A 144,179-nucleotide genomic window follows, 5' to 3' on the forward strand; every position below is an offset into this window, starting at 1 on the left:
TATTAATGTCTACATTTATATTTATAAAAAATATTAGTTTTACTAAAAGAATAATTTTTTTGATTATTAATCAAATAAAAAATTATATTAACTTTGTATATTAAAAAATTATTATAAAAAAATAAAGATAAATGTTAGATAAATTAAGAAATAGAAATTATGGTGGGGTAGAAAAAAAGTAAGAAAGAAAAAATGATGATCTTTTAAAAGAAGTCATTTTTAATAAAACTAGGTTGAAAGATAAATTTTTAAAAGAGAGAAAAATTGTGAAATAGTAAAATGATTTTTTTTGGATTAGAGTAAAGATGCTCTAATGAAAACAAAATTCTAAGAGACAAAAAAATTACTTCTAATTTATATCTTTAAAAGATAAAATTTGCTGAGTTGGCGTAGGCATAAAATTTTAAAAAAATAAATAAATGAGATGGGGCTGGAATTGAACAGAAGAGTCGTACCTGCTCTCGCATCTCGAAACATCTAACATAATTTAGAAACTTTTGTCTTTCGACACGTGGCTGTCATTTACGAGTTAAGGTCCCACTTACACCGACCTTTCTGCATACGTTTTATCGGGTAGTAAAATATCTTAATCCGGCCGACACCATTTTGGGACCCACAATTAGACCATCATACGTGGCAGCCTTTCAATTGGCTGAATCATATTATACCCTTACTAATGCCTAATCTTAATTCTTAAAATTTGTGTTACCAATTCTTAACATCCTTTTCTTTGTCATCGCCGTGGCTTTTTATGATTAAGCTTCATAAGAGATGTTCTAAACTTTTTGCTAACCTTATTCTCTCAATTTTTAGTCATTAAAATAAAAATTTTAAAAATTTAGGCTATTTTTCATGTAATCCTTAATAAGGGATGAACTTATATTTTTGTTTACATACCGAATAAATAATCCAATCTATTAATAGAAATTGTAATTCTACCTTATTAATAACAAATACTACTATTATTTATTTGTTTATGAATAGTGTTTAGTCTAATTATCGGGTTAACTAAGTTTTTCCATAAAGGATAAATTACATTAATTGAAGTTTAATATACAAAAAAGTAAGAGTCAATTAATCAATGAAGTAATATTTCATATTTACATTTTAGTTACTTAAACATAGCTCTAAAGACTATGAATATTACTTTTCTATAAGTTTCTTTAATTTGTATATACATTTGTTTTTAGTTTATTTTTGGCTATTATGTTTCATAGATTGTGTTATGCAAGGGACTCCACACTTTTTAAAATTTTCATTCATTGATTGAAAAAATGACAAAGTAAATGAACAAATAAAAAAATGTGTGAATAATAGCTAGTGTAAGTTTATGATGGAACAGAAAAGACTAGAATATACTACCTAATATAAGTTCAAATCAATATAAGAAAACTTAATAATATCACTTTCATTAAACAAACTTTAAAATAATGCTTTATTTTCACTCTTTCACTCAATTACTATATTTTTCATTTCGAAATAATATTCTATTCAATTTGCTAGATTTTAAAAATTAATAATAATATATTTTCTCCTTTAAACTTGCATCTTATAAAACTTTTATTTTCTTTATTCATCTATTTACATATTTTTTAATTTACTTATATTTTTAAAAATTTTCCATTACATATTCCTATACATTAACAAAATAAAAATAATTAATATCAAATATAGCAATTTTAATTCAACAAACAAATATAAGTTTAGGGGTCACTCAAACTGCCAATTTGCTAAATTAAAGAATGACCCTACAGTTAAGGTATCTAAATGATGAGCTTCATTAAAAATTTTGATTTTCAAAGTTAAAGTTTTCAAAAAGAAGATGAATAAGTGAGGTAGGGCCTTTTAAAGTGGAGTAGGATTTTTGAGGCAATGTTATAATTTATGGAGTCTCAACACATTATCTATGTTTGGTGTAAAGTTTCAATCATTCTTATTTCTTAACGTCCTTCATTTTCTTCAAAACAATATTGATTATATTTTAACTTTTTGTATATTTTTTTAAGAAATTAAATCTTAATATCTAAAACTAAACTTTGTAAAAAATTATCAATACAATATATTAAAATTATATGAATTGAGACAAATCTAATAAAATTTTATAATATTTAACTTTTTATATACCAAAAACAAAATGTTAAATTTTATTTATTATATAAAATATTTAAAACGTATCAATAATATGAATCGGACTCCTAGCAAATACCAAAGTTGGTTTTCTCACACCTACACACCATTAATTAATTAGCAAAATGTCAAATAATATAATAGAGGTGCATGCAGAAACAATTTATTAAATTATTTATACAAATTACGAATGAATAATTGATTATTATTATTGGATGTTATTGTTTTTTTTATTATTAATTGGTTAAGTTATGTAAAAGTATACATAACTAAAAATTGAATTGCATTTACAAAAATGGTGTATTTTTAAACAAGTAAAAAATTGTGATATGTTTTTCATTGATGTTTACACAGTGAGTAGTGAAACTTATTTTTTTGAGGAATAATAAAACTAAAGAATGAGGAAAAAGTAGAGTGATTTTATGTATAAATAGAAAAGATGCAAACATTAAACAAAAAAAAAATTCTATAATATATAAAAAGTGAAGAGTAGAGTATTTTTAAGAAAATGTGAATATTTGATGATAAACAAGAATAGAGATTGAATTATATCCATAAAATTAACAGACATTGAAAATTTACGTATGAAATAAAAAAACTAAAAATCTAAAAAAAAAATAATACAAAATAAGTATAATGGATTTATCAAAATACTCCCTCCACACCAATATAAATGTCCTATTTGCTTGGGCACGGATATCAAGAGTGGTGTGGAGTTCATTAAAAAGGTGGTAGTTGGGTAAGTAGTACAGTGAAGGGTAGTTGGGTAAGTAAGGTATATGGGATATATTCGTAATTACTTGTGTGAACTAAGGATATTTAGGTAAAAAAAAATTGATAAAAATAGAAATATGACAATTGATATGATTTTGCCAAATAAAAAAATGTGACAATTATATTGGTGTGGAGGGAGTAACAAATAATACAAAATAATGCTAAATAATCCTAATTGTAACACTTCATGATGACTAAAATTCTGGATAACTCCAGAAATTTTTAAGGCTAATTAGTACGTGGAACTGTGGAACTAGTTATTGACAATGAAATGAGGGTTGAGTAATAGACAAGCTCACGAAGACAAGGATCATAAAGACAAAACATTTTAAAATTTTTGAAAAATATTCATTAAATTCATCTAAATACATGTTTTCAAATAAAATTTAAAATAATTTTTAAAAATTGTATATGAGAAATATTTTATTTATATGATGTTTTCTATCATTGGTTAAAGGTCAAAATATAACATACAGTATTATTTTTAAATTTTTTTAAAAAAATTAAGCTTAAAACTAAATATAAATAAACTTAAACAAAACTATTGTAAAATAATATTTTAAACTCCTCAATTTAGAAGTCATGTATAATCAGACACATTAATTATACATGTCTAACTTCATCTCTGAAGTATTATATAATAGTAACAATAATAAAAATAAGAATAATAATCAATAAAAAAAAAATATATATATATATAGTCTTAAGAGCTATAAATAAAAATTAAATTTATTTTCTAGGAAAAAAGTTGTCAAAAACTATCTACAAGAAGTCATTTTTCAAAACTTTTTTTTTTTGTCAAAAGCCACAAAATACATTATTTCTCAAAAGCTAGCCAAATAAAAAACAAATCTATTTTAGTGTGTAATTTTTTACCAAATAAAATTTTTCACCAGATATTATAATTGTACACAATAAATACTTTCATTTCACCAACAATTTTACCTATACTTCTTATATATAATACATCCTAGCCTCTAAGAATTGTATATATACCATTATCTTTAATAAAATAATATTTTATATATATATATATATATATATATATAGAGAGAGAGAGGGAGAAGTTCAGGTGAAAACTATCTATATATGAGAACCGTGAAAACCATAAAAAGGTGTTACTTTTTATATAAAAAGGTGTTACTTTTTTCAGAAAAACGTGTTACTTTGGATTTGTATTATTTTTCCAGACAATTACAGTTTTTTGGTAAAAACTGCCAGATTTTTAAAAAAATAAAAGTAACACAGTTTTTACGTGAAAGTAGCACATTTTCTGTAAAAAGATAACACATTTTTTGATTCTCACGGTTCGCACAGAACCTTGGTTTTCACCTGAACGCGACCCTATATATATATATATATACATATATATATATATATATATATATATATATATATATTTCCAATTTCAAGACAAAATGATCAGGTGACTACGTAGATTACAGGATTCAGATGAATTCTTTTTTGTCCACTAATAAAAATAAAAATAATCATTAAATAAAAAGAAAAAAATAAAAAGGAAAAACAAATAATATCCTCGTGTTAAAACCGCGTTAAAATGAAACGTTATAAAACCCGTTACACCCCACCACACCGAAAAGCAAGCAAACAGCCTAAGCAAAGCAAAAGCCACGAGAAGATCGAATCACTTCATTTCCACACAAACCCCATTCAATACTCTACTATTTATACCCCTTTTAATTCTCATACTATTCAACATCAAATCATTCAATATAAACATTTGATTGTTGGAGTGTTATTATTTGGGTTGATTTGCAAGTATCATAATTTGTTAAGTATCAAGAAATATGGCTGATGAAAGGATTAACGAGACACCCGCTTCAGTAGAAGCTACTGATCGTGGATTGTTTGATTTCATGAAGAAAAAGGAGGATACTGCTGAGGGCTGTAAGACATCGGAGGCTGAAGTTATCACCTCTGGTGTCGAGAAAATTCACGTGTCTGAACCCGAGTGTAAGAAAGAGGAAAAGAAACATGGTGGACTCCTTGAGAAACTCCATCATGATAGTTCTAGCTCAAGCTCGGTAAGTATCTTTTGTTCATTAAAATAATCAATTTTGATCTAATGTATAGCATAGTATTTTTTGTTTTTGCCTAGCGTAGTATATTTAGATTACTTATATTCTTCTTTATTTATAGTCCTCTCTTTAAAAGATACTTAATTTAGATTATTTGTCATTTTGCTCACCCAAATTGTATTTTTGACCGGAATATTGAATTGCTAATGATAAAAAATTGACTTTAATTTAATTATAAACGAAAAAACCCTACCTAGTGCAATTCAACTAGCTTGTAATATTTTATTTAGTGGTTTATTAATACGAATGCTTAGAATTAAGCGTGTGGCATTTATATATTTTATTATATTATTTTGATCGAACTAAAAATTTATAATTTTTTATTTTAAATTATAATAGAGGAAAATAAAGCTATTTATATCATATGTATATTTATATGTAGTTGCACGTAAAATTTGTTGTTAATTTTCTTTAACTTTTATACGAGATAATGATTATATAATGATCCTTGAATCTATTTCATATTGGTTTTCTGTATTATCGGGAAGTTAAAAATTAAAAAATGATTATCTATATTAAATTTTCTTTTGTTATTATAGCAAAATAATTTTTGTACCCAATTTTTAATATAAATTAATAGTTAATGTGATTTTTATTGTGTAGTCTGATGAGGAAGGAGACGATGAAGAAAAAAAGAAAAGAAGAAAAGAAAGAAAAGAGAAGAAGAAAGCGGGCTTGAAGGAGAAGTTGGAAGAGAAATTACATCATGATCATGACACTAATGTACCCATAGAAAATGTCCACGTGGAAGAGAATGTGTACTCTACTCCACCATCGTACCCTGCACCTGATCACCACCACCAAGAGACAGAAGAGAAGAAAGGTGGTTTACTTGACAAAATCAAAGAGAAAATGCCAGGTCAGCACAAGAATCACAAGCCCGACGAACATGACACGGCGGCTCCAGCTGCGCCGCCAACCGAGCCGTGCGCCGAAGGAGATAAGGAGAAGAAAGGGTTCTTAGACAAGATCAAAGAGAAGATACCTGGATTTCATTCCAAGAGTGAGACTGAGGAAAAGAAGGATCATGATTAAAGATGTATTAATTAATTAAGGATTTACTTGATTAATTATTATATCTTATTATAATGCTTTTACTAATAAAAAATTAGGTGGGAAATTTTTTTTATGTTTTGTGTTTTGGAAAGAAAAATGTCAAATGTTGTTTTTATTTGTCTTTTGTTATTAGATGAATTATGCTTTGTGAGTAAAGAATATTGTGAGAAAAGAAGATGTAATGTTGATGGTATATATATATGTAAGTACTATTGTGTGCTTATGTATGTATGTGTATGGATACGGAGTATAATGAATATTTTGGTGTTTAAAGTGTAAATGGGTTTTTTTATTTATAAATTTTTAAATGAGATAATTTTATTGTGAGATCATTTACATTTATTGTGTTAAAAATTAATTTTAAAATAATTAGATAATTGCATTAAATAAGATTCTATTCCTAGCTAAAGTTAAGTTTAAATACATAATAACCATCTTCAAGGAGTTCAAGAGACGGAAAAAAAAACATCCAAAGCAGGTTCAAGCACTAGTGGAAAAAACATCATTTGCTGCGGTTTTTTTGCCATTATTTGCTGCGGTTTTGGCCCCCAGCAATTGTGATAGCAGCAAATGTCGTACTTTAATTGTTGCGGTTCAAAACCGCAGCAAATATGAGACTTATTTGCTGCGGTCATTGGTAAAAACCGAAGCAAATAAAGAGTGTTATTTGCTGCGGTCATGGGCTAAAACCGCAGCAAATAACACTCTTTATTTGCTGCGGTTATGGGCAAAAACCGCAGCAACTACCTCTTTTGTTTTTTTTGCTTTTTCTGTTTTATCTTTATAATAATGCAATAATAATACAATGTAATAACAGTGATTAATCCAATGATAATCACATTAATCAACATTATGATAATGCAATAGTAATAATAAACTCTCGCTCGTATATATAATATAATATTACGTACATATATATATATATATATATATATATATATATATATATATATATATATATATATATATATATATATATATATATATATATATATATATACATATATATATATATATATATATATATATATATATATATATATATATATATATATATATATATATACATTAAAGTATAAAAAATAATCTACTATAATTACAATTTATCAAGGACAAATATTAGCAAGATGCACGGCAATCTTGTCTTTTAATTCGCGCATCTCTTCACTTCTCAAAGGGCGTGTTTCCCTCGCAATGTCGTTTAAAACCTATATATAATATTAAAATAAAAGATTAATATTAACATTAGATTTTACCAATAATATATTTAATTAAGAACGTAACAAATACTTACAGCATCTATATTTTCGACTTCAAAGTCCTTCACGGAATTTATAATATCGTCCATAAACTTCAGCGCGTAGTGGCCGCAGTCAACGGAAGAAGGTTGTTGAAAGCACTAAGAGAAAATAGATGTTAGTGTCAAAAACGGTTAAAAACGCATAAAATCGCAACTTAACACGTAAATTCTAGAATATGACTATGATTTTAAATTCTAACAACTTCTACACAATAATATATACCAAATAGTGTTGTGTGCCAAGTTTCGTGCAAAACAAACAAAGTTTGAGCTACTTTACGCGCGAAATTGACAAAAACGCTTAAAAACCCTTAAAATTGCAACTTAACACCTAATTTCTAGCATATGACAAAAACGCTTAAGCAACCTACTCGTTTGAGCCACATAATTGCTCGTTCGAGCAAACCCTTCAAACAACCTTCTGTCAGCACAACAACCCTAATGCTACTTCTGCTGCTGATGTTAATGCTCGATCAAGGCAACACTTTTTAACAAGGCATCTCAACATAATCATAAAACTACTTTATTTCCTCTTCAACTCTTATTCAATGTGCTCCATTACTCTTGTGTTTAAGTCACATCTCATGAAATAGGCTACATTTAATAAAGCTTAATTATAAGTTTATTAAGCTGATTGGGGTTATTAAGTAAGTTAATCCGAGTAATAATATTATTATTTTGATAATATTGACTCAAGTATTTCATTTGTTAATATTTTCAAGAAAAAGGTATATTTTATTTAATGTATAAAATTCGTACAAAGAATACTTCGACAAAAGTGTATTTTGATTATATTTTATTAATTGATTACTATCTTATCTTTATAAAAATAAATTTAAATAAAGTATTGAAAAATAAATTTCTAAATGCAATCCTTATTCATACTACCAATTACGAAATATTGCTTATTTCATAAATCGTCTATTATACCCTTCCAACATGTCTTATATAAAATTGTCTTACGACGAGACGACTTTAATAGAATTTAATTGGTGAAAGCTGAAAATAAAACTCATTCTTATCCCATCTAACCGACGTACTCCTTCCCTCAATCACAATTCACAAATAAAATCACGCCTCACACATCTTCCTCCTTCCCTCACTCACGGTTGCTACCTTAATCCTTTCTCCCTCACTCACGGCTGACCCACGAACACCACCATCAACCGGAAGCCCGCCCACGAGCTCCACCACCAAGAGCAACCACTTCTCCTCCTTCCTTTATTGTTGGTAACCACTTTTCCTTCTTTTGGTTGTTTTGTTTTCAAATTTAAATGTTAAGGTTTTGTAAATTGATTTGTGGATTTTGTGACTCAAATTGAAGTTCAAGATTGCAAGGTCCTTCAATGGTGATTGAGGTAATCCACAAACTACTCTATTTAAGTATTAATTGAATGTTTTTAAGTAGTTTGGTATGTGGATTCAATTTGGTATGTGAATTTAATTTGGTTATCAACTTGAATTTAATTAGAGTATATGAGTTTAACTAGTAATTTGGTTCTTGCTAGAGTTGATTAGTAATGGTTATTTGGGTTTAATTTTCTAGTATCAAAGTATGTAATATGGATTCTGAAATTTCAGATGGAAAAGGGATCCTACTGTTTTGCGATTTTCTGTATTGTTATGTTCGTTTTTAGCTTTTGGTTTCTTCATGATATTTGTAGAGCTTTGAGTCGCGGTCGTATGGGCACTTGAATCGCCCCGAGATGAATTCGTATGAGAGAGTTATGTTCAAAACAGTGACATACCTGCAAGCTGTCATGAAATCAATGAGAACCTTCTGTTTTGGTTATTTTGGGATAGTTTTGATTGTTTTTGGGTTCTGGTGCCTTCATGATATTTGTAGAGCTTCGAGTCGCGATCACGTAGACACTTGAATCCCCCCAAGATGAGTTCGTATGAGAGAGTTATGTTCAAAACAGTGACATACCAGCAAGCTGTCATGAAATCAATGAGAACCTTCTGTTTTGGTTATTTTGGGATAGTTTTGATTGTTTTTGGGTTCTAGTGTCTTCATGAGATTTGTAGAGCTTCGAGTCGCGATCACGTAGGCACTTGAATCGCCCCAAAATGAGTTCGTATGAGAGAGTTATGACCAAATTACTAACAAGTGTCCTGTTATGGTACTAAAATGGAATTTATTATGTGGGATTAGGAAGTATAAAATAAATTGGAGGTTTAAGGTTATTTATTTAGTAATTGAGATTAACTTAGGTTTATTGTTTTCCCTTTATGGATTGGTATTGTTGGGTTATGGATCTTAATTGAATAATATGAGTGTTTGGTTCAAGTATAAATTTGGGAACATATGAATTGATTGGTATTTTAATTAGTGATTGTTATTCATAGTGTAGGAAGGTAATCCACAAGCAAACTACTATCCTATCTTTTAAATTAAATTCAAGTATTTCAAAGTTCAAGTTATGTTTTGAATGTCCATACGTTTTTATATACGAGCTTTTAAATATTGTATTTATTTAATGAGATTACAAAAGCATGTTTTGTATGTTACTAATTTATAAAATACAAGTCTTGAAGTATTGTATTATGAAAAGGAGGTATGATTGTTGATTTCAAAGAAAATCAATTGAATTATTGTTTTGTTTTATATTGAAATGTTCGACATTGAAAAATGTCCGTTTTTGGGAATTGACAACAGATATGTATATCCGGATTATTATGAAATCCTATAGCTTGATAATAGGTAATGGTTATTCGGTTCGGTCTCGAGCCCCCGATCCCGTTTCGTTGTTGCAAGAACCGTATTTTCGGTGATGACGATCACCCGTGTTCTCAGGATTTAGATCAAGCCTACTTCCTGACGGTCCATATATTCCCACGTTTTAAAGTGCTGTGAAATTTATTGATTTAATATGAGTTTTGAATAAATACGTTGGGTACATAAAGTTTTGTTTGTTTCGCAAATGATATCATATTTGTCATTTGCCGTATTGTTTCGTTATTGACTTGTAAAGTAGTAGCCACATTTTGATTTACGCTATTAACTTGTAAAGTTATAGCCGCATTTTGATTTGTTATGAACTAAAGGTTCATAACCGTATTTATGTCGATACCAAACGGACTTTTGAAAGAGTTTTGATTTGGATAAAATATTGTTTATAAATGATTACCAAGTGAACAAGGAATTTGATTGGAAATGTTTGTTAATGACTTGTATACAAATGTAGTAGTTTGTTGGATTACTCAACAATGCAATTGTTGACAGTTTTATTTTATAGGGTCTATCTCTTACAGGGGGTAGATCCACTTTCAGGTTGCCATTTTTAGTGCGGATGGATGTGCTGCTCATTTATGTGTCATGTGTTGCGATAGCGAGGACATCGTTTTCGAAAGGTTAACTTATAATGATATTTTGACAAATCATGTCTTTTGAAAAAAAATAGATAGTTTATAATGTATTAACTTAGTTTATAACTAGGTTGTAAGTAATTGTATTACAGTTTTGTAAAGTTTTTAAATACTCTGATATTGGTTGCTGTGGCTATCGAGCCACAGGTCGGATTCAGCCCAGACTTTTATAAGTCTTCCGCTGTGCTTTGTAGACAATATTATTATATTGTTTACGCCGGTTTGGGTTGTTTCATCTCAATTCCTCCAAAATTTCATAAATTAATTTTAGCACTTAAATGCCATCATCAATCACACATTAAGTTGCATACTAAACTTAGCCATCATAAATCTTTCATAGGATTCCATCTCTATACTTACACTAGTGCATAGTCATAAATGATGCATTTAAGTCACCAATTAATACTAATATAATTAATTAATAATTAAATTATATATACAAACCCATCTCAATCTCATACTAGACTTAAGATAGTTTTACATGACAAACGTCTCATTTAAAAATTTGTTTTTATTCGCATTACAAACTCGAAGGGAAGAGGACCACGTGGAATTGAGGGGGTAAAAATTATACCAATTGACAATTTTCGAGTTGGATTCTACTATCTGGTTTTGGGTCAGACTAACCAAGAAAAAATCTATATTCGAATTCCTACAAGGCTACAATGTCTTACTCAATTGAGGAAATTAACAAACCAAAACAGATTAACAGAAACCTCCATTTTCCATCAATGGCCTCTCCTTCACACGGTGGTGTAGAAACTCCGAAGAAAACAGCAGTAAGCTTCTGGAAGAACGCCATGAAAAGGAAGCACAACTTCATCCAATTTTTCGCCATGACTGGAATTCTTCTTATCAGTATGCGTTCTCTAGGTCAAAAGTACCGTCTACATGACCTTCAAGAAGATACTGCTGCACTTGAAGATGAACACCGTTCTCTTACTAATCGTATGAACCACATTAAATCTAGTCTTCGCCATGAAGCTTCTCTCGATTCCTCTGGAATGTTCGCCAAGCGTCTTCGTCTCCTCTTCGGCGATGATCAGTAATATGTTAGTTTTCTTGATTCTCTGAGTTTTGTAGTTGTGATGTCAGGCTTTAGGGTTTATGCAATTATATCATTGATTAAGTATGTTTTGCAAAAGGATAATGAACTGTGAATTTTACATTTTGGTTTCTGATTGAATTTTGAAGTTGGATGTTAGGGTTTAGGGTTTATGCAACATTTTGTGTAATAAATTGAACAAGTATGTTTTGCAATCAGTTAATTCAGTTCTTTGGTTTTGGAATCCACAGCGTTCGTTCTAATCGTATGTACTACATCAAATCTATTCTTCGTCGTATAGCATCTCTCGATTCTTCCAGAATGTTTGCTTCTCGTCTTTGACTCTTGCTGCGATGATTAGTAATGTGTTATTTTTTCTGAATTATCTTAATGTTGTATTAATGTTAGGGTTTAGGGTTTATGCGGCATTTTGTGCAATAATGTAATCACTAAATAAGTATGTTCAGCAAAATTATGATGGAACTATATGAATATTTTTTTTGTTTTCCGATTAAGTATGGTAAACAAAGGTTTGGGGGCAGATAGTGCCTCTTTTAATTGTGTGTCCTTATTTATGTGAAGGTATGATGATTTTTGCAATTAAAAGTTAATCTATGTGGAAGTCGTTTCGTGTAATTGGATATTGCAATGCTTTATGGAATTACATGTGAAAGCTTGTGATTTTCCGAAGTGTTCAAAATTCTAATCTTGTCACAGTTTGACCTATGAATCTGCCATTTAGAACCAATTCATAGGTGAATCTTATAGATGTAAATTGAAATTCGTTCAACTGATTAACTGACCTGCTCACTTGGAGGAAGGTGCCTTATCGATTTGGAGGAACGATAGTTAGTTACTTTATCTAGATGGCTTAGCTAGGATTAGGTCTTTTGCTTAGCTAAAGTATGACTGGCTTGATGATTATGTAACAATGATTTTGAGCGGGTACCTTTTGGTTATAATTTTAGATGCTATGTTGAAGGTGGTGCTTCATGTATTTTGGATAAGGATTACGTATTCATGAAATCCCATTTCCATTGGACGATGTGTGTGCTTTGTTACTTTTATAGATTAAAGGTTTTGGTTTATTTTATTAAGCTAATGAAGTGAAGACAGAATGACAAGATCTTTGTTAGTTGCTGTTCAATGCTTTTTTTTTTTTTTTGTTAGAGGGTGATTAGAGCAGTCATATGTTTAAGCAAGTCTTGGTCGTGACATGACAAATTAATCTATTCCCAATTATTACTTGAGGAAAGAGGGAGTTTGTTGCTTGTGTATTTAGGATGGAATGTTTCTACTATAAAATATTCGTTGATCAGCCTTCTTTTAGTTATGGAGGTCACATGCAACTTTGTTCAAAGATGGCTATTGTACTAGGAAGTGGATATTGGGTGCTTGTTAATGTTGTTGAAGCTTTGAAGTGGAATTGCATCAAGTAGATTTGTGAACATATCTATCAACCCACTCTCCGCTAATTATGCAGTCATTACAACAATGGCAAAGCTTAAGATTAGGGTCAGTTAAACCAATAAATCTTTTACAGCGGTCATCCAAATGAATTCTCCTTTTCCTTTCATGTTAATTTTCTACCATCTCCACTTGTTAATCTAAATCCTTCATAGTTGTTTCCACTCTTGCCCTCCAAGTCATTAATTCATTTACAGTCTTTTTCTCTCTCTTTTTAACTCTATTGAGTTTTAACTTTCTATCTTCTTTACCAGTTTACTAATTAATATAATATATATTGGCCTTATGATGGAAGATTCATTTTTAAGATAAAGATGAAAAAAACTATAATACCAGTTCACTAAGTAAGTTAATATATATTCTCCTTATGATGGAAGATTCATTTTTAAGATAAACATGAAAAAACTAGAATTGGCGGGACATAAGATTAAAAGTCAAATTGCTGATTGTATATGTTTTGCTAAATGTTGATGTAACTATGTGTTCGTTTTTTCTTTTCTATATGATTTGTTTGAGTTTGTTGAAATTGGCTGAAACGATCTTCCATAATGGAAGCATGTTTAATCAACAGGATTTTTGTGAAGCTTGTAGCTGATAGCTTAATTTTGTTTGATGTTGAACAGTTTAACAGGGGAAACAATTGGTTGAGATTATTGGACTTAGACATGAAGCTTGACCGACCTCAAAGTTAGTGATTCTAATTATATATACCAATTTACGGGGTGAGTATTATTGGTCATGTTGAGTTCTTTTTTCTGCTTAATCATTAATTGGCGTGATGATTTGGAATTTGGAGCAAGCTACCTTATCAATTGATATAATTGGCTTGGGGATTACGACTTGATGATTTTCCATGAGGTACTTCTTTGGCTATTACTCCTTCCGTCTCATAAAATTTGCACCTCTTGATATAAATATTATTTTGTAGTTGGTGCATAAGACAAATAATAAGTGGGTTGAAAAAATAAGTGGATGAGATCAAATATTGGATGAACTTATGGATAAATTTATAAAATAATTGCGGAGACCAATACCAAAGAGAAAACAGTGCAAAGTAGGTGCGACAATTCTAAATAGAAATTGAGTGCAAAACTACAAATGAGACATAAGGAGTATTACATTTGTTACTTTGAAGGCTAGAAAATTCCATAATTGCCATTTTGGTTGTGATTGTAATAGTGGGGATGATGCGTTCATTATACTGTTTAATATCAACCAATATCACGAGATATCCTTCAAATCGGCCTAAAACATGGTTTTTACTCCTTTATGATGGTGGTATTATTGGTTCAATAGATTAAACCTCTACAAGTCGGCCAATATGATATGATCTAACTATGTTTTTGTAACATCTCGGAATAACTCGGGTCGTACGAGAAGAGAAAATGATCTTTTAAAAACGGAACAAACTGTAATCCGAGTCAAACCGGGATGTTAGAAACAGTTTAAAACGGTTTTGAAGTTAAGGAAAAACGTGCGGATCGAGTTCTATTAGCGTTATTAAGAACTACTGGATGATAAGAAAAACTTAGCAGCGGTTAAGAAACGAAAAGTTGAATCTACTTATTACAACTTGAGAGCGAGAGTCGCCTCACAAAACCAAATGCTTTTTAAACTAAATTTTGAAGTCCTTATTAAGACTCTCTACCCTAATAATTTATTTCTTCAAGGGACAATCCTCACTCCCCAGACCTGCAACTTGACTTACTGCTAGTCATTGCCCAGATAGGACACAACATCATCGCAGGGTCGTTAAGACCAAAAGCACACGTCAGCGAACGTCGCATACCAATAAATAATAACATACGAGAAAGTTTAATCAATTAGTTAACAAATCACAGAACCGTACGCTTGATCATGCTTATTAAGTATATTTATTTTCTTGTAAAAGTTAGTCAGCCATACTGCTGTACTATCCGGCCATACTGCCAGTACTATCCAGCCATACTGCCGGTACACTCCAAACTCCATAAGTGAGACAATACATTAGGGGGAGCTAACCCCTAAGCAAGCCTCTACCATAGACACTCGCCTTACTTCGGTGTCTATAGTTAAGTATGCATACCCCCGCGGTGGCCCATAAAGCCCTCATATGCCGCGAGTAATTCTCTTCCACCAATTGACGACATACTACGTCCACTTTTAAGTTAGTGAGGTCATACTACCTCTACTTATCAAAACAATATATAAAGATTGACGTCATACTACGTCCACTTTTAAGTTAGTGAGGACATACTACCTCTACTTATCATATAAATGAATAAAATTATTGATTCGAACGATAACATTATTCGTTATGTATACCCATGCCTTACTTTTGGGTATCATTAATACATAATACATCGGACTAATGCGAACCACGCTGCGTGTACATACCTTAAGCAAGATAACCAACTCGCAAGCGTCTTAATCAATTCCCGGTCACGAATCGACTTCCTACAAGGTTCAATCGTATTCGGGAAATAAGCACACATACACATTTTCCTCAAATCGCACATAACACACATATACAATCACATCCATACCTAGAATGCTACACACAACATGAACATCCATCAAATACTATAACATGGTATAAACACAAAACTGGACAGCCTATACAATCTGTCCAGAAACTCATCTTAAGACTGTCAAACTGAAAATCCGACTTCACCGTTGCGTCCGGAAGGCGTCAAAACCCCCGGGTACCAAATTTCATAACTTATAACATAGTATAAGTATTTTTAACTTAATTTCAAAGCCAAAAATGCTCCAAAAACACAATTTTTTCCACTATTTCAAAACCTACGGGATTCCATTTTTTTTTTTTTTTTTTTTTATCACAAAAATATAAAATTTCAATGCTTTATTCCCTAATACATCTAAACAATAAAATTTACATAATTTCCATGATCACATCCAAAAATAAATTTTAATTAATTATTTATATTTTTCTCAAAAAAAAAAAAAAAAAATTCTTTTTACTCCAATGTACACACACAAACACATCACATATATATATACATGCATTTTTCTTCTACCAACATTATACTTCTCTTTTATTAATCAATAAAAATAAATTTCCATCACCACATACACACACATTTTTTTTATATGAACAACCATTTTTTTTGTATATATATATTTATATATATAATTCAATCATTCATCAAACAATTCTTCACACACATGTGCACAAATCTAAAACCCTAAAACCATACATTAAATTTAAATAGAAAAACATCATACATCTAAAACCCTAAAACCATATATTAAATTTAAATAGAAAAACATCATACATCTACACATAAATTTTTAATTCATGAACAAAATCATAAACTATAAAATCACACACATAAAAAAAAACATAGAAATTTAAATTAAAACTTAAAAATAAAACTAGGTTAAGAATTACTTACAATTGCTCAAGAACACACCAAAATTTTAAGAACCAAATTGATGAATCAAGAAGGCTTAGGCATGAGAATATGAGGGATTTTGAGAGTATTTTTCTTTACTTGCAAAGGAATTTGAAAATGAAAAGGAGTAAGGAAAAGGAATAAGGAAAAAGAATAAAGAAAGAATAAATTAAGGAATTTATGAGATTTTATTGATGATTATTGCCATAATCATTCATTAACCCAAAAATGGAAGTTACAATCTTCCAAAGTACTTCCCATGGCCGGCCACCATTCATATTCCCTTATTTTTATTTTTATTTATTTATTTTATTTTTTTTTTTGAAATTAAAGATAGATTAGGAAAAGATTTGGACTTAAAATGATTTTATTTGCCTTAAAAGTTAAAGTCTCATGATTTAACCTACTTAACAAAATAAATAATAAAAGAAATATATATATATTTTTTTTTCCTAAAAAAGAATAATAATAATAAAAATAATATATCGGGAAAAATATCGGGGTGTTACAGACTACCCCCCTTAAAAAGGTTTTGACCCCAAAACCACAACGTACAAACACAAAACACGCACAATCACACATAAAAAAAAACGATAAAACAAGCACACAACAAAAGAAATAGATCAAAGTAACTCAAAGCGCGCAAAAATCCTACCGCTTCCTACCCCCTTAAAAAGTTACGTCCCCGTAACTTACTAACCTGAGGAAAAAGATGCGGATACTTCTCTCGCATTAACGCTTCTGTTTCCCAAGTTGCCTCTTGTGACCGATGATTGGACCATAAAACCTTAACCATTGCAACATCCTTTCGCCGAGTACTGCGAACCTTTCTATCTAAAATCTGGACAGGTTGCTCTTCATAGGTGAGGCTTTCATCAAGTTCTAACGGTTTCGGGTCTAAGACATGCGAAGAAGCCGCAACATAACGTTTTAACTGGGAGATATGAAAAACGTCATGAACCTTACCCAACGCATTAGGTAACGCTAACCGGTAAGCTAACTTCCCAATCCGCTCCACAATATCATAGGGGCCAATGAAACGCGGGCTCAACTTCCCACGAGCACCAAAACGAACCACACCTCTCATCGGAGACACACGGAGTAAAACTTTGTCGCCCACTTCGTACTCATCAGGCCGACGTCGGAGATCGGCGTATGATTTTTGTCTATCCTGGGCTGCCTTCATTTTATCGCGAATCAACTTTACTTTCTCTGTCATTTGCACAAGCATATCAGGTCCTAAGGTGACGGATTCAGTAAAATCATCCCAACATACAGGACTACGGCACTTACGACCATACAGTGCTTCAAACGGAGCCATTTGAATCGTTGCCTGATAACTGTTATTATAAGAGAATTCCACTAAATCCAAATGTTCATCCCATGAACCTTGCCATTCCATGGCTATTGCTCTCAACATGTCTTCTAGTATCTGATTGACACGTTCAGTCTGACCATCCGTCATAGGGTGAAAAGACGTACTATGAAGAAGAGTGGTTCCCAAAGCTTGCTGTAATGATTTCCAAAAATGTGACAAGTATCGAGTATCACGATCGGAGACAATAGTACGAGGTATTCCATGATATCGAACAACGTATCGAATATAGGCACGAGCAAGTTGTTCCATATCCCACTTACAGTTCATCGGAATAAACCTTGCAGACTTAGTAAGCCTATCCACGATAACCCAAAGAGTATCATTACCAGTCTTAGTTCGTGGCAACCCTAACACGAAATCCATAGATATGTCATCCCACTTCCAGACCGGGACTTCTAGGGGTTGCAGTAACCCAGCTGGTCTTCGGTGTTCACTCTTAACCTTTTGACACGTTAAACACTTGGAAACAAATTCAGCAATATTCTTTTTCATACCAGACCACCAAAACATGCATTTTAAATCCTGATACATCTTATCTCCACCAGGATGAACCGAGTATCTAGAATAATGAGCTTCGTTCAACAATTTTTCCTTCAACGAGTCACACCCATCCGGCACACACCACCATCCTTTAAAACGAAGACTACCGTCCTCATGAATTGTAAAACCTTCAGCTTTCCCTTCACTGATCTGCTCCCGAAGTTTTATAAACTTTGGGTCTTCCAGTTGCTTAGCCATAATCTCTTCGAAAAAGGTAGGTTGAATAGACAAGGCACTCAACCTGGCTTCCAATTCCCCTTCTTGGATTATCTCCAAGTTCATTCTCCCAAACTCCTTACACAACTCCTCAGAGGTTATTAACGCTGAGACAGAATGCCTCGATTTCCTACTCAAAGCATCAGCGACTACATTCGCACGGCCTTCGTGATATGAAATCTCTAAATCATAATCACTGATAAGTTCTAACCAACGTCGTTGGCGCAAATTCAACTCGGATTGAGTGAACAAGAATTGCAAACTTTTATGATCCGTAAAGACCTTGCATTTGACACCATAAAGGTAATGTCGCCAGATTTTCAATGCGAAAACCACAGCAGCTAACTCCAAGTCATGTGTTGGATAATTCACCTCATGAGTCCTTAGTTGACGTGAAGCATACGCCACCACCCTTCTATCTTGCATTAAAACACAACCTAATCCATGTTTAGAAGCGTCACTGTAGACAGAGTATTCCAAGGATGGATCAGGTAAGGTCAACACAGGGGCTGTAGTTAACTTCTCCTTCAACAACTGAAATGCCTTCTCACACTCCTCAGTCCATTCGAACTTCTTTTCTTTCTTCATCAAGGCTGTTAATGGACGAGCGATGCGAGAAAAGTCCTTCACAAAACGACGATAGTATCCTGCTAATCCCAAGAAACTCCGGATATCTGTAACATTCCGAGGTGTAGACCAATCCCGAACAGCTGCTACTTTTGCTGGATCAACGGAAATTCCTTCCTTAGAAACAATGTGACCCAGAAAAGCCACTTGCTCTAACCAAAATTCACACTTCGAAAACTTAGCATACAACTGATTCTCTCGCAGAATCTGCAAGACTATCCTTAAATGTTCTTGATGTTCTTTATACCAAAATATCATCAATGAACACCACCACACACTTATCGAGGTACGCGTTAAAAACCCGATTCATCAACCCCATAAATGCTGCGGGTGCATTGGTCAACCCAAAAGGCATCACTGTAAATTCAAAGTGTCCGTATCTGGTTCTAAAAGCTGATTTGCTAATATCCTCCTCCTTGATGCGTAACTGATGATATCCGGACCGCAGATCAATCTTGGAAAAGACTCCTGCCCCTTGCAACTGATCAAAAAGATCATCGATCCGTGGTAATGGATACTTATTCTTTACAGTGACCTTATTAAGTTCCCTGTAATCAATACAGAGACGCATCGTTCCGTCCTTTTTCCTTACAAACAACACCGGGGCTCCCCAAGGCGACACACTGGGTCTTATATAACCCTTCTCTAACAACTCCTCCAACTGGATTTTCAATTCTTCCATCTCCCTTGGGGCCATTCGGTAAGGAGCTTTTGAAATTGGTCATGTCCCAGGGATTAAATCAATCGAGAAATCCACGTCCCTTCTTGGCGGCATACCAGGGAGTTCTTCGGGGAAAACATCTCTAAAATCACAGACCACTGGAATGTTCTCAAGCTGCAATTCCCGCTCCCCTACTTTACTTATACTACATAGAAACCACGGTTGCCCTTGCTTGATTAACTTCTTGACTTTTAATGATGATACGATTTTTATCCTCGGTCCCTTAGGAAGACTCCTATATTTAACCTTCTCCCCCCTAGGTCCACTTAAGGTCACTGACTGTTCTTCACAATCTATTATCGCTTTATATCTACTTAGCCAATCCATTCCAAGTATTACATTTAAGTCATCCATTTCTAGAGAAAATAAATTACTTGGAAATTTTACTTTCCCTATCTTAACCGGCACTTCACGGAACAACGTATTACAATGAAATATCTCCCCGGAAGGAGTAGAGACTGAAAAAGATGTTTCCTCGGGGTTTTCCAATTCTAAGTCCTTAACTCTAGACTTTGAAACAAACGAGTACGATGCACCAGAATCAAACAGTACTTTAACGGATTTTGTATTAATACAGAACGTACCTATGACCACATCCGACGCTTGCGCTGCCTCCCTCGAGTTAACTGCCGAAAGCCTGCCGTCGTTCTGGGTAGAAGTAGTAACACCTCCTTGATTCCCACGTTGGCTTGAAAAGAAATTCTCGTTTCTAGCATTTCCCGGTCGTTGTTGAAGACCGGAGTTATTCCCCGAAAACCTTGGGTTTGAGGCACCTCCCAAGTTTCGGCCAAAACTTCCACCATTGTGATTCCCCCTACCAGCATCATTACTACCCCGTCCGTTAGCGATTCTTTGTTGTTGGAAACCTCTATGATTTCCCCCTTGCAACTCTTGTTGTCCTATGCGAGTATAACACTCGTACAATCTATGGCCCGGCTTACCACAGTAAGAACAGTCCACTAACGCACCCCGGCAGTCCCTTCCTGGGTGGTTCTTTTGGCATCTCCTACAGTTGAAGATTCTCTCTTTCCCATTACGATCATACAAAGGCTTCTGCATTCTAGCCTCTAGTCTCGAACTTCCCCCATTCTTGATGTTTTGACCAGAATGGAAACCTTTCTCCTGAAAGCCCCCATACGGTTTGTGCTTCTTAAATTGATTTTGGACTTGATTACTCGCATTCGTATCATTCTGAAACACGGGTTCTTTTCTCTTTTCTCCGCTATGGCCCAACTTCTCTTTTTCCTTCCTGATAACATTCCCAATCTGCGCAGCTCTCTTATATAGCTGGTCTAACGTATCATATCTATCAGTCTCAATGTGTTTTTGGATCTCATACGATAGACCTAACTCAAAACGCTGTATTTTCTTTCCCTCAGTTGGGACATCGTCAGGGCAAAACTTCAAGTATTCCATAAATTTCTGATAATATTCATCTACCGTTAGGTTTCCCATTTCGAATCTAGCAAACTCATTTGATTTGTCCTTCCTAACATGAGGCGGATAAAATTGGTCTCTTAACGCCCCCTTAAATCCTTCCCAGCTTAAGTCACCGTTGTTTTCTGATATCAACCTCATCTTACTATGTGTCCACCAATAGTCAGCGTCTTCCACTAGGAAAAACGCGGCTTGGTCAACCATGAGCTCAGCAGGACATCTCACCACACTAAAAAGCTTGTCAAATTCTCTCAGCCAGTTTTCCAACATAGAAGGTTCACCTTTTCCACTATAAGTCGAGGGTTTACTCTGGGCTATTCTCTTACTAATTGACGAAGCCTTTTCTTCCAAGGATTTCGGTCTCGGATTCCTTGCGCCAGCTAGGGCCTTGACTAGGTTTCGAAGCACGCGATCAGAGTTTCCTCTTGGCACGGACCTTTTCAAAAAGGGTGGCATGATGGCAGGATTACTGCATCAGGTTCAAACAAGGTGTGTAATTACATTTCTATAGCGTTTGAGGTTTAAGGAAAAACTCATTCTGTTATTGCTCTAAAATAAACAAGGTAGTAGCCCTAAAGGTAAAAAGGTTGAACAATAAGTCTATAATCGGATTTATTCTTTATTTTATTTTATTTTTTTTTTTTATTTATTTTTTTTTTCATAAACACCACACTGAATCGATTCTACTTTCAAATGTTTATCTTATAAAATCTCGGAATAAAACAGGATTCAAATTCAAAACAAATAAACCATATACTTCCAATCTAGAAAGAATACTTGGGTATAAATTCCCACATAGTCATTGTTCAAAACTACAAAAGTTCGTGATAAACAACCAAATCATCCAATCAACAAAATTGTTCGCAATTTATTCTACTAATGAACTAGACATACGAACTCAATCACATGCATAATCAAATAAATTAAAATCAATCAGGCAAATAAAGGTGACGCATCCATGCGGTCCCGATCCTCCATGTATTGATCAGGGTCAAAATCAGCATCTTCAGAGTCATCGCTAGACGCGCTATCGGAATCAGAAGGGGTTCCCACAGATAAGGAATCACTCATAGAAAGTCGCTCTTCAGAATCAGAAAGCTCTACTATTATTGGTTCGGGTGGTTCCTCTTCCCACATCATGATTTCACTCTCCTCCTCGCTCATAAGATCCTCTCGCCTCACCGGCCAACCCCCTAAAATAATATGCTCACTATCATCATCACTCATCATTCCATCTCTATAAGCTAATTCCCCCTCATCAGGATCTTCTACCACTCCTAAAGGATCTTCCTCCATAAATTCTTCCTGCTCCGCATCAAAATTTCCTTCGAATTCCTCCTCAAATTCCTCTTCTGGGTCCTCATCGGGGTCCTCCTCCTCCGGGTCCTCTTCTGGATCCTCTTCTGGATCCTCCTCTGGATCCTCCTCTGGATCCCTCTCAAAATCCAACCCCTCGAAGATTATAAACGGCATTGAGTCTGGGTCTACTATGTGAACATCCTCCTCATTATTATCTCTCCTTGCCCCACTAGACTCTGGAACGTCAACTCCGTCCCGACCCTCAGTTTGCACTGCTCTTACCCTCCTGTCAAGCTCTAGGTGAAACTCGTCTATCATCCCCATCAATGTATTCGTTTCCTTTTCCATTATCCCTTCATACACCTGTTTGGACTTTTTGAAGATCATTTCCATGCGTCGGGCGTAATCCAAATCACTTTCTCCCTCTTTTCTATCCCAAATTCCCTGAGCCTCTATTTCTGCCCAAGCTGGGGCATTAACCAAAGCTCTCCAGGGTTCATCTCGGGTATTAATTCCCTCATCGGCCGGTCTTTTTCCTTTATCCATGAGAGAAAAAAAAAATAATCGAACTTCCTGACTCACAGGGAAAGAAAGCAAAACAATCAATTTCTAAGATATGACAGAGATAGATAATTTAAATCATCAGAGATATAGACACAGAAATGCTATCATACACACATCAAGTTATCCATGACATCATGCTTAAAGACACAAAGCATAACACATCATATCCCCTTATTGTCTACCCCTTTTACTCTCGTTAATCAAATAAAAAAAAATTTTTTTTTTAACGTTAGTCTATCGATATAGATAAATAACACTAAATAAAACTCCCGCTCTGATACCAGTTGTAACATCTCGGAATAACTCGGGTCGTACGAGAAGAGAAAATGATCTTTTAAAAACGGAACAAACTGTAATCCGAGTCAAACCGGGATGTTAGAAACAGTTTAAAACGGTTTTGAAGTTAAGGAAAAACGTGCGGATCGAGTTCTATTAGCGTTATTAAAAACTACTGGATGATAAGAAAAACTTAGCAGCGGTTAAGAAACGAAAAGTTGAATCTACTTATTACAACTTGAGAGCGAGAGTCGCCTCACAAAACCAAATGCTTTTTAAACTAAATTTTGAAGTCCTTATTAAGACTCTCTACCCTAATAATTTATTTCTTCAAGGGACAATCCTCACTCCCCAGACCTGCAACTTGACTTACTGCTAGTCATTGCCCAGATAGGACACAACATCATCGCAGGGTCGTTAAGACCAAAAGCACACGTCAGCGAACGTCGCATACCAATAAATAATAACATACGAGAAAGTTTAATCAATTAGTTAACAAATCACAGAACCGTACGCTTGATCATGCTTATTAAGTATATTTATTTTCTTGTAAAAGTTAGTCAGCCATACTGCTGTACTATCCGGCCATACTGCCAGTACTATCCAGCCATACTGCCGGTACACTCCAAACTCCATAAGTGAGACAATACATTAGGGGGAGCTAACCCCTAAGCAAGCCTCTACCATAGACACTCGCCTTACTTCGGTGTCTATAGTTAAGTATGCATACCCCCGCGGTGGCCCATAAAGCCCTCATATGCCGCGAGTAATTCTCTTCCACCAATTGACGACATACTACGTCCACTTTTAAGTTAGTGAGGTCATACTACCTCTACTTATCAAAACAATATATAAAGATTGACGTCATACTACGTCCACTTTTAAGTTAGTGAGGACATACTACCTCTACTTATCATATAAATGAATAAAATTATTGATTCGAACGATAACATTATTCGTTATGTATACCCATGCCTTACTTTTGGGTATCATTAATACATAATACATCGGACTAATGCGAACCACGCTGCGTGTACATACCTTAAGCAAGATAACCAACTCGCAAGCGTCTTAATCAATTCCCGGTCACGAATCGACTTCCTACAAGGTTCAATCGTATTCGGGAAATAAGCACACATACACATTTTCCTCAAATCGCACATAACACACATATACAATCACATCCATACCTAGAATGCTACACACAACATGAACATCCATCACATACTATAACATGGTATAAACACAAAACTGGACAGCCTATACAATCTGTCCAGAAACTCATCTTAAGACTGTCAAACTGAAAATCCGACTTCACCGTTGCGTCCGGAAGGCGTCAAAACCCCCGGGTACCAAATTTCATAACTTATAACATAGTATAAGTATTTTTAACTTAATTTCAAAGCCAAAAATGCTCCAAAAACACAATTTTTTCCACTATTTCAAAACCTACGGGATTCCATTTTTTTTTTTTTTTTTTTATCACAAAAATATAAAATTTCAATGCTTTATTCCCTAATACATCTAAACAATAAAATTTACATAATTTCCATGATCACATCCAAAAATAAATTTTAATTAATTATTTATATTTTTCTCAAAAAAAAAAAAAAAAAAATAAATTCTTTTTACTCCAATGTACACACACAAACACATCACATATATATATACATGCATTTTTCTTCTACCAACATTATACTTCTCTTTTATTAATCAATAAAAATAAATTTCCATCACCACATACACACACATTTTTTTTATATGAACAACCATTTTTTTTGTATATATATATTTATATATATAATTCAATCATTCATCAAACAATTCTTCACACACATGTGCACAAATCTAAAACCCTAAAACCATACATTAAATTTAAATAGAAAAACATCATACATCTAAAACCCTAAAACCATATATTAAATTTAAATAGAAAAACATCATACATCTACACATAAATTTTTAATTCATGAACAAAATCATAAACTATAAAATCACACACATAAAAAAAAACATAGAAATTTAAATTAAAACTTAAAAATAAAACTAGGTTAAGAATTACTTACAATTGCTCAAGAACACACCAAAATTTTAAGAACCAAATTGATGAATCAAGAAGGCTTAGGCATGAGAATATGAGGGATTTTGAGAGTATTTTTCTTTACTTGCAAAGGAATTTGAAAATGAAAAGGAGTAAGGAAAAGGAATAAGGAAAAAGAATAAAGAAAGAATAAATTAAGGAATTTATGAGATTTTATTGATGATTATTGCCATAATCATTCATTAACCCAAAAATGGAAGTTACAATCTTCCAAAGTACTTCCCATGGCCGGCCACCATTCATATTCCCTTATTTTTATTTTTATTTATTTATTTATTTTTTTTTTTTTGAAATTAAAGATAGATTAGGAAAAGATTTGGACTTAAAATGATTTTATTTGCCTTAAAAGTTAAAGTCTCATGATTTAACCTACTTAACAAAATAAATAATAAAAGAAATATATATATATTTTTTTTTTCCTAAAAAAGAATAATAATAATAAAAATAATATATCGGGAAAAATATCGGGGTGTTACAGTTTTTGCACATAATTTTTGGACAATGATTATGGTTATGATGATTCCTCATTCAAGGTTCGAGTTTTATTTTACCTTTAGAGGGTTCTTTTGTTGTTCGAATGATTGAAGGTTCTGGTTTATTTTAAGAGCTTTCCAATTCTGTTTTCTTTTGGGAGGGAAATGAAGTAGATCTCAAGAAAACCATGTGTTTTAGTTCAGGTTTCTTCCTTAAGTAATGGAAGCTCGGTAGAATTTTTTTATTAGTAAACACACCAGGATGGAGTGAATTGCGGATGCATACCAAATAGCATGGTCAAATAATTGATAGATATGAGATATCTGTGTATCACTTTGAGGGAATTTATATGCTAGTGAAGCTTATGTTAGTGAGGCTCTTCTTGTATAGCAAAGATTCAGTTCAGGGATGGCATTTTTATTCTGAATGTGTGTATGGTTGACTTGTTATCAATGATATATACAAATTGTGGCTCTTGATTTTTTGGTGCTTAACATAAGAGACGAAAGGAAACAAATGGGGTTCAGTTCAGATTAGATCATGGGAATGTTGGGTCACTTACAAGGTCTTTTGGACAAGGTGTTTTACATCTTATGTCTGCTAAGAGACTAAGTGGATTGAAAAAACGGTAATGACTATTTGGAGGAAGAGGCAGAAATATTTAGTGGGCATGTAGAACAAGTTGGACATAAAATGGGGTCGGGATTATCATTGATGAACAATCAATCGAAGATGTGAGGCTAGTAGGAAGATTGATAGAATCTAAGTGGATTGGAAAAACGGTAATGACTATTTGGAGGAAGAGGAAGAAATATTAAGTGGGTATTTAGAACACGTTGGACATAAAATGGGGTTTGAATTATCATTGATTAAAGATAATTTTAAAGATAATGTGGTGGAGAAATTTTAAATGCTTGTTAATGTGCATGCGCTACCAAAGTGCTCAAAAAGAATTTGATATTATTCATGGAGGGTTTGTATATGGAGAACGTTTGAATGTTCATGTTAGGATGAGTAGTAATGAATTTGATATTATTCATGGAAGGTTTGGATATGGAATAAGGAATGGGGAGTCTTTTGGGTTTTTACATTATATTATGAGTTGATGGTTGTTAGCATTTGGTTTGAGAACAAAGATAAGTGTTTGATGAACTTTTCAAAGTGGAGCAATGCTACCCGGAGAAGAGATAGAAGTCATTGCCTTGGCTGTAAAGTCATACCAAGGAGTTTTTAGTTGAATTTTATAAACTTCCCACTTCTAATGTACACATAAAACGAAGGTGAAAGAATAAGGAGAAATCAAAGACAACAGAGAATAAGATAGTGGGGACTTGGCACTTTGGTTTGAATTGAGGAAATTAGAGTGAAAGGAAAGAGATTGATTTGGAGAAATATATTTTTCTTTGTTTCGATACTAATTTGAGGGTAGATATTTTTAAATGAGTTTGAGGGATTAAGGCCGTTTATATGTTAATAATCAAATCTCTTCGAAAGTGAAAAGATTTGAAAGGAAAATAGAGTTTTAACCATTTTTCTCTCCCTTTTCCTTCCCTCAACAAATTAGGGGAACTCTTTCATTATTCCCTCCCCTCCCTTACCTTTGTTTCCCTTCCGTAATCTCATTTATCTTTACCTAAGCACACTGTAAAAGAAATCAATATTAGAATGCAACCAATACTCAAGCAACAACCTTTGCCTTCCAGTGCATCAAGTGCTCGTCTGACACTCCAAGGACATCATGTCTCCACCCAATGTCATAATGCAAGCTTCAAGGAAACACTACATCCCATATTACATAAGACACTTCTCTAAGCTACTCTATTATAGCTATACCCATGCAAGGTATACAACATTATTTCTCACTACTCTACACTAACCCCTTCCCCATCTTAAGCTTGGGGTTCAAGTCATCAAATAGAAGTACAATAAAGTGATACAATGGATACCATTCTCTATATCAAGAACTTGCTCTAGTAACTCAAGTTGCTCAAGTAACACAAGTTGCCTGAGATAGTATGCAAAGTCTTCAAGATGATTACATCCTTATGACTACAAAAAGACCAGGTGGCTTGGGAAAAAAGCGATGGCTATTAAGATGAAAGAGGAACCAAAGTGGTAGAAATATATATGGGTATTTAGATTGGGATTCTTAAGTAACGATTTAACAAAGATGTGGTAGAGGTTTGTAGAAGAGTGATAGGATCATTGAGTTATAGATTAAGATAATATATGGCAAAGAAATCTTTAGTGATACTTATTATGTATGCACCACAAATAGCAGTAGATCAATCACTCAAAAATAGATTTGGGGAGAAACTAGAGGATGTGCTCAGAAACCTTCTAACAACAAAAACATTTGATAATGAAGAACATCTGAATGGTCATGTTGGGACTTGGGATTAGTTGTAATGATTTTTATATTGTTCATGTAGGATTTGGATATGGAATAAGGAGTGGTGAAAGATTTTTGTGTTTTTACTTAAACTTATGATTTAATGGATGGTAATTCATGTTTTAAGAACCAAAATAAGCATTTGGGACATTTCAATGTGTTGTGAATGCTACCCAAATAGACTTCCTATTGATAAGGAGAAAAGATAGAGGTCATTGTCTTGACTGTAAAGTCATATCAAGGGATTTTTGGTTGAAGAACATAAACTTCTTACTCCTGATGTTCATATAAAACCGAGGTAGAAAAAGGAGAAACACGGGACAACAAAGAATAAGATAGTGGAGACTAACACATTGTTTAAATTGATGAAATTAGAAGGAAATGATGATTGATTTGTGTAGGTTACATTTTTCTTTATCAAGATACTAAATTTAAAGTGGGGGAGTTGGAAGGAAGGGATTAAGTTCTTTTGTTTTGTTAATAATCAAATCCCTCAATAAATGGATGATTTGGAAGGAAGATCGTACTTTATAATATCTGTTGAAATATAGTGACTTGAACAAGTCATTATATGGGCTGAAGATCCGCGAAATGGAAAATGCGGGTCGTGAGGCAGAAGCTTGTGCGCGGGCCGCGGAATACTACGCGGGGCGCGGAGGTGCGGGGTGCGGAAAAGCTTCTTGGGCAGAATGTTGTGCGCATGCTGCGGAGTTCTACGCGGGGCGTTTTGTGTGGGATTTAATTTTCGACATTCTTTTGATAATTACTTAGTTTTTGGGCCGATTTCTTTGTAATTGTTAAACCTAATTTCTTTATTTTATGAGATATACTATACAAAGGCCCTATTGTCTTAGAATTAGGGATACATGCAACACAAAGGGAGGAAAACTAAGAGAGAAAAAGCTTGGAGAGCCATTGTTGTGGCTTCTCGTTCATCTTGTAATCTCCTTATTTATAGTGAAAAGTTTATTCTCGGTGCTGGTGGATGTAGCTATCACGTTGATAGTGAACCTCATTAATTTCTCGGTGTGATTTTCTTTATTATTTGTTTAAATCTTTATTGCTTTCCATTATTGTTTTCGATCTTTGCTTCCGCTGTCGCACAACAATATCATTTATTCCTTTCGCTTCCTTTGCCTCTAAACAAACAAGGGAACTTTATTATTCTCTCTCCTTCCTTTCCCTGCCTCCCCTCCCCTCCCCTCCCTTCCCTTTGTTGCCCTTCCTTTCTCTCATAAATCCTTATCCAAACACTGTTAGAATAATAAATGTCAAGATGCAAAACTCGAGCAAAACTATGCATCCCAGCAAAACAAAGTAACAACCTCTACCTTCGAATGCACCAAGTGCTAGTTCGACACTCCATGCCATCATGCCTCTACAGAATGTCATAATGCAAGATTCAAAGCAACGCTACATCCCATACTACACAAGTCACCACTCCAAGCTACTATACAATAGTTCTACCCATGCAAGGCATGCACCATCATTTCTCACTACTCTACACAAACTCTTCCCCATCTTAAGCTCGGGACTCAAGGCATCAATTACAATAAAGTGATACAATGGATACCATGATCATGACCTATAACACGAGGTTGCTCACGTGGCATAAGTTTACCTGAGATATAATACAAGTCTTAGATGAACATTTTTATGGGTGATATTCTACAGGGCTTAAGTAAGGTGATGCATCATCCATAGGCAGGTGCATATATTCACAATTTAAGGTTCTAAGCTGAGAACTTTGTTTGCTCTTTATGAATCAATGTGGCACGTCATTAAACATTTGTTTATAATAAACCGAGTTGTTGAGGAAGCACATTGATTTAATGGCATAGTCCACAAAATCGGTAAGATGTTTTGAGATATTTGGATATTAGTTTTGGAGGAAATAACGTTGGTTTATAGGTTTAAGATGTTACGAAAACACTGAAAGATTTTTTAAGTTGGTGTTAGTGAAATTGGGGATTATGTTTACTATGAAAAATCAATTCGAATATGATCTTTTTGATTTGATTGATTGCCAAGAGCCCAAGACAATTTGAAATGGACGGAGCAGTACTTCAACCACACTGCAAAATAGTATCCACTTGTAAAGGTTTTTAAACTTACTATAACGTAACTTTAAAATCATGTGCATCAATTGTATAAGTCGTTTAGGGACGATTTTTCACTATAAAGATCAGAGCCAATAGGGCAATATTGTACGATGTTATGGGATAGCTTGGCTTGGGCTTAGCATGTGGTAGGTGTTTCAAAACACAGAAATGGATAAAAATTAATTGGAGGTGTTGACTTGTTAATTAAAGGTCCTCCACCCAAGGACCCAAGTTGCCCTCAAGTTGTTTTTTAACTTTTTAGTATTAGATGCCAGAATACGACTACCAGTCATCCCTTCCTTCTATGAATGAATAATAATAAAGAAATTGCAATAACAAAAAAAGAATATTAAACAAAAAACATGTAATTACAACTTGCAAATCTTTCCCCACCCAAACAATCCCCACCCGGATTCTATGCAAATTATAAAGTCATTATTATTGCGTCAATATACTTCATTGTTAAAAATTCATTTTTTTAATGAATATTTGAGTATTAGAAATTGTTTTAATTGAAGAGTTGACTATTATTTTCATTTAACTCTTTCTTTTTTTCAACCTATTTTATAATAAAAAAATAATTAATTAGTTTTTTGAGAAATTAAAATGAAAACACGCCTATAAAAAAAAATCCCTTCCCCTGCCCGGTAACCCCTCTCCACATTTAACAATCGGTCCTCCGTCTCTTTTACTCCACTATGGTTGACAAGGCGGAGGGTTCAAGAAGGGGGAGTGAATTTTGTTTATGAAATAAGATGACCCCACATTTTAACACTAAAAATCTACCACATCTTTGAATTCACCCACATTTTTGTCATATCAAAGTCTTCTTTGATAAATGCTTGTTGGTTAAAACTTATTGGTTAGTTTGACTAAAGTATTGGCTAATAAGTTTTTGTTTATATTAGCTGTTTAAGCCAATTGTTAAGGAAGTATTTGGTATAAATTATTTGCTACCTAATACACGGATACGTCCCTGGACTGGCGTGTCCCGTGTCGGACACGGACACGCGAAAATTCGTGTCTGACACGCCAAATGAAGCGTCCAATATTTTAATATTTTTTCAGACACACGGACACGGCAAGGACACGGAAGGGACACAGCAAGCAGTCAAGGACACGCCAAATTTCTTTTTTCCTCTTATTTCTCTGCCACCACATGTGAGCCCCACTAGCATCGCCGCCTTCTCCTTCAATATGTGCGCCACAACCACTATTGACATCCTCACCTTCTCTGCTCCTCTACTCATACATTTAGGCCACTGCAGCAGGCCACAAACCACGCACCACCATTTTTTGCCCCAAACAGCACCACAATCACTTAAAATTTGTAAATTACTTATGTTGATTGGTTAGTATTATTATGTTCACTAATTCTTAAATGAGACGGTCTCACATATATACTTTTTGTCTTAAAGTGATCACTTATAACATTTAAATGATTACTTACAATTTTAAATGAGAAGATTCTATTTGTCTTGGCATGGCGGATCTTTCTCTCGATGAGCCCGAGTTGGAAACTACTTTTGTAGCGAAGGATGACGATAGATGTCATATGGATGATGTGTGATGATCAAACTTAAATTTACCTATTTTTTTGGTTTTCTTTGATTTGGTTTGTATGACTATTTTTAAATACCTATGTTGTTTATTTGGTACTTTTTTACATTTTATGTGAGTTTTATATTTTTAAAGTGTTTATTTACATATATCAAATGAAAGATTATAAAATTATCTTTAATTTGATATATTTATCATATTACCATTTTCGTGTCCCCGTGTCCGCCATTTTAAGTTGGCGTTTTCCGTACCCGTGTCGTGTCCATGTCCGTTTTAGTGCAACCTAGTTAGTTGTTTGTTAGAGAAAAAATAAGTCAAAAGCCAAAATCAAATTAAAAAAGCTACAATGAACACCTTTTTTATTTTGGCTTAATAGCTAGCTTAAAAGTCATCTATTAAATATTTTTATAATTGTTTAATCAATAAAAAAAATCAAAAATTAAAAACTAACTAAAAAATCAACAAAAGAAGCTAATTATCAAACAGTTTTGAAAACTGATTTATTTTCGATATTACCAACAGTGATGGTCCTTATTGTTTCAAACTCATAGCAAAGTATATCATATCATTTGAATTTGATAACATTCATCCTAATGTGTTTGGACAAACCAAAGTAAAGTCTGTTAAATAAACTTAAGCCAAAGTAGTGACCAGTCAGTTATTAGTGAATACTTTATTCAGTAACATTCAAGAGAACCAATTCGTAGTTCAATTAACATGTAAGCCTAACCAATCAGTAATAACACCGAATGCTCACTCACTGTCTAGTGTCAAGTTACCAGCAACAAGTAGCAATTGGTATTTGTTCTCATTTCTCAGTTATCAGTTCTCAGGAGTACCTTCAAGGTATTTTTTGCAGACACAGCATGTGACCCCAAATGCCACAGCCCACAACCAACAAAAACAACACGTTTTTTCAAAGGGGTCCCACCTCCTAATCTTTTCCATCTTCACCGACACGCTTTTTCCTTTTTATTTTTCCATTTTTGTATCAAAATCTTTCTTTATCCGCCAAAACTAAATAATTATAATCCTAATTCCTAATCTAGTTACATTACTTAATTATTACGACTCTTCGTCAATAATAACGTCAAAGCCTTAATTATGGTCTACTATATAACATATGAACTAATGAATCGTTGTTAATGGTTGTTAACAAAAATTCTTTTTATATTTATTTTATTTTTACAATTTTAACCAATAAATCTGAAATTTTCTTTTTCTTTTTTCACTTATGCCTTTAGGTCATTGCATTATTGTTTTGGTATGTAATTGTTTTATTAATTTTTAATTGAATGATAAAAAGTAAATAGTAGGATTGTATGAATGAGATGGACAAAGAAAATAAATTTATGCACAAGAGTAAAACAGAAAATGTGAGATCATAACAATGGGGTGTTTGACAAACAACTATAGTTAGTAGTTGGTAATAAGAGTGACTTGTTTTATAGCTAATTTTATTAACTTGTTAGACCAATTGATTTTACGCAAATTCTTGTGAGAGATAGTCTTTTTGAAAGACCATTTCTAATTGTGTTGGGCCATTATATATTTTTAAAATATTGTAATTAGGCATTAAGAATGATGTAAATAGACATTTAAGATATTGAAAGTAGGCATTAAGGATACGGTAAGTAAACATTAAGGATAGTGTAAGTAGGCATTAAAAGTACGGTAAGTAGATATTAATCTTTAGTGGACTAAGCTTGATATACATCTCTCAAAGAGATGGTTGCTCAAGAGACGAGCCGTTGATTTTAAGCCCGTTGCTATAATCAACTTGTTCAAAACAATTCATTCGAGTCATTCATAACAAAAAAAATGTTTCAATGAGTTAATTCACCAAACACTAGTTACACTAGCATTAGATGATTTGACATTTAACTTTTCATTTATGCCGAAAAGAGCTAAAATTGTCTAATAAATTATTTTGTCCAACAATAAAAAATTAAAAAGACAAATGTAAAGAAAAAAGCACTTCCTCCATTTTTTTTACTTGCGCCCAAACCAACTATTGCATTATTCATCATCCTATCGTTATTTTATATTTGATGATTATACAAGAAAATAACATAGTAATGTGAGATCTTATTTTATTCGTCTCGTCGCATATTTCATAATATTAATTTTTATAAATTTTAGTTATGTATAACTCTAAATATAAACGATTTAACAAACACATTAAATCGCGAATAAAAAAGAACGAGAAAGCATTTAAATATTTCTTATTTATTTGCAATTTTTATAATGTACTAAAATTAAAAAATTACTCCTAAAGAGAATTTTTTTTTCTCTTAAATCAAATCTCCCCTATCTCACAATCTCACTCATTTTCCCTCTCAAATCATAATTGATTAACCTCTTCTTCCTCCCACTTTCTCTCTCCTTCTGTACTGCACTTTCTTAAAACCCCACCCCATTCTTTTCCCTTATTAACGCTCTCATTCTTCAAATCTAATTGTTCATTACTAGTCTTATTCCTACTACTCACTTTCAAACTCATCTCAATATTTTTAATAATATAAATTTCCAAAACAGAGGATAAAATCCCCTGTTTGTGATTTTTTTTCTCTATTTTCATTGTTTTTCTCTTTTTTTATAGCAATGCAGCCATTGTTATACTTGAGTATTGCTTCATTGTTATTATCCTTTGTTGTTGCTGATGATCCTTACAGATTCTTTAACTGGAATGTCACTTATGGTGATATTTACCCTTTAGGTGTTCGCCAACAGGTTGATTTAGTCATCTTTCTGTATTCTTCTTGAAATTTTAATTTATGGTTTTTAATTGCAAGAATTGATTTTTAAATCTTGTTTTTATATTTATTTTTTTCAGGGAATTTTGATAAATGGGCAGTTTCCAGGACCAGATATCCACTCAGTTACTAATGATAATCTTATCATCAATGTTTTTAACAGTCTTGATGTTCCTTTCCTTCTTTCATGGTAAGTATTGTCAAGTATTTTTACTTCTTAATTAATTAATTATCACTAAAAGAGTTGATTTTTAAACTTTTGTATTGTCATAAAGTTGTACATCCGGGCGTCATTAGTCTTTTTTTTAAGGCTATCAAAGGAGAAAGAATATACATTGTCAGAAAAAAAAAAAAGAGTAAGCTTGTATTGTAGGTTTACTAGTTTGGATCTAAAATTTTGTTAAGTAATAAAAGGAATAATGAACTTTTTGGTTACTAATAATAATAATAATAATAATAATAATAATAATAATAATAAAAATAATAATAATAATAATAATAATAATAATAATAATAATAATAATAATAGAGTATAAAATAGATTGCAAAAGAAATAAAGAGTAGTGTGGAGTTAAATTTAACTCCAATGACGAGTAGGAGTATAATAATAATAATTATAATAATAAATAATGGAGTAATTAATTTCAATGACAAATGTAATTACAAACTTTTAGGTTGTCTGATTACACGTGAATTTAGTACTAATTAAAGTAAAAAAAGGTAGATTTTTGTCGTAGATCTGGATTCAGTGACTAAATGAATGGGTCGGATCCAGATTCGTCAGCTTTTTTTTAATTAAGCCTTTGCTTTTTTTTGGGTACTGTTTCTATCACAGAAATTCGCCATTTAACGAATTTCTTTCTTTTTCTTTCTTCTTCCAAAGCATCCCTGTCTTTTCTTTATTTTAATTGTCGTTTTATATGTTTTTTTTTAATAAATTTCCTTTTTAGTCAAATTGCTATTCTTACTAAAATAATTTCAGTAGAAATAGAAAAATGTGGCAATTTGAACAAGTTTAAACATTATTGTTGACTTAGTGTGTATCCTTTTTATTTGAGGTTAAAGCCAGAAATCCTCTTCCACCAAGAAGTGAATGAGTTAGTATTATAAAAGTATGTCATTAGACGATTCAAACAAGATTTTACATGACTATATTTTTACTTATATATTAACCATATAATATAAAATAAGCTTGAATAATAAATAGTGCTCATAACTAAAATGTAGCAAGTAATTCAGTACGAAGGAAGTACATTGGTTTTTGCTTAATTAGGATAGGAAGCATCATTGTCATTGATTTAAATTAATATAATAGACTTTCCCTGTTTAAATTAACTAACCTCATTGGCTTGTTAGATCAACTATTAAAAAAGTATAACTGATATTGTACGTTGTTCTTGAGCTTGTAAATCGTAAACTATACTCTAAATGACATAATGTATGTTCTAACAAAATGATTAAAGTCTCACAATGGAATTATGAGCCTTATTTTTATAAGATCTACTTTGCTTGGACTATTTTTGTTAAACTTCATCAATTCTTAAGCACATTTGTTTGCAAGTCCCAAAAAAACTTTACTTATTTTTTACTTTTCTTTGGAAAAATGATCGATCAGAGTAGTAGTAACTAGTATAAATCCATTTCCTAAATTCCTGGATATTAATATAATAAGATAATTATGTGTCAAAAGTAGATTTTGTTGATTTCTGTTTTAGGCTGTTAATTTGAAAGTAGTTGTTGGGGTGTTTTCCCTCTAAATTTCTGACGGCAATTAGATTCCGCCTAATATAAGGAGTATTCATTTTAACGAATATATTACTATTTACTAGTCATTACTCATTAGATAATTTACCTGTATTCTGACTTGCACGAAGGATTGATTATACGCAATTTTACTCTTGTAAAATAAAGAGGTCATAATGTTTTATTAAGTGACTCATATCTAGACTACCATATAAGTGAAATAACGTGGCTCACATCTATAGTGGAGTTTGGGAGGATTGAATGTATGCAACCTTATCCATTGTAAAAAAAACCAACAAAAAGGTTATTTTCAATAGACTATTAGTAGCAAACATCATGTTAACATCACATAAATAAAAAGTGAATATAATTTAATGAGTTGTTTTACTTTAGTCCAATGTTATCCAAAATCATAGAACTATAAATCTTTGGCCCTATTGAAATAATGAATATTAGAATTAACTAAGGTAGTGTTTGGCAACATATAATTCATTTGAAAATAGAGAAATTAAATTTTGCTATTCAAATTCAAGAATTGTAAATGAAACCTATATACGGAAATTGCAAATTTTGATACTTGACCACATTTTACATTGTTATTGCAATTCTATAGAATTGACCTAATTTCACATTTTCAAATTCAAGATTTGCCAAACATAGTATTTGGCCCAATTCAACATTTGAAAATGAATTCCAAATTGCCAAACATACCGTTAGATAATTGAGGGGTGAGTAATTCTATTTTTTACATTAATTTAGTAAAATATGGGATAGTTTGTTATTCAAGGGATTACATTTTTTCTCAATTTTTGATTCCAGAAAATTATTGATGGAGAAAAAAGCAGGTCCATTGTGCCTTTTATTGGCGCTTTTTGGGTTGTATTGTTGCTTCTAATTAAATTTAATCCTGCCCTTATGTCACGGCATCCTGGGCCATCCTTAATTGTTATATGATAAACGGGTAATTGGTGACGATGGGACCCCACAAAAATTGTGTACATTGACTACCATTCCTATTATTGTGATAATTTGTTGGTATATCAATGGCTAATTACTATTTGTACTTTTTTGAAATTTAAATTGTGGGGTTGAATATGATTATTCTAAAGAAATTTATTAATGTTGGATTTGTGTTTTACATAAGCTTTATAGGAAAGCATGGATATGTTAGACAAATAATTACTCGGACATAAATGTCTTACCTTGCTAAAGTTTAAAACAGTGTATATGTTCATATTGGGTCCTTGACATTTAAACATGCTTGATTATCTACAAGTTAATGTACTCTGCTAATTATCAATCTGTTGTGGTTGGTGTGTCAGGAATGGAATTCAGAACAGGAGAAATTCCTTTGAAGATGGTGTATACGGAACAACGTGCCCAATTCCCCCAGGAAAGAACTTCACTTACATTCTCCAAGTCAAAGATCAAATTGGAAGCTTCTATTACTTTCCTTCTCTCGGATTCCAAAAGGCTGCTGGTGGTTTCGGAGGCATCAGGATCCTTAGTAGGCCGAGGATTCCTGTTCCTTTTCCCGATCCTGCCGGTGACTACACTGTTCTTATCGGAGATTGGTACAAGGCTAACCACACTGTAATTCTCGCTCCCCCTTTTTTGTGTTATTTTTGACGCTATAGCCAACTCTTTGATTTCTAATTTTGGTGTTTAAGAAGTGTACCTTAGTCAGTAATGGGTAATTTATTTTGTGGTTTTACAGGATTTGCAAGCAACCCTTGATGCCGGACACAAGCTTCCTCCTCCAGACGGAATCCTAATCAATGGTCGTGGAAGTGGTGCCACAATCAATGTAGAACAAGGTAAATTCCCAATAAGATACTATGGAATAAAATTATTTACAGTACATGCTAAAGAATCATGCTTAAATTCACTAGATGAATGTCATCTTTTGGTTCTCAACAGGGAAGACTTACAGGCTTAGGATCTCCAATGTTGGGCTACAGAACTCTCTCAACTTCCGTATTCAAGGCCACAAGATGAAGGTGGTGGAAGTCGAGGGGACCCACACCCTCCAAACTACCTTCTCTTCACTTGATGTCCATGTTGGACAGTCCTACTCGGTGCTCATAACAGCCGATCAACCCCCTAGGGACTACTACGTTGTAGCTTCATCGCGTTTCACCAATCCTGTACTCACTACAACCGGACTCCTCCGTTATTCCAACTCGGGGGGCTCAGTCCAAGGCCCAATCCCTGGCGGTCCCACAATTCAGATTGACTGGTCCCTCAATCAGGCTCGTGCTATCAGGACTAATCTTACCGCAAGTGGGCCAAGGCCTAATCCACAAGGATCTTACCACTATGGTATGATCAATACAACCAGAACTATCAGACTGCAGAATTCTGCTGGACAAGTGAATGGAAAGCAGAGGTATGCCGTTAACAGTGTGTCATTCATCCCTGCTGATACTCCTCTTAAGCTCGCGGATTACTTTAAGATCGGAGGAGTTTTTAGTGTTGGAAGCATCCCCAGCAACCCCACTGGTTCCGGGATCTATCTTGCTACTTCTGTGATGGGTGCTGATTACCGAGCTTTCATCGAGATTGTCTTCGAGAATACTGAGGATATCGTTCAGAGCTGGCATTTGGATGGTTATAGCTTCTTTGTTGTAGGGTGAGTCTTATAGATTACATAAAAGATCTTGCATTACTTGACACCCAATTGTTTTAACATGTGTCTTCTGGAAACAGAATGGATGGAGGAACGTGGTCAGCAGCCAGCAGAAATCAGTACAATCTCCGTGATGCAGTTTTTCGTTGTACCACACAGGTGTGAAGAAATATAATTTTACCCATATCACCTGAACATTACTTAATACCCGATTTTTTTGTTAGGGTAACTTGTTTTCACTGAAAAATGATTTGTGTTATTTATCTCTAGTGTCACTCTCATTTGCATTTTTATTGATTGAACATCTAATAACTCATCAAAGCCGAATCTACTTGAATTTCCATTTTATTGAACAATACCGATTTTTATTGAATGCAGGTGTATCCGAATTCATGGACTGCAATCTATTTGGCTCTGGACAATGTAGGTATGTGGAACTTGAGGTCAGAATTCTGGGCACGCCAATACTTAGGACAACAGTTCTACCTACGAGTGTACACACCATCGACATCCCTAAGGGACGAGTATCCGATTCCCAAGAACGCTCTAACCTGTGGAAGAGCAGCAGGCAGACGCACAAGGCCGATAGTATAATCAACTAGCTAGCTATCTAGCTAGTATATCAAGAGAGTTTGATAAGTTATTCTGTAATATTATTAGTATGGATGAGAAATTGAGAATAGAGCAAAGAGATAAGCAAAGCTTTTGCTTTAATTTGCTCATTAGATTCTTTTGTTGTGCTATATTAGCACTAGCTTTAGTATCCAAATGAGGGTTGTATTATTAGCACTTACGTATATTTGCACGACCTCTTCTCAAGGTCGCATTCTTTTAATTTTAATAAGATTGTTGTTGTTCAAGTATGTCTTATTCTTTCCATTTGCTTACATTTTTGCTTGTCTTTAGAACATGGCTGGTTTATAGAAGTGGTCAAAAGTGCGACGGATGAAGACTCATTTGTAATTGATGAAACCCGTGACTAATCACATGCTCTTATGATCAAAATAATATGGAACAAATAGATTTAGGCCTGAATGAGGGTTGTGTTATTAGTAGTTACGTATATGTGGATATCCTGATTTTTCAAGTTAGCATTCTTTCGGTTTTAATTCAAGTAGATTTAATCTTTGCATTTTTTTACAATTCTGCTTGTCTTTAGAATATCATCGGTTAGAAATTAGACGAAAAAAATTTTATATATATAATTGATTAAACCCGCGACTTAATGGATGCTCTTACCACCAAAATATTACTCTATACAACAAATAATCCTTATTCCCGTGACCCCTTACAATAATGCTCCTCACTGTTCATTTTGAGGTAGGGTTGAATGGAGAATAATGGGTTGCAGACGTTGCTATACTACTATTGAATCAAAATATAAATGTTAGGTTGGACAATGAAACATCTATAAATGAACCTAATATGGATCCAAAAGTGAAAGAAAGAAAGAAAGAAGGGCCATCAACATTATTGGACAATGATGTGCATGTGCGCCATTCCAAGAGTCGATACTATGCAGAATTTGGCAGCATATTTTGACAATTCACATCAAGGGTGGGCACAAGGCACTTGCCAAACTCATTACTTTTAGTCTTTATGATTTTGCTATATTATAAAAACTAAAGTGAGATCTTATTTGTAGTGTCTGAATCAAAGGTGAACACTAAACACCAGCCAATCTGCTTAATTACTAAGAGAAAAAATAATTTAAAATTTAGCTAGGCTAGGGTATTATAAAAATTGAGTTTGATTTGCTTGTGTAGTAGATGGTCATTTTAGTTTTTTTGGACCAACATACTTTAAATTTAACAAAGCATGTTTATGTACATGTTGGACATATTCGGCACAAGACAATTGTAAGAACAACTATTATTCTGTCTAAGTAATTATGAGCATCAGTTGTCTAATCAGATAATGGTTATGGACCTATAATATTTATTGAAAATTCTTGAATTAAACTAGTTAGAGGAAATATAGAGAAAATCTTAAAACTCTATTATTAATCACCCATATACACTATTTAATTAATTACTTTTTAAAATGGTAATATTTAAACTGTATTAAAACACTAAAATTTAGTTTAATTTCAAAATAAGTTAAAAAAGCATAACTGTCATAATTTTTGAGAAAATAATTAAACTGAAAAGATAACAAACACTTCTACCTTTTGAAAACAGTTTGTTTTATTATCCATTACTTAACTGTTGCAGACATAATTACAAATTTTGGGAACATTTTCTTAAAACAACTCATTACTGTTAAACAAGAGCGACATTAACATTGAAACCTTTTGAAAAAAGTTTCTTAATTAACCCATTTTTTAACTTTGGCAAACATAATTCATCATTATCAAACCCTAATGGATGAATTAATGAAGAATTTGTCTTTTTAACATACACTGGGGCTAGTCTTTATGCATCCAAAAATAGAGTGAAATTGTAAATCGGGTATCTTTAAAGCACCAGAAATCTCTCTTGTTGGTTTCTTTTTTCCCCACCTTTGTTCGTCTGTAGGCTGGTTAAAATACCGCAATCCGCCATCAATTCAATTGCTTTGATTTCTCTCTCGATCTCTCCTCTTCACTTCTCCTAAAAAATAAATAAAAAATGGCGGCGAATAACGCTGACGAGGAGCTCCGCCTTCTAGACGATGACATTCGCTCGCTACCGCCTATGGCAGTCAAGGACTTACTCTCTCTCAAAGTATGCTTTATCTTCTCTTTTTTCTCTTTTAATCCGATAAATTAATTTTCTCAGTTGAGTGTTTGGATTGCTAACTTTTTATTTTCTAGGACGAATCGCATGTTATTGATATGTAATGCACAAATTGGTTGTGAACATATTCTTTACAGTTATTATGTTTGCTTTTCTGAATTGAATTATTGGATTGCTAATTTTTAATTTTCAAGGACGACTTGCATGAAATTGATATGTATTGAAAAAATTGGCTGCGAAATTGTGTTTATATGCTGTTATTACGTTCATTTATGCTGTCCTTTTGTTTAATTATTAGTCGATGTTGTTCTACTTATTTTATGCTGTCATTTTGTTTAATTATTTGCTATATCGGATAGTAAGTATTCATCGATCAATGTTGTTTTTCTTATTCTTTATATATATGCCAAATATATTCAATTAAAATCTTATTTCTCAATGCATAATTTTAATGAATCGACTTTTTATAATTTTATTTATACACAATAAAGATAATAATGGTAAAAATAGTGCATCAAAGTGAAATTAAATTTAGTAACTCATTTGAACGAACGGAAGTATGTTAGTGTAGTTTTGTTCAATTATATCAGAAGTAGTATTAGACACTTCTCGAATGCCAATTAATACAAGAGTAGAACAAAAAGATCAGGAAGAAAGGCTTATGCGAGAGACGGGAGGGAGTTTAGGAGAAATACATAGTTTTGTGGCTCTTTTGTGAGTATCATCGAATTATAGTTAATAGATACTAGAAAGTTGCTTTTTTGGGGTAGAATAGTAAGTTTACTATGTTTTTTAAATACTGCCTTAAGCTCATCAGTTTGTCATAGTTGAAATCTCAAGTACTTGTTAATAATAGTTTGTAGTATATTTGTAACCTGCAGTTATGTCCTCAGTGTATTCTTCGACTATTTGGGAAATATGGACCTATTTATTCCCACTATTCCCGAATCTCTACTTTATTATCAGAGGTCGTAGGGGTTCAGCCTAGCCAGGATGATCCTTCAATAAATGGCTCTGCTAAGGAAGATGTTATTTGCAGTGTCTGTTATGGCATTCTGCAGTTTATCTATGTCGATGAGAAACAAGCATTGGTGAACCGAGGTTGTGGCAGTGACTTTGCTGCATTAATATGTGAACTCATCAGGAAGGAAGGTCATCAAGCTGATAGCTTTTCACTTGAAGTCTCTATCCCTCCAATTATTCTGGAGAATGAAGATGCTATCAGGTTGGTCGTCATTGTGTGTCATAGTTCTTTAGTGTCTGGTGTTTCTTCTGTTTGAATTTCATAATTTATTTATTTTTTCATCATTATGTGCTCTCTTCAAAATAAGTTGGTTCTGCACTTTTGTTCTTTACCTTATGCTCAGGCCATATATTCTATGTTGGTTCATTTGTTTTTTTTATTGATGTATAGGCTATATATGAAAGAAAAATACAGTTCCAAGGATTGGTTTAGAGAAATGCTTCACTCTGAAGTCATTTCTGTCAAGGATGCTCTGAAGTTATATATAGCAAATCCTCTTGAGATGATGTTGGTGAGTTAGGATTAAGTAACATATATGAAGTGGAAGCATTAATTTTTTTTTTGTCATTTCAATCAAACTTGTATTTGTTAAATCAAATTTTGATTTGTTAATTTTTCTCCATGCCTAACATATCTATCCTTTTGGGACAATTATTATTATTTATAAGGCTAAATGAATGTTGAATTCTTTTGTCGGTGGCTAGAGTAACACCTTGTAACAACATATAATATGTTTATGCCCACTTTTAGTTACAAGTACTAAGCTGCAATGTTGCACAGGGTTTCACATCCGGTTCAAGCTCTTTCCGTGTTCGTTTGACTTACACCTCTTCTGAAATCTCAGCAAAGACTAGTAATGGAAAAGAAAATAACCATGTTGGCAAGAAGAGTAGAACAGGTGGGTTCATTAATTCCCACTTATTGCACTAGGAAGTTTGTTTGCGTTTTGCAGTAGTCTCTATGAGCGGAAACCTTTGAGATGACAAGGAGATTACCATTGCATGGAAAATGTTTTTTTTTTTTTTTTTTTTTTGTTATTTGAATAAAAATGTTTGCAATCAACGATCAATCGAAAACAAATTCTTTGGTATCATGAGGGTAATGTTGCGTACATTTAACCCCCTAAATTCCTTTTGGGTGGAGTCACTAAGTGTCATTGGGTTATGGAATGTTGTTGTATCTAAACAACGTTATTGCTGGTGGATTATTATTTGAAATTAAGGGTAAGCATATAAATCATTTGGAGAGCTGATATACATGAAATTAAGTACTTGGTGTGCATTGACCTAATATGCTCTTTTAAAACAATTAGTTCAATATTAGGACTAGAGATAGTTACATATACAATGCCTGAATTATACTTCTATTATATTTTTCAGACATGTGGAAAACTTTAGAAGTGCGTATATAACAAAATGCTGAACTTTTCCGGACTTGTGTTAAATTTCTTTTTGAGAGATTTTCATAGGCATATAAATGTGGTATCTCTAAGTAAATTGATAAATAATGCTTTCAAAGGATATTACTTGCCTAATGTGGTTTCTTTATTGAAAGTTGAGTGTAAAGACTAAAGAGGATTCGTATAATCTCATCAATGTGTTCTGCCATGAAGCTGTGTTTTGTAAACCAAATTGTATCTGTGTTGGTTAGATGTGTTACAATGCTTGATTGATACATGTAAATTCCAACTACTCTTTAAATTTAATGTAAGTATGTCCGTGCTTCTCCTTCAATTGCTATGGGTTTAGGAGAGTGAAATCTGGTAGAAATTACAAGAAACTGTAAAAGATGAAAGAGTAACATTTCAAGATTCCACATCTCTTGATTCACATGAACTGTCATTGTTACTTATTCCATGCAATTATATATATCATAGGCTCACAGCTATGCTTTCCCTGTCTATGGGTTGCGTCTTCGGTGATCCTTATGCCTCTATTTGTTGGAGCAGATATTGGCAATACAGATGGAATGGGAACAGAGAGTACTTCTGACAGCTTGCTAGAGAAAACATCCCTCAGATTATTGGAGAAGAAGGTGGTTCTTTTCTTTCACTCTCACCTTCGATGTTAACTATGTCTGCTGAATAGTAGTATAATACTCATGCAAAACTAACGACTGAATGGTCAAAGTCAGTCCTTCTGCGAAAATGGCATTTTTTTTCTGCTTTGCGTGTATCTAATTCAACACTGTATTCACCCTTTACTTCTCTCATACAACCAAAGCCCAAAATATGTTGCCAAAGTAATAATTATTTTTTTTGTTGGATTTTAAATGTAAACATTGTGTCATCAATGAGCTTTAAGCTAACAATATGTGGACTTTTCTTGTTACATCAACGACTCAATTTATCTTCATTATTTTAAAAAATTATCTTGTTTTTAACTTGTTATTCTATGTTATTTAGATCCCAGGCTGCTGCTTGGAAATCCGTTGTTCTAGGACACCTATGTATATTGGTGGTAGATACTTGAAGGTATGATAATTTTTCATACTTTCTGCCTGATTTTTTTTGTGGGTTTGCTATATGTTGCCTTAAGGGTTATCGATATGGTAATTTTATGTCACAATCACGTGTCAATTAGTGTTATAAGTGTTCAGTATTTCTAATTTTGCTTTGAATACTTTGGTTTATCATTAAAATCCCTCTCTTTTTTGTTTAATTGTTCTGCTTCTTCTTGTAAATTGGCTCCAAAAAAATTATTTTGAATCAAACTGGGGGAAAAACTAAGCATTACATGGATTCTTCACCTACTAGATAGCATGTGATTCCACTTATATTTCTCAAGATTTTGAAGTCTCACTGATTTCCATGTCTGCTCCTACACAATATATTAGAATTAAAAATTAATCTAGTTTGGCATGACATGACTTAATGTATTAAACTAATGCACAGTTAGGTGTGATCTGAAGCTTGTTACATTGTGCGGGTATTAATGTTGTTGAATTCTGTCTTTTCGCTCTATCCTTTCAGTTTTTCCTCACATTCTTCTTGGGGGTACCCCATTGTTTTTCTCAATCTACAGTTTTAGCACATTGGGTCTTCTACTCTCGTGTCTCACTAATGTCTGATCCTTTCCACCCATTACTCTCTCTTTATCCCACTCTGCCACACTTTAAAACTTAACTTTGCATGTGGAATAAAGTCAAAGCAATGGAGGGAGTAACTTGAAAATAGATAGTTTGCTGATAACTAATTGAAAAAATACTCCATGTCGGAAAAACTTTGGAAGGTGTTATCATTTTCTCGGTTTCTTTTTGAAATTAATTCACTGCTGCTCTCCAATGTCATATTTTAAAAAGCCCATCTTACCCAATTTTTACTTGCATCAGAGTACTAACGGACCAGTTGTCCATTTTTAACCTGCTTTAGATTCAGAAATCTAGCTGTGATATAGTAGCATATTAACGGACCAGTTCATAAACATATTTTCTTTAAAAGTGTGTTGAAGGTTTTGGTTTCTGTTCAAGGTTTTATATTTTTACCATCCTTAATTGTATAATTTACAGAGAAATCTGCTTGAATAGCTTGGCTTCCTGAGAGAGGTGAGCACTCATGCTTTATTTTTATAATTGCAGTACTCTAGAAATGTGAGTCAGACACGATGGATTATTGATGATGAAAGGATGGGAGAAGCATCTGTTGAGGTTTGACCTTTACATGGCTACATGATATGTTGTTTTATTCCTGTTACTTTAGGGTTGGCAATGACAATTGACTTCATTAATTTTTGTTCTTATTTTTTAGGAGATTGTGGGCAATAACGTTCTTCCATTTTGCAAGGGCGAAAATTACAAATTCCATGCCGCTGGTAGAGAAGACATCGATGTACTAAGCATGTGAGTTAATGTGTTTGAATAAGTTCATGTGTAATCACTTCTATTTACTTCACTGGGCTGATTTCAGGTCCGGATGTTGGGCTCAGGACGACCCTTTATACTTGAGATTCAAAATCCTCGAATCTTGCCATCAGAAATATCAATAAAAGAGATAGAGAATAAAATTAATAGCTTGGAGGGAAAATTGGTAAGAGGGCACTAGATTGCTTATAACGCTGTTATTGTCGTCGTCTTTTTTTTCCCAAACATCTTTTGGATGCTTGCTTGAGAATAGTCCATTTTTGCTGATAAAAGAATTTGCTATAACTAGGTACTTTGGTTAGTGTCCCACTTCATTTTTCTGCCCTGTTTTTAATATAATTTCCTTTGAGGTAGATTTCTTTGGTTATCTAGGTGAGGGTGAAAAATCTAAAGATTGTTGATGATCAAGGTTGGACCTTAATGCGTGAAGGTGAAGCAGATAAGCAGGTTAATTTACTAGTGGCAATCAATGTTGTAGTTTATTCTTTTGTTCAGTTCAGTTCATGCATATGTTTGACATAAGAATGCTTCTATACCACTTCTTTCAATCAGAAGCAATATGCAGCCCTAGTGTGGATCTCTCGTGAACTTGAGGAAACAGATTTGACAACTATATCTTCATTAAAAGATTTGGTGAGTTCTGTGTTGAATAAATCTTTACTCAGCTTTTCTTTAGATGCAAAAACTTTTACACTCTGTTCACTTGTTCTATGAAAGTTTGCATTGTTTGATATAGATATTCAAGTTTTTTTCTTTCTGAAATATTATTGCCTCTGTAGAGGCCCTTGCCTTTCACAGGGTGTTGAATAAATCTTTACTTGAGCTTTAATTTTCCTGCTCTACAGGTGCTTCTTTGTGAAATGAAATGACATCTTTGTTTAAGTCTTATATTTTACATTTGTACTTGTATCATTTTTTTAAGCTATATGATTCGAATGCCATCTAGTGGCCTTGCAATTATTGAGGAAAGTGGAGAGAGAAACATAGGAGGGGTTGAGAGGTGACAGTAGGGAAGGAGTTACCTTCGATTGATCCTCAAATCTATTCAATAGTGAAAGAATTTGGCTTGCCAAGGGTGAAGGTAAACAAATTTCCTCTACCTTTCCTCATAGTGTATTCAAAGTTCAAACAAATTATTGTAGAAGTAAAATGTCTTTCTAGGACTTCATATGAGATGCAAATACACCCATCAAGTACAAACTCCCCCTATATAGAAGTTGATCCATCCTTCCATACACCAAATATAGTGGTGAATATGGGTGAAAGTTCGGTTTGCGGTTTAGTTTTTACGTAGAAGCAAATCAAACCATTTTTTTTCAAACCAAATTAATTCAGTTTCAACTTTTTGAACCCAATCCAAACCAACTCTAGTCCTTAAAAAAAATCTAAATTGGAAATTGAATTTGAAAATAAAAAAAATAAATGTCATAGTAGCAAAAGTAGGGATGAAAAAATGAAACTTGAATTGCCGATTAAGTAAAAGTGTATCTCTGTTTGTAAGATTGACAATGTTTTTCTAGTATCGCCTAATAAAGCGAAAGTGAGCTCATATTTTTTATTTAGTTCAAAATTTTGGTTTTCGGTCTTTAGAAGGCTCAACTAATCCAAGCCAAAATATTTCAGCTAAGAGATTCCTAATCCAAATCCAAACCAATTTATGACAAGTCCAAATCAAAATTCATGTTCGGTTTTTTGGTTCAGTTTTTATCCAAATAACTTGAGTGGTGAATGATGTCGGGAACTTGGTAAGGTTAGTTTTCAGTTGAAAAAAAATTGATGCGTATTAGTTATCCTAAAATTTTAAGCTGACATATTTAATGGGACTGGCCAGCTCCATTCCATGTCCTCCAGTCAAATTCTTATTGTACACCAAATTGATCTGTAAACTGTAATGCTGATAGCTTGATAGCATGTTTCTAGCTAACCTTTTCTACTGTAACTGGGTTAATTTTCTGAAGTGTCGTGATTGAACACCTTTTTTCTGGAGTCATTATCGAGGAATTATATTTTCTACTATGTTCTAATTTTCCTCAGCATTGTTGATGCTCTTTGGTTTGATTTTTCAACTAATTACAATATCTCTGTTTGTTATATAGAAAGTGTTACAGAGAACTCCAGTGAGGGTGCTTCATCGTAGAAGTCCACTAGAACGTGAAAAGATAATCCATTGGTGAGAGTCCTATCTTGAAGTAGTTTCTTTACATTATTATTAGGGTTGTCCTTTTCTGGCCGAGCGTTTGGGCTAAGCCAGTCATTCAACCAGTTTCTTGACTAACTGTTAAATAATCAGAAGTGCAGGCTGGCCAGAACTTTCCCTTTTTTATCTGCTATATATTGCTCTTCTCTTTTTCTTTCTAATTCTTCTATAATACAGGATGAATATTGAGAAGATTACTGGAAGTACCCAATTTTTTCTCCTACATCTCTGTACGCAGGTACTGATCTTTGTGAGCCTCTTTGTATTAGTTTCAATTGCTTGGTTCTTTGCGTCGGAATTCATAGAAGTGAATGCTGCATCTAGCACTTGTCAGAATTGATAGGTTTACTTTGCACATCTTTAATTTTTTCACTTAATACATTTTTGCTCCCTTCTAATAAATTCAAAACCTCTTCTCTTTCCCTGAGCTAGAAGTCTTTTCTTTCGACAAGTATTTTATGGTGTGAACTTTGAATAAGCATAATGGAGACTATTATGCATGTGGATTGTTGTCTTAATATTCGTTAATCACCTACTTGAAAATTATCTTGATACTAATGATACAAGGTCTATATTGTAGGCTGGAACATATATCAAGGAATTTGTCCATGGAGACCTGGGACGTACTCATCCAAGGTATGTTGATAACTTGATCTTGATGTTTTTCTTCTCATACTTGAATTCTATCTCCTATATGTATAATTTCTTTGCCTACATCTAGATAATCCCTGCTTAGTCATGAGATCCGAGTCATTTTAAGGGACATTTTCATTGTTATACCATAATGATAGGAAATGAGATCTCTTTAGAAAAGAGGGTAGTTTTCTAGACAAATGATTAAAAAACTTAGGAGTGTCAAAATTACTTCCCGTCCCAGAAATAAGTTGTGATCAATTGAGGTGGGAATGAAAATGGTCCTTATTTTCTGATAACAGTAAATTGTTGTACTCCATGTACTGTATGCATTTTAGTTGATGGAGACTATGGGAGGCATGCTGTCATATTGCACCTTTTAAAATTTCTTGCTGGTTGAAGGACACTGGGAAATTGTCTTTGATGACCACTGTACTGGAGTACTGGTGAAACAAATTGGATAATTTGTCCATCCTTGATGGAGCTAGTGATTATAGTAGTTTTCTAGTTTTGGATTGTAACAAATTGTGATGAAATGACTCAGTAAATCAAAAGCACTTCTTTATGTGTAGTTGCAAATAACATTTACTATCAATGGTTAATTGGAAATAACCTTTGTTATTGCAAGGGTAAGAATCTGCACACCCTATCCACAAACTCATCCTTAGGTGGAGCCTATTTGAGAGCCACTTAATGACATTGGAGTGTAGGGATATAAAATGTTGATAGATTGTTGTAGGATAACAAATAAAATAAGATGCATATTAAAATGCTGAGCATACTCTTCTATATATAATTCCTCACAAGTCACTGGCAATTGAACATATAAATTTATTACTTCCCTTTAGACTTGGATCCCTCTATCTTGTGTTACATTATGGTCTTTTCGTTGGCTGCAGCCTTGGTTCGATTCTGGATTGTAGGGCAGAAATTCTCCAACTTGATGTAACGGATGTCAAGATGGATTGCTTCCTAGGTGAATGAAGGTTGGCTTTTGTAATTTTGGGTTAAAAGCATGTTAAATTTTGGCTATTCCAACACTAGTGAATATGTGACCAGACAAAAGGCTCCCTGTTTCAGCTGGCAGAGACCTTTTAAGGAGATACGAGCAGTTCAAGGCGCATCTTTCAGCCGTTGTGGACTACTTGGCTGTATGGTTGCTTCTTTATTATCCTTGGTTTCCTTTACAAGCAGTGAAGAATAGGTTATGCAATTTAAATTTATGTTTCATTTGAAGATTAGTTATTTGCTTAGATTTCACTTTTCAGTCCTTTTGAGTTTACACATTATTATTATTATTATTATTATTATTATTATTATTATTATTCTTATTATTATTATTATTATTATTCTTATTATTATTATTATTATTATTATTATTATTATTATTATTATTATAAAAAATGGTTTTGCTTTTCTGACCTCTAAGATGAAAATGTCAATTTGTATACTGCAAAAGACATTGTAATCCTTGCTAATTGACTGTCTTGTAGTATCGTGATGTTAATTGAATAGCAATATGAATCACTACAATAATTATTTCATCATATGATGAAATTAAGCAGCTTGTATTTAAACTTTCTACTTAAATGTAGTTTTTGGGTTTAATATAGGCAACTTTATTTTTGTAGAATTAAAGGTTAATTATGCCTTGTTCTTAGCAAACATCATTTAACTTCACATAATAAATAACAATATGAATCACTAAAAAAATTATTTCATTAGACATTAAGCAACTTCTATTAAATTTTCTACTTAAATGAAGTTTGAGGGTTTAATATACACAATGTTATTCGTGTAAAAATAAAAGTTGATTATGCCCAACTTTTAGAAAACATCTACCTCTACATGATAAATATACATGATTTGAGACATTTTATTATTTTATAATAATTTAAAATCGAAAAATTATAGGAGTAAATCTTTTGTCTTAATCGTAAATGAACTTGATCTAACTTGAACCTCTAACAATTGGCCACTTTCTAAATTCTAATGACCAATAGAACACACTAAATTTACCCAATAAAAGCTCTAAAAACTCCCAGAAACCAACTGAGATACATAAAACTTTTGAAAAAAAGTCCTCATCAATCACAAATTGAAAAAATATCCAAATTTAAACCACACTTCTCTGTAATTCGGTGTAGCCATTCAATCAATCCAACATGCATTTACCATCTTAGCCATGAAGCTATACCGATCTGCCGCCTCGTCAATCTAAAAAATGTGGAAAAGCATTGGTTTATTATATATACTTCTACATATTAAAATTTTCAGAAAAGCATTGGTTTTTACTTCTATTATTACATTCAATGGTTTATTTGGTTTATTTATACTACTATTACATTAACAGCCCGAGTGATGCACAATGTAAAAAAAGTAATATGAAATTAGTGTTTTTTTTTTTTTTTCGTCACGATAGAAAAATTCACATGTGAAGATACTTATGCTTGTTCAAGTTCAAAAAATAAATCTTGATAAAATTCTTTCACTTCCACGGTGATAATGAAAATTTATAAAGAAAAACATGTTTGAGGATTGAGTTTCATTCCTATTGAATAACATGCTAGTTCTATGAAAATTAGATTTCAAAATTTTACAATTACCATTATTTATTATTTATAAGTTATAATTAAACAACACATCATGACACTGGGGTAATAAAATGTGAAAAAGTAAATAGTTTTAGTTTCGTTAAGAATCACACTACAAATAGCTCACCATTTTTTGCGTTGGGCGTCCTGCTCCATGACCAGCCTTACACTCAATCCGACCAATGATTAGGTTCCTTTGAGGGCTATTTTCCAAGCTTGTGCAAAGAACATGTTGCAATGTCTGCAAGTACAAATAATATCTTTCAAAAGTCATAGATATTGAAGATAAAAATGAAAGGAAATTGTTTATATTGATTTGATTACGGATAGAGAGTGAAAATGCACCTGATAGAAAAGTGGAAGATTGGAACTTAAATGAAATTAAAAGAGGAAGATAAGGATACTATACAAATGATCACTTGAATAATCGAAATGCAAAATAAAAAGAATCGGGAATTTTCAGGGACATATTGATAATATGTGGGTTGAAATTGATTTCTTCGTTGTAGATTAGTAAGGTTGAATCAAATATAATTTTTGATAGCGAACATCTCTGATGCTGATTGATTCATGTATTGTAGTCGAACCCATCATTGTTGGGAACTAGGAATAATTTTGATATTTTTCTTGTTGAAAGAAATATGTGCTGCATGTAATATACAGCAGGTGGTACGATGGCACAAGAGAACTTACAGCCAGTAACTTGAGTGAGTGCAAAGGCACCACACGATCATCATGATCGGCTGTCAATAGCATAGTAGCAGGGTACTGCGCAGAGCTATCAGAAGACATCTCCCATGGTCTCCTAACATTGTGTAGAGGCGAGTATCTGTAACCCAAAAAAAAAAAAAAAAAAACAAAAATCTTTACTTATTCAAGATTCAACACTAAAAGAAAATACATAATCATTCACTGACTAGGATGTAGTTTGCATGCGCTTTTTTAGAGATGAAATGCCAAAAGAAATCCACTTTTATCCACTAACAAATGACAGACACCCCATCATACTAAAGACATTAAACTTCACAAGTCTTCAATATAACTTTCTTCAAATAAACTAAGCTTGGGTCCGTCTAACAACAGCAAAGTGCTAGCTACTAAACTGAACATATGCACAACAGCTTCTAGACAAAAACAATTTCCTGATGAAAGCTAATAAAGTCTTCAGCATTCGGACAGATTTATCACAGAAGAGAACAATCTTATAGGTGTTTCCAAAAAGGTAACTATAAGATGAAAATAACTTCATGTTAGGTTATTTCTTCGCAAATTCTCAACTATTCTGGGTGGTTTTCTACAAACTATACTAAATGAGAAAATGACACATGACACTGAATCCAATACCAGATCATTATATATTCGATAATCAGCTTTGACAACTATCAAGAGTCAAAACATGCTACTTACTTTTTAAGCCAGTGGAATTCTTCTTCTTTATCAGAGCAACCATAATCAGATGTCCAAGCATGGCCTGAAAAATAATTACCCATCAACAAAGAGTATCATTTATAAATATAACCACTTTTATCACGACCATGTTCTCTCACCAATTGTGAATTTGTGGAATCGAAGCATGTCCATAACACCAACATGAGCCAGAGCACAGCCAAAAATGTCAGGTCTCTACAACCACAGTCCACAATTATTAGCAGATTTATGTGGGCTAAAGACTGCTATGGGGAGTTTTAAAATAGTCCAGTGCTAGGAGAAACCTGATTAATGCAAGCACCGACAAGAAGGCCACCATTACTTCCACCTTCTATACACAACTTTTTTGGCTGAGTATACCCATTTGAAACGAGAAACTCAGCAGCAGAGATAAAGTCATCAAAGCAGTTCTGCTTCTTCGCAAGGGATCCTGCCTTGTGCCACTCTTCTCCATATTCACCACCACCACGGATATTAGCAATGCAGAAGACAGCACCAAGGTGCTTTAAAAGAACAATGCGACTGACGCCAAAGGATGGCGTGATGCTTATGTTGAATCCTCCGTAACCATATAAGAGACATGGGTGTGATCCATCCAAAACAATTCCTTTTCTTGTAACTATGAACATTGGTATCTTAGTGCCATCTTTACTGGTAGCAAAAACCTGAAGACAAATAGAAAAGGTCACAAGCGTTAGATAAAAATGTGTGTGTGTATGTGGGGGTGGGGGGGGGGGATTGGCATACTGGCATAGTGGCATGTATGCATTGTAATGGTAGTAGTTAACAATAAACACAATAACATTACACATTGAAAACAATGAATCCCAACAACAAATGGAGTAGAGGAGATGGAAACATTTGCAATTCGGTGTCCCTTCCAGTTCCGAAATGCGGCACACTTTATTTGATCTTTCACAAATTGTTGTGAGAGACGGTCGCTCCGAGAGATGCATCAGATATATGGGCTAAATGACGCCCAATTAATGCAAATTAAAGAGAAAATAAGAATGTGGAATTCTTGTTTTAAGGTCGTCTCGTTGAGAGATGGTCTCTCACAAAGGTAGCTATTGATCTTTTATAGATGAAAATCAACTTAAATCAAGCCCGCTAGAGACATAGGAAATCATAAGGGTAGTTGGAATATTTGCTGCAATGTGCCACACATACACTATTGATGATGCTTGCCTTTTTAAAATAATCTAAACTGGTGCAGGGCTCTTAGATTTTTAAAAGAAAGCGCTTTATCCAATTAGAAGATTATTGCTATCACAAAACTACAAGAAAATTTTCACCAGTAGAATTTCATCCAAATACAGTTTACTGAATTTTCCGAGAAAAAGATTAAATGATGGAGATTGAAAACTCATTGGGATATCTTCAAATGGGGTACGAAGATCAAGAAACTAAATTTCAAAATTGAGCCAATTCCCTTCTCTCCGTCTCCCTCCTCTTTTAGTATCCGAATGAGGAAAATTCCATCCCTCCATTTCCTCCCCTTCTTTTCCCCCATTTCCCCAAACCCAAACATAATGTAAAGATAATTCCACAGGACAAAAATCATAGGATTGAAAACAAATACCTGATTGACGTGAAACTCATCACGATCAAATTTGGGGACAACAGTTTCTCTGAATATCTTTAAATCTGGAACATTTGACTTTAAGTCACATTGGTAAATTATGCCCGGAGACAGAAAGCTTGTAAACCTAAAAAACACCACACTGTCTTTGCGCCTTGCAGAAATGTCGTCAACTGACCCAATGTCAAGGGGTAAGTGATGCAAAAGAGAACCATGTTCAAGGTCTCTAACCTCAAGAACATGCTTCACATCACTTAAATAACATACCAGAAGATGGTTTCCATTTACTGCAAAGGCTGATTCAAGAACATTCTTTTCGGACTGAGGAATAATGTCAGTCCATATATCAGGAGCCTTCAAGTCGACACGAACTAACTTATATCTCGGAGCATCCCTATTAGTTCGAAATGTAAAAACTGTGCCATCATTAGCAACAACCCCATAAGCTGCATCGAAACTATCAATGAGCCTTGTGAAAGGAAGCAAGTCTTTTCCCCCACGAAATCCTTCAAGCCCATTGGGAAGTGTTGTCAGATCTAAATAGTAGACTTTATTCACTGGGTCACAGCTCTCTGAAGTGTACAGAACAACATACTGAAAATTTACAAAGAACACATGATCAGAAGCTGAAGATTTCAATAATGATTTTTACTAAAAAAATGAGACAATTGGTGAAGTTTTTAGTTTATTTAGCATGATACCAAATCAAAAGGAAACACGCCTAAAAATAATCAGTTTGCAAGAACCTCAAGTACCTTTCCGTCATCTGTTACTTCTACCCCAAATGTGTGTTTGGGGTTCTCAGGGTCTCTCCAGCACAAAATGTCCTCCGACTGATCAGTCCCAAGAAAATGATAATACACCTCTTGATTAAGGTTAGAATTTGTCTCAGTTCCAGCATCTGATATTTGCCCTTCACTGCACCAGAATCCGACTTTCAGACATTTGCTTGCTATATGAGCATAAAGGATCAACTAAAATGCGTATCATCTCAAAATACGACCAAAACAGGGAAAAAAAAGTACTATTGTCAGGAAGATTAAAGTAACATTTTCCTGAACTCTCCAAGTTGAAGATACGCCATAATATTACTGGAAAATCATTTTGATACTTTCGGCGGCCATTCCAACACTCTCATCAATTAAACTAAAGATGGAGCCATTCTGAAAATTCCACAAGGAAAAAAACTTTTTCCAAACATCTATGCGATCTAAACTAGTACATTGTTTCCGGAGAGGGAGAACATTTAAAAAGTGATATGTGGATCTCCTAGGATTTTCCACAAATATTGAAAGCAAAATATTTAATAATTTTAACGTAAATTTACAGCCTGACAATTAAGCAATGACTGCGACTTTTCATAGCATAATTAGCACATTTTGGGTTTTGTTTTAGATCCACTTCAGAATCTCAGCAATGAAACCAACAAAATTTCTTGCGTCAAATTGGTAAGCTACAGGATCAACACTAAAGAAGTAAAAGACTGGATCCTGCATGATCCAAATGCCATGTATTTACAAGCAAAAAATGAAGTCTACATACTTGGGAGGTGGGTATCGGTTGTAGAAGAACCCTTTATTGTCATGCGTCCAGGAAATGTCACTAAACTTAACCTGCAGTAAACATAATCATCAACTAAGTAAGCACGATTTCTTTCACCGTAAGATATTCTCAAATTTCAAATCAGAATATTATATATACTCACCCAGGATAGAGTGTCAGGCTCAACTCCCCTGTCTTCAATTCTCATTACTTTGATTGTTACCCAGTCACTCCCACTTGCACTCAAAGAGTATGCAAAATATTTTGCATCCTCACTAACGGAACAAGCGCTCAAAGCCACTGTTCCATCCTCACTAAGCTGATTAGGATCAAGCAACACCTCTGGTTTTCCATCCAGACTATCCTGGAAGGAATTAGAGTAAATAGCACATGATCAACTGGATAGGAATACCCAATGAGAGTAGCGCGCTGACATAAAGAGCTCAGAAAGAGTGAAAAGAATGACTAATAACTCATACAATATTTCATTCTCCCAATGCCATTAAAATCCATCAAAAGTATATGGTAAATACTATACAATAGAGAAGAATCAAGAGCTGAGACTGCAAAAATGATTGTTCATTGAACTAAATCAATTAGGTCAATATTTCACAAGGCAGTTGGCAGTTTGTTGTTCATGACATGTTCCCCAAAGACAGCAAGTTCTACATTGTTGAGTCAAGCTCCAAATCTCACCTTGATGGAGGTGAGTTCGATCACCTTGTTGCTTACTCAATGGCTTGCACTATTGAGAATGATGATGAGCATGAATTGAAGCATGGAGTGATTCGTTTTGGATCACTTGATGAAGTAAGTGTTGGGGATGATTTGAGATGGCTTGAACAAGGCAAAGGGAAGCTCAATGAAGGGCCTAAGTCGTGCCTTGAACGAGGCACACAAAGAGGGTCAAAGCTGCTCGAGCGAGGCAGCAACACACGAAGTCAATAGGTGCAGGAAGACACTTGCTCGACCACCCGAGCAAGCTCGCTCGACCGAGCGAGCAACAGGCTACGAAAACAGAAACATTCTGTTTAATTCAAGGTTCTTTGTGGGCTTTACATGGACTATATAAGGGGTCTTAGGAGTTCATTAGGGTTTAAGAGAGAGCCTAATACTAAGAGTTAATTAAGGTCTTAGCCAAGAGAGTTCACTCCACATGTATTAGGGCATTTGAGAGAGTTTGACATCAAAGGTTCAATGTTTGCTTTGAGAGGTTGTTCTTGAAGCTTGTAAGGTGAGTTATTAATGTATTGTTGAGTATATTAATGATAAGATACTTATTTTGAAGGGGAGGTATCTATTGTGTTTGCCATTGTTGTTGTTTGCTCTATTTTTGGTGTTTTTCTTTGCATTTTTTTTGTGCTTGTTTCTTCACCATTGTCATATCCCATTCACAACATACATAGAGTATAAGGTCAAACATTTTGTGAAACATAATCACTTTTTGAAAGCTTTCAGATAATTAGTTAGCTATTGAAGAAAACTTGGACACAATATCCAGGACACATTGTTTTTTATGTTGCTTGAGAAACAGACACATTCCAGTCAAAGGATATGAAGCATTTTACCTCAATCATTGGTAACACAACTCTCTTTCTACATCTCCTCTCCTAGCTTATTTAGGTTCCTTCAAACAGAAATCTAGATCACTAGTAATATGGCGTTGGTCTATATCAAGTCCTTCCATTTAATTTTGTTTGAACTTCTTCAACCTATTAATAATCATTATAAAATGCTTGAGCTATCACCTACATCCAACTCATACAAAACGGAAAATGAAACTAGCTATTCCATATCATTATATTACGATATCCAAAGAGTAGTTTACGTACTATAATTAAAACCGAAATTAATTAATGCAATTATAATTCCAAGCTAACAGAGTCAACAATCACTCATCAAATCGCTAGAACACAGTTCTACAAATAAAATCGAAAAAGCGAAACTGTAATCAACTAATGCGATTCCAATTATGAGCTAATAACAGCAACGATCAATCAACATAACACAAACTCACAACAAAATACTCTATGCTAGCGAATTAATAGATCAACGCCACCGCTCAAAAAGAAATAAATTCAAAATAGAAACCTGAACATAGAGAACGCTTTGCGGTTGGAGACCAGAGTTATGGAAGTAAAAGTACTTATCACATTTCTTAAATGGCGGATAAAACCGTGGATAGTCGAAAAGTTCTGTTATCTTTTCCTTAAGCTTATCTCTGGTATCGCATTCTGCAAGCACAGAATCAGTTAGCTTCACTTGATTATCCACAAATTGCTTCGTTTCTTCAGAATCGGGATCTTCAAGCCTAAATCAATCAAAACAGAAAAAAACCTCAGTTTCACAAATTAATTTTAAAAATAAAAAACAAATCAATGAAATCGGAATGCAAACCATCGATAAGGATCGGAGATTTTGACGCCGAAGTAATCATCAACGACGGAATCATCACGACGAGTGAGAGGATAATGCAAGGGTTTTTGAGAGGCGGAAGCCATGGGAGAGGTAGAGAAAGGTGAGGAAGCGGAAAGAGGAGATGAGAGAAAAGGGGAAGATTTAAAATTGAGAAGTTTACTACTTGTGGAAGACTTAATTAAAGGAGTAGTTAAATACTTAGAGGTGAGAGGGATGAGGATTGTTCCTCTGCTCAACTGAAAATGGGAAAATACAATTGGTCTCAAAGACAACATGGTTACGTTGGAAAGGGGTTAGTTAGGCTAAAGAACTAAGGTATATACTTTTCCGCCTCAGCATGCACAAATATGACAAATCCTAAAGCAATGCAATGCTATAAACTTCACAAAATATGGTACGAGACCGTCATTGTGAGATACAAATTTTTAAATGAGTCGGTTTCACAGTGAGATCATCTCTATAAAGTTGATTCAATAAACATTTACTATCATAAAATGATTACTTGTAATCTTAAAATGATTATTTCAGTTTTAAAGTTATTATTTTTAGTTTTAAAATGATCACTTATAATATTAAAGTGATAACATTCACTGGAAAATGAGCTAATTATATGGGCACATATGATGAGACGGTCTCATACAAGACTTGCTGACCCATACAAAACAAAAATATAGCAAGTAGAGCAACAATAGAATTTGCAAAAATAACTCACTAAATCATGTGTATTTCATGTTCAAGTTGGACATAATGTTTGATATCAAAGGTTATTGTTGATATATGTGTGACTCGAACTAAGTCTCATATATGGGGAATTGGGGATGAAGGTGATGATGATGGCGTCTTCCAGTAACTTCAGTCGAGTCGTCTGTGAGGGAAAAAAGAGCAACGCCGAGTCAGCGGATAATGTTGATTTGCGTCTTTCTTTCAGAGGTTGAAGCCGAGTCGGTGGCCATAGAGGTTGAGCCAAAGCTGAGTCGACGATTGATGCTGGCTGTTTTGGGTTTTCTCCAGTGTACTTGTTTTGCACATGGCAAAAGTGTCATTTGCAGGTTTGTGACTCAACCTGGGTGGGGGCACTGACAGGTAGAGATTTATTCTCTTTGCTTGGATTAGTTGTTGTGTTTCTTATGTACGGGAATGATGTTAGGTGCTTAGTTACATCGGTTGAAGCTTGGGTTGTGTTCGCTGAGTTTGATTGTGTCTTGATCTCGGTGATGGTTCTTTGTGATCAACCTTGGTTAGCTTTTGTGTACTAAGATTGTGTGTTTAGTGACCAAGTACTTGATGTTCGGGAGAAGCACGGTATGGTCAGATTTCATTCGGAATGCACGTACATGAAGATAGAGGTAAAGAAGGTAGAATGTTCTGACAGTCCTAGTAGATTCTTTATTATGCTGGATTCGTTAGCATAGGCCCTTAGGGGCGGTGTTGAGGGAGCTCATAGGTGGAGGTGTGCACAACCTCAAGGTGGAGCTTGCCTCGTGGACTCGTGATACAGGTGGAGCATTATGAGTGAACTTGTGATGGTAGTTGAGCGTCATGAGTTGTTATACTTGGAAACGAGTATGTGATGGGTCTTAGTTGAAGACTTATCGGGATGGGTCTTGGTTGGAGACTTGTCGGGATGTATGGCTTATGCTTGAGCTTTGCATTGGGTTTGGCTTGAGAATGGTTGTTTGTTTTACGATGGTTTGATGAGGTAGTTGTTGACTACTGTTTCTCGTCAAGGAGGAGATTGTTGATATACGTGTGACTCAAACTGAGTCTCGTATATGGGGATGAAGGTGATGATGATGGTGTCTTCCAATAACTTCAGCCGAGTCATCTGTGAGGGAAGAAGGAGCAACACCGAGTCGGCGGATAGTGCTGATTTGCGTCTTTCTTTCAGAGGTTGAAGTCGAGTCGGTGGCCATGGAGGTTGAGCCAAAGCCGACTCCGCGATTGATATTGGCTGTTTTGGGTTTTCTCCAATGTACTAAGCCGAGTCGACGGTTGTGGGCTCGTGAAAGCAAGCCGACTCGACGGCAGCTGTATGCTACGTGTTGACTTGGTTTTTCCGTGGGTTTGGCGGCAGTTATCACTAGAAGCTTATTCCCATCTTTTTTGTGCCGCACAGTTTGTGTGGGTAGTGTGTTTTATTAACCTAATTACTTTTGTTATGAGGTTTTTAATATAAATACTCATTCCCTTGTATTAGGTTTTTTTTATGATGTGATGAAAAACACAAAGTGAGAAACTAAGAGAGAAAAGTTTGGAGAGTCATTGTTGTGGTGTCTCATATTTATCTTGTAATTTCCTAGTTTATAGTGAAAGTTTATTCTCGGTGCTGGTGGATGTAGTTATCACATTGATAGTGAACCACGTTAAATTTCTCGATGTGATTTTCTTTATTGTTTGTTTGAATCTTTATTGCTTTTCATATTGTTTTTTGATCTTGGCTTCCGCTGTCGCACAACAGTAAATCTAAAATAACCTCTGTTATTTTTACCATTAACATGGATAACATTGCATGGATTCGGCTCCTATATTTCGTCCGAGGTGAGAGCTATTAATAGCTTTACGATAATAAGATGTAAGTGTTGCCGTAGAGTAACAACATAGACTTAAGTAAACTTTCTATACAAATGCCCTATTATTGAGCTATTTTTGATATAGTGGCAGGTTTTAATTACTTGTAAAGCTAATAATTACATATAATCATCAACTTATTAAAGATGTTTGAAGACTATTTCCTAAACTAGTCCATCCATGCAACATCCAACATCTTAGCCATGAAACTGTATCTATCGGCAGCTTCATCAATCTGCAAGAGCATATATCATTAATTTGATTAGAATACCCCGCTGAAATTACGCAACAACAATACATTACTTTATTACTATCAAGTGACTTCCGCTCAAACTGTATTTAAGGTCGATTTTACACAACCTTACTCTTATATCAATAAAGAGGTTGTTCACAGTTAATCCTCAATTGTGAATATTATCTTTAGCATCACATAAGTAAAAAATGCACATTAACAATAATCTATTGTACTATGAAACCGAAACACTACAAATGTGTGCTTCTATCGTTTAGTTTTCCTTTATTATATAATATATCTTAGGATTTCAGCCATAAACTTAAGCTTAAACCTTTTATTGAAGCTTCATGATATGTTAGATATGTTATACACTCTATCGCAAACAACAACAATGATAAGTCGTAATCCCAAAAAATTAACTTAGACGGTTAGCTACATAAACTAATAGATCAATTAATTTTAATAATCGTCGACTTGAATTCTCTTTCTCCATTCATTTCTATTTTCCTTCAAATATAGAGTTTCAAAATTTGACAATTACCTCTTTTTGTATTGGACGTCCACAACAATGACCAGCTTTGCATTCAATCCTTCCTATTATTGGATTAATCTGAGGACTCCGTATCAAGCTTGTGCAAAGTGTATATTGCATAGTCTACAAAATAAAAAAAAATTAAAAATATTTCGTAAAAATAAATACAAATTAAACTGGCTCATCTCTGAACATGATTTTCTCTAAAAGTGAAATTTTGATGTATATAAGCTGAACATATAGCAAAACTTTGTGTGTGAACTGATTATGTGATGAATCGTCACGACTAATATGGTATCAGAGCCGAATATGGTTCTTGGATATGATGTGGTTCACATGTGAGGAGGAATGTTGAAAATACTCCACGTGTGAGGAAGATCCTACATCACAAAAATAGTGAGCTATGGACTTGCATATAAAATTTGTTTATGCAATTTCAAGTCAACACTCATTCATTACCTGTGGGTTTGTGGGCCCAAGTCCATGGATTCCCTATAAATATGTCCTAACGAGTGGGTCATGGCTAATTATTTGACGAATTATCACGACCTAACACTAAAATCAGATTCCCATCAGAACTACTTACGGCTAATAGCTTAAGCGAATGCAATGGCACAACGCGGTCATCATGATCGGCTGTCAGTAGCATGGTTGCCGGATATTGTATATACCGGCCTGCTGAGTTTTCCCATGGCCTTCTAACATTATGTAGAGGTGAAAACCTGTGACATTTTCATTTTTACTTGTTAGTTTCTGTCACAGTTAAAGCTTAGCACAGTACTATAATCAAGATGGTCAGTTTCTTACTTAATTAGCCATTGAAAATCTTCCTCTTTGTCTGCACAACCAAAATCCGCAGTCCAAGCATGACCTAGAAAGACGAAAGTTCATCAACATAGCATTCAGTAGGGGCTAAGCAAAGATTATAGAGCCTATTTACTTATTGATGTTTAATAAATTGAAAATTTAATGTTGGTAAGTATTGAATCCCTAACCAACAGTATCATAGGAAGATACATCACCAAATGAGCTACGCTTAACTAATAAATTATATGGAGTTTGTTAATATATGAGATCACTATTTACTCGTGTCCTAGGTGGTTGGACACCTTGAATGAGCCTAAAACTAATTTTGGCATCCTGAGGCAATTTTGATGGATAATTAGGAGTGTGACAATAAAGGTCCATAGAGAACAAGTCCAAAATACGAAAAATAATCGTTTTTAACATATTTCAAATATTCAACTTGGGCTGGGGAATTTAAGTTCGAGCCTGCTTAGGTAGTGGCCTGGTCGTTTAATTAAAAATCTTATTAATATTGACTTGTGTAGCATATAGCACAGAAGAATGCCAACCAAGTTGGTTCACCACACATGCAAAGATGGATGTTTTGGATTTGTCCGTGTTTACTGGGACTCCTAAAAAGTCTAGAACGGCACTAAGAGCAATTTTCAAAGATTGAACCGATAAAATTGGGCTTATGTACAGGACTCACACAAGAGAAGAGTTGACTGCACACAAACCCGATAACTTTTCATCCTAAAACCAATTGATATTTGAAGGAGTAACCCAACAATTAATCTTATATATTAGTGAGCTTCTCGTCTCTAATTCTGCAATGTAAGATCACACACGAGTTATTTTTTCAACGGAAATAACTAACCTATAGTAAATTTGTGAAATCGAAGCATGTCCATTACACCAACATGAGCTAGAGCACAGCCAAAAAGATCTGGTCTCTGCACATTAACATTCAGAAAACAGTTTAAACTCCAGGTTAACACAATTTGATACTAAAATTTCCTTTTTGAGTTAACTAAATACCTGATTTATACAGGCACCTATGAGAAGGCCACCATTACTTCTACCTTCTATGCACAACTTTGAAGGATGTGTATAACCATTTGAGACTAGAAACTCGGCAGCGGCAATGAAATCATCGAAACAATTCTGTTTTTTCTCTAAGATTCCGGCTTTATGCCACTCCTCACCATACTCTCCGCCACCACGAATATTGGCCAGGCAGAAGATCGCGCCCAAATGTTTCATAAGAATCGTACGAATGATACTAAAACATGGTGTAAGGCTAGTGTTAAATCCACCATAAGCATAGAGTAAACATGGATTAGATTTGTCTAAAACTACATCTTTTCTTGATACTATGAACATTGGTATCTGTGTGCCATTCTTACTTGGAACAAATACCTGCAGAATAAATAGTTGTAGACAGGTGAGCAAAGATCAATACAATAACTAACATCAATGTCTCATGATTCGTGAATCTACCCGAATGCGAATCGGAAAAAAGCCGAATTATAGTCGATTTTAAGCTATTTTCAAAAATTTTGAGCCAACCCCGAATTTAAATGGCAAATTAATTGGCGAATTATGTTACACGTGCTAAATCATCATTGACTAAATCAGAACACATACAAACTGGAAAAAAGTTCACATACAATTTTTTCATCTTATTAACACAAATCAAATAGTAATGTATTCAAATGTATAAATCAATATAAATCAATATAAAAACTATGGTGAAAGTTCAGATGAGAACAACACTTGCTTGCGAACAGTGCGAACCATGTTACTTTTTGGCAAAATCATATGAGTACCTTGTTCCGAAGAATTTTAGGAATTTTTTTATTCTGAAAGTAACACTCTTGATGTAAAAAGTAACATATATTTTCTCAAATTTATTGATTTTTCTTTTTTTTTCTAGAATTTTGTTTAGACAAATAAACTTCAAAAAAGTAACATTTTCTGTAGTAAGTAACACTTTTTATGTAAAAGGTAATAAAAAGTGTTACTTTTATATCAAAAAGTGTTACTTATTGCCTATTGGTAAAGAAAAAATTTTCAGAAACAAAAAAATAGTAACACTCTTTTTACCAGAAAGTAACATGGTTCGCACTGTACGCAAATAAGCGTTGTCACACCTGAACTCGACCCTAAAAACTCTATATACCTGATCAGTCTTAAACTCAGTGCGATCAAATCCAGGAACACGAATCTCTCTGAATATCTTCATATCAGGATTTTCCAAAGACAAATCAATTTGGTATGTTATATTGAAGGTAAGAAAGCTAGTAAACGAAACGAACACGATACTGTCAAATCTCTTTGCACTGATTCTGACCGTGCCAATATCAATAGGCAGACGATACAGGAACTGCCCGGTTTCATAGTCTCTAATCTCGATTACATGTTTTACGTCTCTCAAGTAGCAAACTATAAGTTTGTTACGGTTAGCAAGTTCAGCTGTTACGAGCACGTCTTTTTCGTGTTCTGGCAAAACGTCAGTCCAAATGTTCGGTTTATTCAGATCAACGCGTACTAGCTTAGATCTCGGAGCATTTTTGTTTGTTTGGAAGGTGAATGTGGTGTCATTATTGGCTATGTAGTAATACATTGCATCAAAGTTATCTATGAGTTTTGTAAAGGGAAGTAAGTGGTTTGTTTTGTGGGTGTTTTTAAGATGATCATTTGTTATGGATGAAAGATTTAGGTAGTAGAGCTTGTTCACGTCTGCACAGTGTTCCTCAATTTGTAGGAGAAGATACTGCAAGAAATATACAAATCAAATTAGTATAAGGAAGGCACATATGTTAAATTTGTTATTGAACTTGTACACAATGAGACTTGCACACAGACCAGATGAGGTTTCATCTTAAAACCAATTGGTAATAATCTTATATATCAGTCAATCTCTGTGTAATTCTTCGATGTGGGATTACATGTGAGTTATATTTATAACAACATAACTGATATACAATCCAAATTAAGGAAAATTTCTAATTCATGCAATGCTGAACATCACTTCTTAAGTTATGGTAAGTTGAACACATACAATCCAAAATAAGTTTGTTGTAAGACTTGTATAGAAATTGACTTTTTTTGCCTATTTTGTTGCTTAATTTTTATTTTTGGCTTATTGATTTTAAACAATAATAAAAAAATGTTGAGTCAACTATGTTGACTATTAAGATTTAAGAGTATGTTTGGCAAATTATCAAACACTTAGACAAAGCATTTTGATATATAGATTATAGCTTATTGGTTTATAAAACAATAAAAAATGTTGAGTCAGTTAAAAAGTTGATTATTAAGATTTAAGAGTATGTTTGGCAAATTATCAAACAATTAGACAAAGTGTTTTGATATATAGCTAAGTTAGATAAAGAATAAATTAAAAGTAGTTGAAAAGTTGTGAGATTTTTTAAATTAAAACAAAAAACCTTCTAAATGATAGATAAGAAGGAGAAAAATCACTCCTTTTATATTTTTGGGTAAATATTTACTGACCTGGTCGAATGGAGAGAAAATATTTCCCTCCTTCCCCCAAATTAAGGTTCTTATCTTAAGTTTCTTTTATATTCGTGGTACTATAGTATTCTTTATTCTTCATCTTTCTCTTTAAATTTACTTTTATTTACGTACTTTTATTTATATATTTTGATTTTTATTTTCGGCTTAAAAATAATTAGCATGCTCCTATTGATGATCAAACTTATTTAGTTAAGAAGAAAGCCTTACATTTCCATCATCAGTTACACGAGGGTAAAATCTGTATCTAGGATGTTCAACATCATTCCAGCACAAAATATCTTGAGATTGATCAGCACCAAGTAAATGGTAATACAGTTCATGATTTAGATTTATATTTGTTTCAGTGCCACAATCTTGTACATCTCCTCTGCAAAAATATTAATTATTAATAGTTAAAAAAAAAAAGCAAAAAATTGTTTATTAAGTAATTTACAATCATAAAAATAAGTACAATCCTTAATAAGCTTACTTTGGGGCAGGGTAGCGGCTGTAGAAAAAACCTTTATTATCATGAGTCCAAGCAACGTTACTAAACTTAACCTGTGATTAAAATAATCAAAGGCGCTTATATTATTTTCTTTCAAAAATATATATCTTATTATTTATGGAAAAATTATAAGAAATTATTTAATGTATAACATTTTTGCAAAAAATCACTTTATGTGCATTTTTTTTTAAAAAAAATTACCTATTGTTATATATACATGACTACCACTTAACGGAAAAAGTTAGGTGACCGTCAAATACAAGAATTGACCAGCACATGCCACGCATGTGACCCTTTAATTCCCCCTTCCATTCTTATCTTTTAACGTTTTGTATTGTGTAATATATAATATAAAAGAACGACAAAGAATTGGTTTACTAGAATTATAAATATGAGTGTTTGACATACCCTATGTTAGTACACTGAATATGCATCATCTACAACTTTATAAACGTTATATTTATATAAATGCATTTGAAATTGTATATTTTTTTATCACAGTTTATTATAGTCCCACATAAAAAATGAATTTTTAGTTGCAAACCAAGTATATGTGACTAGGTAAATATATTGATTACTGACCCATTTTAAAGTGTCAGGCAGGGAAGTTTTGTCTGCAACATACATAACTTTGATGGTAATCCAATCACTTCCACTAGTGCTAAGACCATAAGCCAAGTACTGAGCATCATTGCTGACTGCACAAAGGTGGAGTGACACATTACTATCCTCACCTAGCTCATTTGGATCCAGCAACACTCTTGGTTCGTCATTCAAACTATCCTGTAAATAGAGAGTGTATCAAATTTAAAGCGCCGAAAGAGTATTTATAAAATATGTCAAAGTTTTACTCGACTTCAAATTGACACGAAACATGATTGCCAATTGGTGGGTTGTAAATTATAATTTTGACACATAATCCGAAAATGATCCAAGTTAAAAATACAGAAGAAAAAAAAATGGATCAAACTTGAGTGTAACATGAACCCGACCTTTTTGATCCATTTTGTCAATTTTTACAATTTTCCAACTTCATGTTATTATTTTTTAGTTGGAATTCAATATCCTTCTAGTCAATTTTTGTTTTTAAAGTCAATAATTTTTATTAAAGCTTTAAAATTGTATAGTAATCCTTTTTTATTAGGAAATTATTTTTGATAAATACATAAAAAATTATTGCAGTATAACTTAATGTGAAAATTTTTTTAATGATGATAGAGAAACTTTTAAAAAGAAATCTTAGACCCGGGTCGATTTGAACCCGTTCCAAATCATAAATAACCCAATTTGAAACTAACTTTTTCAATTTGAAATTTTTAAAATAAAATGACTAGATCAAAATGAAATTTACCCCATCTATGATTTAGACATATTGAAGATGATCTTACAAATACTTCATTTATACCTTCTTACAATTGATTATTAACACTATAGAAAAATATTATAATGGCAACCGATATTTAAGTGCAAAACAATTTCATAACTATTAGCGACAAAGTTAGACGAAAAATAAAATGGTCGTCATTAAAATATAAAAACATCTTTAATACAAAATAAATAAAATAACCTGAACATAGAGGACGTCTAGTGGTTGAAGGCCTTTGTTATGCAAGTAAAAGTATTTATCCCCACGTTTAAAAGGCACTTGGAACCTTTCAAACTGAAAAACATCTTTCAATCTTTGGTTTAGCTTGTCCCTAGTTTTACAAGTTTTCAGCAAAGATTCTGTAACTTCCACTTGATTTTTTACAAATTCTTTAGTCTCTTCTGAATCTGGATCTTCCAACCTTGATAAAAAAAAAAAATTAATTCAGTTGTTTTCACACTTTTTAAGTATTCCCAAGCAAATTTATATGCTAATTTCAGAAAGTACAAATCTATTTATAAACTTGTATGTTTGACATAACACTTTTAAACTAGTTGTTGTCTATTAGCAAGGTCGGCTATGAGAGTTGAAAGGCACTGGGTGACATTAATTATAGCCCCTAATTACTAAATATATATTATCATAGGCCCTAACTATTAAATATTAAAGTGTCGTTTTTCTAATTTTTTGGATGGGTAGGGGCATAAATACCTTTTGACCCTTATAGGATCTATCCTGCCTATTTAGTAATTTAGTTGTTTAAGTGACGTTTAGTGGTGAATGCAACTGTTTTCAAAACTTTATAACTTATGTAGAGTTTTAAAATTAAAAGGAGCAACTTAAGATTTTTTTTGTTACATTTTTATCAACAAAATATATTTCAACAGTTAGAATGACCACTATTTTTACTGAACAATATTAATTTATACAACTAATTAGACAGCTAATATTAAATAAGTATAATTGTACACCTACAGTCACTCACACTAATAATAATAATAATAATAATAATAATAATATTATTATTATTATTATTAACTTTAGATATAACTTATACATTTAAATATATAAAGCACATATTATTATAATTTTAAATAAAAATAATTATTTTTCAATCTTGTTTCCACCGAAACAAGTTCGCATAGGCCAAAAACTAATATTGAAACCAACACTTTAAAATAGTTAAATACGTACCATCTATAAGAATCAGAAACAAGACAACCATGATAATTATCTACGACACATTCATCACGTCGTGCTTTTGGATACTTCAACGGTGTATCTATTCTTGATAATGATCCCATTTTTTCGTTTTTTATAAACCTGTGTAATGAGTCGGATATAAATTGAATAACCCTAAAAAAAATATTATTTTGAATTTGGCTTTGTAAACTAAAAATGGGCTCGAATAGGAAATTCCTTGTTGTGTAGTATTGAGGAGTGACTTGAAATTCTTTGTATGTTAGATATTCTTTATAATAGTCTCCATTCTTAAAACAAAAGATTCTTTTTTTCATTTTTCCCATAAAAAATGAAAAGAAATAGGATGTCGTTAGGATGAACTAAAAAGTTGGTGGGAAAGTTAGAGAAATTTGGTGAAAATCTAGGAATGTTGAAATAATGTGATGATAATGTCAAGATGTTATTTAAGGAATCTTCCAAGGTATCCCTTGCTTTTGGCTATTTATAGCACCAACTAGAACTAGTTTCCATTCTCATGAACTTGTTACACTTAATTTTAATTATTTTTTGGAAATTTCAAATGATAGCAACGCCAATAGTAGTGATTTTGTTAGATTTTTCCACATGATAGCATTTAATTTATGCACTATCTAACTGCCGTAACATTTTCTAAATTCTTGTTAATTTCCGTTTAATTCATCATTTTGTAAGATTTTTTTCACATGATAACATCCAATTTTTTCTCCCAAATGTTTAATTCACTATTTTAACGTTTAATTCACCGATTAATTTATCAACGCCCTTAAATGTTGTAACAATTAAGTAGATATGTATTAGTGCTTAGAATGCTTCATTTGAACTTATGAAATGCACATTTTGAGCTTATAAAATGCGTCTTTTGAATTATTTATTAATGTTTGTAATGCATCTTTTGAACATATAATGCTAATAATTTGAATGAAAATAAAATTGTTACAAAATTTAAGAGCTTTGATAAATTAATCGGTAAATTAAACGTTAAAATGATGAATTAAACATTTAAGAGCAAAAATTGAATGCTACCACGTGGAAAAATCTTACAAAATTATGAATTAAATAGAAATTAACAAGAATTTAACAGAAAATTCTACGGCAGTTAGATAGTGCATAAACTGGATGCTACCATATGAAAAAATCCTACAAAAGTGATACCCCGTTTCATGAAAACTAGATGCTACCATATGAAATTTTCCATTATTTTATTATGCAAAACCTAAGTCTAGGATGTTGATATATCCTAATTAAAACATAAATCATATTTAATTTCTTAAAATGATTGTAAAAATGTTCGATTTCCCAAGTTAAATTGATATTTATATAAGTAAAATATTAAACCATATTTAATTTTTAGGAAAAATTGTAAATATTTGAATATCTTAACAAAAAAATGTATGATGCCTCCTTCATCTTTTGTTTTCGTTTAATTATAATAATTAATATTAAATATTTATATAGTTAATATTCTGAATCCGCCACCTAATTTCGTGGAGCAAATAAAAAAAATAATGGGGACAAACAAGTAGGGTGTAAAAGATAGCATAATAATATATAATATTATACTAACACAAGTGAAATGATTTATTTTATTTTTTAAATGAAAAATTAGTGAACATATAAAGAGAATTATTAGTGATGTAAAAATGAGGCAACGTAAGTAGGAAGTGGGATTTTTAATCGGTCATTTGGAGCATTAAATAATGAAGTAACGATGTTGTCATCTCATAGAAATGTTGTTGACATTTTTATTGGTAGATTTTCCTTTATTTTTGTAATATTACTCAATTTATTCTTCATATCCGAAATCCAAGAAGAATCATTGCATGTTGAAGTATGTTTTGGGAGGAGAGGAATCAAGTTGGGGCTCCAATTTTTTTTTGTTTAATTAATTTCCTTATCAAGGAATCTTCATTTTTTTCCCATAAATTTAAATGAAGTTTGGAAATTGTTAGAGAGATTTTTAAGTTTCAAATTAAATTATATTTTTTATAGAGTGAAAGCGATTTAATTGATATAGGTTAACCCCTTTTCATTAAACAGGGACGGACGAAGGATTTTATCCTGACTGTCAAGGACAATCTTGACTTGACAACCATAAACATCGTAAGTTTTTTATAAAGAATAAAAAATTAGGTAAAGGAGTTGGTTGGTTCTTTACTATGCAACGGACGCCTCTTGAAATCAAGATTTATAGTATAGAAAACTCGGAAAATAATTTGATGATATGTTCCGTATTTTCCTCCTTCCTCTTGTACTTAAATCTTTATATGCAATGCCAATGAATAGGAGCTCGACCTTAAGGAAAATTATTTAAGTTGCCATGGAGTAGCACATGAACAAGGAATTTAATTTAGAAAATCATCTATTTTAGCTTCCTTGTTCATGTACTTCTCCACGGCAAATCCCAAGGTATATAACCGACCATTGAAATTGATATATTGGTTCATATAGTCGACTCTAATCTTTTGGGCATAAGGCTCTAACATTATTATTGTCTTGTGATAGAAGTTTGACTTCACCAATACCTACGAGAAGGATTAATTTTTTTTCAATTACATTTCAAATGATTCCACCATTGGTTAAAATTCCAGTGCTATATAAGAGCCTTTGGATCAGCAGATTAATTTGGTTAATGTTAGGTGCGATAGGTTACTCCCGGACCCCGGCATGAAAAAAGGAGGTTATTAAGATTTTAATGGGCCGTACTTTTGCTACGAAGATCAAATATCCAGCCCACGACAATCAATAGCTGATGATACTTTGTTTTGTGTATTTTTCTATTTCAATTTCGGTTATATTAAGTAGAATTTAGATTTAACTATATAATAATTAGAGAAATTACTTTATAAAATAGTTTTATTGATGTAATTCTCTAAGATGATAATCCTAGTTTTATTAGAAGATCATTATGTAAATATATCATTTCAAGCAAAGAAGAATAAGCAAGCAAAGAATCGGATCAGACTGAGATGCGCGGTCCATGGAGTTTTACGCGGCTCGCGCATGCGCGGCACGCAGAGTTTTACGCGGGGTGCAGAGTTCAGTCTGTAGGCTGGGCGGCTATTTCACTTTTCCCATTTCAGCTTTCATTTTCAATTGGATGTTTAGAGGGGTTTGAGAGGCGACTTGCAAAGAGGAATGATGAGCAAATCCAATGGCAAGAAGCTTCATCAAATCTCTATAAATAGGCAAGAAAGCTTAGGAATGAGATCATCTTGTAATTTTTCATTAAAATACTTCTTCTTCTTCATTTCTATTTTGCCATGGTTATGGAGCTTCAAGCTTAAATTTTCATTTTTTGAGGAAAGTTGATTGGAAACTTTTAGTTACTCATTGTAAGAATTTCTCTACTTAATATACTTTTGATTATTGAAGAGTTCTTATTATAATCTTATGAATGTTGTTTGAATTGGAAATCAACTATTGATCTTGTTATTGCAATATTCATTTATGCTAAATCTATTTGCAAAATCAGTTAGTTTTGTACTTAGATTAATGGTAGCAACTAGTTCTAATTGTGAATGCAGATTATGAATGATTAGAATCTAAATGAACTTTTCATTTTGATTGAAGACTATTTACTTGAATAGTTTTACCAAATCTATTGATTCTCTTTTCTTAAAGCTATTGTTGGATTGAATTTATTCTCTGATTGGAGTGAATTAACTAATAGTAAGAGCTTTACATTCAAACTGATTTTGATGTTTAGCTACACTTAAGGAGAATAGAAGTATAATCATCTTCACAATAGGTAGTCAAAAGTGAATTTCTTAAGTAAATTATTCAATGATCAATGAGAAACAAGAAGTATACAATCAACTTAACTCAAGATATCCTTTCCATTGATTTTTAAAAAACACCACTGTTATAGATTTCACTTAGTTCATTGCTTATTCAAGTTATTTTATTTCAGAAAAACAAATCAAAACCCCCCTTTTCTTTGTGTTATTGATTGTTTTCAATTTCATCTGCTAAAGCACATATCATACTAAACCTTCTCAAACCCCATCTCTCTGTGGATACGAACCTTACTACCCTACTACATTAAGTTGTATTTGGAAAGTAAGTGAATTTATTTTTGGTTAGAGTTTAGGCGACTGAGAAAGAACTTACCAGTAGCCCATCAATATTATATTTAGAAAAATTGAAATGAATAAGACAAATTAACAACAAAATGAACGAAATAAGATAATTTTCAACTTATTTCCACAAGTAAGCGTGCGATTCTCAAATTTGTGGTTTGGGCTGTTCGCAGTTAGTAATTGCTAACAGGTCAAAAAAACAAAGTTGACTTTTTTTTTATCTGTTTGCAATTAATAACTGCAAACAACTACTTTTATTTATTTATTTTTTTCCTATTTATTGAGTTGTTATTTGATGTATTTGCATTATAAACATTATAATAAGTTATTACAAGTCAATATATATTTCAGGCGGGATGATTCATCGCCAAAAGTACGAACATTCATAAATCAAAGCTTATAGGCTATGATAATGTAAATAAACATATATATACAACTAAATATATATATATATATATATATATTATATATATATATATACATAAATATATATATATATATATATATATATATATATATATATATATAAACATATATATATATATATATATATATATATATATATATATATATATATATATATATAGTATATTACCTGGAGTTACAGGTTCTAGTGTTGTGACCTTCACTCCCACAACGACGACAACTATTGTGTTTCTTTCTTCCCTCATCCATTTCGTTAGAAATTCTCTTAGACTTAGGCCTTCCTTTATCACGAATTTGATCGGGATCATGTCTAAGTTCAAAGCCCGTGTATTGAAGCCATGACCTCTTTTCGATCATTGGCATAAAGTAATGTTCGTATGTACTTGCATAACTTTGAGAAGTATAGCACGGATCCACAAACCGCTCATATGAAAGGTGTCGTTTGATGCAAACAGCAAATACATGTGAACAAGGTAGGTAATATATCTCAAGTTTGTTACATGTGCACTTCATTTGATTCAAGTCCACATGTTGAATCTTACCCCCTTGGACGATCCTCTATTTCCTCTCTTAGTCTTAATTTCGAATACACCTCTTCTATAGTCAAAAGCGATTATGTCATGGAAATTTGCCTTCTCGGTGTTTATATTGATAATCTTGGTGGCATGCGATGTGTACATGTGTCCTCCAAGTAACCATGCACTAGCATGTTCACGTCTTAGAACAAAATAATTGTTTACCCGATAGAAGGTGAATTCAACAAGTGTTGTCAAAGGTAAGAAACATACACCTTTCATCACATAGTTGAAAACTTCAACTAAGTTCGTGTTAGTAACGCCATACCTATGACCACCATCATGACACAACGACCACTTAGACATCTCACCCACATCATCAATCCAGAAAATTACCTCTTATTTTGCAGTCCCGATTGCCTTTAAGCCATTCAGTACTTTAACTTGTTGTCTTTGCTCAGCAGTTCTACCAAACAACTTCTTCAACTGAACATTACCCATAGAACGATTAAAGTTGCTAAGCAAATGACGTAAGAAAAACCTATGATAGGCATTAGGTGGTTGCCACTCCGGCTCTTCCATAGTTGCTAAAATACCCGCGTGTCTATCAGAAATAACACATAAACCCATCCTCTGTGTGACATGCTTACGAATACAAGCCATGAACCACGATCATGCACCTATACACTCCTTCTCAACCAAGGCAAACGCTAATGGAAAGATTCTCTTATCACCATCTTGGGCAATGGCAGTCAATAAGGTATGACGATACTTACCATACAAGTGTGTGCCGTCAATGGCGATAAGAGATTTACAATGATTGAAGCCTTTAATGCAAGGTTTAAAGGCCCAAAAGACACGTTGGAAGGTCCTAATATTAGGTCGCACATATACACCCATGTCATTGTCTTCCTTAAACAAACCACTCAAGTACTAAGCCCGAGTTGGAATGTTGTAAAGCTTCTAAAAAGCGTGGAAGGAGTGAGTAAGAACCTTCCCAAGTTCCATATATGGACAACAAGGCTAGTTGCTTAGCACACCACGTTCGCTTATAATTCACTTCTACACCAAACCGATCTTTAACCATCTGTTGTACGATAGATACCTTAATGAATAGGTCTTTAGCAACAAAATTTCTAATGAAATTGTTAATGACAGAAGATGTCAAGTGAATGTGTCCAGCCGAAACGGTGTCACTACCCAAAACACAAGACCCATGCTTACCCTTATACGTAACAATACGCCATGAAGATAAATATGAATCGAGCGTAGCCCTAAGTCTCCACAAACAGCCCCGCTTACACTTCAAGGTAAGGGCAGTTTGGTTTGAGGTTTTCGTTCTGTACTCCACATTTCTACGAATATGATACACTCTGATAGCTTCCAACAACACTTCCTTACAATCAAACATCATACCCTTCTCCAAATCCCCTTCTTCGGTGTAAGTGGTATCACAAACCCAAGTCCTCCAGGAGTTATCCTCCTCATACTCGTCTAGAGGTGGACATAGGGCATAAGGTATAGGAGGAATGATTGTAGGAATGTTGCTTAGGGTCATGTCATTTGCTAACGCATCCTCATCGACATCCACATCATCCTCAGAAGGATCGTCAATGATCTCATTACTCTCATTTCCATCATCCCAAGGTCCCATCCCATCACTTTCTCCTAATTAACCATTGAATCAATTAGAACTTGATTCGGAGGGGGTTGAAAAAGAGTACAAGATGCGGAAGGAACGGAAGGATTTACTGTTTCCTAAGTTGATATAGGCATAGGGGTAGGAGTAGGAACAGAAGTAACTACATTCCCTAAGGGTACTTCTTCTACGTATAACTCCAGAGAGGGAAGTTGGGTGGACTTTGAATGCTCCCACATAGCATCTATAGCCTCATCATCCTCAACAGGAAGGGCTAGCAATTCTCCACTCATGTCATATTTAAAGCTTATATTTACGGTACTTCTAGTGGGGTCCAATCCAATCTTAGAACGTATAAAACGTATAAACTGATTCGACTCCATGTTCGAGTTGCATGCAAACAACCTACGTCTTCCCCCAACATAATGAACTTTGCTACTACTTTCTCGAATACAACCATTCCAAAAACATACTATAGTGACACGAAATAATGTCATTTCTACATGAATACAAACAAAATCAACATCAACATCAACTTCATGCCCATACAAGAACATTATATTCATTTGATTATAATCTTTTTGGTCTACAAATTAATAAAGTCCATAATGTAACTAAGTTCATACATATATAACGCACATAAAATTAAAATAATAAATCAATTAATAAGTTTATGAATGATATTTCTAATACCAACATCAAAATTTCTAATAATATATAATGTACATCAAATTCAACTAATTCAATATGCTCATCAAAAACAAATACTTCAAAAAACAACATAAAGCTATGAAAACAATTAAACATTACCTTGAACAGTTATGGATGATTAAGAAGAGTGTTGATTTTAAAACTAGTAACCTACATTTGAGAAAAAAACCAAACTTCATCAAAAACCTAAAAAAACGATATATATATATATATATATATATATATATATATATATATATATATATATATATATATATATATATATATATATATATATATATATATATATATATATATATATATATATATATATATATATATATATATATATATATACATACATATATATATATATATACATACATATATATATATATATACATATATATATATATATACATACATATATATATATATACATACATATATATATACATACATATATATATATATACATACATATATATATACATACATATATATATACATACATATATATATATATACATACATATATATATATATACATATATATATATATATATATATATATATATATATATATATATATATATGTATGTATATATATATATATATATATATATATATATATATATATATATATATATATATATATTTATAAAAATATATATATATATATATATATATATATATATATATATATATATACTCAAAAAAAGCATAAAACTTTACCTTTGTGCAAGCTAGAGTATCCCAGACTAATTTTGAAGTGCCAAATTGAAAAATGAATATAAGAATTGATGGATTGAAGCTAGTCTAATAGTGGTGTTGTAAGGGGAATGTCGAGTAGTATAAGATAGGGTATTGAGAATTGGGGAAAATAGGAACGAAGGGAGCTGCTGTAAGCATTCGTGGAGCATGTTGTTCGCAGTTACTAACTGCAAACAGGTCAAAAAAAGTCAACAGTTGTTCGCATTTAGTAACTGCAAACAGCTAATTTGTTTTTTTTATCTAACTGCGAACAGCCCAAACCGCAGCTTTGGGAATTGCACGGTTATTTTTGAAAATAAGTTGAAATTTATCTTATTTCATGCCTTTTGTTCATAATTTATCTTATTCATTTCAATTTTTCTTATATTTACAGGATTGATTTGTTCTTTTACAAATCACTTTTAACTTTCGGTTCGTTTTATATGAAACTGTCTCAGCATGAGATAAACTCTTATAATTAGCTTATTCTCTAAATGATTACTTTGAGATTTTAAATAATCACTTTAAATTTCTGATTGATCATTTTAAGGTTTTAAGTGAACACTTTAAAATTATAAATGTATATTGGGTCAGTCCAATAGAGATAATCTCGTCATGAGACCATCTCATTTGAAAATTTGTTCTTAACTTTTTACGCAGAATATAAGTGTATTTATACTTTTTTGTTTTACTGTGATAGCTACATTTCTCTTAGTCTAATCTTATAATTAAAAATGAAATAAAGAATGGCTTTGCTGACGTTATTGGAGTCTTTCAATCCTATTGTCATATGGTTTTTCGTAGCTTATAAAATGTTTGCAACTCGTATTGTCCCATTTAATAAAAAAATAAAAAATAATAAAAGGTCAATGACGTGAATATGATCAAAAAATTTATTAGCTATTACAAATTTACAATATGCTTAAAAAGTAAGTAATTACCTATTCTAATATGATTAAAAAAAGTAATTAACTATTGTAAGTAAGCAACAGTTGAAGTTAATTCAAACGGACACCAAATTCAACTGCAAATTTCCCACTTTTGCACTAACAACCGAACGTTTTTACGAAAGGTGATCTTTTCAGAAAAGTTAAAGCATTTCTACCATTATGTAATTTATACAAAAACATCATCACACCAAGCTTACTTTCTGCTAATTTTGTTTTGAAAGGAAAGATGAACCATAACTATTCCTTAAAAAGTGGAAGAACAAAATTTTGTAATGTGATATGATTTTGACCTAAGTAGAAAAAAAGTCAATGATAACAAAGTTTTTTAGATCATTAGAAAGTGGCCGCATTGTGCTTATCTCTTTTAAAGAAGATATTATCAAAAAATCAACTCAATTAAAATCTTAAGTTTGTGATTGAATTCTCAAGATATTGTATATTCTAACGGACATGATATGATATCGTCTATGAGTGAGAATTTGACATATACTAACTATTTTGATGAAGATTTATTTTTGGAAATAAATCAAATAGAGGAATAAGAGAGCATATTTTAGGGTAAAGTTTAGGCTATTTAATTTGTGTTGAAATACTACTACCTCCTATTCAGCTGAACTGTCCCATTTGACTTTTCACACTTGCCGAGGCAACATTTTAACTCTTAATATCTCAAATTATGCTTAATTAAAAATTATAAAAAGTTGATATTAATAATCCTTGTATTGAGACAAATCAAACAAGATCCCATATGACTATGTTTTAACTTATAGATTAAGAGTAAAATACAAATTAAGAGTGATAAGTGAATAGTGCCAAAAAAAAAATGGGACAATTCAGCTGAATAGGAGGTAGTATTAATTATAAATATAAATACTCTAGTAGTAATTTTAAACTCTTTGAAGTATTAGTATTCTAAAGAAGAATCTTGCTGACGAATAATTTCAGGGCGTTTGTTAATAAAAGTAGTAGATAATTTTAAATAGTAAATAAAAATATATTTTAAAGTTTAATTATGTATTACCTAATATAGCATAAAAGGAGTATAATTTATTTTATCTTAGATTTTATTTCTTTATTTACTTTTAATCAAATACACTCCACAATTTTTTATCTTTGATTAGTAAGTTAGCCTAAAACTATCCATTAAATGAACATACTCTATTTTTCGCATTTAATAGAATAATAATAATTTTGACAACTAATTATTGAATATCGGGTCTTGTCCTATTAATAGTCAAAGTAAGTATCGTCCTTTATAGATAAGTTCCTAAAATTAAATCTCACTTAGTAATCTCTCTCCTTTCCTCAATTCATTCTATAATCAAAAATTTAATATAGCTTAGCGGCCAAAACTACCCTACACACATATGATTTATAGTTATTTTTACAAATGTATAGAGTCATCAAAATATATGTGAGGCTTAGAGTTGAATCATAAAAAAAGGTTAATAGACTTTACAAATTTACGGAACATATTTACATTATCATAAAATTTGGTTTAATTGAAAATGATTTCATATTAAAAATATACTTGAATAATTTAAAGACAACTTAAAACTCACACCCTCATATCCTAAGTCCTAAACGAGTAAAAATATAACAATTATAAGAATAATGAATTAACTTTATTCATAATTAAAACTTAAAAGCGTTTATTTTGTATATTCACGACAAAAATTCAAATTTCACCATCTGTATAAAATTAAATCTTCTTCTTTTCTTGTCTATATAGATTTATTCTTATATCAAAATTTTTTGAAAAATACTCCATAACTTTTACAAAAAGAGAGGGGGAGATTAAAAGAACGGAATAAGGAAGGTGGAAGCAACAAATATTGACCAAACCTCAAAACCCGTGAATTAATGATGAATCCCACCAACATCAACAACACTAGAAGAGCAATGCAAGTAAGCAAAGTGATTACTCATTCATAGTAATTCAAGTAGGGCATATTCAGTTTCTGCTGCAAAAAATAGAAATATCCACTACACTACACTTCATTGCAGCTCTTCAAGGCCCTCTCCATTAATTTCCGCCAGAATGCATTTGCATTTTACAAGGGTCCCTACACTTTTCTCTATTTCTATGTATCTCTTGTGATCATTTTTATTTTAGATTATTTCAGTATAATTTACTTATTTACAATAAGATTTAATTGATTTTTTTTTTTTATCTCATTCACATAATTAATTTCTCTTTAAGTATCATTTCCACATACAATTCAATCTATTTTCATTTAATATCACACTTATCACACGATAAAAAATATCACAACTTATATAATAGGAGTACTTCCTATATATCATCATTATCATCATTATAATTAGCCTATTATTTTTAAATATTTTTCTAGTTAAGTAAAAATTAATTCTTAGCTTTTTATAAGTGGTGATAATCTAATTTTTATTTTAAAATGCTGAGATTATAAGTTATAACATATTAGTTTTTTTTATGGTTAAACACATTAACGTTTTATAAATAGTTGTCTAATTACTAACATTATTTTTCCAAACACTAATGTTTTTACATAAAGTACAGTTCCACCCCAATTAAACCACTTAACACTTCTTCAAATGGTACATCAAATACACCCTATAGCCTTAAAAATACTTAAAGCACTATTACAAATTCAGAATTCACAACCCTTGATTTAAATATGTATATTTTTAATGAAAAATGTTTAATACTTTTTCAATTAATTGTATAAAGCCAATAAAAATTAAAGAAAGTTCTTTTTAATAGAAGTTAAAGAGTTACTAAAGGTTTACTCCTAACTAAATGTAATCAATTTTTATTGACTTCTATATCCATATTTTAAAGGAGTACAAAAATGTTAATACCTTCAAATTATACACTCTCTTCCTTCCTATAAATACTGATAGCATACTATATTGCATAAAAATTAAAATATAATAAGAGCATTTAAATTAAGTACTCCTAATAATTTTAAATGAAAATTAAAATGTGCGAATAAGAATATAAGATAAGATAGAGATGAAAATACTCTTATGAAAGAAAATTATAGAAAAATAAAAATAACAAATTAAAAAGGAAAATATGGTAACATTTTAGCCCATAGGGAGAGAGTATAAAAATAGGAGTACTAGAAATATTTTAAAACCAAATGAAGGAATACTTGAAAAATATCAAAATGAAAGTTTAGATGTAGTCTAAGAAGAAAAGCTTTAGTATTACAAATAAAAATAATAATTAAATAAATTTACCCACATTGAATTTATACTTATAAACATTAATATTTAAGTTAGACATTTTATTTATGTTTTTTCTTTACATAGACTTCATATGTCTGATTATATTCGAGTTGAGGGGCTCATTAGAATGTTAAATCAAAATATTATAAACCGACTTCAAATGAAGCTTCTTTGTTATTAAAGTACCAATAGTTTTATAGGTTTGATATATTTTAGCGGACAGATCAAACTATTGATTCAATTATTATCAATTTTTTCCTGTTACATATGTCAAGATAATTTGAAAAATTATAAATAGGCAAACCAAGCAAATGAGCTGTATTTATCACTTTGAACAAAACGTACATAATAAAATTGAAGCTCCCTTCAAGAGAATGAGTTCAAAATGTACAAAGAAACACTTGGTGAAAAAAGAAAGCAAAAATTTTGAGGACCATTACCATTAATTAGTCCATTACCAAACAGTAGTGTAGTACTGTAGCTAAATGGTCCGTCATTTTTCTTTTTATTTGTAGTTTAAAAAAAAAAAAAAAGACCAAAATATGAAAAAAAAAATAACAATTTTCCTGAAAATGCTAAAATGATATCAATAAAAATTTTAAGTTGGTATGTAGAAAAATTTTACCTTAATGCAGATCTATTAAAAATTTACATAATTTAACTTTTTAAGACATTGGATTTAATGACATTTTGCATTAGAAAGATGTAACTAATTCATATTTTTAATGTAATTATTGATTTTATTTAAAGTTTCACCGTAAAGTGATTTAACAACACTTTATTTGGTCTTTAGTGACATATGTAATTGTCACTATAATCTATAGTAACATTTGTGAGAAATGTCACTAAATTCTTTGTCGTAAAAAAATTTAATGTGATTTTTTAATATGCTGCTAAAAGGTCTAATAAATGTCACAAAATCCTCCATATATACTATTAGCAATTTGAAATAACAATATTTAAATTAAATGTCGCTAAATATATCCCAATAAAAGCAAATAATGTTGTAGTATTGTAGGATGTATTGAATAGTGAAAATGGTAAAAAAATTAGTGTAATTTTAAAAAGAAAATTTATTAACAACTTACATGATCATACTTATTTTCTTTTTATCATTTTATTTTCTTCACAAAATTCATTATTGTAGTATAATCAAGGGTGGTAAGGAAGAGTTGTGTAAAAAGGAAAATATTTTTATGATCAAACTTTCATTAAAGTAACATACTGTATTTCATAAAAATTTTCCATACAAATCATTTTCATTATTATTATTTAACACAAATAACAATACTGGTCGTTGAACTTTTTGTTATTTTATTATTCAATCATTCAATGCAAATTGAAAGAACAAGGAGTAAGTTGCTAATGTTATCACATTAATATTAAATTCATCCTACAAGCAAATCAGTAAATTTTACTCCCTCGGTTACTCTTTATTTATCGACTTTACATTTTCTCGTATTTCAACGCATATTTTAAGTCTTAATATCTCATAGTTAGCATAATAAAAAATTATAAAAATTATATATTAAAATTTTTTACATACAAATTTAATAAGATATTACGTAAATATATTTTGTCTCGAATATATACTTTAAATATCAAATTAAAATTTTTCTCTTATGAAGTGAAAATTTAAAATGGACAAAAAAAAAAACAGAAGAAGTAAATTTTGGATTCAAAAAATGTAGATCACTATTTCTAATATTAAAAACATAATGAAATAATTTTATCTCTAAAACATAGAGAAAAATATCATAAAATCAAACCCTTAAATAAAACTTGAAATATCTTTTTTGAAAAAATAAAACTCAACTTTAATACTCCAAAATTTGAGATTCTGAAATACAGTAATAAAAGGAGGTAATAATCATTACCTAATAAACAAAGATAATAAACTAATGTAATTGTAATTGGAAACTCTATTTGGTATCTTTATGGCCATACTTGTAAACAAGTAAATAGTAGGTGATAATAAAAATTTGTATAACAAAAAACTTTTTGCCATTGAAATTCATTAGTATGAAAATATGAAATTTTTATTTTATTAAAATTTCACACTATAAATCATTCTCAATACCACTAACAAACATTTATACATATCAATACAAATCCACTAAAACACTCTAGTTAATAATAAAATGGAAGCATTTGAATACTCTTGCTCTTTAAGAGATTGCTATATTTTATTTATCTTTTTTATTTTTTCATTTTGCTCCAATTTACTTTTATAACATGTCATTTTTATTCTCGCATTCACACATTTAAATTCTCATTTAACATAATACACAAATCAGATCATACCATTTTTTTAATAGTTGTACAATATGTGTTAGAATTTTCTGGGGACGGAGAAAATAAGTCAATAAAACATCAAAAGCCCCTTAAAATTTTCATATTTTAAAAATAAGAAATAATGAATTAGGGTTTTGATGAACTAAAACTAAACCTTGATAATCTAAACTTACAACACCTGAAAAGAAATCTATTACTTGAAGTAACCAAGCCAGCAGGAAGAGATCTTTACTGCAAAAACAACAAAAGTCAACTATATCAAAATAATAAAAAATATTATTAACAAGAAATAATAAGTAGAATCACATCACAATTAAGTCAATAGCCAAAAAAAAAAATTAATGGAAAATAATAGCAAAGAAAATACATACATATATAGTGAGAACAAAAGCAGATAAAAAACTCACAATAAATTTAAAGTCTTATTGTACATCCGTTTTTGCATATTTATAGCCTAAATTAAATAATTAAACTAAAAATAAAAAATGTAAATAAATATTTTAAAATTCCATTTTTTTTAACGATATATAGTTGTACACCTTGCATATGATCAGGATCACGAGATCAAGAGCGTTTTACAGAGAGAAGCCAAACAGAGCTCTATTGGCAGTATGCCCACCTCCCAAATATAAATAAATAAATAAAATAATGGTGATAAAGGGAGGTGGACAGAATGCCAAAGATCTCTGTAAACTACCCTTTGTGAAACCCCCATGAAAAAAGAGCACAGAAAGAATATTCATGTTTTATTCATTATTATTATTATTATTCCCATAACAGAAAGAAAGGGAGGAAATATCAAATATGTAGAGAGATAGAGAGAAAGAAAGGAGAAAAGAAGAAGATGAAGAGTAGAGGAAAAGTAGGGTCACTTTGGCTGCTATTTATGATAGTGGTGGGGAGGGGAGATTAATAGACGAAGCTCTTTCACTTTACTAAGGGTTGTACATAACCGGATACGCCACTTTTCAAAATAATGAATTTTGTGCATAAATTTAAAATAAAGCTAAAATATATTGATAAAATTTTAAAAAGTAGTTAATCAATAGCAAAATGAAAATGCCCTAAAAATTTGTGAGTTATCTGTAATATATGTAAGATATTCGATCACATATATCCCTTTATAAATAAAAACGCTTAGAAAATTTGTTTACATTTCATATTAATTTAGTTTATACTTCTCATTTTTAAATTACAAAATATTTTAAAAAGAAAAATTAAAAATAAACAAGAATTTTTATTTTTATTTTTTGCCCCATGTACCTCTAATACAAAGAAATTAACATTTATAACTATTAATCAATTTGATCAACCTATAAAATCAACTCAATTAATAACTATTTTTATGTCTCATTCAATTTGTCCTATTTTGCTAACAAGGATCTATCGAAAGTCGCACAATTAGTGTTATCACTAATAATGATAAATTTGTATATGCAATCAAGCCCTCCAAATCTAAACCTAAATAAGAGCTACATAATAACATTAAATAATAAAAAATATTATTATCGTTAAAGCCTATGTATTCACCAGTTTCTACTTTTCAATATAAATCTATTAATTTAAATTTATATTTCTAATTTATTTATAGAAATTCCATTATTTCAACGCCTTATACAATATTTTTCATATTCGTAACAAAAGCAAATGGTACAAATACAACTAGTCAACTACTAGCTTTCAACCAACAAGTCTAAATGAACCAAAAGTTTTAGGTGCTTCATTTGCTTTGGTAATTGGTACGAATAATTTGTAGGTAAATTTTTAATTAAACTTTAAAACAAAATAGTAAACCTACAGTTTCTCATTTTGTCTAATCGCATCGTCAATCATATTTCTCAGGGACACAATGTTTGTGTCCACTATTTTCTTTAATCGTAATTATTATGACTTCTTACATTATAGACTTTATATAAATAAATTATTTTTTTTAAATAAATCTTGATATGTACATTCCCTTGCTTTTTGTCGATCAATCAAGTATTATTTTTTTTTTATGATTCCATGATATTTTAAAAGGCTGCCGTTTTTATTATCAAAAACTGTTATTTAATAATCGTGATTTGTAAATTACTATAAAAAGACAAACAGAATAATATTAAAATAAAAAAAATAAATTAAAATAACAAAACTTTCACCTTGTCACATCCTAACACATAAGGGTGATTTATCAACCTTACAAATAACCGTTATTTACTTCTCTTTTTATACTTTCCCTATTCCAATTTACTTGCAACATTTACTTTTCCACGCATTCCAATGCACTAATTTCATTCTTAATATCTCTAATTATTTATAATAAAAAATTATAAATATTTGATATTAATAATTTTTGCAATGAGACGAATACAACAAGATCTCATTTAACTATATTTTAACCTATAGATTAAAAAACTAATCGCAAATTAAGAGTGATGAATAAATAGTGTCATTTTTACCAATATCGCAACTAATATGAAACCGTGGAAGTAAAAGTTACATAAAAGTTCGACCTAGTAATTATAAGAAAGTTTAGCTGTAATAAATGTAAAGAAAACAATGAAAGAAAATATATCGTCTGAGATGATTTCAACATGTGTAAAGACAGTTATTAACGAACTAATTTGAAAAACAGAAAATCATAACTCATGAAAATTAAAAAAAGTTGAGGAATATCAAATATGACTTGGAAGCTGGGTGAAAGAAAATTTGAACAATTTAGACTTACAAGTTAGATAATAGATCGAAATGTATAGGCCGGAAGAAAATTTCATTTGAATGAACACTGAAAATAATTTATTGGCTCATTTAATTTAGTCAATTTTAATATTTTAATTAGGATTGGTGTTTTAATATCATCATCATTATTATTATTATTATTATTATTATTATTATTAATTATTATTATTGAAGTCGACAAATTGGATAATTCTTAACCTTAACTTAAATATTCTTAACTCTATGTTTTACTTTCTTGCACCCTTTTTTTTCTTTCCTTAAACCCTACTTATAAGAATAACGTGAAAATTATAACAAGCACCATAAAAATTATACTCTCTCTCCCAAAGAATTAGCCCGGTTTTTTACTCTGTTATATTGAATTTGACTCATTTTTACATTTTTTTAATTCTCATTGGGACAAACGTAGATCATACAACTATTTTGTACATCGTTTTTCATTAGCTTAGTAATATACTTTTTATTTTTATTTTTATTTTTATTTTGGCTCATCAAACACTCAAAGATGTGTTTAGTGAAAGTTTTTTTTATCAAACCAAAAAAAGTAAATTAAGAATCTTTTTGACTCTTGGCTTTATAGTTTTAACTCGTTCTTTCTCTAATAAATAACAAATAATAAATAATTAATTTTTATAAACATTACCGCTACAACAATTATTAAATAACTTTTTTAAACAGTTGACTTATAAGTCAGTAATTTTAACTAGTCAAATTAGTACTTTTTTCCTTTTCAATTGAACTCAAACTTTTGAATTTTTCATCATTTTATGATATATGACATATTGCGAATATTATATACGAGAAAAAAATATAATCTCGTTACATATTTTCATAATATTAAATCGAAAATTTTTAATTACAACATAAATAATTAAATAAACATATTATAATTGGTAAAAAGGAGTTTGACTGCAAGTAGGAACAGATGAAAGTAAGTGGCAGGCAGGCAGCACCTTCTTTGACACGATAAAAAAGCAATAAAAAATTACTTTTACGGTTTTACCACAAAAAATGTAATGATTAGCAGCAGTAGTTTTCTTCTCCAGAGAGTAAAAGAGGAGTAGATGGTAGGAGTAGAGAGTAAAGAGTAGTCTCTGTCTATATTTCCATAATTTGACTGAAGAAGAAGAATTTGCATATCACAAGTCACATTGCATATTCCATTATTCTCATTTCTCATTCATATATAGAAGTCCAAATCATGCCTTAAATGCTTTCATTTATTATTTTAGCTACCCTACTTCTTCATACCTTCAACAATTATTTTTGTGGGTATCTCTATTTAATAATCTTGTGTACTTTTCATACATGATTTTGATGATATATCCAAGGATGTTATGTTCAATTATAAATAAGTATTATTTAGTTCACTTCTAGTTATACTTCCTAAATTATTTTTTTTTTTTACATGCTAGGAATGGAGGGTATCATAAGAATCAAATGTAGTATATTACTCTCTCTATCTCTATCAGATAGCACCATTTGATCTAAAAATATAAGAGTTTTTTAAGTTAAATAGTGCTAATTCAAAAGGCCAAAGAGAGTATTTATCTAGGAAAAGTAATATTTATTTCAATTGAATAAAGACATAATTTTCTATATTAATCATCTTACCATATTGATAGTTATGAGATGAAACATCTCACCATAAAATCAATGAATTAATCATTGGTACCATCAAATTAATAATCTTTCAAATTTTGTTAAATTTCTTTTTTTACTAATAGAGATAAAGTTGGAATTATGTTATCAAATCGAATATATGAAAAATTTTATTTAACAACATTGAGATAATAGTATGTTATTATCTAATGTTATTGTAATTAAGAATGTAAGTAACCACTAATTTATATTAGTACAATATAAAATTAATTAAAGTAATAATGACACAATTTAGTGAGTAAGTCTATGCCATTTATTTTTCTTGTGTTTTATTCTTAATATATATTTTGAATTTTAAAGTTTTACTATGATTCCTTTAACCTTCACGTTAATTCTCCATTATCTAATTAATATTGGTAATTGATTATCCTAGATTAGTTTAATAACTGTGGAATTTCTTTTACTGATAGAATATAGATTTTCACCACCTAAAAAAATTTAAATCTCTTTCATTCTAATTTATAGGGATTTTTATCTTATTCCCGAACATTAAAAAACCAAAATTAGTAACCTAAAAATTAATTTTTTTATTTTTAATAAGTTTATTTGCTATATAAAAGTATACCACATGTACAAGTTCAATTTATGTCACTTGTGCCCTATTGAATTGTATGCTATACGTGCACATCTCAAGGGATAATATACAAGCTACCTTAATTATATAACCCTATAACCAAGTGACCAAAGTCAATAAGCTTTAGCCTAGAGGGTTATCATCAATTCTCATCGTTGCAAAGTTCAAAAGCTTGGGACAAATAAAATAATTCATGGCTCTTTGTCAAACACTATTATTTTTTTAATAATAAACTTTATTTATGCGTTTTTTTGTGTAAAAAGCGAGAAAATATTTAGACTTTTTTTTTTAAATATGTAATATTTAATACTTCTTTTGTTTTTTTGTTGCTACATTTACATGGGCACAGAAATTAAGTAAAGATGGACACAATATGTAAAGTACAATTATACCCTTTACTTTTTCTTAATTCTTAATTCAAGAGGAAAAAAAGTTAGCAAGGTATAGAGTAGGATAAAAATAGGGGTAAAGTAGATATTTATATGATTGTTTTATTACTAAAAATAAAAATGTAGCAAGTAATATGAAATTGTCAAAAATAAAAAATATAGCAAGTATTATGGAACGGAGAAAGTATAATTTTTTATTAGACATATCTTTACTTCTTTAGACATCTAACTTATTCAGCTAACTTATAAGACAATAAAAACAACATAAGTCTCTTGAGTGACCGTCTCTTTAAGAGACGTATCTCAAGTCCAGCTCATTAAAAATTAATATCTACTTATCATATTTTTAATGTCTACTTAAATCATTCTTAATGCTTATTTACCATATCCTAATGTTTACTTTCAATATCTTAAATGTCCACTTACAATATTCTTAATGCCTACTTATAATATTTTAAAATACATATAATGAGCTAGTCCATTTAGAGATAGTCTTTCAAAGATACCATCTCTTACACAAGAATTTATGTAAGAACAATTAGGACTTTTATATAGTTAACAATTAAAAGCTAACAACAAACGATCAACAATTATTTGTGAAACATGCAAAACAGAAAATATCTAAAAGGAATATTATAAAGCGGGATAAGTAGCCGATGGAAGAAGAGTGCATTGATGAGTGGGAATATGAAGGTGTGGGACAAAATCCAAAATCAAAAATAAAAAAAGATGGTGAGAGTTGAGTTTCAAGACATAAATGATGAGGGCGATGAAGATTGTTAATGATGATGATGTTTGAGATGACTTCTTTTTTCCAGCTTTATCCTTCTCATGTGACTTTCATCCTTCATATCATAGCCCTACTTATATCTACATCTAGACATTAATATTTGATCAAATTCGAAATTCAATTTTAATTAATTTTACACTATTTTAAAAAATAGAAAAAATTATTTTAAATAATCTCACATATTGTCCATCGGTTATAAATAAATTCAACTATTGTTTATTTCAAAATAATTTAATATTTGTATATATTTTTTACTGACAGCACCTTATTGTCATATTTTAACCGACTATCGTAGACATCTACCACCAATGAAGAGGTAGAAGTAGACCGACGAAGAAAACATAAGTAGGAAGAATAATGAGTGTAACGGCTAAAAAATACCTACATTAGCCAGTTAAAATATGATATGATGAGGTGTAATCATAATTTTCTACAAGCAAAATACAATAGACATATGATGAGGATGAACTTATTGAGTTTTGTAGTTGCATTTAGATCCCACTAAATATATTTCCCATATCCTGCTAAAACTAGTTGAATAGACCATTTTAAAATAGTCATATTAAAAATTAAATTTTATCTTAATAAGAATAAATATGGATGTTTTCAAATAAAATTTAAAGTTTTCAGTACCTCATCCTGGCTTACAGCCCGAGATTTTGAATTCATATTCTCCATGCCATTGTTGTATTCAAGACCTATTAATATTAAGTTAATATCTATGTATGCATATCAGAATATGTATAAATGTGCCATGCGAGTGATGCATATTATTATTGCCAATTATTGCTCCATGCTAGCTTAGCACATTGAATATTATTCAAATTCAAATTCAATAATGACCAAAACGCTTTCTAATTCACCCATTAATCATCATTGATATCCATACAATTATTAAAATAATCGTTGTATCAAACATATGAAATTATCAATTTAATTTTTTATAGACTAGAGAATTTATAAACATACAAAGAGAGCCATAATTAATTATCTTTAAAGGTAGTAAAAATCAATTCTTGGTCATAAACAAAAAAAGTGTTTCAATCACTAAATTAAAGCCAAAATTTTTGAATTATAAAACTTTTATGAAGAAGGGGTATTTTTATCCATGCACTATTCTCCTTTCTAAATTTTTTCCCTAAAGCATGTAGATTTAAAAGCCATATCACTTAGCACATGCATGCATAAGAATTGGATCATACTCCTATGTTGATAGTTGATGCTACTATACAATTTTATTTTTTTATCATATTTTTATTTAGGAATATTTTATTATATTTTATTTGGAAGTTAAGTATTTTTCAAAGAAAGTGTGACCTACTATTCACATTGGTATGTATAGAAATTTTGTTTGAGTGGAAAGTTTTATGTGATAGAAAGAAAAAGTGTAGAGAAAAGTTGGTGAAATTTTTTTTTTAGTTACCATTAGGGATGGTCATGGGGCGGGTCTGGCCAGATTCGAACCCTTTTATTTTTTATGGATCCAGACCCGGATCCGGACCCTTAGGGTCTAAAATTTTCAGACCCAGATCCAGACCCTACAGATCTGATGGGTCTGGGGTTTTTAATGGGTCTTATACAAAGCCTCTTTAATTTGTCAAAATTGTACCAATTGCAGTCTTTTTGTATTTTTGTGAGCAACTTATTATCGTATTACAAACACTTGTTCGAGTCCAGAAAATTCAAATACAAAATAATTACTAAAACGTAAAAACACTTGTCTAAATATATAATTAAAAATCAAATATAAAAGACTAAATGAGAAACATAGTGAATCAAGTGAATGAGAAAAAAATTAGGGACTTAGGGTTACTGAATTGAGAATGAGAACTTGAGAAGGCAATCAAGTGAATTAAGTAATCAACTGATCAAGGGCCCAAGGCATTATATTATTATATATTAATAATAAAAAAATTAATATTAAAATTTAAAAATCAGAAATTCATAATATAAAATTTAAAAGTTTAGGGTCTGGGTCCGGGTCCTCACCTTCGGACCCGGACCCGTGAAATATTTTTTGGATCCAGATCCGACCCGGATCCGATGGGTCTAAAAAATTTAAACCCAGACCCTTAATAAAGAGGCGGGTCCGAAGCGGGTCCAACAGAGTCCTGGACCCATGACCATCCCTAGTCACCATTTGGATTGTTCTCATAAGTGTAATGAATGAGATAAAAGGCCAACTTATAGAAAAGTTTTAAGTCATCTCATTAAAGTTGTTGGATGTTTATCATCCAAGCTCAATGTATTTGTGATCATATTGGTTAAAAAATAGTGGCTAGCTAATCAACTGTCTTTTAATTCATTGTTCTCAACAATACTTACATTTCAAAATAGTTGACTTTGAAATTAGACACGTTGTAAATTTCAAATTTATTATTATTAATTTCGTTTTAAAATACTTGCTGCATAGGTATATTATTAGTACAGTTTATCATTTAAGTTTAGTACATATATTGCAGCTAATATGTATATATAGTCAAATGAGATATTATTATTGAATGGTCTAATTGTGTATTTTTCATAATATTAAATATTAGTTAATTTTAGTCATACATAATTCAAGATATAAATAATTAAAATAACACATTAAATTTGTGTAATAAAGTAATATATATTAATTATAATGGAACGATGCAAGTGTAAATGGTGGTTTGAATTTAGGTTCAAAATTATCAAATGCTATAAAATGAGATATGAACATATTTTTTAGATCCTTTGACTGAATCCAACATACACTCGATCTATGATTATACACATTTATTAATTATGATTGCTTGAAGAAATTAACTTCTTTCATTTTGTACATTCACTATATATTAGGAGTGGGACATAATTAATTTATTTTGAAAACATTGCATTTTATGAAGTTGGGAACTCATAATATAAACTTTTTTGCTTTTAAATAAGCACAAAAAAAGGATTAATTACTAATACTCCAATTGTTCCATTAATCTGTAAATTTTAATATCAATAAAACAAAAGGATAACTAGCTAATTAAAATAGATGGTTACTAATTAAAAATTATAAAAAATTAATATTATAAAAATATATAAATAGACGAATCATACAAAATTAACTTAACTATAATTTTTTAGTACGTATTCACCGCAATATTTAAAAAAAACTTGAATAACAAACAAACACTAGAAGGGAGATAGTATCAAATAATATACTTCTCTGATCCTAAGTTTTATTGCATATAACTATACAAGTGTCTCGTGCATATTTTAGGCGCATAAATTGATAAAAATACTACTTTTAACACGTAAAAAGAAGCCTTTTCTTAAGAAAAGTAAAAGTGAATATTTGGGTCAACTGCTTTTCAATTAGATCTGCAATTACTTCAAAAGTTATTGCTATTTAAGTGTGGCTCAATATATTTGTAAGAGAGCTTAACTATATCTATTTATCGAAAACACTATTAATACAACTACTAATACATATCATAAAGTAATGAAATTTAAATCACCAATAATAATAAAATGATAAAAAATAGCAAATACTAAAATAAGAATATCAATGAAAAAACGGAGTCAGTGACTCAGTGTACTTATGATGAACTCTTATAAAATTATACTCGGCATTAAAAGATAGGTTATTTTGATAAATTTTATGTTCATTTATTTTATTTGTAAAATAAGTGATTGTTTGTTTAAATATTCCTACCTTTTACATGCACTTGATTGAAGTAGTATTTTATTAAACGAGTTGTTTGACAATTAGTTTTATTTTTTATTGACTTTTTCGTTGATTTTTTAATTGATTAAACCATTAAAAAGTGTTTGATAAATGACTTTTATCCAAGCTAAAAAACTAGTTTTAAGTCAAAATCAAAATGCTAATCATAATAGTTTTTTCCTTAGCTTTTGACTTTTAACATATTTTTTCTCTATAAATAGTCAACTACCATTAAAAAAATTACACCCAATATTTTCTTAGTAACTATCTTAAGACAATTAGCTTAAATAGCTAGCTTATCATCCAATACTTTCTTTTAACTGATCAAATCAACCAACAATTTCAACTGACAGTCATTTGTCAAATAGGGCCCGACAGTGCTATACTAGTACAATGCATACACTTGGATATTCTATTGTCACAAGTTGAAAATGTGAATAATAATGCATGAGCATGGTTGTCTGACATCCTTGATTTCTAGATTTGGTTATTTGACAAATTCCTCTTGTTTAATCAATGCATGATGGGGATCAAAAAGCTTTAATGACGCCAATAAAATATAATTAAGCAAGACAAAGAATCAAATTAAGAACGTATCTTACTTATTAAGATCTTATCCTGTCGGAAAAGCCATAGCCATGCTACATGCAATATATAATGAAACATCATTGCTCTTTAAAAATTACTTCTATATAAATAAATTTTCATGTAATTTGAATTAATTTGTCGAATTATGGACAATAATAATCATCAATCAAGCAAATGATGGTGCACAACAAAATAAGGAACCAAAGAAAAATTAACGTTGACAAAAGCCAAATTTTTTGCTGAATAGGAGCCGAAATGTCATATTATAGTTGTATTAAAAAATAAGAAATCTAAAAAGTAATTATGTTGGACGGACCAAAATACATAATCGAATAGTTAGAGGGGGCTATGGACCTATGACTTATACTTGCCACCCCTTCCTTCGCCCATGAATTAACGTCTTAATTAATTTTATTAATGCCTACTACATATGTACAATATGTATAAAACTAACTTGATTTATGGTGAAAGAAATAATTATCACTAAATTTACCGGTTCGTAATTATGTTATCGGAGATGATTATAGAATAGTTATCGGAAATGATTATAGAATATTAGTATAGGGTGGACGAACATTCATTTTTATCACAAATTCTTGTAAGAGACGGTCTCTTTGAGAGAACATTTCTAATTGGGCTGACCTATTATATATTTTTTAAAGATACGGTAAGTAAGTATTAAGAATAATATAAATAGGTATTAAAAATAGGATAAATAGACACTAATCTTTAATGAGTTGGAATTAAAATACATCTCTCAAGAGACTAGTTGCATTTTTGTTTGAGTATAAAACCAACTCGGTTTATGGTGAAGACAGAAGAGATTACCGTCACAGAGATTATATACGTAAATACTAAACAATTGTAGATAGTGGTTAGCTTTGTCTCGTAAAAATATTTCATAGTGACTGAATATTACATGTTTTACCTCTTTGAAATAAAGGAGAAAATGATTGTTTAAGTGATAACTATTGTAGTTTTAACTTAATAAAATTAGAAATTTCAAAATTTTAGTTTCTAATTTAACATATTGATCTTGTTTAGTGGATGATGGGCAATTAGTTGTTAGATGTTGACATTTTAATTGACTTGTCTGACCAGCTAACAATATCTCTTTTAATCTTGTCGACAAAACTCGATCTACATTTTGTCTGTATATTTCTTATTATTCACCAACTAAAATATTATCACTTTGTTATAACTTTGGAGGGATGACAGGAGCACTCTAAAATGAAATTTAGGTTTTTGTGATGTGTTATTTGAGATGTGGTCCTCTACAATATTGACACATGTCATTCAAAACAACCATTAGAAGTTAAACAGCTAAATTAAAGAAAAAAACAAAATTATTCTATCAATCATCGTCCTCCTAAGTCAAACTTACCCAGGAAAACAAAGCAATCTCCAAACTCCATGGATGAACAGTTACATCCTCAATCAAATTGGTCAGAAATCCCACAAGATATTCTCCTTAAAATCTCTAAATCACTCAAAATCTACTCAGATTATATCCATCTTAGAGTAGTTTGCCGCCATTGGCACACAATTCTACCTTCAAAACCGCCTAAAACTCTCCCATGTCAACTCCCATGGCTTCTTCTTCCTCCTTCAAATCCCGCCACCGGAAACTCTCATAGAACCTTCTACAACATTCTTACTAACAAACTCTACTCCTTATCAGTTCTAAAATCTTCTTACCCACGTCGAATTCTTGGATCCTCACATGGGTATCTAATCATCTCTTCTGGTACACCAGAAATATTCTGTTTAAACCCTCTTACAAATTCTAAAGTTCTTCTCCCATCACTTTCATCTCTTCCTGGTGTTGTTTCCTTTAGTTTTTCAAACTTAGGAAGAGAATACTTGATTCAAGATCAGTTTACTCATCAAATTTACTTTCTTGATTTGCAGCAAATGAGAGATGATTTCATAAGAAAACTTGTCCTTTCTTCTCCTCCAAGAGGTGGGTCCCAATCCCAATCCCGACCCGAATCTCCTACATTGGTGTTTGCCATAGTAACTTCCTTTCTTACAAAAACAACTGAATTGGTTTTCTGTACTACCTTAGATGATAAATGGAATTGGGTTCCTGTTTCAGATTTTACTGCAGAAGATGTGATTTACTGTGAGTCTAATGGGTTATTTTATGCTGTTAATAAGAATGGTGATATTGGGAGTTTTAAGATTAGTGTTGGTGGAATTTGTGAAGTAGTATCAATTTGGAAAAGTGTGGATTTGATGGGTGGTGATCTCAAGTATTTGGTGTTGATTGATGATGAATTGATTTTGTTGACTCGAAATTTGGGGTCGGAAGCTGATCTGATAACGTACTGTGAGCTGTATAAGACAGTTGGGTTCAAAGTGTTTCGGTTTTCCAAGGATGGAGTTGGTCGGGTGCGTTGGATGCCAGTGCCGAATATTGAGGATTGGATGGTGTTTGTTGGGGAGAGTTCATCAGTGGCATTATTGGCATCGGATTTTCGTGGGTGTAGAGGGAATCGTATCTACTTCACAGATGATCATTCTAAGTGTAATGATGTTGGGGTGTTTGATATAGGAGAGAAATGCACCGAGGCATTATCTTGTTTTCCAGATGATGTAATTTTGCCTTTGTATTGGCAGTCACCCATATGGATTACTCCTAATCCTCACTAGCTGGTTCTACAATGTCTTCACCCAAATGCCTTGACTCTCGCCTACTGGGTTTGGGGATTAAATGTGTCCAAGTTTATGCTTGTAATAACAAAGTGATTGTTTTTCAGTGATCCTTATTGTAAACATCATCTGCTATGCTATTTCACATAAATAAGAAACACACAATTTAATTAGTTATGAACTCTATGATTGAAAGAACATTATACTCTCGATCGAATATCTAGTTGAATTATCTGCAACTTATCCAACAAACTTGCCAGTCACAGTATTCAAAAAGTATCCAGAGCTAAGAAGATGAATTTAGTGTAGGAAAAATGAGAAACTAAGCAATAAAAATCTCAAACAGAAAACTAAGGTGCTTTATCTTCATGATTCAACCAATCTAAGTAATGAAATTGTACTGAAAACATGGGGAAGGAAGGCCAGCATGAATTTAACTGTCACCGTACGTGAAATTTCATCCAGAACATGAGACGAGTAAGACACAATTATACAGTATTTTATCAAAACTGAAAAGAAAGACAGGGTATGAGTACCAGTCAAACTTCTTCACTTTGCATTTTGAGAATCAAGCTCCGATACGTGCTGCCACTTCCCAATTTCTGAAGGTAGGAATAGGCAAAAGAGGGAACTATTCAGAGTTTCCCCCTACTAGTTCTTGGCCCTAACTGAGTTATTTTCCTTGATTCTAACTCGGTTATCCAGCTTTACATAGCGTTTAAGATCTTCCAAAGCGAGAGCTTCAGGATCTTGCCGTTGCAGCTCACTCAATGCCGGCCTCTTATCAAGGAGGTGCCAGAGCCAATCTGGGTATTCGGCATCTGGTCGTATCTTAGGATCGGTGCCATCTTTAAATATGTTGGCTCCCACTACAGTGGTGGCCTTAACTTCTTTGCTAAGAGATGAAACCTTCGGAGCATCAGAAGCTGCACCTCCTTTAGCCGCTTTTTTTGCTTTCCCAGCAGCATATGTCCTTGAGCCAATGACCCGCATTGACCCCATTGAACTCATAAGAGTTCTCAACGACCTAATATTATTCAATGCCATTTTTTGTTCTGCAGAAGAAATGTTGAAATCTGAGCACAACAAACATATCTTAAACAAAAGCAAGAAATGCAAAAAATGGAAGATAAATGCTTTTATGCAGAGTTCAATTATATTTTTCAAATCCCCTTTGGTAATCTATACCTCAAAAAATGATTTAGCTGTTCCATTATAAAAGGGAAAAGTTACTACGTCACCCTAAAGTTCGTCTTATACGTTTGAAAATCAATTGCATACAGACTGCAGTCATTTCAGTTCTGAAAAAGGTACTTCAAAATTCAAACCCTTCAGCTATAATCAAGATTATGTTGATCCTTTGATAAGATATGTCGAAAACACTTCCTAGAGCTTTATGTTCGAACTTCACTACATAAATATATCACCACCTTCCTTCCAATTCCAAATACTAGACCCTGCACCAAATTCGAATAACCCATCCATCCTCTCAAGAACTTTAGCTAGCAATATGCAACAAACATTCATGATCCAGCCAGAGGGAATGGGATAAATGATAATCATGTCAACAGACCTAACTGACAAAGACAATGATAACACAATGCATAACTGCAACAACCAAACATAACTCTTAACCTCCCATGACTGAGCATTGGGCAATCATCAACTGAAATTTGAATTTTCCCCAACACTACGCCGATGTATCACCCACTAAGCAGTACTTGACTTTAGCTAACAAGTGGAAGTAGCTGCAAGCATCACATTACCACTTTAACATTTGTGGTAGTAAGAAGTCTACACTATTATCAAATTTTAGGCTGTCTCACAAATCTCACCATAATACAGTTTTTCAGTGCCATCAGAAACTGGATTTAGCTAATACAACTAGACTTGAAACTTGCATATTGCTAGATTAGCAACTTTTTTAATAGATACTTCAAAGGCCTTTTCGAGCTGACAGAATGATGAAATGAGAGCCAAAAACTATTCCATCTCTTGTGCCACTGAAAAGCAAGATCTCTATAGAAGCAAGATCAACCTGAAGGCTAAAAGGGCAGCTAAATGCATAGACTGAAAAGAAAACATCAAGGAAATGGAGGGACAATATAAGGCCCACATGCTAAAACTTTGAATGAAAACCTCAAAATGGGAAGCCTCCAAGGACTTGTTAAAAATGACCCAAATTCTCGAACAATTCATCAATTGGGTTGCAGAAGTAAATTTCTTCAGGCAAAACATGAAAAAAAGATTACAGGAACCCAAAAGGGCAGCAATCCTAATCCTATCATTGTTGAATATGATGGACATGGTTGTGGAGGCTAATAGTCTAAGTTTAGCTACAATAAAAGACTTACCTGTGCATACTTTTCTCATCGCCTTAATCAACAGAAATGCACAACTATATGCTAAATTACTTGGGTGGACAATAGTATATTAACCTAAACAATTCCTCAGCCATAGAGCAAGATCATCTAAGACAGTAAGAAACACCTTCTATTATGGCATATTATCAGCTTTTCATCATCCACACACCTTTAATGGACAGAGTAAAGTTCAAGTTCCCCTTGACTCAACATAAAACACCCATGATCAGGCTTAATAGGCAGCGAATTTTAAAACAATTCATCAATTTTAACTCGCAAGTGATGATTTTCGGTAAAACATGGTTTAAGAGATAGCTACAATAGAAGACTTACTCGTACTTGTTGTTTAACACGTAAGTCTTCTATTGTAGCTATTTCTTAAACCATTAGCCTCCACAACCATGGTTTAAGAGATAGCTACTATAGAAGACTTACTTGTACTTGTTTTTCTGATTTAACAGGTAAGTCTTCTACTGTAGCTATCTCTTAAACCATTAGCCTCCACAACCATGGTTTAAGAGATGGCTACAATAGAAGACTTGCCTGTACTTGTTTTTCTGATTGCCCTAATCAATATAAATTCACAACCATATGCTTAAATTTTTTGGTCGTACAATAGTACACTAACCTACAAAATTCCTCAACCATAAAGCAAGATCGTGCAATGAAGTAAGAAATACCATATTTGATTTCATTCTTGCTAAAATTTAACTGCTATGCCGAAGTGATATATAATATCACAGCAAATGGTGTTCTTCTTATAGCCAAGTCAAGCACCCAAGCAAATAATATCATCCAGCAAGAAGAGAAAAAAGTACTAGTAGCCACAAAATACAGCTGACAAGAGCAAAAATTCAATTTCCGGCCGAGCATGCGGCTGTAGAATAGGCATTCCAAACCTTTTATCAAATTCCAAATGCTGCAAATCCTTTATTTGGTCATGTTGAAAGCTAGATTCAAACTTTCTAATCAAAATTTATTGCATGATGCATATCACCACTTTATTTCCTCTTCTAATGACTAGACCTCTTCCCTCAACTTCCAGCAATCCATCAATCTGGACAAAAATTTCTCCATGAATATTCTCAGCTCTTCAGTCACCGAATACTTGCAAACAAGTTCACACATAAAGCGCATGACCCGATATAACAAATGCTAGAATCAAATATCCCAAATGATACTCATCAACGATGATTGATTATCTAGTCAATCTATTATACTTCTAATAGCAGAATGCAATGGCGGATCCCGAAAAAAAAGTGATGTCAATAATTCAAAAAGAAGTACTGTTACCCAATTCAACATCAAATTCAAATTCAAAGTAACTCCAAAACTAACAACCCTAATTGTGTAATTGCAAATAAAAAATTAATATGATTAATTTCAGAATCATTCCAACCTTAGAAATGAAGTACTACAAATTAATTTGATTAATTTCAACATAAGATCAAATGACAATAAAATGCAAATAAAAAAGAAAAAAATAACCTTAAAGAAGAGAAATGGTCCAATTGATGATGGAGATTGTAGAGAAGAAAAGAGCAGGCGTGCGGGAGGGCTGGTGGCTGGTGCGGCAGACGGTAGTTGGACGGTGGTGGTCAGGTGATGCCGACAGGAGACAGCAGGCTGTAGAAGGGTTTTCCGGTTTGGGAATTGGAACGACAGAAAAATAAAATCAAAAACTTGAAGATTAATTAACAATCTTAATAATCTTCAAACTTGATTGAAAATACTAAATTTAGTTTTCAACAGAAAAATAAAATCAAAAACAGATATTTCATCAAATCCAATTCAATCAAAACAGCAAATAATAAGGGCAGCAAAAAACATGTACTACTAGTAAACAACATTTGCAATCAAATACAGAAAATCAAAAAGAAAGACTAAAAATGAAGATTAATTACCAAAACCTAAAGAACGAAAAACGAGAAATGAAATTGAAACATCTAAAAGAAAAGAGGGAAGAACGAACCGATTTCAGTGAATTTCTCAAGTACTGAAACAAATTTTCTTCAACCTCTGCTCACTAATCAAATACAAATTGTTAATTTACAGCCTACAGGCCACAGGGAACAAGAACACGCAATGGGTTTAATTATTATTAAACCCTTATCGAGGTGTAGAAAGGCTAGGGTTTTATTCATTAGATTGCAAAACTTGTACTTGGATAGGTAATTTTACTATGAGTCGGACTCGAATTGGATTATGTATTAACTGATTTTACTCGTTTTGTATCATGAGATATTGTTTAGTGATCTTGAATTCAACGGGACATAGCTTGAACCTGTTGGTGGTTCGTCATAATATGACTTCTTAAGTACGTGGTTCGCTCTGACACGATCTACAATCAGCACAACATGATTTTTACGAGTACTTAAAACTAATAAAAATATAAAATTATGAGAATAGTCCAAATGAAAAAATATAGTAAAAAAAATAATATAAACTATAAACAAATTTGTCACAATTTAGTAATTATAAAATGAATGAACCGTCATAATACCTCGTCAAACATTCCTTCTTATTTTTTACTCACCCATCACTTACTAAATATGATGAATATAATTTTTATATTCACATTTGAGTTGTAAGTACATATATAAACTCATTTACACTTACTATACAAATAGACGTGTTCATTATAATCATGTCCATATTTAATCTATCAATATATATTTATGTTTAATTTAATGTATTATTTTAACTCACACTTGTAACTCATTTTCTAATTTATTATTTTTTATTCATATATTATTTTTCAATTGTTAATAGTCAAGCTCATACCTTTTAAGTTTGGAGAGCAACATAAAAGTATAAAACTAGTAATTTGTTACTTTTGGAATAAGTTGAATATAACATGACTTGAAAAATCATAAATAGAATTAGTACGAGTTCATTAACACACCCAAAAGATGAATACTTCTCATACTACTTTCACTTTAAGTAGATGTCACCAATTCTTTAATATTATAATCAATGGAAATCAGTTACAACATGCATGTGATGCCGTCTTTAAAGGTTTGGATGTCACAATGGGACTCTTTCCACATTGTTTTTGCTTCCTTTGATTAACACATCTTCCTACCTGCTAACTCATCTAAAGAATTTCATTAACTCAGTATCATTAAATTGCATCACTCTTATTATTCTAATTCACCCATAATAGCAAACATCACCTACAACTTCACATATAATCTGAAAACAAAAAAATATACGTCTTTTCTCCATTAAAACAAAAATACTACTAACTAATAAAGTATATAACATTATAATTACTAGTGCTTCAACTATCGATTTTCACTTTTAGTTGAGTTGGTTACTTGACATGGTATATAACGTAGGTTGTTACTTGTTACTCCTATCCCAAAACACTCTTGTGTACTTATAAGTGTGATAGAGTATATAATATATGTTGAGACCTCAATAGTTAGCTTTTGATTGAGTTGGTTAACTTCTTAACATGGTTTCAAAAGCCCAAAATCATGATTTTGAATCTCATCTACCTCTCATTGCAAATGAAAGTATAAGCGCTAAGCATCCACATTTCTTGCCTTAAAGGTTCTCATATTACAAGGCATAATAGAGTATATAATATATGTTGAAAGCGCAAGCATCAGTTTAAACTTTTAGTTTACTTGTTGAGATTGTCAAGGAACAATCTCAACCAAAGGCTTAAGTTCATTGTTGAGGTCCCAAAATATGTTATATTCTCTAATACGCCCCCTCACAAAAGAGCCTTTTAGGCTAGAACTGTAGATGCGCATAGGCGTTGAAAATTTTCCCTTTAAATGAGGGGTGGTTGAGATTCGAACTCGTGACCTCTTGTCACGTTGGCTTCTGATATCATGTCAAGAAATTATCTCAACCAAAAATTTAAGCTAAAAATATGTTATATACTCAAACAGAGATTAACATAGCTAAAGCATTAAACATCAAGCTAAAGTATTCACCCAACTTCCCTTACTCCCTATAAATACCTCAAAAGATTTCCTAAACACTTCAAGATCTCACCCAAAATCAATTCATCGACCAAACACAACCTCTTCTTCAACCCTAGCTATAAACCACCACCAATTAAACCAACAAATGGCTAGCTCGACCGTCTCGACTAAGATAGCATGCCTTATTCTAGTCACAATGCTGGTTATTGCACCCCATCATTCAGCACAAGCAGCCATAGAATGTCCTGCAGTGCTAAAAATGGTGGGTCCATGTTTGGATTACTTGAAAAAAGGAGGGGATATTCCAACTGAATGTTGTACTGGGGTTAAGAGCCTAGATAGCATCACTAAGACACAACCTGAAAGACAAGAAGCCTGTGAGTGTATTAAACCTATGGCTGATTCTAATAGCATTAACTATGACCTTGCTAACAAGCTTGCTCCTGCTTGTGGTGTAGACATCCAAATCAATATTACTCCTAATATGGATTGCTCTACGTATGTTTTACTTTACTAATACTCTTGGATTATTTAGGCTTTATTCTATTCATTATTGTTCTGTACTTCTAAATTTACTATACTATTAAAAATATTTTATCAATGGTATTCCTGAGTTTTTTCAATTATTAATAGTACCCTTGTATTATTAAGCATCTTACAACCGTAACCTTTTCAAATTTTTCCGTCCAAAACCGTCAAAAACCGTTTCTTTTATTTTTCAAATTAAAATATAAAGGAAAAGAAAAATAAACGGTTTTGGATGATTTTGGACGGAAAAAATTATAAAAGGTCACGGTTGTAAAACGTTCAATAACACGAGGATACCATTGATAATCGAAAGAACTTAGGGGTACCATTGATAAAGTGCAAAAACATAGAGATACCATTGATAATTTCTCTTAAAATTTTGATTTCCGTTACTTTGATGGGGCCAAAAATTTATAGTTTTTTGGTTCGGATTATAATGGACTAAAGTAAAATGACTCATCAAATCATGTACACTTCTTATTTATTTGAAGTTGTACATGACGTTTTTCACCAATCGTCAATCGAAAATAACCTCTTTGTTAGTTTTATCATTAACAAGGATAAGATTGCGTACATCTAACCTTCCCAGACCTCGACCTAAGTGAAAGCCACTAAATAACATTTTAGATAATAAAATTATTTTAAAAATTTGCATAATGTAATAAATTTATTGGGCTAAGACAATAAATTTTGGGATGGATCAGTGTTGTTTTTGATGTTTTTAGTATGTTTGGCCGAGTTGTTTAGAATATAAGATGTCAAAGGCATATTGAAAGGGACTAAGAAGTTTGAAAATTGTGTTTTATCCCAATTCAAAATCATGTACTACTTTACATGAAATATCATATGTTTAATTCTCACTTAATTGTCATTTTCTCTCAATCTACCTTGTAAATCGTAATCAACAAAAAAGAAGGAACGAAGTAGTTTCGTATACAATAAATATTCCAACCACAACAATAAAATTATACTCAAGTTTTAAAATTGTACACTAAATTCCCAATCAATATGACTTATTGTGTTAATGAATGCAATTGCAGGGTCAAGTTTTAATGCAGATGAAAGTGATCGATAAGAAGCAGAAACTATGTTTAATAAGGAGTCCATACTTCAATAGAATAATTTAGTTATTCCATAGTTAATTCATGGAAGTAGCCTATATTATGTCCATGTATTGTAATTAATAAAAAAAGTATTAAGTGATGAAATCTTACACTCTTGTTGTGACAAAATTACTTTGATGTAACAATTTCCTCGGACAACTTATGATTTAATAAAAATAACTTTAATTTTAAAATAAATGTCATAGTATATATTTGTTAGAGAATATAACACATTATGGGGCCTCAACCATCAGCTTAAGCTTTTGGTTGAGTAGGTTCCTTGACAATATTACATCTTATGATTTAGCATGGTTTGTTGTTAACATTTCTCTTCCTTCAACAACTAAAAATCCGATAATATTTGTAAATAATAAAGCTATATTGTGATCTATTATAGTCAATTTAAATGTTTATTGGATGAATATTTGAGGTTGGTGGCTTGGTGATAAGATTCAATTTTGCGAGATTATTGCAATAAAATTGGTCATGAACTTTGAAATGCTAAGTATCAAATTATTTGGGAGATAAATGTTCGGACCAACAAGAGCAAGGCTTGTGAAAATGATCGCCAATAACGTTACGATGCTAAGAACAAACAACAACGAACAAACAAAGTTTGACAATGTAACTAAAAAGGACACAAAGATTTAAGGAGGTTCACCCAATGATGGCTACGTCCTCCGTGGTATGTAGATTCTGTTTATATTATATCAAAAGAATACAAACAACACTTCTTAATGAAGAATTACAATTGAGATAGAGATAACAAACAAGAAAGGCTATGTGTTTGGCTTAGGGGTTGTGTTTGATGTGTTTGATGTGTGAGTATGAGAGCCCTATTTATAGTACTAGATACATGAAGATGAATGGCTCACATAAATACATAGTTAATATTGACTAATGAATACTATGAAATAACTCTAGGAACTTGGAAGGTCAAAAATCAGCATCCCACGCATATCAGAGAGACTGCTCGACTGAACAGAGAGCTCGCTCGGTTCGAGCGAGAAGTAGCAAAATCTGGAGCATTCTGACTGACCGCTCGACCCACCAAAAGGCTCGCTCGGTCGAGCGAATGGGTCGAGCGACCCTACAGCTTCCTCTGACAGAAACTTGATCGAGCATACTTAAATCAAACCTTTACATATTCTTCATTAATCTTCATTAACACCCATAATTCTTCATGAATACTCCACACATAATTACACCCATTTAGTTACCAAAGTACCAAGAGTCACACTCATGAATTTACCCCATTTATGTGCACTCAAGTCACACATTAGTATACTACCACATTAGTATACTACCATTCATAACAATCTCCACCTTGACTTGAGTTCACCCAAGTCAAAACATTCATCAATCCACTTCATAATAAAAACATACACACCTCAAAATGCCCCAAGAGGGCATTACTTCAAGCAAGGAGCTAAACCTACCAAGTCAACACATAATTCAAACTTGGTAGTAGGTAATGACTTTGTCATCATGTCGGCCGGATTTTCCGTAGTGTCAATCTTTTTCAACAACACCCTTTTGTGCTCAACTTCATCCCGGATGAAATTATACTTAATATCAATGTGCTTGGATCTTCTATGAAATGTATTTTGATTTCTAGCCAAATGAATTGCACTTTGACTATCACAATGCACACTTACCTCACACACTTTATTGCACATTTCACCAACAAGACCTTTAAGCCACTTTGCCTCTTTGAATGACTCGGCCACGGCTATGTACTCCGCCTCGGTTGTAGAGAGAGCAACCACATCTTGCAACGATGATTGCCAACTAATCGCCGAACCACCCAAAGTGAACACGAACCCACTTGTGGACTTTCTATTATCTAGATCACCACCATAATCCGAGTCACAAAACCCGGTTAGCTCGCTTGCCATACATAAGACATACATTAGAAGTATTTTTTAAATACCTCAATAACCATTTTAGTGCCTCCCAATGTCCCTTCCCCGGATTAGACATATATCTACTCACCAAACTCACTGCGTGAGCAATGTCGGGTCTAGAACATACCATAGCATACATAACGCTACCAACGGCACTAGTATATGGAATTCTTACCATTTGCTCTTCATCCGCCTTTGTTTGTGGACACAAATTCGTGGACAATTTGAAATGTGAAGCAAGAGGAGTAGACACACCTTTAGCATCATCCATAGAGAAACGTCGCACAACTTTCTCAATGTACTTCCTTTGACTAAGGTATAAGACAACCTTAGCCCGATCTCTCAAAATCTCCATCCCAAGAATCTTCTTGGCTTCACTAAGATCTTTCATATCAAATTCACTTGAAAGCAACTCTTTCAAGTTCTCCACCTTAAACAAAGAACTATATGCTACAAGCATGTCATCAACATATAAGAGCAAATATAATAAAGAACCATCTTCAAACTTCTTAAAATAGACACAACTATCATAAGAACTTCTAATAAAATCATGTGAAATCATAAAGGAATCAAACCTTTTATACCATTGCCTTGGAGATTGCTTCAACCCATACAATGACCTCTTCAATCTACACACATGATTTTCTTTACCGGCTACCTCAAAACCTTCCGGTTGCTTCATAAATATTTCTTCTTCAAGCTCACCGTGAAGAAAAGCCGTCTTTACATCCAATTGATGTAATTCCAAATCCTCCATCGGCACCAAAGCAAGCAATGCCCTTATAGAAGAGTGTTTCACCACCGATGAGAAAACCTCATGAAAATCAACACCCTCAATTTGAGAGTATCCCTTTGCAACTACCCTTGCTTTGTAGATGGGAGGAATATCACTAGAAGGACCCTCCTTCCTCTTGAATATCCACTTGCACCCCACAATCTTCTTTTTCTTTGGTGCAACAACGATATCCCAAGTTCCATTCTTTGCAAGAGACTCCATCTCTTGCTTCATAGCAATCAACCACTTGCTTGAGTCATTTGAGGCCATAGCCTCCTTGTACGTACTTGGTTCATTTAACCCTTCGACTTCGCTAGCAATGTTGAGAGCATAAACAACATAATCACACTCTTCAATATACCTCCTTGGAGCCACGATCTTCCTTCTTTGCCTAGTTGTTGACAAAGGAGGAGACCTCTGTTGAACATCATCATCTTTCTCATCATCCACATTGGAAGATTCAACCTCCACTTGTGCATCATTATTTACATCATTATCAAAAGGTTTTTCAACATTAGATACAAGCATACTATTTTCATCAAAAACAACATCTCTAGAAACAATTATATTCTTTGAATCATTACACCATACCCTATACCCTTTTACACCCACTCCATATCCCACAAAAATGCCTTTTCTAGCCCTTGGTTCTAACTTACCCTCATTTACATGAATATAAGCTGGACAACCAAAGATCCTAAGACTAGAATAGTTTACCGGAGTGATGTACCACACCTCTTGTGGCGACTTGAACTTCAAGGCGGTATTAGGTGAACGGTTGATCAAATAACATGCCGTAGCCACCGATTCGGCCCAAAATTGCTTCCCAAAATTAGCTTGTTTTAGCATGCATCTAGCCCTTTCTAACAATGTTTTATTCATCCTCTCCGCTACACCATTTTGTTGAGGACGTCCTGCACAAGTTCTATGTCTAACAATACCTTTATTAGAACAATATTTGAGAAATTTACTATCAACAAATTCAAGACCATTGTCGGTTCTTAAGGTCTTGATGCTCCTACCGGTTTTCTTTTCAATCATTTTCTTCCATTCCAAGAAGACATCAAAAACTTCATTTTTATGTTTTATAAAATAACACCAAACTTTCCTAGAGAAATCATCAATAAAGGTCAACATGTAGCTACAACCACTAAGGGAGGGCATTCGAGAAGGCCCCCACAAATCGGAATGGACATAATCTAAAATTCCCTTAGTGTTGTGAATGGCGGGTTTAAAACTAACTCTCTTGTGTTTCCCATAAACACAATGTTCACAAAAACCAAGGTTCCCAAATTTCTTCCCATCAAATAAACCTTGTTTAGAGAGTTCAAACATACCTCTTTCGCCCATGTGACCAAGCCTCAAATGCCAAAGTTTGGTGTCTTGATCGGACACTGTGCTTGTGGATACATTTGCCGAGCCAAGAATGGTTGAACCTTGAAGAACATATAAACTCCCATTCAACTTCCCCTTCATCACTACTAGTGAGCCCTTGGCAACCTTCACAACTCCACCTTCACAAGTGATTTTACACCCGATTTTATCAAGAGTACCCAAAGATAATAGATTCTTTTTCAACCCCGGGACATACCTCACATCGGTTAAGGTCCTCACAATCCTATCAAACATTTTTATTCTAATACTCCCAATCCCAACAACCTTACATGTAGTGTTGTTTCCCATGGTAACATTTCCCCCATCAACACTTTCATAAGTTTGGAAGAAAGTTTTGTTGGGAGTCATGTGGAATGTGCACCCTGAATCAAGAATCCATTCATCATTATCTTTGTACCCATGTGTGGCAACTAAAACATCACCATCATCACTATCATTCACATAACTAGCATTAGCATTGCTAGTTCCTTCCCTAGCCTCTTCCTCAAGCTTTTTCTTTAACTTCCAACAATCCTTCTTGATGTGGCCCTTAAGCTTGCAATAGTTACAAGTTTTATTTTTATTTGGCCTCACGGACTTAGACCTCCTTTTACCCTTGTTTCCACTCCCACTAGTGGAACCTTTCTCTTGTGACCTCCCCCTTACAAACAAACCATCACTAGCATTGCTTGGTGACTTTTGTGACAATTGTGTATCAATGAGGTCCCTTTGTGTTAAGGCACTCTTTACATCATCACTACTCAAATTATCTCTACCATAAAGTAGAGTTTCTCTAAAATTTTTATAAGAGGGGGGTAAAGAACATAAAAGGTAAATTGCCAAGTCTTCATCATCAAGTTTGACATCAATGTTTTGTAAATCCATAACAATGGAACAAAACTCATCTAAGTGAGGTTTTAAAAGTTTACCTTCCTCCAAGCGTAAGTCGTAGAGTCTACTCTTCAAGAGTAGCCTATTGGTAACACTCTTGGCCATATAGAGTGATTCCAATTTCTCCCATATACTCTTGGTTGTTGTTTCTTTAACAACCTCTCTTAGAACATCATTGGAAAGGCATAATTGAATTGCCGATAATGCCTTAGTGTCTATCTCTTCCCATCTCGATGCGGACATTCCTTCCGGCATATTATCTACACCATCAATGGCCTTATGCACACCATTTTGGATCAAAATGGCTCTCATTTTGACTTGCCATAAGCCAAAGTTTACATTCCTATCAAACTTCTCAATGTCGAGCTTCATTGTAGTCATGATTTTCAAGTAATAATTTCTTAAAACACCGCAAAAACAACTTGGCTCTGATACCAATTGAAAATGATCGCCAATAACGTTACGATGCTAAGAACAAACAACAACGAACAAACAAAGTTTGACAATGTAACTAAAAAGGACACAAAGATTTAAGGAGGTTCACCCAATGATGGCTACGTCCTCCGTGGTATGTAGATTCTGTTTATATTATATCAAAAGAATACAAACAACACTTCTTAATGAAGAATTACAATTGAGATAGAGATAACAAACAAGAAAGGCTATGTGTTTGGCTTAGGGGTTGTGTTTGATGTGTTTGATGTGTGAGTATGAGAGCCCTATTTATAGTACTAGATACATGAAGATGAATGGCTCACATAAATACATAGTTAATATTGACTAATGAATACTATGAAATAACTCTAGGAACTTGGAAGGTCAAAAATCAGCATCCCACGCATATCAGAGAGACTGCTCGACTGAACAGAGAGCTCGCTCGGTTCGAGCGAGAAGTAGCAAAATCTGGAGCATTCTGACTGACCGCTCGACCCACCAAAAGGCTCGCTCGGTCGAGCGAATGGGTCGAGCGACCCTACAGCTTCCTCTGACAGAAACTTGATCGAGCATACTTAAATCAAACCTTTACATATTCTTCATTAATCTTCATTAACACCCATAATTCTTCATGAATACTCCACACATAATTACACCCATTTAGTTACCAAAGTACCAAGAGTCACACTCATGAATTTACCCCATTTATGTGCACTCAAGTCACACATTAGTATACTACCACATTAGTATACTACCATTCATAACAATCTCCACCTTGACTTGAGTTCACCCAAGTCAAAACATTCATCAATCCACTTCATAATAAAAACATACACACCTCAAAATGCCCCAAGAGGGCATTACTTCAAGCAAGGAGCTAAACCTACCAAGTCAACACATAATTCAAACTTGGTAGTAGGTAATGACTTTGTCATCATGTCGGCCGGATTTTCCGTAGTGTCAATCTTTTTCAACAACACCCTTTTGTGCTCAACTTCATCCCGGATGAAATTATACTTAATATCAATGTGCTTGGATCTTCTATGAAATGTATTTTGATTTCTAGCCAAATGAATTGCACTTTGACTATCACAATGCACACTTACCTCACACACTTTATTGCACATTTCACCAACAAGACCTTTAAGCCACTTTGCCTCTTTGAATGACTCGGCCACGGCTATGTACTCCGCCTCGGTTGTAGAGAGAGCAACCACATCTTGCAACGATGATTGCCAACTAATCGCCGAACCACCCAAAGTGAACACGAACCCACTTGTGGACTTTCTATTATCTAGATCACCACCATAATCCGAGTCACAAAACCCGGTTAGCTCGCTTGCCATACATAAGACATACATTAGAAGTATTTTTTAAATACCTCAATAACCATTTTAGTGCCTCCCAATGTCCCTTCCCCGGATTAGACATATATCTACTCACCAAACTCACTGCGTGAGCAATGTCGGGTCTAGAACATACCATAGCATACATAACGCTACCAACGGCACTAGTATATGGAATTCTTACCATTTGCTCTTCATCCGCCTTTGTTTGTGGACACAAATTCGTGGACAATTTGAAATGTGAAGCAAGAGGAGTAGACACACCTTTAGCATCATCCATAGAGAAACGTCGCACAACTTTCTCAATGTACTTCCTTTGACTAAGGTATAAGACAACCTTAGCCCGATCTCTCAAAATCTCCATCCCAAGAATCTTCTTGGCTTCACTAAGATCTTTCATATCAAATTCACTTGAAAGCAACTCTTTCAAGTTCTCCACCTTAAACAAAGAACTATATGCTACAAGCATGTCATCAACATATAAGAGCAAATATAATAAAGAACCATCTTCAAACTTCTTAAAATAGACACAACTATCATAAGAACTTCTAATAAAATCATGTGAAATCATAAAGGAATCAAACCTTTTATACCATTGCCTTGGAGATTGCTTCAACCCATACAATGACCTCTTCAATCTACACACATGATTTTCTTTACCGGCTACCTCAAAACCTTCCGGTTGCTTCATAAATATTTCTTCTTCAAGCTCACCGTGAAGAAAAGCCGTCTTTACATCCAATTGATGTAATTCCAAATCCTCCATCGGCACCAAAGCAAGCAATGCCCTTATAGAAGAGTGTTTCACCACCGATGAGAAAACCTCATGAAAATCAACACCCTCAATTTGAGAGTATCCCTTTGCAACTACCCTTGCTTTGTAGATGGGAGGAATATCACTAGAAGGACCCTCCTTCCTCTTGAATATCCACTTGCACCCCACAATCTTCTTTTTCTTTGGTGCAACAACGATATCCCAAGTTCCATTCTTTGCAAGAGACTCCATCTCTTGCTTCATAGCAATCAACCACTTGCTTGAGTCATTTGAGGCCATAGCCTCCTTGTACGTACTTGGTTCATTTAACCCTTCGACTTCGCTAGCAATGTTGAGAGCATAAACAACATAATCACACTCTTCAATATACCTCCTTGGAGCCACGATCTTCCTTCTTTGCCTAGTTGTTGACAAAGGAGGAGACCTCTGTTGAACATCATCATCTTTCTCATCATCCACATTGGAAGATTCAACCTCCACTTGTGCATCATTATTTACATCATTATCAAAAGGTTTTTCAACATTAGATACAAGCATACTATTTTCATCAAAAACAACATCTCTAGAAACAATTATATTCTTTGAATCATTACACCATACCCTATACCCTTTTACACCCACTCCATATCCCACAAAAATGCCTTTTCTAGCCCTTGGTTCTAACTTACCCTCATTTACATGAATATAAGCTGGACAACCAAAGATCCTAAGACTAGAATAGTTTACCGGAGTGATGTACCACACCTCTTGTGGCGACTTGAACTTCAAGGCGGTATTAGGTGAACGGTTGATCAAATAACATGCCGTAGCCACCGCTTCGGCCCAAAATTGCTTCCCAAAATTAGCTTGTTTTAGCATGCATCTAGCCCTTTCTAACAATGTTTTATTCATCCTCTCCGCTACACCATTTTGTTGAGGACGTCCTGCACAAGTTCTATGTCTAACAATACCTTTATTAGAACAATATTTGAGAAATTTACTATCAACAAATTCAAGACCATTGTCGGTTCTTAAGGTCTTGATGCTCCTACCGGTTTTCTTTTCAATCATTTTCTTCCATTCCAAGAAGACATCAAAAACTTCATTTTTATGTTTTATAAAATAACACCAAACTTTCCTAGAGAAATCATCAATAAAGGTCAACATGTAGCTACAACCACTAAGGGAGGGCATTCGAGAAGGCCCCCACAAATCGGAATGGACATAATCTAAAATTCCCTTAGTGTTGTGAATGGCGGGTTTAAAACTAACTCTCTTGTGTTTCCCATAAACACAATGTTCACAAAAACCAAGGTTCCCAAATTTCTTCCCATCAAATAAACCTTGTTTAGAGAGTTCAAACATACCTCTTTCGCCCATGTGACCAAGCCTCAAATGCCAAAGTTTGGTGTCTTGATCGGACACTGTGCTTGTGGATACATTTGCCGAGCCAAGAATGGTTGAACCTTGAAGAACATATAAACTCCCATTCAACTTCCCCTTCATCACTACTAGTGAGCCCTTGGCAACCTTCACAACTCCACCTTCACAAGTGATTTTACACCCGATTTTATCAAGAGTACCCAAAGATAATAGATTCTTTTTCAACCCCGGGACATACCTCACATCGGTTAAGGTCCTCACAATCCTATCAAACATTTTTATTCTAATACTCCCAATCCCAACAACCTTACATGTAGTGTTGTTTCCCATGGTAACATTTCCCCCATCAACACTTTCATAAGTTTGGAAGAAAGTTTTGTTGGGAGTCATGTGGAATGTGCACCCTGAATCAAGAATCCATTCATCATTATCTTTGTACCCATGTGTGGCAACTAAAACATCACCATCATCACTATCATTCACATAACTAGCATTAGCATTGCTAGTTCCTTCCCTAGCCTCTTCCTCAAGCTTTTTCTTTAACTTCCAACAATCCTTCTTGATGTGGCCCTTAAGCTTGCAATAGTTACAAGTTTTATTTTTATTTGGCCTCACGGACTTAGACCTCCTTTTACCCTTGTTTCCACTCCCACTAGTGGAACCTTTCTCTTGTGACCTCCCCCTTACAAACAAACCATCACTAGCATTGCTTGGTGACTTTTGTGACAATTGTGTATCAATGAGGTCCCTTTGTGTTAAGGCACTCTTTACATCATCACTACTCAAATTATCTCTACCATAAAGTAGAGTTTCTCTAAAATTTTTATAAGAGGGGGGTAAAGAACATAAAAGGTAAATTGCCAAGTCTTCATCATCAAGTTTGACATCAATGTTTTGTAAATCCATAACAATGGAACAAAACTCATCTAAGTGAGGTTTTAAAAGTTTACCTTCCTCCAAGCGTAAGTCGTAGAGTCTACTCTTCAAGAGTAGCCTATTGGTAACACTCTTGGCCATATAGAGTGATTCCAATTTCTCCCATATACTCTTGGTTGTTGTTTCTTTAACAACCTCTCTTAGAACATCATTGGAAAGGCATAATTGAATTGCCGATAATGCCTTAGTGTCTATCTCTTCCCATCTCGATGCGGACATTCCTTCCGGCATATTATCTACACCATCAATGGCCTTATGCACACCATTTTGGATCAAAATGGCTCTCATTTTGACTTGCCATAAGCCAAAGTTTACATTCCTATCAAACTTCTCAATGTCGAGCTTCATTGTAGTCATGATTTTCAAGTAATAATTTCTTAAAACACCGCAAAAACAACTTGGCTCTGATACCAATTGAAAATGATCGCCAATAACGTTACGATGCTAAGAACAAACAACAACGAACAAACAAAGTTTGACAATGTAACTAAAAAGGACACAAAGATTTAAGGAGGTTCACCCAATGATGGCTACGTCCTCCGTGGTATGTAGATTCTGTTTATATTATATCAAAAGAATACAAACAACACTTCTTAATGAAGAATTACAATTGAGATAGAGATAACAAACAAGAAAGGCTATGTGTTTGGCTTAGGGGTTGTGTTTGATGTGTTTGATGTGTGAGTATGAGAGCCCTATTTATAGTACTAGATACATGAAGATGAATGGCTCACATAAATACATAGTTAATATTGACTAATGAATACTATGAAATAACTCTAGGAACTTGGAAGGTCAAAAATCAGCATCCCACGCATATCAGAGAGACTGCTCGACTGAACAGAGAGCTCGCTCGGTTCGAGCGAGAAGTAGCAAAATCTGGAGCATTCTGACTGACCGCTCGACCCACCAAAAGGCTCGCTCGGTCGAGCGAATGGGTCGAGCGACCCTACAGCTTCCTCTGACAGAAACTTGATCGAGCATACTTAAATCAAACCTTTACATATTCTTCATTAATCTTCATTAACACCCATAATTCTTCATGAATACTCCACACATAATTACACCCATTTAGTTACCAAAGTACCAAGAGTCACACTCATGAATTTACCCCATTTATGTGCACTCAAGTCACACATTAGTATACTACCACATTAGTATACTACCATTCATAACAATCTCCACCTTGACTTGAGTTCACCCAAGTCAAAACATTCATCAATCCACTTCATAATAAAAACATACACACCTCAAAATGCCCCAAGAGGGCATTACTTCAAGCAAGGAGCTAAACCTACCAAGTCAACACATAATTCAAACTTGGTAGTAGGTAATGACTTTGTCATCATGTCGGCCGGATTTTCCGTAGTGTCAATCTTTTTCAACAACACCCTTTTGTGCTCAACTTCATCCCGGATGAAATTATACTTAATATCAATGTGCTTGGATCTTCTATGAAATGTATTTTGATTTCTAGCCAAATGAATTGCACTTTGACTATCACAATGCACACTTACCTCACACACTTTATTGCACATTTCACCAACAAGACCTTTAAGCCACTTTGCCTCTTTGAATGACTCGGCCACGGCTATGTACTCCGCCTCGGTTGTAGAGAGAGCAACCACATCTTGCAACGATGATTGCCAACTAATCGCCGAACCACCCAAAGTGAACACGAACCCACTTGTGGACTTTCTATTATCTAGATCACCACCATAATCCGAGTCACAAAACCCGGTTAGCTCGCTTGCCATACATAAGACATACATTAGAAGTATTTTTTAAATACCTCAATAACCATTTTAGTGCCTCCCAATGTCCCTTCCCCGGATTAGACATATATCTACTCACCAAACTCACTGCGTGAGCAATGTCGGGTCTAGAACATACCATAGCATACATAACGCTACCAACGGCACTAGTATATGGAATTCTTACCATTTGCTCTTCATCCGCCTTTGTTTGTGGACACAAATTCGTGGACAATTTGAAATGTGAAGCAAGAGGAGTAGACACACCTTTAGCATCATCCATAGAGAAACGTCGCACAACTTTCTCAATGTACTTCCTTTGACTAAGGTATAAGACAACCTTAGCCCGATCTCTCAAAATCTCCATCCCAAGAATCTTCTTGGCTTCACTAAGATCTTTCATATCAAATTCACTTGAAAGCAACTCTTTCAAGTTCTCCACCTTAAACAAAGAACTATATGCTACAAGCATGTCATCAACATATAAGAGCAAATATAATAAAGAACCATCTTCAAACTTCTTAAAATAGACACAACTATCATAAGAACTTCTAATAAAATCATGTGAAATCATAAAGGAATCAAACCTTTTATACCATTGCCTTGGAGATTGCTTCAACCCATACAATGACCTCTTCAATCTACACACATGATTTTCTTTACCGGCTACCTCAAAACCTTCCGGTTGCTTCATAAATATTTCTTCTTCAAGCTCACCGTGAAGAAAAGCCGTCTTTACATCCAATTGATGTAATTCCAAATCCTCCATCGGCACCAAAGCAAGCAATGCCCTTATAGAAGAGTGTTTCACCACCGATGAGAAAACCTCATGAAAATCAACACCCTCAATTTGAGAGTATCCCTTTGCAACTACCCTTGCTTTGTAGATGGGAGGAATATCACTAGAAGGACCCTCCTTCCTCTTGAATATCCACTTGCACCCCACAATCTTCTTTTTCTTTGGTGCAACAACGATATCCCAAGTTCCATTCTTTGCAAGAGACTCCATCTCTTGCTTCATAGCAATCAACCACTTGCTTGAGTCATTTGAGGCCATAGCCTCCTTGTACGTACTTGGTTCATTTAACCCTTCGACTTCGCTAGCAATGTTGAGAGCATAAACAACATAATCACACTCTTCAATATACCTCCTTGGAGCCACGATCTTCCTTCTTTGCCTAGTTGTTGACAAAGGAGGAGACCTCTGTTGAACATCATCATCTTTCTCATCATCCACATTGGAAGATTCAACCTCCACTTGTGCATCATTATTTACATCATTATCAAAAGGTTTTTCAACATTAGATACAAGCATACTATTTTCATCAAAAACAACATCTCTAGAAACAATTATATTCTTTGAATCATTACACCATACCCTATACCCTTTTACACCCACTCCATATCCCACAAAAATGCCTTTTCTAGCCCTTGGTTCTAACTTACCCTCATTTACATGAATATAAGCTGGACAACCAAAGATCCTAAGACTAGAATAGTTTACCGGAGTGATGTACCACACCTCTTGTGGCGACTTGAACTTCAAGGCGGTATTAGGTGAACGGTTGATCAAATAACATGCCGTAGCCACCGCTTCGGCCCAAAATTGCTTCCCAAAATTAGCTTGTTTTAGCATGCATCTAGCCCTTTCTAACAATGTTTTATTCATCCTCTCCGCTACACCATTTTGTTGAGGACGTCCTGCACAAGTTCTATGTCTAACAATACCTTTATTAGAACAATATTTGAGAAATTTACTATCAACAAATTCAAGACCATTGTCGGTTCTTAAGGTCTTGATGCTCCTACCGGTTTTCTTTTCAATCATTTTCTTCCATTCCAAGAAGACATCAAAAACTTCATTTTTATGTTTTATAAAATAACACCAAACTTTCCTAGAGAAATCATCAATAAAGGTCAACATGTAGCTACAACCACTAAGGGAGGGCATTCGAGAAGGCCCCCACAAATCGGAATGGACATAATCTAAAATTCCCTTAGTGTTGTGAATGGCGGGTTTAAAACTAACTCTCTTGTGTTTCCCATAAACACAATGTTCACAAAAACCAAGGTTCCCAAATTTCTTCCCATCAAATAAACCTTGTTTAGAGAGTTCAAACATACCTCTTTCGCCCATGTGACCAAGCCTCAAATGCCAAAGTTTGGTGTCTTGATCGGACACTGTGCTTGTGGATACATTTGCCGAGCCAAGAATGGTTGAACCTTGAAGAACATATAAACTCCCATTCAACTTCCCCTTCATCACTACTAGTGAGCCCTTGGCAACCTTCACAACTCCACCTTCACAAGTGATTTTACACCCGATTTTATCAAGAGTACCCAAAGATAATAGATTCTTTTTCAACCCCGGGACATACCTCACATCGGTTAAGGTCCTCACAATCCTATCAAACATTTTTATTCTAATACTCCCAATCCCAACAACCTTACATGTAGTGTTGTTTCCCATGGTAACATTTCCCCCATCAACACTTTCATAAGTTTGGAAGAAAGTTTTGTTGGGAGTCATGTGGAATGTGCACCCTGAATCAAGAATCCATTCATCATTATCTTTGTACCCATGTGTGGCAACTAAAACATCACCATCATCACTATCATTCACATAACTAGCATTAGCATTGCTAGTTCCTTCCCTAGCCTCTTCCTCAAGCTTTTTCTTTAACTTCCAACAATCCTTCTTGATGTGGCCCTTAAGCTTGCAATAGTTACAAGTTTTATTTTTATTTGGCCTCACGGACTTAGACCTCCTTTTACCCTTGTTTCCACTCCCACTAGTGGAACCTTTCTCTTGTGACCTCCCCCTTACAAACAAACCATCACTAGCATTGCTTGGTGACTTTTGTGACAATTGTGTATCAATGAGGTCCCTTTGTGTTAAGGCACTCTTTACATCATCACTACTCAAATTATCTCTACCATAAAGTAGAGTTTCTCTAAAATTTTTATAAGAGGGGGGTAAAGAACATAAAAGGTAAATTGCCAAGTCTTCATCATCAAGTTTGACATCAATGTTTTGTAAATCCATAACAATGGAACAAAACTCATCTAAGTGAGGTTTTAAAAGTTTACCTTCCTCCAAGCGTAAGTCGTAGAGTCTACTCTTCAAGAGTAGCCTATTGGTAACACTCTTGGCCATATAGAGTGATTCCAATTTCTCCCATATACTCTTGGTTGTTGTTTCTTTAACAACCTCTCTTAGAACATCATTGGAAAGGCATAATTGAATTGCCGATAATGCCTTAGTGTCTATCTCTTCCCATCTCGATGCGGACATTCCTTCCGGCATATTATCTACACCATCAATGGCCTTATGCACACCATTTTGGATCAAAATGGCTCTCATTTTGACTTACCATAAGCCAAAGTTTACATTCCTATCAAACTTCTCAATGTCGAGCTTCATTGTAGTCATGATTTTCAAGTAATAATTTCTTAAAACACCGCAAAAACAACTTGGCTCTGATACCAATTGAAAATGATCGCCAATAACGTTACGATGCTAAGAACAAACAACAACGAACAAACAAAGTTTGACAATGTAACTAAAAAGGACACAAAGATTTAAGGAGGTTCACCCAATGATGGCTACGTCCTCCGTGGTATGTAGATTCTGTTTATATTATATCAAAAGAATACAAACAACACTTCTTAATGAAGAATTACAATTGAGATAGAGATAACAAACAAGAAAGGCTATGTGTTTGGCTTAGGGGTTGTGTTTGATGTGTTTGATGTGTGAGTATGAGAGCCCTATTTATAGTACTAGATACATGAAGATGAATGGCTCACATAAATACATAGTTAATATTGACTAATGAATACTATGAAATAACTCTAGGAACTTGGAAGGTCAAAAATCAGCATCCCACGCATATCAGAGAGACTGCTCGACTGAACAGAGAGCTCGCTCGGGTCGAGCAGCTCGGTCGAGCGAGAAGTAGCAAAATCTGGAGCATTCTGACTGACCGCTCGACCCACCAAAAGGCTCGCTCGGTCGAGCGAATGGGTCGAGCGACCCTACAGCTTCCTCTGACAGAAACTTGATCGAGCATACTTAAATCAAACCTTTACATATTCTTCATTAATCTTCATTAACACCCATAATTCTTCATGAATACTCCACACATAATTACACCCATTTAGTTACCAAAGTACCAAGAGTCACACTTATGAATTTACCCCATTTATGTGCACTCAGGTACTAATTAGGCCAATTTTTCTTTTCCATTTTATTGAATTTCTCTTATTTTTATTTTTGATTATGACCACATTTTTTTCACATTTAATTTACATTTTTATTACATATATAATTTTTTTCAATTTTTATAAAATATATGTTTTTTTCATTTTTACCCACAATTCTTTAACATCATCTGTAGTTGAAACTATTTCTTTGGAGCAAAAGAAATATAAACCCATTTTTTGTCACCATAGCTTTTAACTTAGCTATCTTACCTCATGTCACAAAGAAAAACCTTAAACTTATCTTATCCCAATCCCCACTTAATTTCCATCGATCATTGGTTTGCTTTCTTACTTATCTTCACATACTACTCATTTTAGATTACTTTTTCTTTTCCAAATTATAAAATAGGCTGAGGAAAGAAGAGAATAAGGTGAGATTCAATTTCAGAATTTTGTTTGAAAAATAACATACTTACTTCAACTGAAACATAACAAAATTCTCGATAACAATTCTAAAAAGATAGGTTGTTTGGATTACCTAGTTGAATTGCAAGTTTAAAGTTAATCTTCACTTTTATAGGAGTACAATTTTATGTATAATATTAACGTGTTAATTATATTTTATTATTATCTACGATATTTTTAGGTATACTGAATCGTGAACAAACATTGAAAGGGAATTGATATTTCTTTTAAGTGATGAGACCGTCTTATATGAGAATTTGTGATATGTCAATTATTTAGGTTAATTATGTTGACTTTACTAAACATCTTAATACTTTTGACTTCTTCCCAAAAACCATAAATATTGGCATTTTTCACATAATTACATTGATGTGATTCTTCAAAGAACAACATCCAAAACAAATTTCTATTTACACAAAAAATGAGCACAAAAAATTGTAAATGTGAAATACATTCACAAACAATATTTAATTTATAAATTATGACTTTTATATATATAACTTATTTGGGGTCAGAAATTTTTCCATATTTCTTTTAAGAAACTCTAATCTTATCTTGAATCAATCACCTAAAAGTTTATTTACGCCACTTAAACTATAAATCATATTACCCTGTTTTTCAATGAACAAAAACAGAGGATCCTCTGTTTGACACTTCCATTTCAACCCTTTTCCAGCGCTTATTTCTGTCAAAAACTAATGCCGCCGGCGAGGGAAAAATGTAGTTACTACTATCCATCTCCAATTTCTACTCATGAAGAAGTTGCTAATCAAGCAGAGGTGTTCTTGGATGCGCTTAGAAGTTTCCATTCTATGATGGGCACCAAATTCATGTAGGCCATTCCATGTTTTCATTCTATATATTTTTACAAATTATTGTATGAGACGATCTCATTGAAAAATATATTTTATACATAGATTAAATAATCCATTTAATACATATTATTTTTTTGAAGTCGCCTTACCGAGACTCAATCTTTTAAAAAATAGCTCTTATATTCTCCATTTCTAAACATTTTTTTCCTTTTTCATTTCTATTATTTTCCAAATTTGGTGAAAAAAACACGTATTCTCCTATCTTGATGAATTTGAAACACTATTAATTTATAAGATTTCACGTCTATGTTTAAAGTATGTCAAACTAGGTTGAATCTCGCTTAGCTTGAACGTCTTTGATCGAATCTATAATATTTTTAGGGTTCAAATAGTATTGCAAGTTTTTAGTAGAATTATTTTTTTAATAGATTTTAAAAAATTAATGTGATGGATTATTAAAAGTTTAAGTCGAAAGTTAAGTCTTATCTATAGTTTTTAAAGCTAATACAACTATACAAGTGCTTTTGGGAGTTTAAGTTGAAGGTTAGAGCAATATAGCCTTTAAATTTAGGGTATATTCCATAGTTTTTGAAGCTTATCAAGTGTTTTCCAATTTTATTTGAAAGTTAAAACCTATAAATATATTATATATTATGTAGTCTTTGAAGCTTATACAATTGTTGGTGAGAATTATTTATGGAAAGGTTGAAAAATATCTTGAAAATATAAATACTCAACGGCTTTTTTTATAGAGTTTTACATTTTTTTATTAACATATTCATTTTTCACAGTAATTTGGAAGCTCTTATTTTTATAATTTATCTCATATATAAAATTATTTTGTGTTATATATTTTTAGGGTGCCAGTAACAGGAAAAAAAGAGTTAAATTTACATCTGTTATATGTGGAGGTTACAAAAAGGGGTGGATATGACAAGGTAATGAAAAATATAATTTTATTAGAGTAATACAAGAATTATATAATTGATGCTTAATTAATACAATAATTTGTGTATATTTACAGGTGGTTTTAGAGAAGAAATGGAGGGAAATAAGTTCAAAATTTAATTTTTCTTCCACCACAACAAGTGCTTCTTTTGTACTGAAAAAACATTATCTTAGCCTTCTTTACCAGTTTGAGCAAGTTTACTTCTTTAATTTACAAGGCCCTGTAATTCAAACTCCTTCACCAGGTAACAACTAAGTTTATTTAGTGTATATTATAATTTATAATTTATTACAGTATAATATTATTTTAAAGCAAAGGACGATAATACACATAGTGTGTTTGCAAATGACTATTTCGTTGATTTTTTTGTTGACCAACTTTTAGTTTTTTTAGTCAAACACCAACATTTATAATGATATTTAAGTCAGTTGAAAAGCTGACTTTTGATTCAAAATCATGATTTCTTTGCTTTTTGACTAATTTTTTATCCTAATAAATAGCCAATAAATAGTTTGTATCAAACATTTTCGAAACTGTTGGCTTATCGACTGGCAAATCAAATACTACTAGTTGGTCAAATAGATCAATCAACAACAATTTCTACACAATACATAGTATATACTTGAATTGTTTTAAAGAACAATTCCATTGATCTTAAATCTTCAAATATTCTATAAGCTAAGCAACTTTTCTAGGCTTGTATTATTATAATATTATTCTATCTAGCTAAAAAATGTTTTACATTGTCCAGTTTCTTCTATTCCTTTGAGCATTCCAGCAATAGGAACAATTGATGGGAAATTTGACTGTGGTTATTTAGTCACAGTTAAAGTAGGACATGATGTGTTGAGTGGAGTAATTTACCATCCTTCAGCAGATGATCCACCATGCACACCTTCTTCCCCAGCTGAAGATCTCAGCATGGCAATCATTCCATACAATCCTATGCAACCTCGCAAAGCCTCAAGAAGGAGAAGACGAAAGAGGAAGCGATGGGGCGGAGATCCGACCCATCCGAAACCCAATAGAAGTGGCTACAATTTCTTTTTCTCGGAGAAGCATTCAGTGCTCAAGTCCCTTTATCCTAATAGTAGAGAAAGGGAGTTTACTAAGATGATTGGAGAATTATGGAACAATCTTGGCCCTGAAGAGAGAGTAGTGAGTCCAATGAGTACTAATGGCCCGTTTAGTTGTTGGTATTAAATTGTGGAAATAATTATTAAAATTTTTAGTGTAATTTTAGTGGGAAAATCTCTTAACAAGTTTAATATTCAAGCTTGTTTTGCTTCAATCATCTCATTTTCTTCAGAAAATTCATTCCAATGCATAATTTGGAGTGATGGTATTAGGTGATATAATCAACTTTTAATTAACATGGGAATGACATAATACATCTCATAAAAATTTACACTACAAATCATTTATATTACCATTATTTAGTACCAACAACCAAATACACCGTAAATAGTTTTTTGTCTTAATCAGATTTCTACATTTTATAATCTTTTTTTTTTAATGTAGCAATCTGATGGGGACATATGGTGATATATAAACTACATGTTTGTTAATTGTATGTTTATGTACAGGTTTATCAAAATATTGGGTTGAGAGATAAAGAAAGATATAGGAGAGAACTCCAGGAATACAACGAGAAGTTAGCAGCAAACTTATTAGGACAATCAACTATGGGAAGTGTAGCAAATCCAGTGGAACGAAAATAGTATTTCCTCCATTCTGAAATACTTGCTACATTATGGTTATTAACACTATTCGTCATTCAGGCTTATATTTTATATTGCGGCTAATGCCTAATGTGTAAGAAAAAATATAATCAAGTTGAATCTTGTTTGAATCGTCTAATCACATATTTTTATATTTGTAACTTTTTAGAAGTAAACTTTTTGGTTATACATAACTCCATATATAACCGATTAAATTGACATAAAAATTGCGTAAAAAGTCAAATGTAGCAAGTATAACAGAACGGAGAAAGTATAGTTACATACCTTTCCAGGAAGCATTATCATTGGTTGAAGTTTTTTGGACAACTATGTTTTCCTCATTTCTTTTTTACGAAAAAAAATTTCTTCAACTGGTTGTTTAAGCATTGTAGTATGACTCCTTAGGTCGAGCTTTGTTAAAGTTAAGAATACTCTTCCGTCTCTCTGTATTTGCTACATTGTGGTTTCGAATACGAAAGATAAACCACTATCGGAATTATGTTGTGAGCAAAGAGGAAAATTTTGGTTCTAGCAGGTTACAACTCTACATTACCAACTAGTTAAGTTGCTTAAATCGGCTCAAGTTAAGTGTATATGAATTTCGATGCCACACGAGCAAAAAAACCATTTGAAGGTTTTTCGAGAGGATATGAATGAACCATTATTACTATAGAATAATTATACCAAGAAAACTCGAGGTGTGTAGTTTATCGTTCAAAGATCAAACAAATTCCAAAGTTTTCACAAATTCTTAAATGAGACGGACAGAAGGTCTCATGGTGAGACCGTCTCTATTGGACTGGCTTGTGTATCTTTAGTTAGTTAAAGAGATCACTTAAAGTAATCAATTATGTAAATGGGTTAATTATATGAGTTTGTCTCATGATGAGACGGTCTTACACAATACGAGCTGTCAAGTTTTAACTTCAAAACTAAGGAATCATCTCGCAATATATTGACACAATCAATAAGCTAGTTTCTGAAAACGAAGGCGAAGTCAAAGACTCACATTCATCTACTTGTGATCCGTCTGTGCCTTATGCAGCAGCCAACATTTCCACTGCTAATCTTTCCTCTAGGGCCCGAGCACCTCTTTCTCTGAAAAATTAAGACGGAAAAGATGAATAAATTGACTCGTAATTTTTGACAACGTATCCAAACTGGAAATGAGACTACCATCTAGAACAAACATAATCCACTCAAGGAAATGATAAAGACATAAACTGAACAGAAATTCTTCAGGAACAAGAAAGTGCTGAATTTTGATCATCGGAAAGGCAAGATTTAATCACAGGTAACATCCCATGGTGAAGATATAAGGAGATTTCATTTCTCCGTGCCCTCTCCTTGGAGGGGGCACGGGTACGATATGTCCGCTATCCTCTTCCCCCGACCCTGACTTATGCGAGATACTGGATTGTTGACTTTTCAATCACTAAAAAAGTACAAATTACACAAAATACACAATGAGCTAAACTGCAGCCTTGCAGGTGGCTCGCTGCAGTTAAAACAAAATAGATGGCAGCAGCATTTAATACACAAATTAACATGGATTACTTATTGTAAAGTAGGAAGGATAAAGATCACAGTCATCTTGATTGCTCGAAAGTATCAGATCCTTGAACTGGGGTGCCTCCCAGAACATAACCATTTGCCTCATTAGCTTCAGATCTTCGACAAAACACACGGTAGAAAATGCAGAAATAGGACAAATCACAGGTATGTTGACAACAAAAAAAGAAGAACAAATGGAGACATTTGCTTTCCTGAAAGTGAATGTCACCTCAAAATTTCGGGGAAAAAGTGACAAATGCAAATTCATGCTTGGTGATACCTTAGCTAACTTTTGCAATGCCAAATAAAGAACGTTCCTGGTCTGGGACACTTGACAGTCCTTGAAGTAGAACTGACCCGGTATTACCCGACATTGCAACAAACCCGACTTGACCAGACTTCAAAATGAATATAAAGATTTTGAACCGAAAGATCTGACCCGAAATCAACTCGATGGCCTGAATGTTGAAGTTTAATGCTAGGATAGCTACCAAAGTTTATCGATCAAAATACGGTACTTATAGCAGTCGGAGAAATCAAGTACAAAATTATTAGCATAAACTTCATATTTTCCGAACAGAATCCACAAATGCTCCTGAAATAACTGAATTCAGCTTCCTCAAAAATTTATTTTCAGTAACAGCAACAGATGTTTTTGAGGCTATAAGAACAAAATTCTCTTCATTTCCACAATCTATCTCATACAAATCCACAAAAACTTCTTTCAATTTATGTATCAGCATATCATAGAATGACTTATCTGAAGGAATTACATTCAAAACTAGAATACCATGATTCAAAAGAGATGATTTAGCAGCTAGAAGTACATCTTTTTGGAAAAAATCCAAGGTAGGCGCACTAATTTCCATTTTAACATCACTAGAATCCACATCAAGCATAATAACAAGAAATTTAGACCCAAAATTCTCAATATACTCCTTACAATAATCCTTTCTTGTTGTACTATCTACCAAAGAACTTGATTTACTGCCATTGTTAAGAAAAGCTTTGTCGTTGTACTTGACCCCAATCTTTTGGGACTGATATATCGGTTCATGTAACCGACCCCAATCTTTTGAGATTACGTCTTTGGCATTGTCGTTGTTGCTAAGAAAAGCTACCTTCTTAAGAATTTCTATTCCATCTCCAACACAAAGATGCAAACTATTGCTAGTTTGTAACCCAAAATATTGTTTTGCAATCCTCAAAACAACTTCATCAATCTCGATACCAACAACCTCGAAACCTAATTGCAATGATAGAAAACTAAGCAATGCTCCACCTCCAACACCTATGCAAAGTCCTCTTGGCCTAACATTGGATTCATAGCACTCTTCAATATACCCACCAATTAAACAAAGACTTGACACCATAGGTTCTAAGTAAGGATGAACTAATGATCTTACATCCAAACTAAAAATCCCCTTTTCAAAATCCCCTTCTTTAAAACACATGGAATTCAAAATATCTTCGTCAAATCCATTGGGAACAATGCTTATTTGTGTTTGTATCAAATTGGGCATTTTCTTAAACCTCAATCGCCTCCGAAACTCCCTCTTAGAACCCTCGATTTCGACATCTTCAACGAGCATTTCTCCTACACAATCTCCAACACAACATTCTAGTACTGCACTACTAATTAAATTATCCTCATAACTCAAAAAGGGTACATCAAAATTACCCGATTGAGCAATTTCCTTAGGTATTAAAGCCATCAACAAAGGGTATAAACTTTCCTCCAACTTAACCCTATAATTTGGGCAATTTTCTAATGATCTTTTGTATAAATTTCCAACATTTATATCACAATTAGGAGCATTACCAATTAAAATTAACCTAGAAATCCCAGGGGAATTCAAAAGAAGCTGGAGATGCCCAGCTTCTGTGGTGAAAACCCAATCATTTTCACGGTGTTTTGGGACAATCATGGCGGCTATTTTGGGTAAAGTAGTGGGGTTAAATGGTGAATCAAGAACAGAAATTTGAAGATAGTTTGATACAATATAGTCAATTGGACAGGAAAGAGATTGAATAGGAAAAATAAATGAAATGTAACGAGATGGTATTAGAGAATCGAATGTACCTACTTCCATGGCTGATCAACCCAATTTGTCAGAAGTTTGCTGGGAAAACTTCGTTTTGAGAAGTTCTTCACTATGTTCTTTTCAGGAATTCGGGCAATTTTAAGAGCAATCGTAGATGAGAGCACAAAATAATGTATTTATAATAGAAAATTAGCCAAACTAAATTATTCTTATAATTTTTCTTAAAGATAGGGTAAATATTCTATAATAGGAGTAATTTGTTTAGCAATATTGTGATTTACAATTTTGACGTTTATTTTTTGCGAATTACGGACACCAGAATATCAAAGTTTACAGGTTTGGAATTTTACGTTTAATGATCGGAGTTCTGTATTTTTGGCTTGCAACTGTAAACTTTAATACTTTGATGATTGTAATTTGCAAAAAATAAACATTAAGGTTATAATTCGCAAAAATGCTAAACTCTAAGGTTGTAACTCGCAAATTATTAAAAAATATAAAAAGTTATCTTAAAAATCATCGAAACTTACAACCTTCTTGGAACCCGTGTCTTCGTGTATAGATGTTCAAGGACACCTAGATCTGCCCATGACTCCCACCCCACCGTTTACACCTCACTCGCACTAGACAAAAGTATTAAAAAAAATGGACTAAAATAGTAAGTGTTTCAAATTTAGAGACAAAATAGTATCAAGTAAAGATTGAATATGGGATATGCTATTTCGTGATCCTAGGAATGAATAGGATAGCAAAATCGTTTTAACTAAATAGGTTTTCGGAGAAAAACTCAATTCATATCCTAAGTTGGATTGGCAAAATAAAACTTTATAATAAGTGATGAAAATATGAGATAATGAAAATAAACAAAGAAAATATTAATTTTGAATCACCAAAAAATCATTATTTACTGAGAAATATTTATTGTTGAGCACTTTTTTTTTTTTAAAGGTGGGCATTTTTTTAATCACTAGTAAGTTTAACATATAAAGGAAAAACTAATTATTTATGAACCTCAAAAAAATTATTTATGCTCCGGCTTTGTTTGACATGTTAACAAATAGATTAACTTTTTCAATCCAATTTCATTTTTAAACAACTCTAATCATAATTTCATGTCAATATAAAATAAATCAAACATAAAATTAATCAAATCATACAAAAAAGGTACGTTGATAGTATTATTCATTAATATTTCATATTTAAAATATGTACGGCAAAATGGGCAACTATTCGTCCCTGTGATAAGGCTTAGCTGTTCGTCTTGAATTGTTGATGCTATTTTTTGCGAATTTTGCTTTTAATTAGTAAATGAGTTTACCTTCACTTAAAAAATTAGACAGTATAATAATTTGAAAATTTAAAGAATATAACAATGATTATTAGAGATCAAACCACAAAATTTATAGGATAATTTACACATTAACATCAATATGGAGATGCTCAGCTAAGAGAATCCCACTCCCAACACTATCATAACCTCATCGGTCCATAACAAACAAACCACAGCTAATACTCACTACTCCCTCTATCCAACTCCTTTTGCTACACTTGTTTCAAACTCTCACATTCAAAATTGCACATGCAGCATATTAAGTGGGACGGAGTAATATTTGACTAATCATTAGAACCACAGTCTCGTAATACAAACTATCTGAACTCAAGCCGGTTTTTACTTCTCACAAGTACACTTGGTGTCATCAACAACAATGCCCATGCTTTACTTCCAAAAGATTAGAGTTGATTTCATGAACCAATAGATCAGTTTTAAGACGCGTAAAAAGGCCCAATAGATCATCTACTCCAATGAATTCACCTACGATACGTTCATAACCTTGAACCTCAATGTTGTAGCAAATGCACAAGCATGTTCTGCCCCAACACAACAGAATTGTTTTAAAAAGATGATCATCTTGCACAAGCAGTCCAGTTGGAAGGAAGTCTATCAGAAACGAGAGGCGGCATGTTTCTGACATTGACATCCATGGGCAACATGCGATATTCAATGTCGAGTTCTTTGAAAATTTTGATCATCTCCTCGACGAGAGTGGATCTCCTCACCCACCTTTCTCCCATGTCCTGATGGTTCATTCTGTGTGATACCCACAAGGAAAACTTTAGTCTGTTCAAGTCCTCGACATCCCTCATCACTATCATCGGGGCTGGGTACCAGTGATCTGACTTGTTGTCAATGTACCTAAAGAAACAATACAATCATGAATTCGTTAATGATTATGCAGCAGTGACAAATTTACATCATTTGGAGATAAATGAAGGTACTATTAACGCCATACGTAGTCCTTTAGCAAATTTACAGATTTACGTGTTTTAGACTACTGGTTCCCTTTTGCTTATCTGTTGATGTTCTTGTTCTCTGACTTTTACTCGTTTTTATTTTTTATTTTATTTTATTTATTTTTTTATTTATATGCATTTTATTCATTTTTATTTTATGTTTTTATTTTAAGTTTAAGGGTCACGCTTGTGGATAAGATGCAAGCTTGCAGAGTTAGCTTCGCTTCACTCAGTTTTATTCGTTGCGAAAACTTCTCTTAATCTTTTTCGAGTTGAGGGACTCTTTATCCGCGCTCTTCTTTAAGGTTATGAGTTGCCACCTTCTATCTCTTCCCAGACTTTGCTTATAGTTTTTCTATGGACAGAATGCTCTAGATATGATAATGATGATGTAATCCTTTAGCAAGTGACAAAAAAGACGATGGATCAGTCGTCCCTCCATCCCTTTTGAGTTTGCTACAGTTTCCATTTTTGTCCCCACAATATAAATTATGCCAAACACTCCCACCAACTAAACTACTCGATATTTGTGTCAATCCTCGAAGTACCAAGCCCGGAGAAAAATAAGTATAGCTTCTATATTGTCGAATACTTGCATAATATGTGCGTTTGACAAACAGATCAAATTGTGACGGACTAACAGGTTCAAGTTAATTCATGTTCGAGTGGAGTTGAAGTTAGTTTAGTTTCTCTACCTTCATGTCTAGCTTAAATCGGGTTATCTCATAAGGCTAAGGAAGGCCAACTTTAAAGAAACAACACAACCATGATTTCAAGAGGCCTAGATTGAGCACTTGAGAATGAACTTATCTCTTCTTACTTTTTCTTTTTTCTTTATTTTAGAGGAAGATATCAGTGAGGAATAAGTTTAAAGTCATTAGAACATAATATCCAATAAAATTTTCCAAAAATAAGAGATTCCAAAAAATGGTGCGTATATATTGACCAATGACCATCATCTATTCGGAAACATCCTCACAAGAATGATAAGAATTTTGTGCTCTCAGTGAAATATTCCTATTAGTAAAAGGATAGTATACACAAAGGACCCTCCAAACAAATTGGTAAGATGTGGTAGATACTAGACATGCCAAAGGATGCAAAAAAAAAAAAGAGAATGGTAGCAACATTAAAGGATGACAACCAGCAAAACAAGTAGCTTTTTTTTTTTTTTTTTCTTGATGTGCGTGTTTGGGGGGAGGGGTGGTGAATAAAGGGAGAGACAACATGCCGTTAGTCTAACGCTAACTGGGTCCTACATAGAGGTGTTTATTCGGGTAATCGGGGTGATTTCGAGTAAGGTGTTTCGGGTCGGTTAAAAATCGAGTTTGGTGTCCATATTTTTTTTTACATAATTGTAAACCATTTTTGAAATCAAGGGAAATCGGATTCAGTTACAAGGTCGGATAAATTTCGGGTCATTAAATTTGTTTTAAACACCTCTAGTTTCACCTGGACGGATAAGGGTTAGATGTACGCATTTATACCCTGGTAACAAAGAGTGTCTTTTCTATTAATCCCCATATCAAACATCATCCACAACTTTATATAAATAAAAAATGCAAATGATTTGATCACCCATTGCTAACATCATTACGATTGATAAGAATAAGAGATGAGATAATCTTACCTTGTTATTCTTTCCTTCATCAGCGATAACTTTTCCACGGGAGTTGAGACATGGACGCAAAAATCAATGGCATCTCCCATATCGGGACTTCTATAATAGTTGCTGATAGGTTTGGTAGCTAGCACACTATTAGGGTAAATAATTTTCTGATTGTCGTATCTCAGAAATACGGTAGTCAATATATTCATCTCCTCTACAATCATCTATGAATCAAAAAAAACAAGGAATAACAAATTAGACCCTTTAAGAAATAGGAGAAAACATTCATTAACTGATTTAACAAGAACTCGGGCATTTGAAATTTATTGTTAGGTTGATTGGATTTTTACCTGAACTCCCTCGATTTCACAACGATCACCCACATCGAATGGATGCATAACGAAAAGAAAGATGATAGCTTCAAACGTTGTTTTGCAGGTGTTACCAAACATAAAAGCCAGTACAACAACTTGGGAGCTCACAAAGACCAGGAAGTGAGTAACGGGAACACCCAAGATTAGAAGCCAGACGACCACCACAGCAATACCAACAATAATGTTCACCAGATGGTGAAGCTTGTTCACAGCCGTCTTTGTGTCATTGAGCGAAAGTGCAAGGGCCCGCCTTTCCCTGAACACGTTAACCTGATAAAATGGCCATGCAAAGAAAAGGGGTTGTTTTCTCAGCTCATTCTCTCGAGATTAGCAGACCTAAGGAAATGGTACGAGAAAATGGGTTTTAGATCACTCACCACCCAGTTTTTAAGTGCCCGCTTGCTGATTCCTTTACCATCAACAGCTCCTTCAAACAATCTTATGGTCCTGTTTGCTTCGTCTTCTCTTAGAAAGCGCATCAAATCCGCTAATTGTATATATCTTCAACAAAAAATTAATCAGAATGCAAGTCACTAAGATATAACATGAAAAGTAGAGTTCAATAAGTAGGAAAAGAAAGACTCAAAGCAAAAAACAAATGATAGCGTAACAGACCACTACAAATGACTTGGGAAACTAAAAGCTACCCCCCCACACACAACACCAAATAACATCCTACATTTCAGTCCTTTGTTCCACTATACTTGCTACATTTGACTTTTTACGCAATCCAATATGTCATTTAATCATTTATATATTGAATTATACACAATTTAAATTTATATAAAGTTAATATTATGAAAGGCATGTGATTAGACGATTCAAACAAGAACTCTTAACACACTAGCCGCAATATATAAAATAAGCTTGAACAATAAGTAGTGTTAATAACAGTAATGCAGCGAGTATTTCAGAACGGAGGAAGTATTTCCTCCGTCTTTTTTTAATAGCTACACTTCATGTTTTTACGTGAGAGCTTTTTGAATATAGTACATCTATTAAAAAATGGAAGCATTACTCTTGGCTATTTCAGTGCTTAGATTAGGCAATGGATAAAGAGCAATATCCTCGAGGGACACAAAAGATGGCGTTTGCAACTACGTTTCATGTGATCGGCCTAACTATTCAAATACCTCAATTATATCATAAGTGTGTCGAATTGCATTAAAACATGAACTATAAGTACATTGATAAAATCTTACTTTGAGCCGGGCGACGCCACATTAGTGAATAACCTCTTGGCAGCAGCTTTTGCTTCCTTCTCGCTACGAATCTGCAATGCCGAGTCCTCCTCAATACGTGGATCAAGCTGCTCATCAAGCGTAGACAAAACCCCTTTTCGCACAATATTCATCAACCTCTTCATATTCCAAGCCGACACATTCTTCTGATTCCATCTATGCAAATGATCAATACTAATCCCCTCGTTCTCCTCTTCCTTCTCTTCCCTCCTAGAATTCGAAGGCGCCCTAGGACTCTTCCCAATCACCGAACTCCTAGGACTCTTCCCAATACGAGGACTCCTTTGCAACACACTCGTATTCGACCTAGCACTACCCACATTCTTCCCTTCATTCGGAAAACAATTCTCCCTAAGATCAGGAGGGATATACACCCCAGCATTCTGAAGCTTCTGAACCTCAGAAGCAACCCGTTCCTCCTCCTCCTGATTACTCTGAATTTCAAGGTAAGGCGCTCCGGATAGTGTCTCAATCACATACTGATTAAATAACGCATCTTGAATTCGATCAAAAAATGCGCTAACATGGAAATTCATAGCTAATACCTTAAGAAGCAATGTCTTAATCAACCACATCAATGTAGCCACCATAAAACAGATCAAAATCTTGGTTACATAAGGTAATACTTTACTTTGAGTTTCTTTCTCAACTTTTTTATCTAATATCAAAATCCAAGCTAGTAAAACCCATCCTAACCATAAAAATTTCTGTACTGAACTTCTTAATCCATAAACAAAATACAAAACCCTTTTTCTAAGCAAGAAATTTCTCTCAATAAAGAATACAACAATCCTAATTAACCAACCAGATACTAACCCACCACAAATTAGAACTAAACCCATAACTTCCCATTTCCATAATTGCATATCCCAAATTGATTTTTCCCTTAAAACCCTAATTACAAGACTACAAATTAAAGCAGCAACAATTAAAATTAAACTAACCCATTGTAATACTGTGAATATACTTAATTTACCTCTCTTAAATTCCTCAGGAAAATCTTCATCAAACGGGTCATCTTCTTCGATTTCTTCACTTTTACCAGTTAACCCGGATCGATTTAACCTCCCGGATCTTTTATTTTCCTCTTCGGGTGGATCCATTAGTCTGGATTTTGTCTTCATCCTCATTAACCCAGATTTCTTTTGCTGAAACGATGCGTTTGAGCTACAACGAAGAACTTGATCTTCTCTTCCGCTTACACCAACTCCAATTCCTTGACGATTTTCATCGCTAGTTCTTCTATGAACTAATTCAGTTTCTTTAAATGAAACTTTATGAAACTGATTATTTTTTGGTGTGATTTTTCCATACTCATTTGGACTTTCACTTACTGGTGGTAAACCCTGATTTTCCAAATCTAGTTCACTTTTTGGAAAATCAAACTCCTCAGATGAAGAATCATCATCAGAAGTTTTCTCAATGGATTTATTTTTCTGGGTTTTAGTAGAAACGTCATTTTGAAAATCATAGCTAGACCCACGTAACATAGGAGGACAATCTCCCTTTTCCGCCATTGATGATGAAGAAGGAGCTTCAATTTTAATGGAGAAATCAGAACTGAATGATTGAGACATTGGGTCGTTACGATTTTGAAGTAAACCCAAACGTTCTTCTTGTAGTTCTGGAAGCTTCTTTTTGTTCTTATTGTTGTTAGAAGGTGATGAAAAGGTTGAAGTAGAAAGAGGAGGAGATTCTTTGGTGAATGATTTTCTTAATGGAGAACTTCCTTTGATTGTTGTACTTGGTTCCATTTTTATTAAGGGGAATTAGTTTGTAGTTTAATGGAATGATTCAAATCAATGGAGTATTTTATTTGGTGGGATTGAAGAAGAAATGGAGGGAAGAACACCTGTTCAATATGGTCAGTACGACTGAAATAATGAGCTGTTTTTATAATGTGGAAAGAGAAAGACATGAAGAGAATTTGACGCTGAGATAGTGGAAAGCAATAGATACGTATTTTATCTTCATTCTTGACATTGAAGTGTTTGTCAAACGGTTTACTCACTCCCTTAGCTACATCACAACACAACATATGGTATTTATTTATTGTTTTAACACGTGATTAGTTTTAAATTTATAAATTTTAATATAGTAAAGTATATTTTATTTGATTCTTCTCGATGTAAAAATTATTAATATTAAATTTTTATAATTTATTATTATTCATAAATTAGAAATATCAAATATTCTATTAGTGTATTGGACTGTTTGAAAAATCAAACAGTGTAATACTTCTTCCGTTTTAAATTACTTGCTAAATTTCAATTATTTGAACTATTCATTGTTTAAGAAGTGTGATGTGTAAGAAAAAATATAGTCAAGTAGGATCTTGTTTGAATCGTCTAATCGCAAACTTTCATAATATAAACTTTTTATAATTTTAAGAAGTACATAGTTCAATATAAATGATCATAATAATAAAATTACATAAAAAATCAAATGTAGCAAATATAATACGACAGAGAAAATACGTTAGCTGATTTATGATTCATATGAAGTTGCTTTAACTAATTAATTTACTAAGCATTACCATTAAAGTGCTTAACCATCTAATTATTTATCTATATTTAAATTAACAAATTTTCAAATAAGAGTCACCATGAGACAATTTTTATTGGATTGATTCAATTTACACTTACAGTATCACTTAAAAGTTTAAAATGATCAATGCATTAAAGTAATCATTTTTTATAGTTTTAAGGTGATTAATTATATCTTTTAAATAATTATTACAATCTTAAAGTGGTCAATTAGAGAAATAAATTGGTTACGTGGTTGTCTTGACACCGACATTACATTTTTCAATTGGTTTTACTAGCTAGTTCTTTGTTTATAGATAGTACATTTTTTTCTTTTAATTTTTACCAAAAATTTTCTTTTTATTTTAGTATAATTGGTGTTTAATTTTTATCATTTATTTAGGAATCACAATACACAACCAAAATTAAAATATAATAAAAATTGATTGTACCAAAAACATATTACATGAAATAATTATTTCAAATAAAAACTTAGTTAATGTTTTAATATATGTTATAACCTTTATTAACTTGTTGAAATATGATTATTATGCAAGTAAAGCAACAAACGTTTTAGTCCCACTTGAGATGCGGGATAGGATAAAATTAAGTTAGCGAATAAATGATTTATTATTATATGAATAATATGGTGAGAGTGTGAGTTTGTGGATAAAACTCTAATAAAAATAAATATTGAAAAATTAAAGCTAGGATTTAAAATTACAAGTGTACCCATTTAATGAATAGAGATGGAAGGATGTCGAAATTGATTTATTTGCTGTTAAATTTAGTCGTACTTTTACCAAATACTCTATAACAATTTGCGCATGCCTTAGTTGTTGTTAAATATAGACGATACTTTTTTGCATGTCAAGCAAGTCAATAACTCTAATCAAAAGTCATTTGATAAACAAGAAAGAGAAGGTCTCTCAAGCTCAGCCCATTAAAAATTAATGTTTATTTATCGTATTTTTAATGTCTACTTATATTATTCTTAATGCTTACTCATAGCATTTTTAATGCCTACTTTTAATATCTTATATGTTTACTTACACCATTCTTAATACCTACTTATAATATTTTAAAAATATATAATAAACCAGCTTAATTAAAGAAAGTATCTCAAAAAGAACATCTCTCACACGAATTTGTATTTGATAAATTTAAATGTTTTTAGTGTTGTGAGTGAGATTGATTTTAAGTTAATTAGGGTGGGTCCTCCAAGGTTTACCTACTCTTCCGGGATTTGCTAATACTCCTACTTTATGGCTTATGCATACACATTGTCTAAGGACTTTGTGGTAGGGATGGGTTGAGGTGATGGAATTAACGTTCAAGTAAAGACTTGCGGTGATTGAGAAAGACAAGAAATCATCCTATGGGCTGTGTTGGAAACTTGGAATGTAACTAACCCTAGCTAGGTCTAGAAGATTCAAGGACATGTTTTGTTTTACTAGAAAAGCGTGCTATATAAATCACGAGTCAAGCCAATATAATCATAACAAATATAGCATTTAAATTATGTGAAAATTAATTAATCCTTAAAAATTTAAAATAGGTGTAAACATAAATATAGAAAGTGTACTTATTTGGTGGTAATTTCATAAATAATTAACATTTGCTAAAAGGTACACATACATGTTAAAATCGTGTAAATACTAGGGTGATTTATGTATATAACACGAACATTTTTCTTTTTAAAAATATATATACCCTTCAATACAATATGTATATTTTATTTGTTTTTTAATTTTTATTATTTTAATTGTTTTCACCTAAACTTACCCACATATATATATATATATATATAATAGTGTGATTTGTCTTGATTTTGATGGCACTTGGCACAATTACATATAAACAGACAAAGAAATGATTGGGAATGGTAGGGAGATATGGTTGATTTAATTTAGGGTATTATTAACTTCAAGGATTGGTTTAATTTAAGGCCTAGTTGGTCTAGTTTGTCTTGATGCTCATGGCAATATTCCCATTGGCTCACTCAGTAAGCTTCTGTTAGGCCAAAAGTTGCACTGTGCATTGTTATCACGGCTTGAGTTGCAAAAGGCAATTTGAAGAAGACACACTAACTAGTAAGTGTATGGGCATATGCCATATAAAATGATCGTGACGGATATGCAGCTTTTCAACATTCCACTTCCACCGATGATAATGTTTAAACTGAACATAATTAAAATTTAAACAATTATGCAATTAATGATTAAAGAGTTTGGTCCGTCTTAGATACAATAAAATAAATTAATTAAATGAGAAATGATAGAAAAGTTTGGTCATTATGTTGATTTTCATGAAAATTGAAGATCAAATTTCAAAATCAAACACAAAGTTTTAAGAAGAAAAATATTTATTTATTGTGTAGACCAAAATTTTGTAATCACCATTAAATGTCTTTTTAGACTTTATTACTAGTTGAATTGGGTTTTCAAGGAGAATCTCATTCTAACTGAATCTAGAGATGAAAGTTAGTAGGGCTGCCACGAGGTTTTCAACGAGCCACCCAAGCATGTCTCACCAACCTTGCTTAAGGCATGGAACGACATGTTATGAGGTTCACGACCCGATTTGGAATGAGGCTCAATAAGCATGAAATATGAGCGGCTCAGCACAACACAATTTCAATATTTATACTTCATTTTGGGTAGCAAAGCAAAACATGACATTATGCGCAACATGACTTGACAAGGTACACTTTAGGACAAGGCAGATAGATATGACACGTGAGTGGTCCAGAACGACACGATTTTTATTGTTGATTAGGCGTATGCCCGTTGGCCAACTAAATACGTGCCTTGCACGAGTAAGAATTGGACTTGGAGGGGGTAAAGTCTTACGAAAGTCTAAAATTTACGCAGATGTTTCTCTTAACTTCTTAGGATTCTCAACCCTAGAAAATTCTTATGAATACTTTCCTTAGACCGAGAGAAAGGAATTGTTATAATATAAAATATTAATTTTGTCACGTAAATATAGAAAATGATGGAGACTAATCTTTCTCTCTAGCCCCCATTAATTTAGCTTGAGTTTTCTAGCTCAAAGAGTCCTTGAGGGCCATATTAGGACCTCACATCTATCAAAATTACCATTCAACTTGCTTATATATTGTTGAAGGTTCCTTGAACTATGAGTGATCTACTTTGTCTCCTTTACATACTAATTTAAATATTAGATAAATTTTCAAATAAAACCATAAAAAGTAAATGTGAAATGTAATATTAAAATCAAGAAACTAATAAACTTTTAGATGATTATTAGCCAATGAAGTGATTCTTTTGGAAATATATTATTTTGAGGATATTTTGATTTTTTTACTCTTTTTTAGCAAATGTATTACTCCTAATTTGTGTATATAATGGAGCTGTAATGGTAATCAAAAAGTAATACAAAACAATATTCCTTAACTTTAAATTTCGCATTCTTAAATTCTTCAATTCTCACATTCCATATTTGCTATCAATTTCAACTCCAAATTTAACAAATAAATGATAAACAATAAGCATGACGTGCATACAATTGTTAGTCACTATAAAAAAAATTAGTCTTATTTTATTTAATTTATTTTATTTTTGATTTTAATTCAATTTTATAATTATTTTATTATTATATTTGAATACAACTTTACTAATTTCACTATTTATATTCACTTTTATTTTTAAATATTTTATTATTTTAATCTAATATATTCAATTTTTTAATACATGTAGAAAAAGTAAATGACATATAAGAGTAGTTGACAAAAACAAAATGAAAAGATCAATTAACGAAAATTGTGCAGCGGCATTTCGGAATTCTTAAGTCAGGATTTGGTTTAACTTTGTACTTAATATTTGTCCTGTTTCCAAACTTTAAATTTTTAATATAAAGTCATGACTGTATGGGGCCCACATTACAGCGACATACAGTACATGGCACGTGCTTCGACAAATAGTGAAACATTTGGCATCCATTCTACAACTAACATTTAAAAATAAAGTTGTAGCGACCAAAATTCCCGCCACGCATTATTGGTATTTGCTATTCACTCAAGAGTTGTTTTTTAATAATCCATGATAATCTATGAGTATTTTTATATTTTAGCACTTTATTAATGATATTTTTAAAGTGTTTTAGATTATCAATATTTTTGTATTAATAAATTTTTTTAACCATGAATTTTATTTGTCAAAAATACAATTAAAATATTAGGGAAAAACTTAAATATCCTTAATTTTATTTCAATGTGAAAAAAACAAAAGCAAATAATCCTCTCATTTCCTAACACTCCCCCTTTACTTCCAGCCACCCACAGTATTTCCACTACACTAAACTCCACTTCTTACATGGGCCACCAAAAATCCCCACCTATCACCGCTCCCCACCACCTTCTCCATTATTTTGGGTGGTCGGTTTTCCTTAATATTTAACAGTTTTTTAAAAGTTGAATACATGTTACCATAAATAACCCAACAAATTTTAGAGTAATATTGATAAAGTGCTAAAACATGTGGTATCATTGATAATTTTCTTTTTTTAATTACACGTAGGCCAAATGAAGGGAGGACTAGGTGAGAATTGATCATGGGATATTGACTTAGGAAGGCAGTACTTACTCCAATTGATACAAGATTTAATTCTCGTTAATCATGACATAATACTTGTCATGATTTATATTGTTGGTTATATTTTAAATATTTCATACATAGAGAGAATAAATTTAAACATGATTTCTAATCAATATAAAGAAATTAAAAATATAACTGTAGTTTTAAATTTTTTAATAATTTTTATTAAATGTATTAAATTTTAATATATAAATAAATAAACTTTACCTTTTCTAGCAAAATCTAACAGAAACTTGTGACAGTCTAGAGAGTTGAGTGAGATAACTCGCAAGCCTTTTTTATGCGCACACCTCACCCATTAAATACGGGGCCATAAATAAACAACAACAACCTTTATGTCCCGGTCCATTTGATAAGAAAATGAGAAGGCCCAATATTATAACTGAACTGAGTCCAGGAATATGGTTGTTGAAAGGTCCACTTCTCTCTTATACGGATTAGAGCTATTCTTATGAGAGACCGTCTCTCGAATAGACGACTTCAAAACAAGGTTCATATGTTAATAATTTGTGTTATTTTGGTTATGCAACATATATATAGAACGCATATAAAGCTGTTAACCATTTCATACAAGAATGTGTGAACCTTATAATTATTGCCAATGACACCATCTATATAATTCCTAACCAAGATATGACAGTCTCATCGTGAAATAGTCTTTATACATGGGCTGCATAGCCTAACTAATATAACTACTAGTATATAGAACTTTTATTTTAAATTTGTTTCACTGAAAATGGTCTCTCACAGGAATAACTCTACTTAATTAGAAGTAATCTCAAATGGATTTTTTTTTTCTATAGAGTGGAATTACATCTTTTGCTAAAATTATTAGAAAACCATATTGGATTTATAGTTGAAGACTTGAAGTAATTAGTAAACTCCTACTTTCTCTATCCATCTTAGTTTACATTAATTTCTAATTTGAATTGTTTCTTTTATTTTTTATAAAATTCTTTTTTAAAATTGAACATCATCACTTTTTTTAATTTTTTACACATATATAAACTGTGTACAATTCAATTCTTTCTTTCATTTAATATCACATTAATTACACTAACTCCCCATACTCCCTTAAATATTCATTTTTTTTGCTATTTGATACAAACCTAGAGCTAGAGGTAGTGGGAGTATATAATAATTCATACTTCGTTTATCTCTTTCGATTTCAACCACTTTTCATTTAAGGTTAAATTTGAAATATTCTATATATAGAGAAAAATATTTTAAACATGATTTTTCATGAAAATGAAAAAGTTAAAATATATTTATGTGGTATTTTATTAGATTCATCTCGATACATAATAATTTAACATATATTTATTTATAATTTTTCATAAAGCGTCTTTAAATATATTGAAACTCTAATTATAGTTGATAAACATACAAAATAAAAAAGTCAAATGTTGCCACCATTGTGAAATGAAGGGAAGATCTTCTAACTATTAAATATAAGGGGTGTTTGACAAAATTGCTTATTTGACATTTTTAGCTTATTTTGGTATAAATAAAGGGATGTGTCTTGTGATAAAACTGTCTAGAGAGAGTATTTGGTAAATTAATTGATTAAAATAACTTATTGTTATAATTAAGTTATCCTTAAATAGGTTGTTCATAACAACATGTTTGAAATCAACTAGTCAAACCAATTGAAAAATTAGCAGGTTAAAACAATCACTTCAATTTACTGCTAGATACCAATTATTATTTATTTGTCAAACATCTATTATTCTTACTACTACTTTCACCCTTCCTCACCATCTCTTTTGCGTGACACCATTATTATGAAATAAAACAACCACATTTACGTCTTGCATTATTACGCCAATTACAATGAGTCAAAAAGGGCGATATGGTTTACAGTTTATGGAGAATATAATTATAGTCTTACTCTACTATAGTGTACAACTACTACTAGACCCTTATCATTAGATTTTGATGGTACAAATGAAAATTTAATAAAATTTCCAATAACATGTAATTTATTTTTGAAATATTAGAACTTTTAAGTGTTTACAAACAATAATATTATTATAAATTGTAATGTATACATTAGAACATATATATCTTTTAAAAATGTGGTTTTGATATAGACTTTGTCATTGTGTAACTATGAAAATTGTGATGTGTTGGATCGCTCACGTATAATCCCAGTCATGTCTCATGTCAAATTGTTATGTTTCAATCTGTGTCATATTATATCGTGTCGTGTCGTGTCGTATTTAGGCACTAAGAAATATAGCCTAAATATGGAAGTTGTATTGTGTTGAGTCGTCTTATGTTGAGCCTCGAGCCAAATCGTCTAGGGTCAAGTTGTGTTGTGAACAATATCGTGCCCTGCCTTAATCTTGGTGATTCAGGCACCGCAAATTTATTTTGCATCGTACGAAACCTTGGTGATTCAGTCACCGCAAGGTCGTTTTGCATCGTATATATGTAACAGGCAACCCCCTCGTCGTACTTCAAATACGACCT

General features: G+C 32.6%; 12 protein-coding genes across 25 annotated transcripts; 7 read left to right on the forward strand and 5 right to left on the reverse strand.

The window, feature by feature from the left end:
• The first annotated feature begins 4,487 nt into the window (after positions 1–4,487).
• Positions 4,488–6,336, forward strand: LOC130810272 (phosphoprotein ECPP44-like). Its single transcript, XM_057676265.1, has 2 exons — positions 4,488–4,946; positions 5,604–6,336. Exons 1-2 carry the CDS (start codon positions 4,710–4,712, stop codon positions 6,033–6,035), a joined length of 669 nt encoding a protein of 222 aa, XP_057532248.1. The 5' UTR covers positions 4,488–4,709; the 3' UTR covers positions 6,036–6,336.
• A 1,861-nt stretch (positions 6,337–8,197) lies between these two features.
• LOC130810273 (uncharacterized) lies at positions 8,198–32,453 on the forward strand. 6 transcript variants are annotated; one of them, XR_009041018.1, is made up of 5 exons: positions 8,385–8,586; positions 8,681–8,714; positions 10,596–11,777; positions 13,861–14,095; positions 31,831–32,453. XR_009041018.1 is itself a non-coding variant. In XM_057676266.1 (4 exons), exon 4 carries the CDS (start codon positions 11,391–11,393, stop codon positions 11,772–11,774), a length of 384 nt encoding a protein of 127 aa, XP_057532249.1. In that variant the 5' UTR covers positions 8,198–8,586; positions 8,681–8,714; positions 10,596–10,710; positions 11,260–11,390; the 3' UTR covers positions 11,775–12,018. The 6 variants fall into 6 exon arrangements, 5 of the variants coding, with proteins under 5 accessions (XP_057532249.1, XP_057532251.1, XP_057532252.1 ...); XM_057676266.1 differs by lacking the exons at positions 13,861–14,095; positions 31,831–32,453 and having other exon boundaries at positions 8,198–8,586; positions 10,596–10,710; positions 11,260–12,018; XM_057676268.1 differs by lacking the exon at positions 31,831–32,453 and having other exon boundaries at positions 13,861–15,372.
• Positions 32,454–34,527: 2,074 nt separating this feature from the next.
• Positions 34,528–40,310, forward strand: LOC130810274 (L-ascorbate oxidase homolog). Its single transcript, XM_057676271.1, has 7 exons — positions 34,528–35,055; positions 35,159–35,268; positions 38,144–38,414; positions 38,539–38,638; positions 38,742–39,453; positions 39,531–39,609; positions 39,829–40,310. The coding sequence occupies exons 1-7, from the start codon at positions 34,927–34,929 to the stop codon at positions 40,042–40,044; spliced, it is 1,617 nt and encodes a 538-aa protein (XP_057532254.1). The 5' UTR covers positions 34,528–34,926; the 3' UTR covers positions 40,045–40,310.
• Positions 40,311–41,720: 1,410 nt separating this feature from the next.
• LOC130810276 (uncharacterized) lies at positions 41,721–51,198 on the forward strand. 4 transcript variants are annotated; one of them, XM_057676276.1, is made up of 16 exons: positions 41,721–42,155; positions 43,049–43,392; positions 43,582–43,702; positions 43,972–44,089; positions 45,140–45,225; positions 45,596–45,664; positions 46,768–46,836; positions 46,937–47,017; positions 47,096–47,215; positions 47,422–47,496; positions 47,602–47,682; positions 49,146–49,219; positions 49,424–49,484; positions 49,827–49,882; positions 50,779–50,865; positions 50,960–51,198. In XM_057676276.1, exons 1-15 carry the CDS (start codon positions 42,060–42,062, stop codon positions 50,861–50,863), a joined length of 1,536 nt encoding a protein of 511 aa, XP_057532259.1. In that variant the 5' UTR covers positions 41,721–42,059; the 3' UTR covers positions 50,864–50,865; positions 50,960–51,198. The 4 variants fall into 4 exon arrangements, with proteins under 4 accessions (XP_057532259.1, XP_057532257.1, XP_057532256.1 ...); XM_057676274.1 differs by having other exon boundaries at positions 50,779–50,855; positions 50,939–51,198; XM_057676273.1 differs by having other exon boundaries at positions 41,849–42,155; positions 43,031–43,392; positions 50,779–50,855; positions 50,939–51,198.
• On the reverse strand, positions 51,164–59,784 carry LOC130810275 (uncharacterized). Its single transcript, XM_057676272.1, has 12 exons — positions 59,423–59,784; positions 59,117–59,336; positions 57,189–57,389; positions 57,026–57,096; positions 56,239–56,401; positions 55,484–56,077; positions 54,186–54,566; positions 54,021–54,096; positions 53,881–53,944; positions 53,167–53,302; positions 52,601–52,714; positions 51,164–52,096 (listed from the first exon to the last, which is right to left on the reverse strand). The coding sequence occupies exons 1-12, from the start codon at positions 59,716–59,718 to the stop codon at positions 52,031–52,033; spliced, it is 2,382 nt and encodes a 793-aa protein (XP_057532255.1). The 5' UTR covers positions 59,719–59,784; the 3' UTR covers positions 51,164–52,030.
• Positions 59,785–61,901: 2,117 nt separating this feature from the next.
• On the reverse strand, positions 61,902–70,586 carry LOC130810277 (uncharacterized). Of its 2 annotated transcripts, none has more exons than XM_057676278.1 (12): positions 70,155–70,586; positions 69,162–69,381; positions 68,177–68,377; positions 67,577–67,647; positions 67,315–67,474; positions 65,747–66,340; positions 64,603–64,983; positions 64,442–64,517; positions 63,586–63,649; positions 63,365–63,500; positions 62,788–62,901; positions 61,902–62,246 (listed from the first exon to the last, which is right to left on the reverse strand). In XM_057676278.1, exons 1-12 carry the CDS (start codon positions 70,484–70,486, stop codon positions 62,181–62,183), a joined length of 2,415 nt encoding a protein of 804 aa, XP_057532261.1. In that variant the 5' UTR covers positions 70,487–70,586; the 3' UTR covers positions 61,902–62,180. The 2 variants fall into 2 exon arrangements, with proteins under 2 accessions (XP_057532261.1, XP_057532260.1); XM_057676277.1 differs by lacking the exons at positions 61,902–62,246; positions 62,788–62,901 and adding exons at positions 62,909–63,158; positions 63,238–63,270 and having other exon boundaries at positions 70,155–70,489.
• Positions 70,587–96,335: 25,749 nt separating this feature from the next.
• Positions 96,336–97,972, forward strand: LOC130810278 (F-box protein SKIP23-like). The gene has a single exon (XM_057676279.1). The coding sequence runs from the start codon at positions 96,558–96,560 to the stop codon at positions 97,797–97,799; it is 1,242 nt and encodes a 413-aa protein (XP_057532262.1). The 5' UTR covers positions 96,336–96,557; the 3' UTR covers positions 97,800–97,972.
• A 165-nt stretch (positions 97,973–98,137) lies between these two features.
• Positions 98,138–102,381, reverse strand: LOC130810279 (54S ribosomal protein L37, mitochondrial-like). The gene is made up of 3 exons (XM_057676280.1): positions 102,135–102,381; positions 101,651–101,788; positions 98,138–98,854 (listed from the first exon to the last, which is right to left on the reverse strand). The coding sequence occupies exon 3, from the start codon at positions 98,844–98,846 to the stop codon at positions 98,451–98,453; it is 396 nt and encodes a 131-aa protein (XP_057532263.1). The 5' UTR covers positions 98,847–98,854; positions 101,651–101,788; positions 102,135–102,381; the 3' UTR covers positions 98,138–98,450.
• A 1,767-nt stretch (positions 102,382–104,148) lies between these two features.
• On the forward strand, positions 104,149–105,912 carry LOC130810280 (non-specific lipid-transfer protein 1-like). Its single transcript, XM_057676281.1, has 2 exons — positions 104,149–104,601; positions 105,672–105,912. Exons 1-2 carry the CDS (start codon positions 104,249–104,251, stop codon positions 105,682–105,684), a joined length of 366 nt encoding a protein of 121 aa, XP_057532264.1. The 5' UTR covers positions 104,149–104,248; the 3' UTR covers positions 105,685–105,912.
• A 16,566-nt stretch (positions 105,913–122,478) lies between these two features.
• LOC130810282 (high mobility group B protein 9) lies at positions 122,479–125,621 on the forward strand. Its single transcript, XM_057676287.1, has 5 exons — positions 122,479–122,792; positions 123,635–123,713; positions 123,800–123,968; positions 124,476–124,882; positions 125,311–125,621. Exons 1-5 carry the CDS (start codon positions 122,659–122,661, stop codon positions 125,443–125,445), a joined length of 924 nt encoding a protein of 307 aa, XP_057532270.1. The 5' UTR covers positions 122,479–122,658; the 3' UTR covers positions 125,446–125,621.
• LOC130810281 (uncharacterized) lies at positions 124,728–129,213 on the reverse strand. 5 transcript variants are annotated; one of them, XM_057676286.1, is made up of 3 exons: positions 127,280–129,213; positions 126,455–126,543; positions 124,728–124,868 (listed from the first exon to the last, which is right to left on the reverse strand). In XM_057676286.1, the coding sequence occupies exon 1, from the start codon at positions 129,090–129,092 to the stop codon at positions 127,563–127,565; it is 1,530 nt and encodes a 509-aa protein (XP_057532269.1). In that variant the 5' UTR covers positions 129,093–129,213; the 3' UTR covers positions 124,728–124,868; positions 126,455–126,543; positions 127,280–127,562. The 5 variants fall into 5 exon arrangements, with proteins under 5 accessions (XP_057532269.1, XP_057532268.1, XP_057532265.1 ...); XM_057676285.1 differs by having other exon boundaries at positions 127,003–129,181; XM_057676282.1 differs by having other exon boundaries at positions 126,622–129,181.
• A 1,054-nt stretch (positions 129,214–130,267) lies between these two features.
• LOC130810283 (mechanosensitive ion channel protein 6-like) lies at positions 130,268–136,547 on the reverse strand. Its single transcript, XM_057676288.1, has 5 exons — positions 134,522–136,547; positions 133,697–133,820; positions 133,296–133,589; positions 132,967–133,169; positions 130,268–131,238 (listed from the first exon to the last, which is right to left on the reverse strand). The coding sequence occupies exons 1-5, from the start codon at positions 136,312–136,314 to the stop codon at positions 130,950–130,952; spliced, it is 2,703 nt and encodes a 900-aa protein (XP_057532271.1). The 5' UTR covers positions 136,315–136,547; the 3' UTR covers positions 130,268–130,949.
• Positions 136,548–144,179: the final 7,632 nt, after the last annotated feature.

This window comes from Amaranthus tricolor, chromosome 4, assembly GCF_026212465.1.
Source record: "Amaranthus tricolor cultivar Red isolate AtriRed21 chromosome 4, ASM2621246v1, whole genome shotgun sequence".
NCBI lineage: Eukaryota > Viridiplantae > Streptophyta > Magnoliopsida > Caryophyllales > Amaranthaceae > Amaranthus > Amaranthus tricolor.

What these genes read in the sequence shown, in the direction of transcription:
- LOC130810280 (XM_057676281.1), top strand. Translation starts at nt 104,249, where the DNA reads ATGGCTAGCTCGACCGTCTCGACTAAGATAGCATGCCTTATTCTAGTC.
- LOC130810274 (XM_057676271.1), top strand. Translation starts at nt 34,927, where the DNA reads ATGCAGCCATTGTTATACTTGAGTATTGCTTCATTGTTATTATCCTTT. An exon ending in CTTTAGGTGTTCGCCAACAG is followed by an intron (nt 35,056 to 35,158) that starts GTTGATTTAGTC and finishes TATTTTTTTCAG; the next exon opens with GGAATTTTGATAAATGGGCA. An exon ending in CACAATCAATGTAGAACAAG is followed by an intron (nt 38,639 to 38,741) that starts GTAAATTCCCAA and finishes GGTTCTCAACAG; the next exon opens with GGAAGACTTACAGGCTTAGG.
- LOC130810283 (XM_057676288.1), bottom strand. Translation starts at nt 136,314, where the DNA reads ATGGAACCAAGTACAACAATCAAAGGAAGTTCTCCATTAAGAAAATCA. An exon ending in GTGGCGTCGCCCGGCTCAAA is followed by an intron (nt 133,821 to 134,521) that starts GTAAGATTTTAT and finishes TTTTTGTTGAAG; the next exon opens with ATATATACAATTAGCGGATT. An exon ending in GGGCACTTAAAAACTGGGTG is followed by an intron (nt 133,590 to 133,696) that starts GTGAGTGATCTA and finishes CCATTTTATCAG; the next exon opens with GTTAACGTGTTCAGGGAAAG.
- LOC130810272 (XM_057676265.1), top strand. Translation starts at nt 4,710, where the DNA reads ATGGCTGATGAAAGGATTAACGAGACACCCGCTTCAGTAGAAGCTACT. An exon ending in ATAGTTCTAGCTCAAGCTCG is followed by an intron (nt 4,947 to 5,603) that starts GTAAGTATCTTT and finishes TTTATTGTGTAG; the next exon opens with TCTGATGAGGAAGGAGACGA.
- LOC130810281 (XM_057676286.1), bottom strand. Translation starts at nt 129,092, where the DNA reads ATGGAAGTAGGTACATTCGATTCTCTAATACCATCTCGTTACATTTCA.
- LOC130810282 (XM_057676287.1), top strand. Translation starts at nt 122,659, where the DNA reads ATGCCGCCGGCGAGGGAAAAATGTAGTTACTACTATCCATCTCCAATT. An exon ending in AAAGGGGTGGATATGACAAG is followed by an intron (nt 123,714 to 123,799) that starts GTAATGAAAAAT and finishes GTATATTTACAG; the next exon opens with GTGGTTTTAGAGAAGAAATG. An exon ending in TTGGCCCTGAAGAGAGAGTA is followed by an intron (nt 124,883 to 125,310) that starts GTGAGTCCAATG and finishes GTTTATGTACAG; the next exon opens with GTTTATCAAAATATTGGGTT.
- LOC130810278 (XM_057676279.1), top strand. Translation starts at nt 96,558, where the DNA reads ATGGATGAACAGTTACATCCTCAATCAAATTGGTCAGAAATCCCACAA.
- LOC130810275 (XM_057676272.1), bottom strand. Translation starts at nt 59,718, where the DNA reads ATGTTGTCTTTGAGACCAATTGTATTTTCCCATTTTCAGTTGAGCAGA. An exon ending in ATCTCCGATCCTTATCGATG is followed by an intron (nt 59,337 to 59,422) that starts GTTTGCATTCCG and finishes TGATTGATTTAG; the next exon opens with GCTTGAAGATCCCGATTCTG. An exon ending in GAATTCCACTGGCTTAAAAA is followed by an intron (nt 53,303 to 53,880) that starts GTAAGTAGCATG and finishes TTTGGGTTACAG; the next exon opens with ATACTCGCCTCTACACAATG.
- LOC130810276 (XM_057676273.1), top strand. Translation starts at nt 42,060, where the DNA reads ATGGCGGCGAATAACGCTGACGAGGAGCTCCGCCTTCTAGACGATGAC. An exon ending in TCAGATTATTGGAGAAGAAG is followed by an intron (nt 45,226 to 45,595) that starts GTGGTTCTTTTC and finishes TATGTTATTTAG; the next exon opens with ATCCCAGGCTGCTGCTTGGA. An exon ending in CTGGGACGTACTCATCCAAG is followed by an intron (nt 49,883 to 50,778) that starts GTATGTTGATAA and finishes CGTTGGCTGCAG; the next exon opens with CCTTGGTTCGATTCTGGATT.
- LOC130810273 (XM_057676266.1), top strand. Translation starts at nt 11,391, where the DNA reads ATGTCTTACTCAATTGAGGAAATTAACAAACCAAAACAGATTAACAGA.
- LOC130810279 (XM_057676280.1), bottom strand. Translation starts at nt 98,846, where the DNA reads ATGGCATTGAATAATATTAGGTCGTTGAGAACTCTTATGAGTTCAATG.
- LOC130810277 (XM_057676278.1), bottom strand. Translation starts at nt 70,486, where the DNA reads ATGGGAAAAATGAAAAAAAGAATCTTTTGTTTTAAGAATGGAGACTAT. An exon ending in TAGGTGCCTGTATAAATCAG is followed by an intron (nt 64,518 to 64,602) that starts GTATTTAGTTAA and finishes GTTAATGTGCAG; the next exon opens with AGACCAGATCTTTTTGGCTG. An exon ending in GATTTTCAATGGCTAATTAA is followed by an intron (nt 63,501 to 63,585) that starts GTAAGAAACTGA and finishes AAAATGTCACAG; the next exon opens with GTTTTCACCTCTACATAATG.